At 37.9% G+C, this 109,081-nt stretch overlaps 1 protein-coding gene across 3 annotated transcripts; it reads right to left on the minus strand.

Annotated features, from left to right (window-relative positions):
* Positions 1-5,009: 5,009 nt before the first annotated feature.
* On the minus strand, positions 5,010-103,822 carry EML5 (EMAP like 5). 3 transcript variants are annotated; one of them, XM_070931485.1, is made up of 44 exons: positions 103,611-103,807; positions 96,527-96,686; positions 90,395-90,493; positions 89,305-89,373; positions 79,039-79,224; positions 73,237-73,372; positions 68,880-69,081; positions 67,636-67,773; positions 66,248-66,504; positions 65,354-65,566; positions 63,776-63,943; positions 62,280-62,386; positions 60,985-61,103; positions 59,316-59,502; positions 58,060-58,165; positions 56,506-56,599; positions 55,660-55,760; positions 54,940-55,142; positions 53,954-54,065; positions 52,011-52,138; positions 50,199-50,340; positions 48,791-48,943; positions 45,403-45,534; positions 44,364-44,452; positions 41,911-42,087; positions 39,297-39,498; positions 37,900-38,026; positions 36,877-36,891; positions 33,223-33,231; positions 29,786-29,864; positions 29,259-29,388; positions 29,031-29,129; positions 25,876-25,896; positions 24,486-24,659; positions 20,880-21,088; positions 17,146-17,303; positions 16,005-16,119; positions 12,470-12,658; positions 12,064-12,236; positions 11,509-11,671; positions 10,369-10,472; positions 6,422-6,575; positions 5,728-5,828; positions 5,010-5,046 (listed from the first exon to the last, which is right to left on the minus strand). In XM_070931485.1, the coding sequence occupies exons 1-44, from the start codon at positions 103,805-103,807 to the stop codon at positions 5,010-5,012; spliced, it is 5,934 nt and encodes a 1,977-aa protein (XP_070787586.1). The 3 variants fall into 3 exon arrangements, with proteins under 3 accessions (XP_070787586.1, XP_070787584.1, XP_070787585.1); XM_070931483.1 differs by lacking the exon at positions 33,223-33,231 and having other exon boundaries at positions 103,611-103,822; XM_070931484.1 differs by lacking the exons at positions 33,223-33,231; positions 36,877-36,891.
* Between the last annotated feature and the right edge of the window lie 5,259 nt (positions 103,823-109,081).

The following is a 109,081-nucleotide window of genomic DNA, read 5'->3' on the forward strand; positions in this document are numbered from 1 at the left end:
GCACATGGGTTGTCGCCAGCCAGCTAGTCTTGAGAACTCTGCCACGCATGTGTGGGAGTGGGGCACATGTGTGGAGGGCCACACGCAAATGTGTGGGGGGACGGGGCACATGCAGAGGAATGCTTGCATGTGTAGGGGGCTGCACACATACGTGGGGCGGGGCATATGCGCTGGGCCACTTGCACATTGCATTTTGGGGGTCTGGCCGTGCATGCGAGCGCTTTGGGTACTCAGTCCAGAAAAGGTTAGCCATCCCTGCTTTAGACACATCTCTTCCTACAAGGATTTTTACACCTGTTAAGAAAAACATGACAATGCATCTTGAATAGATAAGTATTGGTCACTGGACAGTCTAGTTACCACTACAAATAGGAGACTCAAACTTTTATTTTTTGTATGTTCGCCTGATAGAAAATAGAATGGTTGAATGAAATGAATATTATACTTGTCTGGCAGTAAAATATTTATGATCTAGTCTTTCATTTTATCAATAAAGGAGAATATTAGTAGCTCAGAGTTGAAATGTGGGGTCCTTGGTGCTCTCTGAGCTTGGTTGTTATTTTATATCAGTATGACATTTTCACCCATAATTATACTTTGTAATTTGCTTGTCTTATAGGATGTTGACCACAGCCATAGCAATTGTCTCCACATTACCCAGTCTTTGTTAGCAAAAATTAATAGTCAACATTTACTATATTCAGGGTTTACAGATATGTAATGTAATATGTGTAGTGACTTGGATGGAAATTTTCAAGCTACCTTTTATATGCCATTAAGAGCTTTTCTCACTAGCAACAAACTTTCAACAATAAAGGGGAATACCTCCCTTACTGTTAAAAAGAAAGGATTTAAATAAACTGATAAAATCTTTCCATCTCATGTCATATTAAACTCAACCACAAACGAACATAAGTTTATTTAAAGCTGTTTATAGGGTACCCAGGGTAAGAAATGCAGTTTCACAGTCAAGAAATATATCTTAAAATAATCCATTGGCATAGTTCAACATATTAAATGGGAGTATAATTTTTTACCCCAGGAATACTGTAACAGTCCTCTATGGTTCATATGAAGCTGGTTTTAAAACCAATTCATTTTCTAAACCAGGTTGTAATATGGCATACGCCTGATGCCCCACGCTCCATCTCACCCTAAAACTTACACAATTCATCATTGTAATAGATTCCTTAGTGTTCTCTATGCAATAATATATGCAGAAATTTGAAAAATACATAATAAACATTACATTGCATTCTTCCTAAATGCAACAGTCTCTTTTTACTACAGAGTAGTAATAATTTCCTCTTACAGAAGAAGGAAATATCCAACTTATAGCACCTATTAAACATTTCAGGAAAACACTGGGAAGGTTATATATGCATTAGCCAAGAAAACATGCAAATTAGTCCTAACTGAACCATTAAAGCATGCTTCTTGGTTTATCCTCTAGTATCTTTTAGTATTAAAAATATACATTTCAAAACCAAGGTTTACATCTAGGACTCAAAAAAATAAGAACACTTGGATTTGGTTTGCTCATTTCACAGTGACTGGATAAACCAAGATAGGAGGAAGCAAAGCCTAGAATAAAAAACATTTATACAAAGAATCCTCTATCATTTTCAGGGTTATACATATAGGCTGAAGTTCATAGGTTCAGGTATTCATGACACATTGCAGAACATTTTCAGGTCAAAATTCGCAAACAAACGAATCACTAGAAATTGAATTTCTTGCAATGATCCCACTGTTAAGATTGGAAATTGTCATATTTAGGCTTTGTATGGCTTCGGTGTACCTTATGTCATTAAAATTGCATGATTATGTTTGGGAAAGGTAAACCTTGTACATGATTATACAGGAATCAAAATAAAAACCTTCAAATATATGTGGAATGTTAGTGTAGAAGGGAAAGGGGAGTAAATTAGTTTACTCTTTCTTAATAGCTAACTCCTTAAGAGGGAGGATTTGTGGTCTCTTTAAATTGTAACACACACAAAAAATGCATGTTTAGTTTCATCAAACTCCGTTTAGTGAAAGGACTGGTATTTTGAAGGCTGTGGTTGGGTAAAATAATACAACGCTCTTCTCCCAAAAGGCAAGAGCAGTCACAAAATCCTAAACCACAAGTACAGCTTCTACAGCTAGAATCGTGTTGTTTTTCCTCTTGTGTTTGGAATATCCATGGATTCCCCTCCCCTGAAAGCATATTTGAAGAGATGCACTAGTAAACTGAGTTTCTATCCAGCATGTTCCCGAACTCAGTTGAACTACCACAATGCACTCTACAAGGGTGTGCCTTTGAAAATCACTCAGAAGCTACAGCTTCCAGAATGTAGTGTGGCACAAGAGGTGATAGATATTTCATAGTATGCACATTATGTCCCCACTACTTTTTGAACAACACTAGTTACCCATTGGCCTTGGGGTGCAATTTATTGTGCTGTTTATCACCAAATAAAACTCATAGGGTCTGTGATTCAAGGAAATGCCTTTTTCTCTCAGTTGGGAGAAGTTAGATTGTAGTCATGACAGCCGCCCTTAAAACTCCTCAAACCTTGGAGATTCCCACTTTGACTGGTTCTTTACACAATTAAAAGAAAATGACTATGTTGTTTTTCATCAGATGGAGAAGGATTGCTGAAAAACTCATAAAAGGAAAAGGCTTGCAGTGAGTTTACTATTTACTATTATCAAAAAACCCATGCAAATAAGCAATAATAACATACACTTGTGGTGGGTGAGTTGTGTGTGTGCATTTGAGTCAGTTTTGACTCTGGACAACTGCCAGAACTAGTCCCTGCAGTTTCTTCACAAGGTTTTTCAGAAGTCGTTTGCCATGGCCTATTTCTGAGGGCTGAGAGAAAATGTCTAGTCCAAGGTCTCTCACCTGGCTTTGTGCCTCAAGTGGAACTAGAACTCACAGTTTCCTGGTTTCTAGCCTGTTGCCTTAACCACTACACCAAACTGGCTTCCATTTAGGGCACACACACAAAAAAAAGTGGATGAGGAACCCTTGGCATGCTATGGAAAGCAGGTACAATGCTTGGGTTGACTGACATTATGGAACCCCAAATTAAAACTTATTATCTGTAATTTGAAGGTATAAATTGAGAATATATTGTTGTAGGTACCTATGGCCTCCACTCTTCTCAGTATTATTATATATGCTTTCAAGTATTCAAACAGGGAAAGAGAATTCTTATTTAAGTAATCAAGTTCATTTAGATGCCATGTTATCTGGGATGCTCTGTACTGAACATTAAACATAAAGGAAACTCTTCTGGAATCCCAGATTAGCTAAATGTGTAAATATCCTGACATGTGTTAGGCATCTGATTCTTTTTATGATGGCAATTCTGGATCATTAACTCACCTAATATTTGTTTTTTTCAATTGCCTGAAGGTATATTTTGGTTCGGAATTCTTGGTAATATAGTTTTCATTACTTTGTAAATGACTTTGGGATTTTTGAAATGAGAAATGGTATGCAGTTTTTTTTTATTTTAAAAAAATAAGAATTGTGAAGGGGAGGTGTAGAAACTTTCTTTGCTGTTTTTTTATATAAAACACTTTTAACTGACCAGTTGACAGGGCAGGTGTGCTTCTAGTTTTACTTCTTAAAATGAATATTATTGTTTCAAAGTCAGACAATAAAAATCTATTTTACAATGGAATCCATTTTCACAGAGAAGACTTAATTCTCCCCTGGTAGGAAGGATTTATAGTTACAGAAATGTTTTGGTTCTCATTTGCCAATGTTTTCAGCCTACATGATTATGCTGAAGTTATATTTTGATTCCAAAACAGAAGTTTTTTAAAATCCCTTAATTAACTACTTTGTAATTTTTCTATTGATAGGTACATTTTCATTCAGAAACAATCACGAATGTGTTCTGAGGGTAAAAATGATGGGAACATGCATGTATGAACTGGTTCTGAATCGAAGAATAAGAAATTTAACTATTCTTATTTCTTCTGTTTAAAAAACACTATAAAATACAATTGAATTACTGATTTCACTTTGCATTTACAAAGTTTTCATCCAGAAATGCAAGGAATATGGAAGAAATAATTCCTATTGCTATTGATTTTTTTTTCTTTGCAACTGTTGACAGTCAATACCTTCCATATACCTGAACACTAAAATGAACTCAATCCTGTTTTGTTCAGCATTGCTTTGCAAACAAGCACTTGCTCATTCACTGATAACACATTTATTCACAAGGCAAAAAACGGAGTTAGATCTTCTAGGTTTTGGGCAAGGCACTCAAAATGTGAGCAAATGTGATTCTGCTCACAGAATTTATGTAATGCTCAAATGATACAAAAACAGTAAATCTGCATTGAAGAATGGGCTCCTACAGGTCTACCCGCAGTCACCCAATAGAATTACAATTCAGGCTTCAAAATCAATACAATTATGTAGGTCCTGGAAGCTAAAAATTCTTAAGGGGTGGGTGGGTTGATTGGTTGAAAGTTGGGAAACTAAGCGAATCTTTTTGAGGTCCACTCTTTTTTTTTTAATTTTATTTTCACTTTAAAAAAAAGTTTTAAGACCAGCACAATAGTTTGCTTTTCAGTAATAAAATAAGAATTCATCTGATGATTATTAGTACCCAGTATTTAAACATCCATGATGAAAGTAAATGCATCAATATACTGTACAGATTTAGATCAGAAATAATATATCTTGAGTATAAGCCACAATTTTATTGGGGCATTGTAGACTGAGCCCAAACTCCTTCTTTATCGAAGTATTTCAATATCTGGCAGTGAGTGGGAAAGAGATATAGGCTATCCGATATGCTAGAAATATGATTAATTTCAAAATATTTGTAGTAGTTCATGCTTCTGATAGACTAGTCAGACAGACAGATCACTACCTGTCTTTATCAGCACCATTTCTTGAAGCATGAGGGGCACTGGAGAACTCTCTTTGCAGCCGTTGTGCGCTAGTAACTTCATGTCCCAATCCCATCCACTGGAGAAGGTCTCCATGTCTATTAATGAGGCATATGGACACATTTCCAGACAAATATACTAGGTTTTTAAACAGAAGGGAAGGAAAAAAGAATAAGACATGTTAAGGATTAATGAGTTTCAAAAGGGAAAATGTTAGTTCAAAATACCCTATTTTTCACAGTATAAGACACACTTTTTTCCCTCCTGAAAGAGGCTGAAAATTTGGGTAAGTCTTATACTCCGAATGTAGCTTTTTGAAGCTTTTTTCAGCCCTAATGAGTGAAGCAATCTCCGCTTCCCTGCTTTGCCTGCTCCCTCCAAGTCTCAGTTGTGAAGCTTTTTTTCAGCCCTAAGGAGGCGCTAGCGAGTGAAGCGATCTCCGTGGTTTGCCTGCTTTTCTCATTGCTTCTCTCTCCAAAGATCACTTGTGCTTTAGAAGCTGTTTTTTATCCCCAAGCAGGGAATAAAAACCAGCAAACTAATGTGCTGAAGCTGACCAGACTAAGGACACTAGCCAGATGAATACCTGGTAGACAGATTTTTTCCCCTATTTTCCTCCCCAAAAACTAAGCTGTGTTTTATACTCCAGTGCGTCTTATACTCCAAAAAATACGGTACATATCAAGAATGCTGCAGACCAGCAATTATTACATACGTTTCTGCTAATTCAATAGTTACTTGAGTGCAGTTTCAGAAAAAGCATAAAATGTGTTGATACAATTTTGTCTCTTTTTCATATTCAAATGAAGATTAACATACCTGCTATCATCTCCACCAGCACTGACAACATATCTGTCACCACTTGTAAAGCGAATATTGGTCACATGAGCCGAGTGACCTAAAAATCTTTTATGTTTTGCCTTCAATAAACAGAAAACTTCCTGTTAGTTTAAAACTTTTTTAAAAACACCTTGACTTTATTGAAATCATTATTAATCAGAGCTCATTACTGAATTCCTTCTCTTTTTATTGCTCCCCCGCTATAAAACTATTCCTGCTACCGCATTAAATATAGCATCTCTTTCTGGAGGATAATTTTATGTCTATTCAATACAGTTCCATAGCAGGTGTATATGCTTTTTTTCTTTTGTCCCCTTTCACTGCTTTATACAAGTTTTCTTGGGTTGTTTTGGCAGAACGGGAAGGCAAAATTGGGTTGTTGCTCAACTCTTTATGAAGGGACAATAACAACTAAATTTGTATTTATACCCTTTGGGATCTCAACATGGTATAATATGGTATAACTATAATGTTAGAGTTAAAAAAATGTTGGTGGCCATGACAGAACAATCAATTCTCTCTCTGCAACAGACATTTAAAAACAGGCAGAGTTCAAACAGTGTCACTGGGCCCATCATCTTAATATTTCTGAGAACATCGTGTAGATGCTCTGGTGGCTTTCAAATTCAGTTATCAAAAGACCTGGTGATTGAAGGAAAGAAAAAGCTCTTACAAACTTCTCTGGACAAGGGAAGTCGAACAACTTGACCATTCCAAAATCATCGCCTGTTACAAGGCTAATTCCCGAGTGAGAAACACAGGCACAATTTACATCCGCTTTCTCAGCATGCCGGGACCAAATTCCAACAACTTCATCTCCTAGAATGCTGAAATAGAGGGAAGAGAAAAGAACCAAGAGGATATTCTGATGTAGTGGAGGAAATAAAGAATAAGGTGTACTATATTGCCAGAGCTGAATCATTCTAACATTAACTATTATCATTATTTCATGACCTTATGCCAGTAGTCTTCATTTATATATTTACTGTGTTTTGTCCATAAATGTCCTCTTATAAGGAGGGAGATTGTGCCAAAGAGTAGGGTCACCTAAATAGAAGGCACCTCTCTGAAGTCCCATTAGAATAGATGATGATATTTGAGGGAAGGGACCTGGAAGATCACCCTCCCTATCTTACCTAGTTAGTACTCTCAGGGAGAAGCAATCCAGCAAATAACTTGGCTATGTGCCATGTAGAGCTTTAAAAATGATAACTAGCAAGTTCAATTGCACCCAGAAAGAACTGGCAGCTATTGTAACTTGCTGAGTTAGAATAGGGGTGTAACTGAGATGAACCACTAGTCATTTGGAACTGCACCCACTGCAGCATGCTCAAATTGTTGCAGCTTCCAGATGTCAACCTTTTGCTGAGGTTTGTTTTTACTGTTCTTCCTTTAGTTGGGGAAATTCAATAAGCCATAAAGCTGAACTACAGAATTCCAAAATCTTTCTAAACTGCCCCAGCCAGAATGACTAATAGTGTGGTTCTTCAACATCTAAACTCCTGTTGTAATCTAGAGATATTTATTTTATTTATTTATTTTATTAAATTTTTATACCGCCCTTCTCCTGCTGGACTCAGGGCGGTGCACAGCCTAGAACAAAAAACATCCCAATACAAAATTTAAATTTTTAAAAGAATTAAACAAATTTTGGCCCAAAATTTAAAACCTCCCGACTAAAAACCATTTACAATTAAAAATATCTAAAGGGGGAGGGGGTTTACACCAGCCCAGCTTGATGAAATAGAAAAGTTTTGAGGGCACGGCGAAAAGCACGGAGATCTGGTATCATATGTATCTCCAGGGGCAGGTCGTTCCAGAGGGCAGGTGCTGCCACAGAGAAGGCCCTCCCCCTGGGGGTCGCCAGCTGACATTGCCTGGCTGACGGCACCCTGAGGAGTCCTTCTCTGTGGGAGCGAACTGACCGGTGGGAGGCTATCGGCGGCAGAAGGCGGTCCCATAAGTACCTAGGCCCTATGCCATGGAGCGCTTTAAAGGTGGTAACCAACACCTTGAAGCGCAACCGGAAGACCACCGGAAGCCAATGCAGCTCGTGCAGGAGGGGTGTCACATGGGAGCGCCCCATCGCTCCCATAATCCCCCGTGCGGCCGCACTGTGCACCAGTTGGAGCCTCCGAGTGCTCCTCAAGGGGAGCCCCATGTAGAGAGCATTGCAGTAGTCCAGGCGGGAAGTGACGAGTGCCTGAGTGACTGTGCATAAGGAGTCCCGATCCAGAAAGGGACACAACTGGTGAATCAGGCGAACCTGATGAAAAGCCCCCCTGGCTACGGTTGTCATATGCTCTTCTAAAGACAGCAGTGCATCCAGGAAGACGCCCAAGTTGCGAGCCCTCTCCATGGGGGCCAGTAACTCGCCCCCAATAGCCAGCGATGGTACCAGCTGGCTATATCGGGACGCTGGAAGACATAGCCACTCGGTCTTGGAAGGGTTGAGTCGAAGCCTGTTTCTCCCCATCCAGACCCGCACGACCTCTAGACACTGGGACATCACTTCAAGGACATCATTGGGATGGCCTGGGGTGGAGATGTACAGCTGAGTGTCGTCAGCGTACTGATGGAACTCCACCCCAAAACCACGGATGATCTCGCCCAGCGGCTTCACATAAATGTTGAACAGAAGGGGTGAGAGGACCGACTCCTGCGGCACCCCACAAACAAGGCTCCTCGGGGTCGACCTCTGCCCCCCTGCCAACACCGACTGCGACCGGTCAGAGAGATAGGAGGAGAACCGCCGTAGGACGGTGCCCCCCATCTCCAACCCCTCCAACCAGTGCAGCATGATACCATGGTCGATGATATCAAAAGCCACTGAGAGATCTAACAGGACTAGGATAGAGGAACAACCCCTATCCCGAGCCCTCCAGAGATCATCCACCAACGCGACCAATGCCGTTTCCGTGCTGTACCCAGGCCTGAAGCCGGACTGGAGCAGATCTAGATAGACAGCTTCATCCAGCTACCGAGAAAGCTGTCGTGCAACCACACTCTCAACAACCTTCGCCACAAAGCGAAGGTTGGAGACTGGACGATAGTTAGCCAAAACAGCTGGATCCAGAGAGAGCTTCTTGAGGAGGGGCCTCACCACCGCCTCTTTCAAGGTGGATGGCAAGACACCCTCACTCAAAGAAGATACAGCTGCAGATTAATGCAGTTAATGAATTCCAAAATAGTCACATTACAGCAATGGAATTCACAGCATTTAAAAGGATATTTCTATGGAAAATAAAATAATTGGTTCCAGCTTGACAAGTAGGCAATTAAAATTTCAAATTTTTTAAAAATATATTTTATGTTTCTTAATAAAATGCTTTATGATAGTAAAAGAGGACAAACCCATATGCAAAGAGTACCTGCTCTCTCCTGTTATTTGAAAATGAGCCTCTACTTTTTCAGCTTTCCTTGAATGGAACCTTCCTTTTCTCCTTTTTGCACATGCAAAATGTCTAAACTCCCAATGACAAATGTGCATGCGCTAGGTTTACCTCCATGTGCGCTAAAATATCTTCATAAACGACTTAGATGAGTGAATAGAAGGGGAACTCACCAAATTTGCAGATGATACTAAGCTGGCAGGAATAGCTAACACCCTAGAAGATACACCCAAGATCCAGATGCATCTTGAAAGATTTGAACACTGGGCCCTATCTAACAAAATGAAATTCAACGTAGAGAAAAGTAAAGTCTTACACTTAGGTAAGAAAAACCAAAAGCACACATATAAACTGGGGGAAATCAGGCTTAATAGCAGTGACTGTGAGAGGGATCTTGGAGTCTTAGTGGACAATCAGCTAAATATGAGCCAGCAGTGTGCAGCGGCACTAAAAAAGCCAATGCAATCCTAAATTGCATTAACAGAGGGATACAATCAAGATCAAGTGAGGTACTAATACCACTCTATAAAGCCCTAGTAAGACCACACCTAGAGTACTACATCCAGTTTTGGTCACCACACTATAAAAAAGATGTTGAGACTCTAGAAAAAGTGCAGAGGAGAGCAACCAGGATGATTAGGGGACTGGAATCTAAAACATATGAAGAACGGTTACATGAACTGGGCATGGCTAGTCTAGTGAAGAGAAGGACCAAGGGAGACATGATAGCCGTCTTCCAATACTTGAGGGGCTGCCAGAGAGAGGAGGGGGTCAAGCTGTTTTCCAAACCACCTGAAGGCCAGACAAAGAATAATGGATGGAAACTGACCAAGGAGAGATTCAACCTAGAAATGAGGAGGAACTTTCTGACAGTGAGAACAATCTATCAATGGAACAGCTTGCCTTCGGAAGTTGTGGGAGCCACATCACTTGAGATTTTCAAGAAAAGATTCGACTGCCATTTGTCAGAAATGGTGTAGGGTCTCCTGCTTGAGTGGGGGGATTGGACTAGATGACCTATAAGGACCCTTCCAACTCTGTTAATCTGTTAAATCTGTTAACCTTGCATTAATTGAATTAAAATGCTCCCGTTAAATGCAACCTGGTATCACTTTATAGTTTGTACTATAAAGTACTATGCAGCCTACCTATATGCAGAAAGTATATAGGTTTATGTTTTCAGTGGGAAATGATATGTCATATTTTAAACAGTGAAATATTGATCTACCTGGTCCAAGTGGCCCATGTTATTCTATCAATCACAGTTTGATCCAGAAGTTGTTTTCCTGAAGGCACTTCATAAACTTGCCTTTTGTAAGACCCAGTAGACACCTTTAAGAACACATAGAGGGAAATATAAACTTTCTAAGTATTCTAATAAATCTGTGTAGTCTATAAGAAAGACTTTGCATTCTTAAATTGGATTACCAACATGTTACAAAAACTGAAGGTCCGCTGTGATCTTAGCCAGGATTTTAAACATTTTAACTAACAAACTTATAACCCGAGATTTTAACTTTTTACATATAGATAGATAGATAGATAGATGCAAAAAATTAAAATCTCGGGTGTTTTCCCGCGTCATGTTAAATAAGTTAGTTAAAATGTTTAAAATTCTGGTTAAAATCCTAGCTTAAAATCTTCCAAAAATCCTTACAGAGCACTCTGCATGGTCCTTTAAAACCTTAGCTAAAATCCTACCAGTACCTTAAAAGTTTTTCTTTCTAGCAACGTTTCGACAGGCTCACAACCCTGTCATATTCAGGCTCTTGTTTAGTTTAGAAGCTATGGGTGTGTTGCGAGGTCGGAGCTGTCGCTTTTCTTTGTTTGCTGCTGCTGACGTATGCTGGTTAGCCTGTAACTCTGTGCCCTGATTGGAGGACAGCAGTTTTTCTTCCTGCTTCCTCATCCTGGCTGTTTGGCTATGTGTTACAGGCCTAGCTTTCTCAGGTTCTCTATTATTATCTGTCTGCTGTAGAGAGGAAAGGATTCTGGTAGGCATCCCAGCACCCTTCATTGTTGAGATCTCAGCCTGTCTTCTGGCTCAATCCTCTCTCTCTCCCTATTGCTAGCCACCCTCTGCAAAGAGGGAAGAATTCTGGCAGGCCTTTCAACACCACTGGTTGCTTGTTGGAATCTCTGCCTCTCTTCTGATGTTAACACTCGAGTTTCTCTCAGTGCAGGTCCCCAAATGCCTCTAGGTTATCAAGCAACAACAACAGGAAACAACAGGAAACAGCCTGTCTCAAGACCAAACTCTTACAAATTCATACTGGGGTCAAAACATCCAAGATATAACCTTTAAAAAAATGTTCATGATATAAATGAAAAAAAACTGCACGACAAAAAATCCACATTATTTCCTTACCTGAAGATAACAGCTATCTGCAGAAAAGTCCATTTGAATAACAAAGCTTGGAATGTCTTTGCAGTAGCTGGCTCTGTTAAGAGGAGGCCCCAGGGTCAGGTCATAAAAGTCAACTGCGTTTTCACTTGAACCCACTGCTAAGTAATGGGCATCTGGGCTGAACCTATGTAGGGAAAAACAAGTTTTAAATTCATTCTAATTTACGAAATAACTCATCTAAAAAGCTCAAGATGTTAAACTGCTGTTTGAATCTTTTCTGCTGCAAATGACCTATGCAAGTCATTTTCATGCTTCAGGGTCTTTTATTTTCTTCTGCTTGCACGTACACTTTTATTACTGCTGCTGAACGCAAAGCAAAGGGAATTCGGTTCAGTTTCTCCTCCTTGGAAATGGTGAATGGTGGTGCTAGAATTCTCCATCTGCTAAGCCATTAATAGATGAATGAAATGCAATAGCACCATATCTGGATAAGCATCATATCCAGTAATAAAACCCAAGTGCAGATGTTACATTTCTTCCTGGGGCAAATGAGAGATACTGTATATGATTTCTCACCTGATGTCTTGGATAGCAGATCGTCTGTCTCTTTTCTTCCCCCATATCTTCAGAGAGTTCACTAATAGGATAATAAACTCTCCATTTTTCATGCCAATTGCTACCATGTCACCTTCCGGGCTGTATGATACGGTGCGTGCTGCATAGCCCAAATTGACTTTGTTCACCATTTTCTGCAATAGTTTCAAAAAATGAAATTAAAACTAGAATAGCATGTTAAATGACACGATGCTTTCTTTTTCTATAAATATTAGCTTAACTCCTTGGTAATGCTTTACAAAGTCAAGTTGCAAAATGTATCATTTATTTAAATACCAAGCCACCTAGAATCGCTTCGGCAAGAGGAATGACACAGAAGTTAATAAATAATTTACTGTAACTTCTTAAATGCCATTTTTACACCTACTTTGTCAGCAATATCCCAAAGTCTCACTGTTCCATCTTCTGCGGCAGAAAGAAAAAGATCACGAGACGGGTGGGTTGCCAATCCCCAGATAGGCCCATCCATGTGCCCATTAATCAGAATGTTACAGGCAGCATTTTTCTCTCCAACTTCTATGATTTCAGCATTTCGTGTCCCAACAAGAATTTTTCCCTAGAACAACAATGTAATGGTCATTACATAATTTAATAATTTATAATTTTAATAATTATACATATAATAAACAGAGAGCCAACGTAATGCAAAAGGAATAGCATTTAGATTTGTATACCGCTTCATAGTGCTTTTACAGCCCTCTCTAAGTGGTTTATAGAGTCAGCATATTGCCCCCAACAATCTGGGTCCTCATTTTATCGACCTCAGAAGGATGGAAGGCTGAGTCAACCTTGAACTGGTGAGATTTGAACTGCTGAATTGCAGCTAGCAGTCAGCCGAAGTAGCCTGCAGTGCTGCACTCTAACCACTGCGCATCAGGTTAGAAATGGAGAAATTGTAAGTTTGAAATCCATCTTCAGTTAGAAATAGAGACAAGGAAGAAACCTCCAATGAGATCCGTAATGGATGCCATCATAGCACAGGGAAACAAAAAAAAAAAGTAAGTATAACAATATCCTTAGCTACTGGTTTATTTCTGGTAACTACATATATAGTCAAACTGTGGTGGACTGTAGTCTGGATTCTCAGGAGGGAGGGACTGCTTTCCAGTAGGCAAAAAGGCAGCGGAGCTTGGAAAATGTAACCCTCAGAAAGAAAATTAAAACAGGTCTCCTTAGCTATTCCCAAATCATATTTGTAGTTATGCAAATAGTTGCTTTAATTCGGCAAGATTCTGTCTATAGATAAACCACTCTTAAGCAACTCCACATGTCGTTCTTGGTACTTGAGACCTGACACAAACTAAAGATTTATGCAATTATTTAAAAATAAAATCTATTATACAGTATTACCTCATCTTTTAATATCATTCTTAGTAATTTTTTTTGCTCTTTTTGTGGTCAGCAGCAACATATCAAAGCAGGAGATACACATAATCATGGTAAAAAAAATTAAAATGGTGGCCACAGCAGCCCGATTGAAATTCTGCCTGTTTTTCATGTGCAATGCATTTGGCAGCTTTGATTGCACTGTTGTGGTAACCATTTTGACTTTACCATCTGTCAAAATTTAGGATTATAATGAATAATTTATTTATAGTATGCATTTATTTGATTTCTATAGCTGCCCACATCAACAAAGAACTTTTATTACTATTGCCAGGCTCTTGCTATGATTTAACCCTTACTCAAAAGTTTCTTCAGTAGAAGAAATAAGATATTTTCTGATACTATAAGACAAAGAGAAACTCATTTAATCATTGAGAACATGTGACAGGGTTTATCCTAGGACTACTCTATCTGGGTTGCAAACATCTGGATGCCTACTAGATAGCAAATACTGAAAACTCTAATTCTGTACTGTCATCTTGTGGTTGCCATGAAGGCTGCAGCCAGAGTCTTAGGAGTATCCAAAAGTGGCGAGGACAAAAATGAAATATATTTGTGTTCTTTTAACTTACATTTAAACTTAATTTAAATAGGGATGTCAGAATAAGTGCATTCAGGCTACATAACCATTTTCAGCTTTTGACATATTGAAAATGAAAGCCGAATGGCATTTTCTGGACGATTGTGTTACACTTGGCAACAAATAGTCAAATCCATCAGATGTAATTTTCCTCCAATGTTAAAAAAAATAATCAGAGAAAAAGCTTTTGTAAAGTTGTAAATAAATTTCAAAGATTTGCAAAGATCTACCTGAAATTCACATTCACAGTAACACACACACAATGCATAAAAATCCCCAATTGCCCCCTTATGCGACCACATGGACACTGGCCCACCAAACTACTTTGGAAAAATGATGACTTAGTGTTGTCTGTTCCTGGATTTAGAGTCTAATTTTCCAGTATGGCATACATAAGCACCACATGCCCTCCAAATCTCCCATACCCTCTGCCAAATTCCTTTCCCATATGATTATTTTTATTTTTTTAAATTAGAAAACAAATAAATGGGCAGCTGGCGGATATCAGGTAAACCACTTACCTTAACCCTATTTTGTATTTCTAATAATGTACCCAACTCCTTCAAATACTCAATCAGCTTTCTCAATAAATAAAATAATAGGTGACCAAAGCCGATACCTTATTTGAGAATGTACTTGCTTCCTGTGAATGGAAAGGTAAACTGAATTACCTTGGAAGCTAGGGAGATGGGAAGCTTTTGGATAATTGTAATATGCTGTACATGAGGCTGCCTTTCAAGGCACCTTGGAAGCTGCAGCTGGTCCAGAACAGAGTGGTATAGGCAGTGTTGGGCATGCCTCATTATACCACTCCAGTGGTGAAATACGAATTTTTATACTACCGGTTCTGTGGGGGTGGCTTGATAGGCGTGGTGTGGCTTGGTGGGTGGCTTGGTAAGCGTGGCAGGAGAAGGATATTGCAAAATCCCCATTCCCTCCCCATTCCTGGGGAAAGGGTATTGCAAAATCTCCATTCCCACCCCACTCTGGGGCCAGCCAGAGGTAGCATTTGCCAGTTCTTTGAACTACTCAAAATTTCTGCTACTGGTTCTCCAGAACCTATCAGAACCTGCTGGATTTCACCCCTGTACCACTCTGCAAACTGCATTAGTTGCCAGTGGGCTTCCAGGTGGAATTCAAGGTGCTGTTTATTATCTGTAATACCCTTCATGGCGTGGGGCTATATTATTTGAGGAATCTCCTGTATCCCATGATTTTTACTAATCCAGTTAAGATGGGAAAGAACTGGTGTGCTTTGGATCCTCTTGATGAAATAATACCCTCTGTCAGGATCCAGAAAGTGACCCTTCTCTATCTCAGTGGAACAATGCTCCCCCAGATATGTGTGCCTGCCATCCTGATGACCTTCCAGAAGTTCTTTAAAAACTTGGCTGTTCTCCCAAGTCTTGGGATACAGTGGTTGTGGAGGCCTGCTGGTTGTGTTTCATGATATATAGATTGTGGTTTGTCTAGATGCATATGATCATTCTTTTGTTTTCTGTCTTTGCTTTCTATTTTTTTAAGTATAAGATGCCCCAAGTAATTCTAGAAGCAAATGGCCTCTAAATTTAATAAACAATCAAATAAGGTTGTTTTTTGTTAGTCACACCCATTCTGACCACCTATTGCCATGACCACCTATTAAAACATAAAATTAATGTTTTGCGACTGGAAACACAGTGGCAGCCATTTGAGGGCAGTGCCTATAACATGGTTTCAAAATTCTGTGCCTACCATTATGAAGCAACAGGAATTAATATATTGTAATTTGTTAATATTTTAAATGTATTAATATTTTAATATGTAGCATTAAATATATTAAATATGGTGTTAATATTTTACTATAACTTTTAATGAAAAATCATGGAAACAAGGCATAATACCAGTTATTTGTATATCTACCTTTGGCCTGAGCCATTCTGCATTACTGACTTACTTTGCCTCTGCACACAGAACGGACACAGTCAATTACTTGTCCCGTCTCTAATCTAAAGGCTCGACATCTTCTAAGTTCCTGATCCCATAGCTTAATTGCACCTCCTTCTTTTGATCTAGCCAAAATAAGAAAGAGTCTTTTCAGAGAAAGTAGATGAAAGTCCCTAAGACCAAGTACTGTTCATTAACTTAAACAATTCAACAGAAATTCAGTATTTAAAAAATGATAACACCTCAGTTTGTGCTTTTCAAAAGTTATCGTGGTATTTAAACCAATTTTATAATACCAAAATGATTTTTGCATGGTTGATAAGTGATATCTGATTATGTAGGAGTTTGCATTTAATGATCTCAGGATATAAGAATTAAGATTACTGTATTAGTAGCTGAGAATAAGATTATTTCCTTCACTTGGTATAAAGACTCCCTAAACTTTTAATGTAATCTAGAACAGTGTTTGTCAGCCTTGGCAGCTTGAAGATATGTAGACTCCAACTCTCAGAATTTTGGAAGTTGAAGTCCACACATCTTCAAGCTACCAATTGTGTGTCTTTAAGCACACAATTAATTATTTCCCTTGCAGCATAAATTTTTTACTATAGTCTATAATTTGTAAAGTACTTAACTCCATTAGACATACAGGAAAATAGGAAAAGAGATGTAACATTATTTCTGAAAATCACATAGCAATTACTACTCTTTATACAAGTAGATGTTTGTTTTACTCGGCTAGAAGATTAAACTAGTCATGCAGAACTACTGAGGGAGTGTAATCAGCAACTCCAAATACATCCTTTCTTTGGGTGGAAAAGAAAAACTGAAATCTATCTCTTTGATTTACTCATAATATGCATCATTTTTCCTGTCCACTGCTTGCTCCACTACTGATTACCCATATCTGTCGATGTAGACCATATAGATGCATTATCCATTGTAAACATTTCACAATTACTACTACAATAGAATTTATTATAATACAATTGTGTATCCATTAATAATTCTGTAAAATTAATAAATTTGTAAAAATTACTACAATTTGTGAAATTACTACCACAGTTGCCCGATGGTAAATTCGATGGGCAACAAATTTAATAAAACAAACAAACAAACAAAATATAATCATATAAGAAAACAAGACTCACGGCCTCTCTTTGCCTCCAGTTACAATTAAGCCATCACGTAATGTTGTATACATTGCAAATATAGGACCATTATGAGCTTTGCCCACAATTCGATTCAATATGTGGTCCTTCCAAACACACACATCTCCACTGATGGTACCTGTAAATGTCAAATTATTCTGAAAAGGGGGAAAAATATGTCCATCATCTGATTTCAAAAAGGAATGAATGCAAGCATTTACTATGAAAGGACAATTTATATAGAACATAGTGCCCAATCTACAATCCCAACCTGACTTTAGTTCTGGGTTTGGGAGAAAAAAAGCTTATAGTCATTTTGCAACTGATGTCAAGTGCAAAAATCTAGTGGTTCTTCATTTCTTATTGGCTTTTAATAGCACTGATCACAATTATCCTTTAGTAACTGATCTGAGACTTTACCTACATTTTTGCTTACAGGGGTTCCTAAGCACTATTATCACTTCTTAAGTACTTTCTAGTACTTTCTTTTTTATTCCATAGCCATGGAATTGGTTAAAAATTGGGCCAGGAAGGGGGAGCCCCCCTTGTTGATATGTGCCCACCAGGTTTCCGTGCTTTCCATCAGCCAAGGTCTCAGGGGAGGGGCGGAGGGGTGGCGGTTGTTATTAACGAGGGTCTTGGACCAAGGGAGGCCACTGTTCCTCAGACGGCTGGATGTGAGTCCCTTCTTGTGAAGTGGGGTCATAGGGTGCAGTTGGGTTTGCTAGTCACGTACCTGGCTCCCTGCCATGTGGCAGCAGCCCTGCCTGAGCTGCTTGATGTTATAGCCGCGGTGGCTGTTGACACCCCCAGGCTTATGGTCATGGGGGATTTTAACCTGTCATCAGTTGGCGAGAAATCTGAGGTGGCTCGGGAGTTCATGGCTTCCATGACGGCTATGGACCTGACCCAGTTAATTTATGGCTCTACTCACATGGGGGGACACACACTGGACCTTGTTTTTGTCTCTGGACAGTGGTTGAGTGATCTCGAGATAGGGGATATAGTGATTGAACCCTTGTCATGGTCAGATCACTCCCTCCTTCGCCTGGACCTTCGAACCGCCACACCCCGCCGCAGGGAGGCGGAACCGACCAGGTGGTTCCGCCCCAGGCGCCTGATGGATCCTGAGAGATTCCAGATGGAGCTTGGGCCATTTCCTGAGGTTCTAGCACACGACTCGGCTGAAGACTTAGTGGCCGCCTGGGATAGGGCGGCGGCTGATGCTTTAGACCGAGTCGTGCCTTTGCGGCCTCTGACCCGGCGCCGGTCTCACCTGGCTCCTTGGTATACTGAGGAGCTGAGGGAGATGAAGCGCCGGAAAAGACGCCTAGAGAGCAGTTGGAGGGCTAGTCGTTCTGAATCCGACCGAACACTGGTAAGATCTCATATTAAGAATTACCTAGTGGCGATAAGAGTAGAGAAGAATAACTACTTTTCTACTCTTATTGCGTCATCAGATAATCGCCCAGCCGCCCTGTTTAGGGTGACCCGCTCTCTGCTCCATCAAGAGACGCGGAAAGACCCCTTGGAGGGTAGAGCTGAGGATTTTGTACAATATCTGTATGACAAAATTGCTCAGATTCGTGAACAGCTAGACTCTGACTGGATTGATCCAGAGGAGATGACAGGGGCAGGTCCTGAGAATATTATTTGGGAAGAGTTTGATCCTGTGACTCCCGAAAGCGTGGACAGGATACTGAACAGACTAAAGGCGACCACATGTTTATTGGACCCGTGTCCATCCTGGTTGGTACTGGCCTCCCGGGAGGTGACACGAGGCTGGCTCCAGGAGATTATAAATGCTTCTTTGAGTGAGGGTGTCTTTCCCACCGTCTTGAAAGAGGCGGTGGTGAGGCCCCTCCTCAAGAAGCCCTCCCTGGATCCAGCTGTATTAGCAAATTATCGTCCTGTCTCCAACCTTCGCTTTGTTGCAAAGGTTGTTGAGAGTGTGGTTGCACGACAACTGCCTCAGTACCTGGATGAATCGAATTATCTAGATCCGTTCCAGTCGGGATTCAGGCCCGGGTACAGCACAGAGAAAGCATTGGTCGCATTGGTTGATGATCTCTGGAGGGCTCGAGACAGGGGTTGCTCCTCAGTCCTTGTCCTATTAGACCTCTCAGCGGCTTTTGATACCATCGATCATGATATCATGCTGCACCGGTTGGAAGGGTTGGGGGTGGGGGGCACTGTTCTACAGTGGTTCTCCTCCTTTCTCTCTGACCGGTCGCAGTCTGTGTTGACAGGGGGGCAGAGGTCGACCCCGAGGCCCCTTATATGTGGGGTGCCACAAGGATTGGTCCTCTCGCCCCTTCTATTCAACATTTATGTGAAGCCGCTGGGTGAGATCATCCGTGGTTTTGGGGTGAAGTACCATCAGTACGCTGATGACACCCAGCTGTACATCTCCACCCCAGACCACCCCAATGATGCCCTCGAGGTGATGTCCCGGTGCCTGGAGGCCGTACGGATCTGGATGGGGAGGAACAAACTCAGACTCAACCCATCCAAGACCGAGTGGCTGTGGTTTCCGTCGTCCCGATATAGTCAGTTGGCGCCATCTCTGACTATTGGGGGTGAGTCGTTGGCCCCCACAGATGGGGTTCGCAACTTGGGCATCCTCCTGGACTCACGGCTGTCTTTTGAAGAGCATATGACGGCCGTAGCCAGGAGGACTTTTTATCAGGTTCGCCTGATTCGCCAGTTGCATCCCTTTCTGGATCGGGACTCGTTACGCACGGTCACTCACGCCCTTGTCACCTCACGCCTGGATTATTGTAATGCTCTCTACATGGGGCTCCCCTTGAGAAGCACCCGAAGGCTCCAACTGGTCCAGAATGCGGCCGCGCGGGTGGTAATGGGAGCAATGTGGCGCTCTCATGTAACCCCCCTCCTGCGCGAGCTGCACTGGCTCCCAGTGGTCTTCCGGGTGCGCTTCAAGGTTTTGGTTACTATCTTTAGAGCGCTCCATGGCTCAGGACCAGGGTACTTACGAGACCGCCTCCTGCCACCAATAGCCTCTCACCGACCAGTTCGCTCCCATAGAGAGGGACTCCTCAGGGTGCCGTCGGCCAAACAATGTCGACTGACGGCCCCCAGGGGGAGAGCCTTTTCTGTGGGGGCACCTACCATCTGGAACGGGCTTCCCCCGAAGTTACGAAACATCCAAGACTTACGCATTTTCCGCCGAGCCCTGAAAACATTTCTATTCCAACAAGCTGGTCTGGCCTAACTCTCCCTTTTTAATTGGCTTTTAAACTGTCTTTTAAATTGGGTTTTAAACCTCTTTAGATAAATTTGGATGTTTTTAATCTTTGAGCCTAAATTACTTAATCTGTTTCTTAATAGTTTTTAACTTCTATATGTATTTGTATTTATTATGGCTGTTCACCACCCTGAGTCCTTCGGGAGTAGGGCGGTATACAAATATGAAAAATAAATAAATAAATAAAATAAATAAATAAAAGAAGCTTTGGGACCTATGTGAGAAACCTAGCAATACTCTGCTTTTTGAACAGGCACCTGTATCCTACGCAATAGCTAAAACTATAAGTTTTTCTCCACAAATGACACATACTATGTTCATAGAATCATTCAGTCATTGCTCAAGTAATATACAGCTGCCCTTAGTCTTTTTTGGATTGGATGAGTGGGAAAATATACTAAGCAACAATTACAAAAAGTGGTTTTAAAGTTTATTAATATTTAAAATATTCTTTTAAATTACGTACAGCTCCAAATGCCACAGAGAGCATGGTTTGCATTCGTGCATCTTCTATTGAACTTGTCTGTCCTTTTTTACTAAGAAGGGCTCTTCCAGCAAGGGTCCAAAATCTCACATGTTTTACTCCTACTGAAACAAACTGAGTGTCGGAATCAGGCCTGAATTCTGCTACAAAAATACGTTGGTTATGACCGGCTCTACTGGCAATTTTGGCACCTAGTGGGAAGAGTTAATTATACTTTACATTCAGATATACATAATTGTATCAAGAAATGGTGAAAACAAATAGTGTTTTAAACAATATTCTTTTAGGTATAGTTGTAGCATCATTGTGTTCTATCATTAAATTACATATTTGGTCATTTTTTTTAATGGATACTGATAATAACATTATTGCTAATAGTAACATTTTTATTTTTATCTTTGTTAATGAAAATTGTTATTCACTTATGAAATTTTAGTATTTAAAATTTTAAAAACAATCAGGACATTATACATATACAATTCTAAATTTCTTACATCTCATCTTGCTATGAACAATATAGCAAATCTGCTATTAACCCCTGTATTATTTCCCATTCTATAAGGAGTATCATATTCTTTTAGTAACTGTATCAGTTTGAAGAGGTATCTGTGATGATGTATTATCCCCACATTATGTTGCTCATAGTCTAATTAAGTAGTCTAATTAGGTATTCCTATCTAAGTGCAGGTCAATATGAGAGATATTCGCACCAACTAGTGATTAACTGCTGCTAATAAGTGTAATCCAGGACCTAAAGCTTCTTTCTGGAAAAGTAAGCTCTAAAAAATATTGTTGAAACCATGCATGATGCACATTTAATACTCACTGTACAGGCAGAAGACATTAGATGATATTTAAATTGCAAAGGCTTTTTAGGATAGTAAATTATTTCATATGCTTTAGCCTTCTGCTTCTAGAACAGAGCACTAGGCCTGTGACACCTAAGAGGTAGTTATTTAATAGCTACTGTAGTTTTTCAAGTTGCTGTCTAATCAAACTATCAGTAAAGAAGATCATAAAAGCAGAAAGATAAAGTTGAGAAATTGGAAATGCTAAGGACAAGACCAGGCAACACTGGTATTCTTGATTTTAAGACAAATTAAAGCTGGGTGTAACTGATGTAAAAAAGACAAATGCAAAGTTCTTCTTTTAAGAAATAAAAGTCAAGTCCTCAAGTTAAAGATACTTGTGAAAATGATCTTGCAATAGTAGTTGACTGCAGACTGAGTATGAACCAGCAATGTATTATTGTGGCAAAAAAGATAAATGTAATAATTTTAGGCTGCATCAAGAGAACTTCCAAACCAGGAAAACATTTGTAATACTGTGTTGACAAAATATTGCAAGTTCTCAATATTTTGCTGTGATTATACCATAGGTTTGGATCACCATAATATTCATTTATTTGACTTGAACTAAGTTGAGATAATTCCATCATTTTTCATGAATACTTTGGCACCATTAGTAACAGTGACCAATCCATTTCTTCTATTTTCTTCCTTTCTTTCTCTCTCAGTAAATTTGATGCTCCTTTGATGTAAAAGTGACCCATTCCAATGCATTTCAGTTCACTGATTTCCAGAATGTCAATGTTCAGTCTTAACTTTCTGCTCTGACAACATAAAGTTGGCCTTAGTTCATGGTTCTGATGTTCCACATATCAACAGTATACGTGTATATTCAGTACTGAACTTTTGTCTCTGGGCATATCAACTCCACATGTCCAGCTTTAATTCAGCCACATCAAAAACACTAGTGCTTCTTGTACTTGCCTCTGCTCTTCCCAAGTACTTCACTGGTTGTCTTGACATGAGTTGGAGGTGGGGAGGAGGAAAGATGTCATTTTCCAAAATCACACTGATGCCCTGGTTGATATTGCCATTGGATTTTCTTGTCAGAATACTGAAGTGATTTATCACTTCTTTCTCCAATAGATTCTGTTTAATCTATCTACAATCTATCTGCCTGTCATGGATGACCTTTCTACATATTCAGAAAGATATAAAATCATGGAGATGTCCAAGCTCCTTCATTGTTACCAGGTAATGATCCATGAAAGAAAAACCTTTATCACTTGATGTCAAATACAGAGTTGGTTTACTTAAAATAATTTATCAATAAGAACCTAAAAGATTTTGTCCAGGGTGCCATGTCTCACATCTTTTTAAAAAAGATGGGTGTCTGAACGCAATCTCTGATTACCAGTTCCTGATCAATGAACCATTAGAGATCACCAGCCTTTCCCACTCATTGACCTCTCAAAAAAAGTCAAAAAGCATGTATTTTTATCAAGTTGGGTTTTAGGGAAACTTATCATTTGATTTGCAAGAAAAGCATACAGGCACTTTACAAATAACTGCCTGTAATTTTTGATATGGGAATTTAAAAAGTGTGATAATTCGGTTCAGACTGACACGCAATCTCTCTTGGCTTTCATTTTTCTCATGAATTTCTGTATGACTTTTTAAGAAGTTGGACAATCTGTCATTTATTCTAAGGAAAATGTTCTCTTCACAGTGAATAAAGTGCAGGTGGTTTTTCAATGCCTTTGTAAATATAACCTCTGCCTAAGCCAGACAATGTATATGATCTTCCTCAAAAGGATAATGCCTCTTTTGGCATTATCAAGTACATTTAGCCTTTTGGGCAGTTTGCCAATTTTTATTTTAGGTTATTCCTAATTTTGCTACACCAAGAACACCACTGGTTTATCTTATTAAGAAAATGATTCCTTTCAACTAGGATTTTAACAGAAATTTTTTTTCTGCTTAAACAGAAAATGTTTAATACTTCTCTGGGTATCCCTTCATCCTACAAACCCATATCCTGCTTTACTGTACCTTACAGTAATGGCTGATACTCGCAATTTTATTTTGCATGCAGATTGTGCTTTTACACCCTATTCCAGAATTTAAAGATGCCCTTCATTGGCCCTCTGTCCATCATGCATAATCAGGTGAAAAAACAGAGAGGAAAAAACTTCATTCAGCCAAGAGGGCTGTGAAAGTATCTACAGGCCCCTCACATCCTGGACATAAACTGTTTCAACTTCTACCCTCAAAATTACGCTATAGGGCACTGCACGTCAGAACAACTAGACACAAGGACAGTTTTTTCCCCCCATGCCATCACTCTGCTAAACAACTAATTTCCACAACACTGTCAAACTATCTAGAAAGGCAGAATTACCATCATTATTCTCTTCTTCCTTATTACCTACCTCCTTATCTTCTTATGACTGTAACTTTGTTGCTTGTATCTTACGATTTATAATGTTTACTTAGTATCCTAGTATGATTTAGATTGATTACTTATTTAGTGTCCATGACTATCACTAAGTGTTGTATCTAATGTTTTATGATGAATGTATTTTTACAATGACAATGATAATGATCTATCACTATAGTTGTATGTACACTGAGAGCTTATGCACCAGAGACAAATTCATTGTGTGTCTAATCAATCTGGCCAATAAAGAATTCTAATTCTAATAGATTAATTGCTGTGTAAATTATGAGTGAGGATTTCAGCAAGATTTCTTTAATCATAGGAATTTCCTAGTTTCAGATAGAGTGAATATTTGCCTACCTTCTTGCCATTTCCAAATGGTAATGGTATGTTCAGGATCCAAACCAACAGACAGAAGAAGCTTGCCAGTGGCACTAAATCCAACTGAACAAACTCCCTTTGAATGGTAACATCGCAGTATAGACAATGTCTGTTTGTTCATTGCATCCCACACATGAATACAAGGAGCTGTTGCTGAACAAATATAAGAACAGCAATAATTAATTTTGTTAAAAGAAAGCTTACAGGATATTTTAATATTAAAAGCATTCCAATTTGTTTTAAAGCATCTTTTAATTTATTAACATTTACACTTATTCTTTTAAAAAGTTACATTTAGTAAATATAAACTCATTCCTATTAAGATTTCTCTTGCAATCCTAAACTCGTTTTAGATCTGAAAGAAAGAATGCCTTAAAGCACATATAGGAGCAAGTGTTTTAATCAAAAGTACTTTATGCCCAATCATGAGTTTAAATTTAGTTTTCTAGAAATGTTTCCACTGGATTTTAGTTGTGGGCTATAATGCCCTTAAATGGAGACTACATGGCCCTGGATAGGAAGGTAAAGAAACTGTAAAAAAACAAACTGTCTTTTCAACAACTTGCCAGCTGACTGTCACTGCACAGGAGAGAACAGGATCCTGGAAACAAATAACTGCCTGTACAGATGGTGCTGCCAAGAAGGGTTTGTATTTCTCAGTCATGGACTGCTCTACCCACATAAAGGAATCTTGGCAAGAGATGGATTGCATCTCCCACACACACTGGGAAGGATGTCCTTGGCAGGTGCCTTATGAATCTCCTATTAATCATGTAGTTCATGATTGGTAATTCCAAGACGACCATCACCTACACTTTCCCCCTCCTTTACAAAAGAGGCAAACATCTTTGAACGAAAAGCATATCCTTCTGCTCTGATTTGCCTAGATACAGCTTTTTCACTTGAAAGTAGAGTGCTGCCAGAAATGTTATATTATTTTAATGTCTCTTAATAAATCTTATTAATCAGACCTCAAAGACTTGTTCTGGTCTAACCCAGCTTGCTCCCAGAATCCTGACAAGAAAGACAAATATGTTGTCATAGGTGCCACTACAATCTAATAGGATGACATATGCATTTGGAATATAGACTTGAAAAGCTACAATTCATTGAAAAGGAATAGGCTCAACAGAAATGTAGTTCAGAAATGGTTTATTGCTAGCAATAACATTATCATTACAAAGAATGAATATTTTATTTCAATTAAGGGAAATTTTGAACATTTAAAAATTGTCAAATTTTGTTTTGAATTAAAAAACCACTAATATGTTTTAATACCATGTAAATATAATCAGTTATTTACAACACACTAAATAACAGAAAATGCTTAGTTATAATTGAAGATATTAAAATTTAGCTTTTTTCTTACTTGACATGTCTGCTGAGTCTCCTGTAATGGAAAACCAGTAGAAAAATCATTACAAACAAAAAAGATGATAATTTATATATGTGTGGAATAAAGTGTATAATTTCAATTTATTTCAAAAATAAATCTAAACTTAAGCTATCTCTATGTAATTAGTTGCTGTTTCCAAGCACAAGATAAACTGTTCAGAGCAAAAACAGAGACATTTTTAACATCAATCTTGTAGATTATTCACATCTAAATTACCATATATGGAATTTTCCATTTGCAGAGAAATGTTATTTGGTTAAAGACAGATCACGTTCTTGTTCTTTCTGAAGCAATCCACAGAAGTGCAGAAAATTTATTATCTTATTACTTTCAGAGAGTTCACAAGTTATGCCGAACAATGAAACACAGTATGTGAATGAAAAACTGCCCTTGTACTAAAATTTCTCTTTTTCTAATTCCATGCAATACTATAGGTGTTCCCAAACTGTAGTTTCCTTAAAATAGGACTGTGCATAGTGTGTTTATCCAATCTGACTGAAGATAGGTTATAATTATGGGAGACAGGATTATTTACAGTAATCGCTTTTCAATTAGTTCATCTTTTTAAAGTTTTATTTGGGACAATTCTTTCTCTTCCTCATGTAGCCTAGGATGAGACAACGCTCAGCAAGTTTCTTTAATTATCTTCAGGGAATCACATTAGAATGAAACAATAAAGATCAGTAAAATGAAATTTTATTTAACAAATTAATTAGGAAAGGGTGACTGTTATTCTCTAAAGTTCAGTAAACTGAAGAAAATTCCACTGTAGCAACACAAGTTATGCCCTTTGAGTCATTTAGGTTATGATGTCACATAATACATTATGTCAATTACTATAAATGATAGAATGTGTAATTTGCATAGTTATCAGATATATAACCCAAATTATATATTTTGTATTATTATGATTGTGATGTATCACAACCATTACTACTTTGTGTCATCTGTATCCTGACATCATTCACAAATGACATAAATCATAATGGAATTTTGTGCATTTTGTGTAAAATCCATGTACTGAAATTTCTAAAGATCTACTTTTTCAACCTTCACAAGACAGAGCATATGGTTATACAGTCAGGTCCATAAATATTGGGACATCGACACAATTCTAACATCTTTGGCTCTATACACCACCACAATGGAGTTGGAATGAAACAAACACAATGTGCATTAACTGCAGACTGTCAGCTTTAATTTGAGGGTTTGTACATCCAACTCAGGTGAACGGTGTAGGACTTACAGCAGTTTGTATATGTGCCTCCCACTTGTTAAGGGACCAAAAGTAATGGGACAATTGGCTTCTCAGCTGTTCCATGGCCAGGTGTGTGATATTCCCTCATTACCCCAATTACAATGTGCAGATAAAAGGCCCAGAGTTCATTTCAAGTGTGCTATTTGCATTTGGAATCTGTTGCTGTCAACTCTCAAGATGAGATCCAAAGAGCTGTCACTATCAGTGAAGCAAGCCACCATTAGGCTGAAGAAACAAAACAAACCCATCAGAGAGATAGCAAGAACATTAGGCATGGCCAAAACAACTGTTTGAAACATTCTCAAAAAGAAGGAATGCACCGGTGAGCTCAGCAACACCAAAAGACCTGGGAGACCATGGAAAACAAGTGTGGTGGATGACCGAAGAATTCTTTCCCTGGTGAAGAAAACACCCTTCACAACAGTTGGCCAGATCAAGAACACTCTCCAGGAGGTAGGTGTACGTGTGTCAAAGTCAACAGTCAAGAGAAGACTTCACCAGAGTGAATACAGAGGGTTCACCACAAGATGTAAACCATTGGTGAGCCTCAAAAACAGGAAGGCCAGATTAGAGTTTGCCAAACAACATCTAACAAAGCCTTCACAGTTCTGGAACAAGATCCTATGGACAGTTGAGACCAAGATCAACTTGTACCAGAGTGATGGGAAGAGAAGAGTATGGAGAAGGAAAGGAACTGCTCATGATTCTAAGCATACCATCTCATCAGTGAAGCATGGTGGTGGTAGTGTCACGGCGTGGGCATGTATGGCTGCCAATGGAACTGGTTCTCTTGTATTTATTGATGATGTGACTGCTGATAAAAGCAGCAGGATGAATTCTGAAGTGTTTCGGGCAATATTATCTGCTCACATTCAGCCAAATGCTGCAGAACTCATTGGACGGCGCTTCACAGTGAAGATGGACAATGACCCAAAGCATACTGCAAAAGCAACCAAAGAGTTTTTGAAGGGACAGAAGTGGAATGTTATGCAATGGCCAAGTCAATCACCTGGTCTGAATCCCATTGAGCATGCATTTCACTTGCTGAAGACAAAACTGAAGGGAAAATGCCCCAAGAACAAGCAGGAACTGAAGACAGTTGCAGTAGAGGCCTGGCAGAGCATCACCAGGGATGAAACCCAGCGTCTGGTGATGTCTATGTGTTCCAGACTTCAGGCTGTGATTGACTGCAAAGGATTTGCAACCAAGTATTAAGAAGGGAAAGTTTGATTTATGATTATTATTCTGTCCCATTACTTTTGGTCCCTTAACAAGTGGGAGGCACATATGCAAACTGTTGTAAGTCGTACACCGTTCACCTGAGTTGGATGTACATACCCTCAAATTAAAGCTGACAGTCTGCAGTTAACGCACATTGTGTTTGTTTCATTCCAACTCCATTGTGGTGGTGTATAGAGCCAAAGATGTTAGAATTGTGTTGATGTCCCAATATTTATGGACCTGACTGTATGTAATTTGTTTATCTTCAAGCTATAGAAATCTTCTCTTCATCCAATATGCTTTGAAATCTTTTCTTCACTTCACAGCTATGGTTATTCTATTATGTAAAATACCGTAGTTTGCATATAGCAGGCTTCATTGTATTATGCAGAATAAAAAACGCTTAAGTGTGGCTCATCAAATTTAATAATCATTTTGATGAATGCTGGGATGAAAATATAATTGGCATTGTAAAAACAGGAATAGATTTGTGAATAATTTTTAATGATACAAGAATAAATTTAATTGACTCCAGTAACTGACCAATCAGAAGCAATGTAACTAAATGCTTTCTTTTTTTTATGAATTCATCTGGCTACCTGCTCAGTTACAGTATATATTGTTTTTTTCTTAAAAAATTGAAACATACCTACTTGGCCAGTTGCCACAAGGTTGACAAATTTGGGATGCTGATTTATAGTGAGGCACAAAATGTCATCATTATGTTCCTGATAAAAAGACTGAGAACCTAAAGAGAAAAATGTATATGTATTATTTCAAGCACAGTATTACATCTGGAGGGAAAAAATATTATCATTACAGAAGGGAACATGAATGTCTCATACTATTTTCTTTTATAGATATGTAGTTTTCCTACCTGTTGCCACATTATATAGAATTCCAACTGATGCTGTATGATAAATTATGTCAGCACCATCATTCAAATAGTGCACATTGTTTCTGCCATCTCTACCGCGGTATCCAAATACCAGTTCGAGCACTAAATCCTAAGAAAACATATTTAGAATCACTGGATTCTTATATAAAAAAGGTTTTAAATATATGTACTAAACAACTTTTAATAAGTTCCCCCAACACTGAGAAAAACATACATTACCACAATACACTACCACATACATAATTGACAACAAAGAGGAGATATGTCTTCTAAACCTCCTACTTCACTCTGTTCTTCAATTTTAACATTGAAGTACTAGTCAATTTAATTATTTAAGTTTTAAATAGATACAGAATAAAATATCACATTATGTGTTACAATTTATTCCCTCTACTTGGTCAAATAGAGCTTCTACATTTGTTTAATATTTTTAATGAGATAGCTCCCTATAGTTCTTGAAATTATAGCTTAAATAATATGTTTTTAAAACCAGCAGTTTTTCTTACCTCTATAGGTCTCTTCTTCTTCCCAACATTATTTGTTTGGAGTTTTTCAGGCTGAGGCAGTGCCCTACTAACTGGTGGTCTGAAACAAAGAACTGAGAATAAGAAAAATTGTCTGTCACCTATTCAGTATAAAATAATATCTTTTGAACTGTCACCTGGACAATGAAAAATGTTAGCCTACCTGGCTAATATATTAGAAATCAGTTTTATATAAAAGTTTCTTATTCAATTGTGCATACATTATTATTTTTGTTAATTGCCTTCCACATGTTTAAAAACTGTATAAATGAATGAAATAAAAAAAGTATATTTAATCATCACATGGACAGTATTAATTCATTCTTGAGATAAAGAAACTAAGTTAATATAGATCTCTTTTCTTTACTTATTAATGTGTTTATTAGCCATAAAAAATTAAACTTTCTTGGCAGAATTTGCCTTCTCACTTTCCAGATCTTCTATTTATCCATTTCCTAAACTTGTCTTTATTCTGCTCATCTTTAGATAATGTATTAAACTCTTATTTGAATTAATAGAGATGAATATTATTCCAGGGGTAGCAAAAATTATGGTAATATTTTGTAGCATACCACACTCAACAACAAGAACCATCTAATTTTAAAATATCTCAAGACATTCCTATTAGTATCCAAAACAATATACATTGGCAAATACAATAGGTAGTACGAATGAGATAAAGAGCAAAATTCCTCAGTCTTTACTATTCTGAGAATAATGGCAAGAATGAAATAGGATTGGCTGCTCAGTATCAGATGGTAAAGGTACAGACAATGAGTGAAAAAAAATGAGATCCCAAATGCTATCACCAGATGTATAGTGATGGAACAAATATCTCACAGACTTCTCTGATCTCTGTATATTATTTCACAATGACATGACACAAGTAGGAAAAGGATACAGTGGAGAGGAAGAAAGCATGATAGCAATAGCAATAGCACTTAGACTTACAGTATATACTGCTTCACGGTACTTTACAGTCCTCTCTAAGCGTTTTTTACAGTCAGCATATTGCCCCCAAAAACATGGCTACTCATTTTACCAACCTTGGAAGGATGGAAGGCTGAGTCAACCTTGAGCCTGGTGAGATTCGAACTGCCAAATTGCAGGCAACCAGCAGTCAGGAGAAATAGCCTGCAGTACTGCATTCTAACCACTGCACCACCATGGCTCAGAAACCAAGTAAGAATATAGCAATTCAAAATCTGAATTTGTTTAAGATGCTTAGTTAAAATATACAGCAAATTAGTCAACTGGATGAATTTTTAACACCTAGCAGCAGACTAGTAAGCAGGTTTACAACTGGTCATTCTATCATGGCCTTATATTTTATGCCCTTATACTTCAACTTTTGGCTGAAATTTACACAACTAGAACACTATAACATGTTGCATTTATTGATTTTAGATCTGCATTCTATCTAGTTCCCAAAGCAGAATGATGGACTAAGATTATAAACCGCTTTATAGGTAGACAGCTACTGGACAATATCTTTAAGAAACCCAAAATCAAAGTCTTTACAAAGGCACCATATGAATGAGATTCCAACCTGCTATTTAATCTGTACATAAATCCATTTGTGACCAAAATCAATCAATCAGAATCTTATTCCTCAAAAGCTACCCTAATTGAAACCTTGTGGTAAATTTACAGAAGGAACTTTAACTGCATTATATGAGTTTTGAGTGCCCTAGCCAATGTCTGCTTTGAGGAAGCATTTGAAATCACTTACATCAAAACTAAGGTTTTGATTTTTGCAAAGAGACCTAAATTTCATGCCTAAATGTTAGATGGCCAGAATATTGAACAAGTAAAAGCCTTTAAATATCTGGAGTGAGCATAATTTTCCATAGTTTGACCAAAATGCAAAATGCTCAAAAAGCAGCGATTGCAATTCAATTCTTTCATTTTTACCAGAGAAGTGCAGAATATCCCAGCACTGAAGCTACATTCAGATAAGTGAAATTATTCTTCAGTGCCCAGCTGGGATCTTATACATCCTTTCATCTCTTGAAAGGGTCTAATCTAAATTCCTAAAGGTAATTTCCAGTTAGCTCTTTATGTTCCAGTTAAGGGAACAGGTAGAGATGACTAAAGTGAAACAGGTGCATAGACTTGCATCATACCACACTGGCTTGCAAATATTATTTTTCCCCCACCCCCAGGTTTGCATTCTTTTCTTATTGAGAACAGCTATGAATCAGTATGGACCAGGACAATTTCACAAAAATTGTGAAATCTTAGCATTTCCAGAATAGTATTCTTAATGATAGGTTGAGAATGTGAACTATGCATTTAAGCAATGTGTTATCTATATCTTTTAGCTTCATAGTTTTTATCTTTTATTATTGTAAGCCACCAGAGTTATTCTGGGTAAGATGGGTGGCCAATACATTTTACAAATTAAATAAATAAATAAATATCTAGAAGCCCAAAAGCACTAGCCTGCTCAACACAAAATGTTTTTCTGAGCAGTTAAGCCACCTGCCATTTCAAATCGGCAAGAAATATACATCATTTATAACTGTTTCCAAATTTCGAAGAGCACTAATGCAACATTCTCCCTAAAGGAGTATTGAAGGGCCAGTATAAAAAAGTTCCTTATGAGCTAAGACTGTGCCCTGTAGATAGGAACTATTGAAATTATATCTTGCTCTACTGTACCCTCTATGTACCTCTATCCTAGTATTTCCCTTATAATGCCTTATCTGGTTAAAACACACAGGAAATCATGATTATTTTTATATACAACTGTTGTTATCAGATCAGTATTATTTAGTTTTCTTGAATGCAGCTAAAGTCTATTAATACTGCCTGTAAAATTAGGGATACTTTGACTGCCTATTGGTGGATAAATCTACCACTAACTAAAAATTCTTATCCCATTTTGTTTTTATTTTATTTTAATGTGTTTTATTTGCAATTTGTTCCAGCTCTATGACAATAATCCATCTATCTCTGTCTTCTGTCTTCTATCTATGAAAAGAATAATTGCAAAATGTTCTGTATCAGAAACAGAAATACCATTAAATAATTTTAACAAGTCTACAGAGAAGCTGTTTCTTACATTTAGCTATTACCATTTTTATCCCCTGCCAGAAGTTTCACTCACCTCTTAAAAATAAAAGTAAAATAGGGACCTAAATTAACTAGTACCACATCTAACATTTCCAATAAAACCTGTGTCAACTTGTCTTTGACAATAGACTGAATTTCACACATTAGTTTTATTTTATGTTTGTTCACATAATAGCAGTTACTTTACAAAGATTTACTTATGTATGCAAATAACATAGGATGATAAATGTTGACAAGTGCAGATATAAATAAATAATGACGCTACAGTGGCAGATAGCTTTGGAGGGCAATGGAGGATGATGCAGAAATATGGAGTAAGTGGATGAAAGAGAAAGTATTACCTGGAACCTCTTTTCAGCAGCAGATAGGAAAAAGAAGATGATTACTTATTCTAATCTATCTTGAAACTGATACATTAAAATAGGTGCTTTTAGAAAAATGTCAGTATTTTTTTCTTCATAATAGGTAAGGTTTATATAGAATTATTTTATCCCCCTAAACTCCACTAAAGATATTACCTAGCCTGGTGATGAAACATTTGGAAACCAATCCACAAGGAGAATAGAACCTTCACCCTCATCCTACACCCAAGCTAAAGATATTTGCCATTATTGCAGAATTCTTTTAATTTTCTCTTCAGCACAATGCCTGAGTCTAAAAAATTTGTTGAGGATGTATTACTACCAAGAGGCAAAAAGTTGAAGGAAAAGTTTTGAATGCTTTTCAAAGATCTATTTTTACATTCCTAGGGATGCTGGAAGTAGGGCTACATATAAATTTAATATATTTTTATTCATATGATTTATTGGGATCCCCAATGATGAACAGTCAAGATCAAGCAACTCTGAGTAACACTTGTTCATTTATTGCCACTAGACACAGCAAGAAAGTCATCAGGAAAGGGGAAGGCAATATGTGGAGTTCCACGCTTCTTACCATTACTTAAAAATATTTAGAACCTCTGAACTGAACTGCAATGAGAGCAAAACAGCCTGTATGTAGTCACCCTGCCTCATATACAGAATTTCATGAAGGATAGCCAGTTTCCACTGGTAAATTCTCCATGTTTTCCTCATCACTTCTTTACTTTTTTTCTTTCACAATATAATTGCTATGAAAGAAAGTATGAGCAGCTACATAATCTCATTTGAGAAACAGTACTAGCAGCAATCATTTTGGAAGCAACTCTACAGGTGAAGATTTTGATGCGTTTATTTACAATATGCCATCTTTTCCCACAATACTATCTAATACTTACATCATCCAAATTATAATACACAAACTATATTGTATAAACTTCGAATCAATTTCATCTATTACTCAACCTCCTCATAGGAATACTCCTGCTCAATATCATTTTCATTTTATTTGTCAAGCACTTTACTAAAATTCTCCTGCCAACATAGAGACTAGGTTCATCCAACAATAAATTGCATCAGAGGAAGGTAATTTGAAGGCAGTACTATACTCTCTGGATTCTAAAACTTGCATAATTTAGAAAGATTGCTTGATATAGATCTTTAGTTATAGTAACAAAGATACAGTAACTTTGTGATCTGATATAGCTTTGTTTCCTTGAAACAGTCATTTGAAAATGAAAGATCTGCATCAGTAAGAGCACTAGAGCGAAGAATGAATCTGACCAAACCCAAATAAGCCTATGGGTGGCAAAATATTATTTCCCTACTCTTATTATTATATCCAACAATATCCTCCCAATGGTCCTGTTTAGTGTGACTTGTTCCTTCCTGGTGGAGTTCAGGGTTCAGAATTGCTTTGCAAAATATTTTAGCTACTTGGTGGATAAAATTATTCAGATGTACTCAAAGTTTCAAGTTGCAAGTCCAACTAAGGTGTTTGATGTCTTTTACCTGGGCTGTTTTTAAGCCTGTCGCTCATGATATAGACAGAATCCTTAAAAAGTGAGTTCAGCTACCTATTCAGGTTGTTTTAGGTTGTTAAAGCAGCCTGGATGGTGACATGTAGTTGGGTTCGTGCAACTACGGGTTGCTTTATGAAAAGGCTGGTTCCTCCATCTTTAAAGTGGCAATGGGCCGCTCCCATGTGACACCCCTCCTGCGCGAGCTGCATTGGCTCCCGATGGTCTTCCGGGTGCGCTTCAAGGTTTTGGTTACCACCTTTAAAGCGCTCCATGGTACAGGGCCTGGGTACTTACGGAACCGCCTTCTGCCACCGATAGCTTCCCACCGGCCAGTTTGCTCCCACAGAGAGGGACTCCTCAGGGTGCCGTCAGCCAGGCAAAGTCGGCTGGCGACCCCCAGGGGGAGGGCCTTCTCTGTGGCAGCACCTGCCCTCTTGAATGACCTGCCCCCAGAGATATGTAGGATACCAGATCTCTGTGCTTTTCGCCGTGCCCTCAAAACTTTTCAATTTCACCAAGCTGGGCTGGTGTAAACCCCGCCCCTTATATATTTTAATTGTAACAGATTTTAGTTGGGATGTTTTAAATCTGGGCCAAAATTTGTTTAATTCTTTTAATAATTTTAAATTTTGTATCGGATGTTTTTTTATTCTTGGCTGCTCACCACCCTGAGTCCAGCAGGAGAAGGGCGGTATAAAAATTTAATAAAATAAATAAATAAAATAATAAATCAACCAGTGATATAATTTCTCCTCAAGAAGTCAGCCCTTGACCCAACAATTCTTGATAATTTTCATCCAGTCTCCAAGACATCTGCCCTCTGGAACATTATCAGCCCAGGTGTTATATGGCTCCCACCCTGATGATGTTCAAAACATCAGTGAAAATTTGGCTATTTCCCAAGCTTTTGGATTAGGGTGGTGCTGAGCCCCTATCAAATTTTATCTGATAAAGTTTTTTTTCCAGATGCTTACATTCGTATTGTTTTTCTGCTTTTAATCCTATATACTGCCTAGTGTTGGGAAGCCTCAGAATTGCATGCATGCATGCTTGTGTGTGTGTGTGTGTGTGTATGTATATATAAATAAATAAAATGTTTTCCATAAAAAATGTAATTTTTATTTGCTATATTTGCTTTATTTATTTATTTATTATTTATATGGAAACTATTAGGAGAAGCTGCTTGATCACAGCAGCTTTCTTACCATTTCTAATAATATGTAATAATGTGATCAATATTCATTGATCACCAAAGAAGAATATAATTAAAACCCTGCCTTTTTGTACTCCCCTTGCAGACAATTGTACTCAGGTGTGTGTTTTAAGAAGTTTAAGAAGTAAAGATATGAAAGGCAGTAATTTATTCAACATAACATCTGATTCTTTCCCAAAATAATTTCTTTCCCAACTCTCCCTGGTAATATTCCACAGTCTATTTAATAGGCAACCTGAGAAGTATGAGGAATAACTCTTGATTTATAGAGCAGCTGACCAACACGCAGATTGTGCAAACCATTTTCTCAGTCCCTTCCTAAAAATAAAAAGAATCTCAGTGCTGCTCAAAGCGCTGGGGCTTGGTCTACTTTCTCACACTATACAGATGGATAGAATACAGTAAAGATTTAAGAAAAGCAAAATTGCCCAATCCTTATAACATATAGGCAGATAGACATGTGTAGCTAGGATCTAACAGATCAAGTAATCATCCAGCCTCAGTACAACTACTTTTGGATTTTCCAAGACAGTGATTTCCTGATTGCAGAAACAACTATTCTGGAAGGTTGGCAAAAATATCTTGTATAAAATTTCTCCTAAGAATATCATACTCCCACTCTCAGAGGGAAGAAACTCATATATCCAATAGCTTCTGACATACACAACAGATGTTGCCCCAGCAATCGTAGGAATACTCTGCTGGAGATGGAAACATGGTAATGTCACATTCAAATCATTCTGTAAACACAATCAAAGGAAACCATATTGTTCCAACACAATGTTCCTTAGAATCCCACTTGACAAATAATATCATTTCGCTAAATTCAAACATATTTTTTTTCTAATGAGATTTGACTTGATAACATGATTTATAGTGATTTTATAAAGAGTAACTCACCTTACAACTCCTTGCCTTCATAGCAAGCATTAAAAATAAACAGGAAAATTAAATTACAAAAAAACGCACAGTATAAATGTACTGAAAAGAGAACTGAAATAAATTAAGAGGATTATTATTTTTTGATTCCCTAATATTTAAAATGAACAATAATTTGTAGAGGATATAGTTTATGATATATTAACATAACTTTCATACTGCATTATTAGTAAGCCTGTGTCTGGACTGATTCCCAAGGTAAATTTTGAATAAAGATATTGATACTAAGTACAAAATGTACATGTAAAGAATAATGGACAACAGGATGTACCATGTATGTGAGCTTCTGTAAATTACTTAGAAATAAATATTTTTTACCAGCGCCAGTGTTTAAATGTATTAGATTTTTTTTCATCCATGCAGAGACTGGTCTCTGAGTAAATGTACCTCTGCAGTAATCTTTCCTTTACTAGAGTTATTTGTCTTCTCTTTCACCCTTCTTATAAGAATGTCCTACAAATCTCTAATGTTTTGCTTCCAGCTGTGCTAGAAATGACACTTTCAAATGTCTGCCTGAATAATGCATGAAGAAAGAATATATTATTAGGCTTGGTAGGAAAACTATTATCACAACATTCCTATCTTAAGGTTAGAGTTACTGTGGAGTTTTTCTTGGGCACTGGTTATCCTATCTAGTGATGCCATGCAGGACTTTAAAGCTAAGGTTCATGACTAAAATACAAAGTTGCATTCAGATGAATTCACAGACGAACTGCAAATATGAAATACAGCAGGATTCAATTACCAGATTTTGAAGTATGTAATACAAATTATTTCTGAAGAAATGGAGAGCCATTAGGCCATTAACAAAACCACTGATCCTAAGTTCAAGCAACTCATTACTAATTATTGTTACATGTGTCAAATCTGTAATAAAATTAACTTTTTAGTCCATAGGCATGTTAGTTGCCCAGAGTTGCTATGGCACATTAGTGGCCATATAGTACATAAATATTTTTTTTTGTTTTGCAAAGTTAGCAGTACCTTTCATCAGCTGAAGGCTCTTTTTGCTGTAGATGAGGCTTGATTCCAAACATAGGTCTTATGTTGGTTGATAAGGCTTTAATGGTGTAATTAATTTCATTTTCTCTTGTGACATCACTATCATATCCTAATAAAATAATCACAATTTTAATAGTTAATAGAGCTAAGAAATAGACTAGATATTATATTATTTTATTTATATAAGGATTCTTTTTCCCGACTATCAAAGACAAATCAGTAGTTTGATTCTAATATAGACTTTCAAACAACAGGAAAAACCTTTCTTTTCCTAAAAGACCCGCTTCACTATGCAATAATATTACAAGTTATACTTTATACTATTAAAGCAAGTATTCACAATGCTAAACAAGTAAATATTCTAGGTCCAAACAACAAACAAACAAACAAACAAACAAACAAAACCCTCCCTCTTTTGAGTGTTCAACCTTTTGGCTTGCTTTTGATTGAAGAAGAATTACATTGGGTCACATATAAAATATATAGTATAGTTAACGTACGTAAATACATAATAATGTTAAACGTTTATGAATTTGTGCATTACTAGTTATTCACAGGCAGCCTCTGGGCAGCAGATTGGACACACCTCATTTAGCACATACTCTCTTCCCCAGATATAAAAAAGGTAAAGGTTTCCAGTATCAGTTGTGTCCAATTTTAGGGCACGGTGCACATCTCCGTTTCTTGGCTAAGGGAGCCAGCATTGACCGAAGACAATTTCCATGGTCAACATGACTATACCCCAAAGGTGCATGGAACATTGTTACCTTCCCACTGAAGTAGTATCTATTAATCTACTTGTATTTCCACGCTTTCAAACTGCTAGGTATATGATTGTCAGCTTTGGAAGCCATATTAACACCGGAAGCATCCACACTGCCACCTTCTTGTGCTTGGGAAATTAGGAGGGGGGATTTAGTAGAGGGAATGTAGTTAGACAAAATAGCATTCTTCTTTTCGGTCAAGGTCATGGTAGTACTGCATCTGGAGAAGGAGTGGTTGAAGTGGTGTCTCGAGATGGGATGGATGGTGATTGGACCATGTGATGGACTGATGGGTGCAGGGGCTGGATTTGGGGTTTTGATTTACCGAGGGAAAACCTGGAACTCTCAGATTCAGGTTTTCCCAGATGTGCCAGTATACCTACTCTAATAAATGGGAACTTTGAGAAAATGTCTGTCTCGGAGTTTTTAATTGAGTTGGGTTCTTCTGGAATGCTGACAATGATCTTATGATATTATGGCTGGACTATACCTCCCCATATAAAGTCAAACCATAATAAAAATCAACCAATGATTCCTAAATAGATGTTGCTATTTCATACTGCAGAATTTATTTTAAAAATTATTCTATTCTTTAAAATTGGCATGGTTACTTACCCCCATCTTCCTCAGAATCCAGGTCAGATTCTTCGCTATCACACTGCCTACTTTCTCGATGACCCTCCATCTCATGGGTCCACAGCATTAGCGACATATCTCCTCCTCCAATACTGACTAATAAACTGTCATCGTGAGTCCAGCGGACATTTGTCACATGTGTACTATGAGCCACATACCGCTTAAATTTGCTGTACTTTCCCTAAATGCGAAATATATAAATGCTTAATTCACAATTAAATAAAAATAATTATCTAAAAACACATTAAAACGTCAGTGATTTTTTCTTTTGTTTTTTGCTTTTGCTTTAACTGAAGACTCATCCATTTATGCAGTTAAAGCCAATGTTAGGATTCTTACTAGAACAGATATAAAAGAAAGGAGATACTAGATTAAAACCCAAATTTGCAGATCTGTAGCAAAATAATTTTGAAATATGAATAAATGAATGTTTATGTTCAGAGTTAACATAAGAACTCTTCCTAATCATTAACACAGTTATGAAGCTTGATTAGTAAGTTTATGAATATTCCAGAATTTACATGGATTCCTTGTTTAAAATTATTATAGGAAAGAAAGAAAGAAGCATTACACACAGAAAACATAATACATAAAACAGGCATGATTCAGCCTATTTTTTAAATAAATCATTAAACTGCTACCCATAGAAAATTATTTTCCACCATGTTGACAGAAAGCCAGTTCATAAATGCAAAAGGAACATATATTTAAAATCCACAATTGTGAGAATTTTATCTTTCCAACGTTGAAAGCACTGCTTCTTCTCCCACACACAATAAATCCATACTTCCTATAATGATGTATTCGTTTTTGCTATAAACCAGGAGCCTTGTAGTAGGCTCCTGGTTTAAAAACTAACAAATTTTATTTAAAGTTTTTTTGAACTAAAGCTTACTACATTAGATGCATGGAATAGTTCAACAGATATATGATTTAAATTGGGGGAGGTGTAGGGATGACAGCATGGTGATGCAAGCTTTATTTATTTATTTGATTTCTATAGCTGCCCATCTCAAGAAGTGACTCTGGGAAGTATAGATCATAAAACATTAAAAAATTAAAACAATATCAAATAAATATATATGAATACCAAGTAGAAAAATTACCACGGATGTTAATAAAGTCAAGAAACAAACCGTTCGCATACTTGGGGGCCCAGGTTACATATGAGAAAGATGACTATAAGAACTATAGTCATGCTGAAAATTGTAGTATGTTATTTGAGACCAGGATTTTTAACTCATTAAAATAGTTAATTGATAAGAGTATTTATAATCTCTCTCATAAAAACAGGAAATAAATTCTCAAATAGTTTGTATATTCTACTTTCTAATTTGGCTAATGCATGCAGTTTCTAATATTCAGATAAAATGAACATTTGTATTCTGAAACAGTCACTGGTTTGACAAAAGAAGTAAAATGAAAGTTATAACCAGGGGTTTAGCCATACATTTATATTAATATCATATATACTGTAGAGATAGATAAATAGCTAGATAGCTAGATAATCAATCTATATCTAGATCACATAAATATTTATTTATTTATTTATTTATTTATTTATTTATTTATTTATTTATTTATTTTATTAATGAGATTTATATGCCGCCCCATCTCCAGCCGGACTCAGGGCGGCTCACAACAGTAAAAAACATCTAATGAAAAAGTTAAAAAGAAATTAAATCCAAATCTCATAATTTAACAGTTAAAAGTGCAATTAAGACTAACAAGTTAAAAATTAGGCCCCATCAGTCCAGGCCAGCCAAACGAAACAGCCACGTTTTCAGGTCGCAACGGAAAGAGAGGAGGTGGGGGCCACCTGTAGCTCCAGGGGCAGTTGATTACAAAGGTAGGTGCGCCCACAGAGAAAGCTCTCCCCCTGGGGGTTGCCATCTGACACTGTCTGGCCGACAGCACCCTGAAGAGGCCCTCTCTGTGCGAATGCACTGGGCGATGGGCAGCTATTGCTAGCTGCAGATGGCCCCTCAAATATCCCGGGCCTAAGCCATATAGGGCCTTATAGGTAATCACCAGCACCTTGAATCTCACCTGGAAGGCAACCGGCAACCAATGCAAGTCGCGTAGAAGAGGTGTAACATGGGAGTATCGAGATACTCCCATCACAACCCGCGCGGCCGCATTCTGCACCAGCTGAAGCCTCCGAGTGGTCTTCAAGGGCAGTCCCATGTAGAGGGCATTGCAGTAGTTAATACGGGGGGTGACAAGCACATGAGTAACCATGCGTAGGGCATCTAGGTCCAAATAGGGGCGCAACTGGCGCACCAGGCGAACCTGGGCGAATGCCCCCCTGGTTATGGCCGTTACATGATCTTCCAAGTTTAGCCGCGAGTCCAGGAGGACACCCAAGTTGTGCGCCCTGTCTACAGGGGGCAACACCTCATCCCCTATGACCAAAGATGGAATCTCTTGATCGGACCGAGACGCCGGTACCCACAGCCACTCAGTCTTAGCAGGGTTGAGCCGAAGCCTGTATAGTGAACAAATATAGTGGATTCCTCTTAATAAGTGTGTTGCTAAATTTAAAAACTATAGGATTGCCTTGTTTTATTATGCAGACATTAATTTTACTTACTTTGGCAGGGAAATGGAAAAGTTTTACAAATCCAAAATCATCTCCTGTTGCCAAGACTGTACTGTCACTGCTGAGGCACGAAGCACTTACATCTGTGACTTCTCCAATTATTGGCCATATTCCTTCACAGCACGTACCTAAAACACTCGTCCAAGATGTCCAGGAAATTTTTTCTGCCTACAAAGATAGTAACCTGATCACAAAAATTACTCTGGTTTAGAAGCATTCTTGTCAGTCACTAATACTAAATATTCCTCCGTCTTTCCCCCATTATCATATATGACAAACACTTGTCTCTTTTACGGGCTGCAGCTTCTGTAGTCCTTTTCTTTCTGGTGCCTATGTTTCCAGAGAAATAAGAAAAAAGGACTGGCGTTTCTTTGAGGCTCAAAACCAGAAACTTGGTTTAGATTTTTTGACTCCACCTTGAGGAACATCTATTCTGAATTAATCCACCTTTTCCAGGGATCGAGATTTGGTCAAATCTGATGCATATACCTAATTATTACTCAATATATTAGTTTAAACTGAATTTTAGTTTAAAAAAATCAAACTATTACAAATGAGATCTTACCTTTACATGCCTGGCAATTATTTTGATTATTAATACTATTTTAATTTTAATAAAAAAAATATTTGAATGGATCTTTCAGCTGTAATACTTAACAGAGGACCAATGCTTTATTTTAACTATTAGTTTTAACTATTATTCTGACTGACTAAAGACTTATAGCTGTAAACATAATGGGTTCAATTACACAATTATAATTATTATAATATGTGCATAAAAGGTTCATTGCCACTGTGTCCAGTGAGAACTTGCTGCTTATATGACTGTCTTGAATGACAGAAGGTAAACTGCAGAAGAAAGAAATCTGCAGTAGTTACAGCAAAATCCAGGGAATGTTTTCTTGGAAATAAGCCCTTCTCGGTTAACCAGAGCTTACTTTTATATAATGCACATAGGATTGTAGCTCAATGATTTTTATGTTCCTGTTATTCATTTGTAGGAAAATTTTGGGAAGGTTTTTTATATATATGGAAATCATAAAGATTCCCTGGACATACCTTGACTTCCTGTGTCTTGCTGATGATTAAGTGTAAATCATACTTGTAGCATTTGAACTGAATTCAGAGAGATGAGTTTCTTAGTCTCCCTGAAAGGGCAACACAGCAATACTCACTATGCTATTCTATGCTGTTCTATTAAATTTTTTTAATTGCTTATTTGTAGCTTCTAATGACTTGTTTCCATTGATTATTGTGCTATTTCAGTGATGCAAACCATAATATTAATCAGGGATGCTAGCTTTGTGGGAGGAAATAATACTAATGCTTTTTACAATCAAAGTTTGTTAATTAAGCATGGAAAGAAAAGTTATTTAATGACAGAAAACAATTTCAGGATTTATAGACATAAAATAGTAACACAGAAGATATGAATCAGTACCCTAGAAAATAGACAGTCCTTTTTTTGGGAAGTTATGAGACTATAGTTTGGATGTGCTCAAGAAATGGCTGCCAAGAAGAGAAAATACATTATTAATTATGGCTGCCGCTAAGGGTAAGGCCATTCAAAACCACCCATTTATTATATATAACTACATCCCACCTCCTTTTGTAGAGCCTCAGTAGCCTATAAGCTCAGATAACTTTTTCTTTTGCAAGGGACTGAAGGTTATATTTCCAAACAAAAGACTGGGTTATATTCATCCACCATTTTTATTTCTTAAGAACAAAAAGGGAGTCACGTAAAATCAGAGACATTCTTACAAATATAGTAGAAATTTATATTTAGCTTTTCATTAACAAAAAATAAGCATTTTTTAAAAAAAAACAAAAACATGAAAGATAGGGAATCTGGAGGACATAAAAGGAATTTTTCCCAGAGCATCACTGCTCCTAATAATCACTATTTTGCCACAGTCTCAGTGGCATTTAAGACAGCTTCAGTGTAGCACATTATCCAAAAGAAATTCAAGATCCAGTGACACTTAATTAATTTGATACATAAGCAATTTAAATTTTCTACAACTATATATTTTTAAAATCTAAGGCTCCTGAAAAAATATGTTACTCAAAAATCCCCAATTTTGTTGTATATAATCTTTGCAATGAGTTCTTTATCATTTAGCATTATTTATATGAAGACATTATCTAATGAATTTTATTTTTATAAAATATACAACCTGATTCTGTTTAAGGTATGGCCTCTACACAAATTAAGAAAAGAAAGAAAGCATTGTGTTCTACTTTATTTTAATACTGAGAAGTACCATTCAAATCACAAAAGTTTGTGTTAAGTATGATTAAAATCCCATTTTCTGCTAGATTATATAAAAAAGTCATTTTCCATTCTTCTTATCTGAAATTTAATTGTAGAAAAAATACCCAATGATCATGTAAATGACAAAATAAAACATAACAAAACAAAACAATGAGTATATTTTTACCTGTGCAGTAGAAATTATTTGCCTTTTTCCCCGTGGAGCTTCAAAAAATAACTGTTCTTTAGCACCGGTGTTGACTTGTAGAAGCTTGCCTGGGGAGAAAAAAAAGCACAGCTCACTGATTATCTTACTGAACATTTGATTGATCTTAATTATGACATTTATTCAGGGCATTTGGGAGATATTTATCACTACTATTTGGAAATTATTTAGGAAACCTTCAGAATTATCAGAAACTTACCCTGTATAGCTTTACACTTTCTAAACTGTAGAACAATCGGGGACAATTGCCTGGAATCAGGGTGAGTGGCAGACAGAGACTTCCTTCAACAGCTGTGACACCTGCAATTTCCCAGGCCATAGCAGTATTCAGCAGCATCGAGCAGACTGTATGAACACTACTGCTGTTTTGTATCTGTCACACATTCACCAAGAACATTGGCAGCAGTGAAATCAGACGTCCATTTCACACACTTGACTCCAAAAGCCAATTAGGAGGAAAGCAGCTCCTTGACAAATCACAAAGGATGCCCACAGAGTAATCAGCAGTTCAGCATCTGGGCAAACCACCCAGGTCACCAGGATTCTATGTACTTTGTGGACTAAGGAGCACAGAAGAGAATGGTTTCAACTTCCCAGGGAATGTTCATTTTGCTCCAAACACAAATAGCTTCAAACATCTTTCCAGTTTATTTATTTGGCTAAATTTTCCAACTAAAATTGGCTCCCCAAGAGATATAAAACCTCAGTGATAAAACTCCCCATCCTGAGGATTTCCCATCACACTGGAAAAATAGTGGGGGATGAAAGAGGAAGAAAGGCTTCATTGGCAAGCGTTATTACAGAATGTGTTTCAAAAAGTTAGAGTCAGTTTAATTTACTGTCCTTAAATATTTTTAGCATTTTTCAAAAGAAGATGGTAGACAATTGTATTTAAATGGCTCCATCAATTACATCACTTGGTTTTGCCAGCCATTAGTAGCCATTTATCCCACCAGCAGCTACCAAGAATAATCATTTTACAGTATTTGTATTTCCTTACCTCTTATGTCCCAATCCATATGGGTTATGTAACTGGAGGCTCCCTTGCAGATTCCAACCCTTTTACTGCTCATTACATTATAGATATCTACAAAACTATCATATGATCCTACAGCTAGGTATTTTCCAGCACCTGCAATGCAATTATAAGGAGGTAAGTATTTTCATATCATTTTCAGTATTCTACCGGTAAGTGCCCTTAGCAGATGCCAACATTTGGATCACTTTATCTAGACTCAGATGTCTATGGACATTCTCAGTCATCCAGATCATGGTGTCAGGCCCAAAGCCGAACTGGAAGCACCCATTTCTTTTCTCAGAGCTTCTGGCTGACACAACTAAGGGGGGTAGTGATAGAAGGGGTGGTAGACAAAACAGAATAACTCTTTGGTGAGTCAGAGACATTCCAGCAGCTGGCTGGCCAGAGGGGGAGGAGAGTTGTAACCAAGCAACCAGCTAGAGTCCAGATTGGACAATATGATTTAGGGTTTTGAAAAGACTAAAAATGTTTTCTTTTAAGGCTGTGGTAAGCCCGGGAAGATTTAGAACTGGCTTTCCATCAGTTTGTGCCAAGATGCTAATTCCAATAAAGACTGTTCTTTGAGGACTTAACCTGCCTTGGGGTTCTGCTTTGAAATGGAGGCATTTCTTGGAACGCTGACACATGGTTGTCCCAAAGGTGTTTTTTCAAGAGGCAACTGGACTTTCTTTTCTTCTCAAAGCTGAAAAAGCTTCTTGGATGAGAAGCGAAACGTCTTCAAAGAAAAACAGAAAAGTCCAGTTACCTCTTGAAAAAAGTACCGTTGGGACAACCATGATCTGGATGACTGAGACTCTCCATAGACATTTAGCTATGCCCTTTGGGATGAATCCCTTTGAATGGTGCGGGAGTATGAATGGATTTCCAAAAACTGCAGACTACAGGAACCACTTGCACTTCAGTTTCAGATGCAGATAACACAGAACCATCCCCAACAGCGTGTACAGCTCCACAACACAGTCCTTTCAGCAGTTCCAAGAAGGCTCTATACTCATTTGCACTACTCAAGTGACCCCGAGGACACAGATAAACCTCCAAGTGGCCTCTCTAAAAGAATGCACATGACCACCTGTCTGCAAGGAATATAAATCTTTCCATTCCCATCATCACCTTACAATTAATGGTAACTGTATCAGTGCATGGATTGAGAACTGCAATGTTATTGAAACTCTCATAATTCTAAGAGGTGTACACTGAAAGTATGAAACAATTAGCACTAACAGAAGAGCTAGCAAAATAGTCTATGTTTATTTGCAACCATAGATTTTAACAAAATTCAAATAAAAGTACAACAGTCCATATCAGTTCAATACATCCGCTCTAATATTAACAACACTATATGCATTTGTATCTTACTTGTGGCCATTGCATACAATGCAACTTGTTTTGTTACATGTTAATTTACACAAGTGAACAGAAAATAGACATGGATTGTTTTAATTTTATATCAATTTTATTAAAAGTTATGGCTGCAAATAAATGTATATAATACTAACAAAGTAAGATTAAAATATGATAAGGACTGCAATTATAGTTAATTAATTTTCAGTGGTTCTCTAAATTAGAAATAATTTGCCATACAACCCACCGAAACAAAAGTCTTTCCCCTTTGAGTTTTAAAATATTTAACAATATTTTTATTTTATCAAATTTATATATCCACTAATCTCACAAAACTGACTCTTATTTAATAAGTATTTCATGAAAAAAAGATCTCCTTTGTGTGGACTTCAGCTCTTGATGACTTCATGGACCTGTCCCCGCAAGATTTTCTTTTCCCTTTCTTTTTTTTTATTAGCAACTAAAATATTTAGTTCTAAAATACAAATGTGACTCATTTAATGAAATTAACATAATTAGCAATAGCACTTATATACCACTTTACAGTGCTCTACAACCCTCTTTAAGTGATTTCCAGAGTCAGCATATTGCTCCCAACAATTTGGGTCCTCATTTTACCCACCTTGGAAGAATGGAAGGCTGAGTCAACCTTGAGCCTGGTGAGATCTGAACTGCCAAATTGTAGGCAGCCGGCAGTCAGCAGAAGTAGCCTGCAGTACTGCGCCACCATGATTTTTTTTTTTTTATTTGATTTATATGCCGCCCTTCTCCGGAGACTCAGGGCGGCTTACAATGTGCTCAGCAATAGCCTTCATACTTTTGTATATTTATACAAAGTCAGCTTATTGCCCCCACAAACTGGGTCCTCATTTAACCTACCTTAGAAAGGATGGAAGGCTGAGTCAACCTTGAGCCTTGGAGAGATTCGAACCAGCAGTAAATTGCAGGCAGCTGTGTTAATAACAGGGTGCTTTAAACCACTGTAGTACCAAGGCTCTTGCAGATTCATGGTAGCTCATTAATGAGATGTTATGATATAAATGTCATAACATCTCATTAATTGCAGAACATTTCTGTTTTGACAATAACAGCATAACATAGTTGTAAGGGACCTTGGAGGTCTTCTAGTCCAACCCCCTGCTCAAGCAGGAGGCCCTATACCATTTCATACAATTGGCTGTCTAATTTCTTCTTAAAAACCTCTGGTGATAGAGCACCCACTATTTCTAGAGGCAAGTTGTTCCACTGATTGTTTTCACTGTCAGGAAATTTCTCCTCTGTTCTATGTTGGATCTCTCTTTGAAAAGTTTCCAACCATTACTTCTTGTTCAGCCCTCCAGTTCTTTAGAGAACAGGTCAACTCTCTCCTCTCTGCGTCAGCCCCTTAAATTGGAAGATTGTTATCAAGTCACATCAAAACAGAAAATGTCTGTTTTCCTTAATTTATTTCTAGTACTTCCAGAATATCACAACTACTTCTAGTAGGAAAGATCTCTGTATAGATGATTTCCATTTCATAATCATTTCAAAGGCCAACAATTGTGAGAATGTTACATTCTATCTTGGGTATAGTGAATTAATTGATCAAAGAAAAATAATTAAAATGAAAATATTTCAATCATCTTATGGATAGAAAATTAATATGTCTATTGTTTCAATACAACTCTTCCCATACCATACAAAAGTCAATGTAATTTTAGGCTGAGAAAAAAGAATTGCTCATAACTGGCATAGAGAGAAAATTCAGTTAAATCGACTTGTGATCTGTTTTAGCATGGTCCAGTGGCTAACACTATGGGATCAACTCAGAGGTTTCCTCCTAAAGGTGTGAATATTAATATTTCTAAGATTTTTGACTAGGTTTTACTATATGCATAGATCCTCATGCACAGAGAATGCAGTCTCCCACTGTAGTGAAATTCACTCTTATAAATGTTCATTTTAATTCTTCTGAACATTATTATTACTATTATTACCAGGTGTCTCTGATCTGAAACCTATTACTTACCAGAAGAAAATCGTATTTCTGAAATAGCATCTTTCCTGTGATGAAAAGAAACAAGATCCTCCAAAGTATCTGAATTTACCATTAAGAAACTGCCGTCATTCAGGCCTACTGCCAATGCTTTTCCATCAGGTGAAAAAGAGCAACATCTTCCCCCTGCCAAATATAAAAAGATATGCTGCTGATCCTAATCTTCAGCTCCACACAATCCTGAGTGGTGATACTGCTTTGACTTCTTTCTACCTCTGCTGTCATTCAATCCTCGTCCTTTTTCCAGCATCACCTCACTCCAGAGTGTGGAGTGTAATTCTTTTCGACTCTTGTGTAATAATTACACTCACCTAATCCTTTCCATCATCTGCCACAGAACTCTCTTCCATGCATCTCCAATAGCCACTCATCCCATTCTATTTTTTCCATTCACCATCAAAACTTTTGCACTGTTCCATCTCCTTTTGCTGCAAGGCCTCCAAGCCACTTTCTAACCTCTATTTCTCAAGAGCTCTGCAAACTCAGATCTCCTCTACCTTTGCCAGGGTACTATAGTTACACAGATCTCCCTTGCAAAACACATCAAACCTCTCCTTGCTCCCTAGACCTAAGGATCAACATGTCATTCAGATGTCTTCTTGTCTAATTGTGACTCTGATACATGTCACTGCCAAATGTGCTGTCTTACATTGTGCTGTATGTAAGAGAAATTTTATCAATAAAAAGATCACAGCAGTTGTTTCTCGAATTTGACTACTTAATTTATTTTACTGTGATGCAAAAACATAGAAATATTCATTCCATAAATCTAAACATTGCAATGGGAAAAATACTTAGAATTGACCTCTTCACAAATGGGTTTTCATGCAACATTGAATGAAGCCCTCATTTAATGACTCCTTCATTTAGCAACCATTCAGTTATGATGATGCAAAAGTAAACTTTGTGACAAGTCCTTGCATTCATTACTTTTTCGTAATGTAAGTATGAGCTAAACTAAGATCTAAACTAAGATCATAAGCTCATTCATATTTTCACTTAATGATCGTTTCACTTAATGACCAAGTTACTGGTCCCAAATGTGGTTGCCAGATGAGGACAACCTGTATCCCCCAAATCCCATCTTTATTCCTAGACCCAATATTTCCAACCCGCACAGATTCTAGGAGGACATCGTATATAGTAAAAGGAGTTAACATATTCCACAAGCAATTAGTGAGAAAATTAGTTTTGTAATTATCCTATTAAAGGTAGCTCTATTAAAGGTTGTTCACTTGTTCTAGCAATTGGATTCCATTTTTTAATTCAAATTAATTTTGTTTTTTAATACTTAACAAATTGACATATACCATTTAATTGGAATCTTGATAAAGTTCAAAGATGTAGGTAAAACTGGAAAAGGAAACAAAAATAATCTTACCCTTCTTCAGTTTTCGAACAGCTAGCATGCAATGGCTTGGTGAAAGATCCCATATTCTTAAGGTTTTATCTTCACTTACAGTGGCACAAATAGGTAAATGAGGATGAGAAGCTAAACCCCAAACATCTCCATCCATATGACCCTGTAAAAACAAATTTTACTCTGCAAGTTAACAGCTGATAATGATGCAGTTATAATATGGAGCTCTGGAAAAGAGCATTGAACATCTTTGGAATATTTAATCATGTTTTAGACATTCTGACAAAATGGCTATCATAGTTAGTTTGGCCAATCACAAAACATTCACTTAGTAAAAGGAAAACTAATAGAATTCCTCCTTTTTATTCCTTCTATTTCCCAAATGTTTTTAATCTTTTTTGTTTTTGGTAGAATGGCATATGTCAAACAATTTTGGCATATGGCATATGTCAAATAATTTTATTTTCTAAGTATACCTCTGGGATATTTCTTGGAGTCAGAAATAGTTGCAGTTGCAGCTTAGCTTTATAACACACCCAGGGGTGAAAACTACTCACCTTCCCTACTAGTTTGGAAGTGCCCACTCTGTGCGCATCACATGCGATTTTGGACCCTCTACGCATGCGCAAAGCCTTCTGTGCATGTGCAGAGGGTCAAAAACAGGTTACTTCCTGGTTAAAACAGGAAATAATGATGTCTGGGTGGGTGGGCAGAACTTTGCGCTGCCGCCGCTACCAATTCAATCAACCACACTCCGCCGCTGAACACACCCATTTATTTTGAAATTAAGTTAACATTTAAAAAAATCAAATGAAGCATGTAATTTGACATTTGTGATCAGGAATACTGTGCCCAAATACCATGTTTGGGGTACAAGATCTTAAGACATCACAAACCCACTTCCTTCCCATCTTCAATATACAGATATTTTTTTTTTTTTTTTTTTTTGGCTAGGATAATGCATGAAAGGAAAAGCAAGACATGGTTGATCCTGTCAATGCAATTTTTCAATTTGACTTTTTAGTATAGCTGTTATATGGATCCGGGCATCATTAGATTCTTATTGTATTATTTGTCTATTTGGGGGTTCTTTGGGTGGGGTTTTGTTTGGTCTTATGTGTGCTGCCCAGAGCCACAAATGGCAAAATGGTGCATATATAAATTGATTAAAAACAGAATTTAACTGGTGATATAATAAGGATAACGTTTATTTAAAATACATGTTTTTACAATGTCTTGTATGTACCAAGTTTTAATAGAAAGTAATGGATTATATAAATATAATTGTGCAACAAAAGCTAAAATTTTCAAAGATAATACTCTCTTACAGTACATGGAATTAGACAACTGGACAATGTAAATGAATTTTCCATGCCCTTAATATTGCCAAAAGACTGATATTGTAGAATTAAAAAGATAAATTTATGTCAATTTTCACTCAATGGATTGATTGCCATCTATGAGCGGATTGTCTATAAATGTAGATTTTATATGGATAGGTAAAATGAAATATGGGACTCATTTATACAGAACACAGTAGATTTAAAAAAAAAGATAGCTGTGTAAATGTATCAGAAATATATTCAACTTGAATAATATTTGCGTTAAACAACTACAGTATATATGGAATTATAATTGTTTATTGTTATAATGACATATGGAAGTTTTGTTGTATTATTTTATTTTTTGTTACAGCACTTTTTATGTGTTCTTTTTTGTCTTTGACAATGTATGTATCACTATCACTATTATTTTTTAAACAGTTATTTCTAATTCATGCAAATTTAACATTCCAAAATGTACACTAAAATAAGAAATATTTTTAATATTTACCTGAACTAGTAAAGTTATTGGCCCACTTTTATCAACTTCCAATATTTCACCATTCTTTGTTCCTACTAAAATATGACCATGTCCTAATGATATGGCACGGATAGAAGGATTATCTTCTAAAAGGAGACCTAAATGGGTAAAAGAAAATAAAGAATTCTATTTGAACAATCACAATATAAATAAAAGCAATTATTATTGGAACATGGTATTATGTTTCCTAAAGTTTAACACAATCCTTGCTTGAAAAAAATACAATTCTTTCTTATTTATCTTTGATAATCCAATGCTTATTTCCTGTGAATTGGTCTAACTGAACTCATTGAGACATATTTATGCAGACATGCATAGCACAATTGCCTAATCGTTTCTGCCTACCCCTTCAGATTTAATAGGAAGGGCATGCTCTTGAGTGTCTTCCATCATCAAACAATGCTATCTTATTGGACCTTCCAGTCATGGCTTCTCTGTGGCAGTGCCTAGCCTCAGCAATAGAATTCCACCAGAGAGCGGAATTATTAAAGATGAATGCTGACCTTATTATCCTTTTGTAAAGTTCTGAACTTATCTTCTTCGTTTTAAACCACAACTCAAAACTTGTACTGATTGTGTTGTAAGACCCAGGCATTTGGGTCAGGAAGTTAGGGAGTTCTGCTGGTGATGTGGCTTTTTGTTTGGAGTGGAGTGTTACTGTTTTAACCAGGATATCTGCTATGGTGGTTTTAATTTTGGTACTCTGTCCAAATCACTGCTGTGAGATGGATGGGCCAATAAATAAATAGATACATAAATACATAAGAGAAATCATGTTTAGTATCTACTGGATAAAATCTCCAGTTAACTGTTGTTTATGAAAATATCCATCCTGAAATTGATAGTACTAATAATATACATATTTCAGAGCTCAATAAATTCAACAGTATGTTAAACAAACAACACTTTATGTAAATTTTTGTGAATGACTAAAATACATATTTAATTTCAAAACCTTTTCTCAAAGTTGTGATTTGCAATTGGCGATCCATGGCCATGGGCCAGATGTGACCTGCCTCCCAAAAACATCTGATCCATAGTCCCAAAAATAAACATATCTACCTAGCCCACAAAAGAGAGGGAGAAAGCAACCTTCTGTTTGGCTGCTTTTATGAGCGCTCCCCATCTCCTCAGGTAGCCCTTTGGCCAATGAGTTTACCAACCACCTTGGCATGGGTGAAGCAAGAATTCCCCCATCTGGTAGAGCTGAGCGCAAGCTGAGGTGAAGAAGGAGGAAGAAATGGCAATGACAGCATGGCTTCTGCCCCCTATGTGGGAGAAGGTTGCTGTAGATCAGAGGTCTTCAGATTTAGCAGCTTTAAGACTTGTGGACTTCAACTCCCAGAATTCTCCAGCCAGCATAGCTATGGGAGTTGAAGTCCACAAGTCTTAAAGCTGCCAAGTTTGAAGACCTCTGTTGTAGATGAATTCAGAGATAATTTTGAAGAAAGAATGCAAGAACTGTTATAAAAAAATAAATAAATGACAATTTGGTCCTGAGAATGAAGTGGGCATGAGAAAGAGAATCAAAACAAACTCATATTGCTTCTCTTTAGTATAAGAAAGGACTGAGGGATATTCTGGCAGGCTTTCAAGATTTTCTATATAACAATAGACTTCTGCTAATCTCTGAATTGTTTTATTCACCTCAAGTTACGTAGTAAAATTCAGTTCTAATAGAAACCCTTTTATTGCATGAAAGCAGATAAAGCACATTATGGGAATTACATGAAAAGCTCTCAACTGCTCAAAAGTCCCACCTGTTGTTCTTCCCTGCTTTCAAACTCTTCAAAAATTTTCAGCTGAATCAGATCACAAAAGGGATTGGGATGAATCAACTCACAAAAAGATAATTATTTTAAAACAGTAGAAAATAAGTCGTATTATAGTGATCTAAGAAAATTTCAAATTACCTTTGGAGCCTGGGGCTAATGCAGCTCGTTTGATGGCATATGTTTTCAGACACCGCTCGAAGCTGTCATCCCAAAGAGCAACAATTCCATCTTTTGCCCCGGTTACAAATCCCTAAAGAGAAAAGATAATATAAAACATATTCCATATCTCTTGATTTTAAACCACATTGAGAAGTTATTTACATGTTATACTCATTTATATTTTATTCCATTGCCGCAACCCTGAGTAATATTTCTACAGCTATTTTAATTTACTTTACACTCAATTTTCTATATTCTATATTTCCATATTCACAAATTTGTGTTCCTGAAGAACAGATCACAAAATTGTATATTAAAATGTGGTTGTTTCATGCTACATTCACCCTGAATGATGGTGACACAGTTTCACAGCAAGCATTATCCAAGCAAGACGGCTTGTGACCTTTGTTGTGTTTGTGTGTGCAAGGTTACTTGTGCTTAAAATATTATTGTGCTTATAGTGAAAGCCCTTGAGTTCAAAGGAAAGTGCATCTAGTGATGGAGAAAAGACTAAATGGGCCAAGAAAATGATCGCTTTGAATGAGAAAGGTCAGATTCTAAAAAGATTGCTTGTGTCCCCCCCCCTTACAGAGCAGAGAGATTGTTTAAATGAGGAGGGGGAGGAAAAAAAAGTGGGGGAAGAAATCTCTTTATGCAATTTCTCCTGTGATACATTCATTTTCCACTCTTTCCCCTCCCCACCACAGGGTGGAGAGATTAGAGAAGAATAGATTACAAGATACTAAGAGTAGCAAAAACACAATGAGGAATACTGTGGCTGCTTATGTAGTGTAATGTGTGCACTGTTGGTTAGATGCATAACCATATTCTTGATATATACTTTTTGAGTTAAGGAGGAAAAAGATGAAAAATAGTGAGCTTGCCAAACCCTTTAGGCATGTCTAATCTAACTTCTGGGCTTGAATGCAATAAAATCAATTTATATTCAATGGTAAATTACTCACTTTTTCTAATGCATGCATACTGAACAATGGGCCATCATGTGCTTTCACTGTTTTGACCAAGAAAATATCTCTCCATATACACACATCTCCAGTTGCAGTTCCAGAAAATGCCATTTCTTCTGTCCAGCCATAAACTGCACACATCATTGTATCAATTTTTCCCACTGGACCCACATAACCTTTTTTTCCAATTAGTCCACCTCCTTAAATTCAAATAAAACCAAATTATTATATTTGACCTTGAACATGTGTTTCTAAATGAAGACAGAAAGTTTTTAAAACTGGTTTGGAACTGTGAATGCACAAACACGAGTGCGAGCAAAACAAGATGCAGTGCTTCTGCGCATGTGCAGAGCTTCTGATGACGTCCAGGCAGGTGGGCAGAGCCTCCTGCCACTGCCACTACTGGTTAGAAACCCACCACTGATATGCACATACATAGACATACACACACATACACAGAGACACACACACACACACACACACACACACACACACACACACACACACACATATATATATATAAATATCATCATAGGGTCATCTATTATCCTCTCAGTTTCTCAAAAGCAAATTATGTTAAAAAGCTATAGCAACAACTTACTACTGGGTTTAGCTTCATTTACTCTCACACTCCAGTGTCATATAAAAGGGGAAAATAAACTATGATTGAGGTATACTTGATAATTACTCAAAGTAATTTTTAAAATAATGCCTTACCTGCTCTTCGCCAGAATTTTATGTGTTTAATTCCAGCTGTAATTAGTTTATCAGGCATAAAGGGGTTAATTTTAACAACAAAGATCTTGTCCTTACTCCCCCTAAAAGAAATTTAAAAATATTTTCACTTTCATGTGGGAAAATATTTTCTCCATACAATAAAGCTTTGACAAAACAACAACTTCAACAATTACTTATATTCAAATAGCAATATAAAAATTCCAAATTTTGTTTTAAGATTAGTAGATGAATTGTCTATTTATCTTTCAAAGTTAGAATCTGACATTCTCCATTTTACTTTCTGCAATGACAAAATAAAAAATATAGATTTTTGCATAATTATCTCCAATGTAAAATTCTTTTTGCTGTGGTATATCTTCAATATACCTTTTTCATGTTTCTTTATTATGTTGGTCCCTCATCATTCTAATACAATAACATATTTTTAAAAGGCTGAAAACATCTTCCACCTGTTTTTAAAAAATCCCAGTTGCAGTAAACTGTGACTTATGTACCTTAATCAGCAAATAAAAATTACTGATCTTCAAAATCTCTGATCAACATACTAATGATTAATCATAATAGGCTACACCATCTTTCTTTTATCTTACTGAATTTTTACAAGTGGACCTAATGTACAGTATATGTAAGGCCTAGTAATATAAACACAATAAAGCAGATTGGATATAATTTGTACAATTCATCCACAACCATAATAAGAAATTTGACAGTCCATTGCACATTAGGTATCAATAGAAACAAGGCCACAAATGTCCTGCTTTTTACTATTATTTCAATATAATCATAACACATGATTATAGTAAAACAACTGGGTGACCTTTTTACCTTACTGCTGAAAGCTTATCTCCTTTTCTCCAATCCCAAAGAATAACCGTGTGATTGTCATCTATTCCAACTGAAGCTAAACGTTTGCCATCAGCTATAAAACAAAGTATAAAGCACTGTTTTATAAACAGCAATACTTACAAATTATGGCAATAAATACGGGGATCATTTTGAATATCTAAACTCTCATTGTCACATATTTGTATATCACCAGTAACTGTCTTCATTGCTATTTGACTCCAAATATGCACTTTTATTTTTTTCAATCATTCTCCATCATTTCAAGGCCTAAAAGGTCAGTGTCATTTGCATATGGACTGCTTCATTTTCCAGATTTATCTCTGTATACTTTTGGTAACTTAATAATAATCATAGTATGCTATTAAAATGATATGCTGTATTTCTCAGGCAAATCTAGCTTATTTACCAAATTTCCTGAACCACTTAGACATTCCAATAGTACTATGTCTAATATAATTGCAATGTACAAAAATGCAACTTAAACTCAATAAAAATAGATAAATATTGAATAGCAAAAACAAAAATCACATTTCAAAACATGTTAGAATGCCATGGGTTTTGTGCTGCACCTAACAAACAAATATTTAAGGACACCTATACTGTATCTCTTCATATATGTAAACATTTTGAAGAATGCCTCACATAATAACTGATGAAATTTAAAGGCAGGCACTTCTGATGCCAAAATTTGAAAGCGAGATTTGTGACGATTACTTTAAACAGTTTAGAAATTTAACAATTCCTCTAATTCAATCATATGCTTATTTGATTGTTTATTTGTACCCTATGACTATCATTTAAGTATTGTACCTTATGATTCTTGATGAACGTATCTTTTCTTTTTTGTACACTGAGAGCATATGCACCAAGACAAATTCCTTGTGTGTCCAATCACACTTGGCCAATAAAAAATTCAATTCTATTCTATTCTATTCTATTCTATTCTATTCTATTCTATTCTATTCTATTCTATTCTATTCTATTCTATTCTATTCTTCTATTCTATTCTATTCTATTCTTGTTTTTAAAAGATATATTTTTTCAAACTAATTAATTTTTTTTAAAAAAATTCAATAGTGGTGAAGTATATGACAGAAATGATGCTTTTGTTATATTTCAATGTTTTTTCATTGGCATTGATCATTGATCATTCTCAACTATTATGGTCATTAACTTATTCTCAATATTTAACCAATTTAAGACCAATGCTATTATCTACATCTGCCCCAATTAGTTTCTATGCAGGCAGTTGTCTCCAGTTGATGATCGGAGATTCTGCTCCTTTAGCCATCAAAGACCCACATTTTAGGAAGAGATGGGCCTCATAAGGTTAGGCAGTGAGAAACTGAGATAATTTCATTATATGGTTGCTGAAGAGAATCCAATGCCAATGATTACAGAGATACAAAAGAGAACATTCTAATAATATCTCTCCTTCACACACCATCAAATACACATCTGCCCTTAGTATTAACAAAATTAATCACATTTATGTAGCCTACACTTTCACAAAAATATGATAGCCATACATACCTGAAAAATCAACAGCACAAACGCCAAACTGGTGATAGCCTTTTAATACCGACAGAGGTTTGATTGTCTCTGTATCCCAAACATGGGTTGAGCAATCCCGGCCAACCTTATATAAGAGATTGAACACATACACTTACTTTATTAAACTTACTAGTTTTTTTATTATACCCAATTCCTAACCATGCCAGTCATTCATATTACAGTATTTTACTTCTATTTCCATGTCCTTCAGAAAACTTGCAAAACTTGGCTGCTCAAGAAGGCCTTTTAAGTCTGATTAATATGGAGCCATAACTCTGGCATTAATTATTGCATTCTATATTCTTATGATTATTATTTTTACTTTATAATGTGTTTAATTTGTCAATACCTCTACATTCTCTAGAGCACAGATATCAAACTTGCGGTGTCATGTTGCTGTCACGTGACATTTTGCAACATTTTCCCCCTTCGCAGAGCTGGGCTGGGTGTGGCCTGCATGTGATGCATCTGGCCCGCAGGCCGCCAGTTTGACACCCCTGTTCTAAAGTCTATTTGGAATAAGGCAATAGATAAATTGTGCAAATAAGTAAGTAAATGTTAGCTTAGCAAACACAGCACTGTTTTTTCTTGGGATGATTCTGTCTGTCATTATAAATTATTGTTGTACAATTTTGAAAATAAACTTTGTAAGGTATATTATGTTACTTAAAACAACCACTAGATTAACAATTTCTAACAATTGTTTAGAACACAGAAATTACTCTATTTGACCATAGGCATCCAAGACAAGATAATATTAAAATTGTGACACTTTCAGCACATAATAATGCAAATGGTATTATTATATAAAAACATTATGACATATGATACCACTATATAAACTTTATCATTTACATCAGCATCAACATGTCCTGTAGATGTCATCTTTTACCTTCTTTGATCCAACCACTGTCATCTATGCAATGGATTCAACCCACTGGTTCTAATCAAGCATGGGTCCACCCATGTAATTTATGAAGTTCTGTGTATCCAGCTGCTTTAGTATTTTTCAGTAGAAAAGCTCCCACACATACACAGAACATTTCCCTTTGCAGGAAAAATATGCTTCTGATTTCCAGAAACTCCTGTTTTTATATAGCCCAAGAATCATAGCATAAGAAGCCCAAACACATTTTCTACAACTGAAGAATATTGATAGGAATATTAAAAATCCATTATAGACCGACTGCACTGAAATAATAACTCTAGATCTCTAGTTCTTCTATACATCCTACCTGGCCTGTGGCCACATAATCCTTTAAAGGGTGAATAGCAAGGCATAGGATATCATCATCATGACCCAAATAAAAGCGCTGTGTGTTTTGCTGCCGATTGTATACTATGCCCACTGCTGCAACATGGTACACAATTTCTCCAGTCTGAGTGTAAAATAAATTACTCCGACAGTCATAGCCTCTGTAACTAATAAAACAACATGAAATTAAAGTAACATGTATCTTAATGCAATACATATATACATGGATCATGCTATTCCTCTTCAGCATAAGCCACATTGTATTTAAATGCAGAAAAAAATAATCAGAAGCAGGAGAGAAGAAAGAAAAAAAGGAAACCTAAGTAAACTCAGTTTGTGCCAATATTATTCACCATAACTTTCTATCCCTATTTTTGCTTTCACTAGGTTCATACCTTGTCTTTTGTTCTCTAAGTATCTCTCTCTCTTTTTGAAGATCTCATCAACTTCATCCAAACACAGCTTTCCCAGTTTTCCTCTTCCCCTCAAACTGTTCTTTCTTTCTTCATAACACTGCATTTTTTTGTATGTGGTCTAATGATTTTTCTTTCATTTATCTACCATTCATTCTTGACCATATTTCTTTCTGTTTTATCACACATTTTTCCTGGCTTATCCATTCTCCAAGTGGGTGAACGCTCCTATATACAAAAAGCTAAAGGTTTCCCTATCAATCCGGTGCTCATCTCTGTTTCTTTGGAGCGTTGTTCAAAGACAATTTCCATGGTCATGTAGCCTACCAAAGGAGCATGGAATGCTGTTACCTTCCCACCGAAGTGGTACCTATTAATCTATTCATATTTGCATGCTTTCAAACTGCTAGATGTGCAGGAGCTAGGGCAAGTAGAGGGAGCTCACTCCGTGGTGCAGAGATCAGGTCTCGAACTAGGGCTGTCAGCTCAGTGGTGGGTTTCTACCAGTTTGCCCTGTAGTGGCGGTGGCCACTACACCTGGACATCATCATGTACGCTCTGCGCATGCGCAGAAGCACCATGTGCGTGCACTCACAGTTCTGAACCGGTAGCGAAGGTAAGTGGAAACCACTACTGTGTCAGCTCTTCAGCTGACAAGCTCAGCATCCTTAACTGCTGAATCATTGCACCCCTATTCCTACATGCCAAATTGGGTATGTCTCATAGAATAACAAATCAAACTAAGTTATATCAGTAATTTCCCTTTGAACTATTTGCCCTGTTTAAAAAGATTATCTAAGTTACTGCTTTCAACTTAAATCTACTTCCCATTAACTATTAGGACAACATTCACTATCTTGACCTATTTTTAACAATAACTCATGAATTTAAAACAGAAAAACTATTGTTTTGTAGAAGAAACATGCAAACACAGTACATTTGCCTATACAAGCTTCCTTCTTCATATTGTTATATTGGGTATGTATTGCAAGAAATGTACAGATGAAATTATACTCTGGAAAAACAATACTTTCTCCCAGTAGTATAATTCCATTCGAAATAAACCCACGAGGTTGCTTTTAATTAAAAACAAAATAGAACAGCCAGTTGTAGAATTCATCCTTGAGAGTCCAAATCTGAATAAATACATAATATGTATCATTTCCTTTTAGGAAAGAAAAGAAAGAAAAGAATAGAAAAGGGAAAAGGAAAGGAAAAAAGAAAAGATTTACAGACCCGTGAACAAAATGCAATCTTATACTATTGATGGGAGCCCTCTCTCTTCTTTTTGAGGCTGCAGTTTTTCGTTTTTCTTTGCATTGCTCTTTAAGCTGAGGTAGATCTTCTTTGTAAACCTTAGCAGAGAAATACAAAGATTTTCTGTCACTGTGCATATTTGAAAAACCAATCACTCTAAGGAATAGAAGTTTTCTATATGAACATCATATATTGAACATAGTTGCAACATTGTTAACTATTCTGATTAAATAAATTATTAGAATAAAAATTATAAGTAATTACTGTGAAAGCTGAATATGCAAATGGTTTGCAAGCCCTAGTAATGAAAGTCAATAGCATAAAAAAAAAACCCTGAGGTTAAGATTAAACATAATAGGAGGGTCAAACCACAACTATCTGCTCAAGAATTGAAAATGAAGATCTTGAACTAGTGGAATGATCCTAGTTCCATTTTAGGCATGAAAACCAACTGGGTGACAATTGGGGCAATCACTCTTTCAGTCCAACCCATCTCATAGGGTTGTTATGGGGAAAATAGGAGGAAGGAACATTATACATGTCTATGGCCTGAGTTATTATTTATAAAAATAATAAAGGTGGGATAAAAAATAAAGAAATAAAGAAGTGTTAATATTAAATATTTAGGATAAGAGCTGAAATTACTTTTAAAAGTCAATAAATGGGATATGTTTAAAGAATGACCTAGCTGTATGTAGCAAGTGCATTTCTCTATTTTTAAAAATCCGTTTGTGATTATAGCAAAAAGTTTATCCAGTGATACACTGCTTCATGGGACATAATTTCAGGGGGCTACCTTTAATTGTCTTGAATTTGGAAGACGCTCCATAGGCACTCAATATGATATGGCTAGATAAGAACTTTTATTGCATACTATAACAAAACCATTTAAAGCAGTTGATTAACCTCTGCCAATATGACAATGCTATTCCTTTTTATACCTTCTATAGTTTAAATTGGGCACTTCTTCCTTTTTCATGACTTAGCAGAATCTTGCTTTGTATGTCTCATGCTGGGTGGCATTTGGTTATTAACATAAGGTAGGTAGTAAGAAAGTCTAGTGCCCAACATCTCCAAAATCAACTTCTTTTCCATATTCCATCCCCTCCCTCTTCAGACTATACAGAATCAACAGGCAGACAGTTGCTTCCATGGCAGAAAAGTAACTCAAGCATAATTGTGGTATTAATATTTTAGATGCAGCCAGGATTATTAGGACAAGCCGAATCAGTCTAGGGGGTTTCTACCCCATTCCTTAATGTATAAGATAATACCTGTCGTCGATAAGTGATCTGAGTCTCTTGCTCAATTTCAGAGTCCAGCTCTGGAACATCAGATTGATCAGAATCTGATTCTTCACTATTGGAGTCAATCATGCTTTCTATAATACAAATAAAATATAGAGAAAATACTGAAATAGTAAAATCAAAGTCAAGTCAAGAAGTATACATATTCCCACAGAAGCAAATTCTATGGAAGGCCTTCAAAGTATGAACATAACTTTTCCACATGAGAAAAAAGGGTAAGATAACAGAAACATGAAAGGTTGGGAAACAAGCAAGCTACAGTAAATGGCTGTTAACTCAAAAAAGATAGAAGATGATGGCCAGTATTCTGGGATACTGTACTGTTCTCCAGGGTTAAGAATTTCTTCAAAGAATAACATACACACCCCCTCTTATTTTTCTGTAGTAAATTTATGTCTGCTTGTAAACATGCAGGAGGGAGAAAGTTTAAATGTTATAAATAATACATAACCTCAGATCTAAATTTCCCCTTTACTACTACTCTCATTACAAAAGGAGAGCTCACCCTTGATGGTTATCAATATCTATACATGTTTGGCAATACTGTTGACCATGGTTAAGTCACCAAAATTTTCTGTCAGCATCAGAACTAAGTTGCAACCCAGCTGGACCAATTATAAAAATCCTCAAAATACAACAGAAACTGGGGCCAGAATTTCCATCACTAAATGATGAGATTGCAAAACTCAACATCACATGGTTGAATTGCTTAATGATGGCAGTCCTGGTACTTCTTCTTATTGTAGTTAGCCAAATTCCTCTGATCAATAGATTCCCATTAGATTATTACTTTTTCTCATTTTAGACTATTAATATGATGAGAATATTGCAATTTCTTGTACTGAATAGATGAAAATGAACTGCTCCTGTGTTTTATAAGAAAGGCCAATTAAAGTGTCTTTACAAGGATATTGTTTAAAACTTATTTCATTGTAATAGTGCCGCTATATAGCCAATCTTTTCTGGATAAGCTGTATTTCCTAAAGGTAGAAAACAAGAACCAAGACAGGAATAAGAATCATGTAATCTGGTGGGAAATAAAAAAAAAAGAGCAAATTACAGTCCAGAACACTTGCAGAAATCCAATTCACTGGATTTTAAAAATTAGAAGTCTATATCTAGTATTTATGAGATAAATTTTCAATCATTGTTCCATACTGTTCTGGAATATTTTAGTATGACACTCATTTTTGTAATCTATTCCTGGCATTTAATATGACTTTTAAAATATTTTGTTATTAGCCAGCTATAGAAGGAGGAGAAAAGAAATGTCTAGATAAATAAATACCAATGTTACACAAATATGGAAAAAAGCAAAAAACAAAACTTAGGGGGGAAAAAACCTCAAAAGATATGAATAATAGCTGAAATATTGCCCATCTCAAAAGAAATTCATGTTGAAATCATTACTAGCAAAATTATGTCATTGTTGAAATCATATTAATTTGTATATATTCCCTCACCTTGCGGTGCTATGTGAAGAGCATCTTTCAACTTTCTTTCAGGAATAAATTTCCACTGGAAAACAGAGTGGTCTGCTCCACCAATAGAAATAACCCATTGATAATCATGTGACCACCTGACATTTGTCACGTGTGCTGAATGACCAAAGTATTTCTTAAACTTTGCCCCTATTAAAAAAATATAGGTTCATTACATTTTGAAGTAGAGATCACACAATTTATCTAATGCAGTGTTTCTCAAATGGGGTTCTTAATAGACTTGGGACCCCAGGCCTGGACACATCACCAGGTCTTCATGGCCTTACAAAAGGCCAGCAGGATCAAGTTCATCTTGATCTCTGAAGAGAGATTGTAATATATGTTTTTTAATTGTGAGCCATCCAGAGTCATTTGCTGAGATGGGCAGCTATAGCAATCAATCAATCAACCAACCAATCAACCAACCAACCAACCAACCAACCAACCAAACAAACAAACAAACAAAGAATGTTCCAGAAGTCAGGTCTATGGCTGAGAGGACATATCTCCTAGTCCTCACCAGCCAACATTCCTGGGTTGATGGGACTGTAACAAGCCTATCTACTGGACTGAATGAGATGGGTAGAAACAACTGGGAAAAGATAAGATTGTCTCAGGTAACCTCATACCAAGCTATGAAGAGCTTTAAAGGCAATATCCAGCACCATGAATTGCACCTGGAAATTCACTAGACAATAGACAACCAATGCAACTCACACAGTAGGGGTATTACAAGTGTCGAATATCCAACATGTTGAAGCTTGTGAATACTTTTCAAGGACATCTCCATGTACAGTGCATTGCAATAATCCAGATATTTAAGACCACAAAACACAGTAAGGGTAGTTTTCACTTAACAATCACAATTGAGACTAGCAAATGAAACTCTGGCCACTCTGAAAGCTCATCACTGTGTGACAAGAATTACTAGTCTCTATATCAGAAACATATTTTCCCTCTTTATTAAGGTTACATGACTTACAATGGAATTATTACTTTTGGGTTGCCTTTAGTTTCTTTAAATTTGAATAAATCTTAACAGTCTCTTTTTCTTTCTTTCATTTTAAGCATGTATAGTCTTAATATAGTCCACTGAAGTTGGGGGGGGGGCAATTAACTTAAATGAATAAATACTATAGAATCCCAAGAAATACTGAAGTCTAAAAATGATACAACCTATTATCAGAGAGATTTGCATATTTCCAATCAATCTGTGGCTAGTTTAACAATTAAATTCCTTAGTAAATGAGCCACAAAGGTTACATTAGGTTGATTGAGTCTGTGCTGCATCCAAACCTCTCTGAGCCTTGTAAGGGGATTTATTTTAAGCTCCAACTGGATCCAATGTTTAGGAGTATCACCCTGATCTAACATGTTGTGAAACCTGTATCTTTTATGGATGTGTGGGTTTCAGCTGACACAAGTGACAATGCCTTATCTATCTCCTTCCCACCAGCCCATATTTCTTTTAGTCAGAACTGATCTCTTGAAAAGACATAACTTTGGTTTACTACCTTATAAAACTTATTTCCATTAGAAGTACTTTACAAAAAATGTTACCTTTTCTTATACATGGATACCGAAAGAGTTTTACTGTTCCATAATCATCAGCTGTAACAAGAACCTGACCAACAAAATTTGCATCAACAGAATTTATATCATTGATCTCTGAATATTTAGGCCATATTCCGTTAACTTCAAGGCCTGATACTGAAGTCCATGAAGCCCACTGGATGCCTTTTAACTCTTCTTTATTCATCACTTCTTTTCCACCTAAACAGAAAAAGATACCTACTTAATGATGCTTGTCAATTATAAAAAAATAATTACTTTTAAGTAAATTCTGAATTTCAGAATTAGTTTATTTCACATGAAGAGTCTTAATGAAGTTTTAACCAGGCTGAGAAAAGGATCTTCTTTCTCTTTATAAAGAGAACACTGAAAGGAAAAAACAGTAAATAGCACATTTGTTAAAGATAGTTAACAATATTAAAAACACTGTTAAACAGGAAGAAAGAACAACTAAAACTGTGTAATCTTAATATTAATTGAATTGGAAGTAGATGCTAATATACTTATTCCCAAGAAATACTTATGCAATCTTGTAGTCTAACGTATTCCAAAATGTATGCTACCTCCAGCTTATTTGAGTTTCAGTTCAAGTGCAGGAATTTTGTTTTGTTAACACATGTTTAAAGTTTAGCATACTTTTTGAACCAGCTATTGTGTTCAAAAAGTATTCTGTTATGAATCATAAAGTTAGCCAGTAAACTGAGTGATTTATGCTTTTATATTTGTTATTCTCAAATAGGGTTAAGCTTGATGAGAGTTGTTAGAGCAATAATCACTACAGTTCCTATGAATATTTCACTAGAAATATGGCATATTAGGCAGCTCAACACACAATTCACTTCTTTTTCTCTTGGATTATATAACAGTAGTAAAATATCTCACCAGGCATTCTATAAAAAAGACGTTTTCCACTACCATCATTGGTTTGCAAATATTTACTGTCTAAAGACCAGTCCATATGGGTTATAAAACTTGAGGATCCAACACATTCTCCAACCTTTTTATATCGTTGAATAACACCATAAATGTCAACAGAGCTGTCATTGGAGCCAACTGCAAGGAAATTTCCATCTGGTGAATATTTTAATTCATGAATAGCTTCCTTCCTATCCTTAATGTGAACAACTTCTGTCATATCTCTGTAACACAGAAAATAGATATTGATTAAAGCTACATTTAAAAAGATTAATCTCTGTTGAATCTCTGTTACCTCATGGATATATCTATGTACTGCAATAATGTGGAAATAGATGGCCATTGACTTCCGGGATATTTTTTATAGTTTTTTGTTATTTCCTAAATCATAGGCAGGAAGCCTTAAGTATTAGCTTTCATGAACTGACAATGAAAGCAGTTATATCACCTTTCAATCCACTTTTGTGAGCTTCCTTGCACTTCTAGTTGGCCTTTGTGTAACATAGAAAGTTGGATTAAAAGGTTGTGCATGATCCAGTACAGCAGTTCTTATGTTCCTTATTCCCCATATACAGTAAACACTCATTAAGCCTTTCACCTAATAGAAAAATATAAAAGCCTGCCATGAATTCTAAACAACTATACTTACTGATCTGAGTATTTTTGAAATGCCCTCCCCACAAAAGGTTTGACTGATGTTTAATAGTATTTTAATCATATATTAACGGTGTATTAATTCATATTGTCCTAAGATATTAATTATTTGTCTTGCTGCTGCCTAGTTTGTATAGTGTTTTTATCTTGCATTTTACTTGGTTTTACTGTATATCTCTTGTTGAACTGGATTACTTCTTCACATGTGTGTGCATGCATGTGCACATGTACAGTATGCCCACATGCTTACTATAACCCTAAAATCTTTGACTACTGGATAGTTTAAAAATAAAGTAAATGAAACAATCAGATTAAAGCATAAAAGTGATGATCTTGAAGAAAAATAAAATAAAATTCTTACTAATCAAGACTACAGAAAACAACTTTCTGCAATATATATATATATATATATATATATATATATATATATATATATATCTTTTTTTTTCTTTTTTCATAGGCTTTATATATATATACATATATACATTTTCATAGGCTTTATATATATATACATTCTACATTCCACAGTGGCACATACAGTATGGGCATTTTAAGCAATTGCATTAAAAATGAGTACAAATGGGGAAAAAAAGAATGTACTACTTATGTCATGCAGCTAGCCAGCAGGGATTAAGGAAATTACTATTCATTGGGGAAAGCAAAGTTTATTTTATGTTAAAAGCTCCAAAAGCATAACCTACCTAACACGAAGTACTGTAAAAGAACCATCTTTCATTCCAAGAGCAAGATGAATTCCATCAGTGCTAACAGCTGCACAACGAATGGGTTCTTCCATGTTACACCGTGCAATTAGGGCATGATCTATAAGGCTCCATATTCTATAAGAAATGTATTTCATGCAAACAATATATTATTGCCTTTGCAGCAGAAAACAGAACTGATTTTCCCTTTACAAGCAGATAATTTTTCTTCTTTGTCTTCTAAATCAGACTGATATTGAAAGTTTATTCCCATCATCTCAAAATATATTTGAGTACTGAAGTGCAGTGATCTCCAAACAGCTTAGGTGGTGGTAGTGGTGAAGTGGGGTGGCGGGAGAGGGGATTGTTTCACAAGTGCGTTGCTTTCACAAATGTAGCTTCACACATGTGTGCGTGTGCACTCGCCCACTTCTGCGGCCTGGTTCTGAATGGGCTGTGGCCGAGACTGCGGGGTTGGGGATCCCTGCTGTAGTGCATAGCTCTCTGGCTGTATGGTTTTTATCTAATTGCTATGTCTGACTGCACATCAATTTTTACTCAGTTCAAATTAGGTATACTATTATTACCACTCTAAAAACATTAGTCCTTCCAACTGTTTGTTGTCATACTATAATTTTCTGTTGTGGTGGGGTTTTTTTGCTAATTCTTAAGCACTTGTTATATACTTTTTGATAGTGTATGTGTCTATATTTTGTTTCTTTTCCTTGTTTCCTTTTCTGTTCTCATTTAAAAGCAATAAAAATTATATTAAAAGGTATGCTATTATTACCACATATTGAAAATCTATCTGCCATGTCAAGTAGCAATTATCTAATTATTCCACTTACTAGTGAGCCAGCAGTATAATACATTTACAAGTTATGCACAACCAGGTACAATTCATGCAAAGAATTAACCTGATAAGGAATGAACGTGGGTGAGCCACTGGAAAGAAAAGGAAGATATATGGCACACGCCCATATCTGATTCAGTCTGTTAAACATGTACAATATAGGAACACTGACATAAATTTCACCTTATTTTATGAGCATTCAGTTCCAAAAGGTTTAATAGTCACGTTGTGGCATCAAAAGCTGATTTTACAATAAAGCAATAATTTTACTGGGCAGTAATTTGTATAATAACTGTATAATGTATAATGATTTATATAATTAGTTTGTATTTTAGAATTCAAATAACACTTTATAGAATCTTGTATCTTTTTAGAAATCCATGAAGCTAACCTAACTGATCGATCATCACTCCCAGTTACGGCTAATGGTTTTGTAGGATGAACTGCCAGGGCCCAAAGCTCTCCTTCACAGTGTCCTTGCATAATAAGAAAAGGCTTATTGCGTTCATGCACCACAATTTCAAAAATTTCACTGTCCTGTGTTCCAACTAGAATGTGATCTCCTCGCCAACAAACACTCCTTACTGACAGACCTAGGAAGAAGTAAAACAATTGTTCAAGCACAGGTTTCATACTCAGTGTAATTACTATTAGATCCTCAAAATTGCTATTCAAGATAGCAGAACACTAATTAAATTACACGTAATGATTAACCCCAAAGAGAGATTTTATCTATAACAAATATAGCATGCACAAATGTATTACAGCTGTGCACGTGTCTCAAAACTTGCTTTTCATCCAAGCAGTTTGCTTTTTATCAGTCTGCCATACACTTAAAGAAAAGATGGTGCTACTTTAAAGAATGTACTCAGTAAAGTTAATGCAACTTTTAAAATCATGTGACTTCCTCCCCCCCCGCCCCCCAAATTCTTGTGCTTGTGCAGGGTCCTACTACTTCTTCCAATTTATTTTTTAAATGGCTCCAGCCTTAACACCAATATCGACCTTTCTCTGTAAGATGTTATGTTATGTCGGGCAAACCGGTAGTGGCGGTGGCGGGAGGCTCTGCCCACCTGCCCAGATGTCATCACGGATGCTCTGTGCATAAGCAGAAGGTTCTAAACATGCGCAGAAGCGCCACATTCCAACAAAGCAAGCACGCACACATGCACGCTCCCATTTCTGAACCAGTAGCAAAGGTAACTGGAACCCACTACTGATGTTATGTATATACTGTATGAACAAGTTAGAGGTCACTCAACTTCTACAAAGTTCAACAGAAATAATTCCTAAGTATAGTACATATGTGTGTAACCTATGAAGCCTGGTTTTAGCTAAACTCCTACATGTTTGGAGAATAAATTTGCTCATTTAACAATATGTCCAAAGTGATCAGTCCAGATATTCCCATTCATAGGCTATAATTTAGACTCTAAAATCTGTCTGCAAAATGTTTCAATAGTCAACAGAAGAAAACTGAGAGAGGAAATTAAAGATACAACAAAATAGAGCAGCATCAATAGGTACAAAGAAGGAAGTCTAAGTTGAGCTAAAGAATGTAGACTGGCAGCCAGCTTGGATTACTAAATGGCTTTTCCTACAGAAGAAAAAAAGAAAGAAAGAAAAAAAAGAAAGAAAATATTTTTTTTTTCAAATTTGTGAGATATGCTCAAAAACAGGAGTGAAATGCTCGCAGTTCAGATCGGATCGCCCGATCCGGTAGTGATGGCGGTGGGTGGTTCAGAGAACCGGTAGCAAAAATCCCTGCACCACCACCACCCCGCCCATGCCCAGCTGATCCGCGCGATCATCAGAGGCTGTTTTTTTACTTTTAAAAGCATTTTTTCTACAACCTCTTTGACCAAACAAATGCTTTGAAAAGTAAAGAAAAAGTCTCTGATGATCGCCCGACTCAGCTGGGATCATCAGAGGCTTTTAAAAGCATTTTTTTTTCTACAACCTCTTTGTAGGGGAAAAAAATGCTTTTAAAAGCCTCTAACGATCCTAGCTGAGTTGCCTGATCGTCAGATGCTTTTAAAAGCATTTTTTACAACCTCTTCGGCCAAAAAAATGCTTTTAAAAGTTAAAAAGTTGGCCACGCCCACCCAGTCACATTACACACACACACACACACACACACCAAGCCACGCCCACAGAACCGGTAGTAACAAATTTTACATTTCACCACTGCTCAAAATGATTGAGCAAAGTTACATTAATTTGTTTTTACCCCAAGTAGCTTGTTAAATTATAAAAGGATGCGTATTTGATATCTGTTTAAACCCAAATTTCATTACAATCATGTACATTATCGCAGCCTTCTGTCAAAACACTAAACCTGGTAGAAATATTTTGGCAGACTTCTAATGAGAATCCTATTGAGGATTTGCCTTATGTAATTAGCTTAACTGTACCAAAGTCATAATCCATCAAACAGAATGTTCCCTTCATGATTTTCTTCATATTCCAATTATCATACCTCCACAGTTTCTCAGTGATTAAAAGCATTAGTAAGCATGTTTTGTTATGACTCAGTAACAGCAGTATTGCAGTATAATAGTTTTAAAGAACATCAGAGGGGGAGGATAAGTAGAGGCAGACTGAAAATATGAGCAAAACTATAACTACATTGATTTAAACACAAGTGGCAAAACCATTTCATGCATGAAATATATCACAGTCTTATTATTATCCCAAATGCTTTCCCAGCTTGGCAAAGCAAAGCTTAAATCTAAATTATATATGGATTTTCATTATTAACTAACTAACTAACTAACTAACTAACTAACTAAATAAATAAATAAATTTCTATACCGCCCTTCTCCTGAAGGACTCAGGGCGGTGTACAGCCTATTAAAAACACAAGACAAACATCAGTTAAAAATAATTAAAATTATTACATAATTTCAGCTCAGATTTAAAACCCCAAAAATTTAAAACACCCAATTTAAAAAAAATCATTTCATTGATAGCCCGGCTTGGCAGAACAGCAGGGTCTTGAGGGCACAGTGAAATACACGGAGGTCGGAGATCTTACACATTTCCAGGGGAAGTTCATTCCACAGGGCAGGGGCTCCCACAGAGAAGGCCCTCCCGCTGGGTGTCGTCAACCAACATAACTTGGCTGATGGCATCCTGAGGAGACCCTCTCTATGGGAGCGAACTGGCCAGTGGGAGGCTGTTGGTGGCAGAAGTCGGTCTCAAAGGTACCCAGGTCCTATGCCATGGAGCGCTTTAAAGGTGGTGACCAACACCTTGAATCCCACCCGGAAGACCACTGGGAGCCAGTGCAGCTCGTGCAGGAGGGGTGTCACGTGGGCACAACAGGTTGCGCCCATAACCACCCACATAGCTGCATTCTGGACCAGGTGGAGCCTCCGAGTGCTCTTCAAGGGGAGCCCCATGTAGAGAGCATTACAATAGTCCAGCTGGGAGGTGACAAGGGCGTGAGTGACCGTACGCAAGGCGTCCCGGTCCAGAAAGGGCTGCAACTGGCGAATCAGGCGAACCTGATAAAAAGCCCCCCAGCCACGGCCGTCATATGCTCTTCTAAAGAAAGCCGTGCATCCAGGAGGACGCCCAGATTGCGAGCCCTCTCTGTGGGGGGCAGAGATTCACTCCCAATAGTCAGCGATGGCACCAGCTGACTATATTGGGACACCGGAAGCCACAGCCACTCGGTCTTGGAAGGGTTGAATCTGAGCCTATTTCTCCCCATCCAGACTCACACGGCCTCCAGGCAGTGAGACATCACATCAAGGGCATCGTTGGGGTGGTCTGGGGTGGAGATGTACAGCTGAGTGTCATCAGCATACTGATGGACTTTCACCCCAAAACCACGGATGATCTCACCCAGCGGCTTCACATAAATGAACAGAAGGGGTGAGAGGACCGACCCTTGCGGCACTCCCCATGCGAGGTACCTCGAGGTCAACCTCTGCCCCCCTGCCAACACAAACTGCGAACGGTCGGAGAAGAAGGAGAACCACTGCAGAACGGTGCCCCCTATTCCTAACCCCCTCAACCGCTGCAGCATGATACCATGGTCGATGGTATCAAAAGCCGCTGAGAGATCTAATAGGACCAGGACAGAGGAGCAACCCCTGTCCCGAGCCCTCCAGAGATCATCCACCAATGTGACCAATGCCGTTTCTGTGCTGTACCCCTGCCTGAAGGCCGACTGGTACGGGTCCAGATAGATAGCTTCATCCAGGTGCCGGGGAAGCTGTCGTGCCACCACACTGTCAACAACCTTCGCCACAAAACGAAGGTTGGAGACCGGACGGTAGTTAGCCAATTCAGCCGGGTCCAGGGAAGGCTTCTTGAGGAGGGGCCTCTTTCAAGGCGGCGGGAAAGACACCCTCACTCAAAGAAGCATTTATAATCCCCTGGAGCCAGCTTCGTGTAACCTCCCGGGAGGCCAGTACCAACCAGGAGGGACACAGGTCCAATAAACACGTGGCGGCACTAATCTCACATGCTCACACTCGATGCTGACTATAATCAGGGCTAGGAAACATTATTCTATCACCAACAGAGTGCAAAGAACAACCAGTAGAACTATCTATTGATGAAAAAGGGCCACTACTCCGCTGCCCAACTCCAGCTCTGAAAGTTATTTATTTGGAACACGATCTGATTTACTAGGTAGGAACATGTTTTTGGTTTTTTTCTACTTCACACTTAAGAAAAATTATCTCTTAAATAAACTGATTAAAATAATCCTTCTTTTTTTTTCTTTTTTTTACCTTTATACCCCTGGTCGGTTTCCCTGAGATCAATCGCAGTAATGGGTTTAAAATTTAAATCCCAAAGGCGAATGCAGCCATCCCTGCCACCAGTGGCAAAGCCTTCTTCACATGCATTCATGCTGAAAATTCCTGCCTAGGCAGAGAAAAAAGCCCACATATTTAATTAGAGGTTGCATCTAAAAAGTAGAGTCACTTTCACATCAAGGAACATGATTATTCAAATAAGATAAATGTTTTTTTGTTTATTATGTTTCAGAATAACTAAACTAATAAGAGATATTGTATCTTAAAATAGAAATTAACAATTATATGCATGTTGGTATTTCTGGAAAATCCTTCCTTGAATGCAATTGCATTACATAATTGCATTGACAGCTTTCCATAATTCTTTAATAATCAACTAACCAAAATAAAAATATGCAAGTATGTCTTTTTAGTAGCACTTTCTATTATCATATCTGTTTCATTTAAGTTAATATTAAACCAATTGTTTTAGTGTCATATACAGTAGCTCAATTTTTTTAAAAAAATTTCTAGTTACAATAACTAGACAGAGAAATTAATCACAGATCAACTAATTACAACTTGCATGAGCTCTTTATATGTAGATAATAGATTTTATGTACTAGCAACGCAGGTATTCCTAAGCGAAAACTATTATAATCAAATTATCTTTCACATAGTATGTAGAATTATTGATAGAGGACAGTCCTTTTTTGTAATATATCTAACACTACAAGTTCAACAATGCACTTCTTGAGAAGAGCTGTTCCTCTGGGCCAACTGCAAAATCATTTAGAAGCAACCAAAAATGTCCTTATTGAGAACAGCATATCAGGACTAATTTGATAATTAAGGAACTGTCCCAAAATGTTCTGTCCCATGCAAAAACATATAAAATTGCATGACAGCTCAGAAACAGCAATGTTGAGGGAAAAACAAACTGCAGATAATGCAACTGTATCACAACCACAAGAAAATATGAATGATTTCAAATCTAAACAATCTACATTTTAAGTTATGACAACCCATACATCCACAAAGGACCATAAGAAGCATAATATTTATTATTATTATTATTTATTAAATTTCTATACCGCCCTTCTCCAAATAGGACTCAGGGCGGTGCACAGCCAAGATAAAAACAAAGCATACAAAATTTAAGAACAATATTAAAATAATTAAATGTTTTGGCCGAAATTAAGATAACCCAATTTAAAATCAATTTAAAATTTAACTCAGGCCAGCCCAGCTTGTTGAAATAAATAGGTTTTCAGGGCCCGACGAAAAATCCGGAGGTCTGTTATTATACGTAACTCTGGGGGAAGGTTGTTCCAGAGGGTGGGCTCCGCCACAGAGAAGGCTCTCCCCCTGGGGGTCGCCAGCCGACATTGTCTGGCGGACGGCACCCTGAGGAGGCCCACTCTGTGCGAGCGTACTGGCCGGTGGGAGGCTATTGGTGGCAGAAGGCGGTCTCGTAAGTACCCTGGCCCTAAGCCATGGAGCGCTTTAAAGGTGGTCACCAACACCTTGAAGCGCACCCGGAAGACCACTGGGAGCCAGTGCAGCTCGCGCAGGAGAGGTGTTATATGTGAGTGCCCCGTTGCTCCCATAATCCCCCGCACGGCTGCGTTCTGGACCAACTGCAGCCTCCGGGTGCACCCCAAGGGGAGCCCCATGTAGAGAGCATTGCAGTAGTCCAGGCGGGAAGTGACGAGTGCTTGAGTGACCGTGCGTAGGGAGTCCCGATCCAGAAAGGGGCGCAACTGGCGTATCAGGCGAACCTGATAAAAAGCCCCCCTGGCCACAGCCGTCATATGCTCTTCTAAAGACAGCTGTGCGTCCAGGAGGACGCCTAAATTGCGAGCCCTCTCCGTGGGGGCCAGTGATTCGCCCCCAATAGCCAGCGATGGCACCAGCTGGCTATATCGGGATGCCGGAAGCCACAGCCACTCGGTCTTGGAAGGGTTGAGTCGGAGCCTGTTTCTCCCCATCCAGGCCCGCACGGCCTCCAGGCACTGGGACATCACTTCAAGGGCATCGTTGGGGTGGCCTGGGGTGGAGATGTACAGCTGGGTGTCATCAGTGTACTGATGGAACTCCACCCCAAAGCCACGGATGATCTCACCCAGCGGCTTTACATAAATGTTGAACAGAAGGGGCGAGAGGACCGACCCTTGTGGCACCCCACAAGCAAGGTGCCTCGGGGTCGACCGCTGCCCCCCCGTCAACACAGATTGCGACCGGTCAGAGAGGTAGGAGGAGAACCACCGCAGAACGGTGCCCCCCACCCCCAACCCCGCCAACCGGTGCAACATGATACCATGGTCGATGGTATCAAAAGCCGCTGAGAGGTCTAACAGGACCAGGATAGAGGAGCAACCCCTATCCCGAGCCCTCCAGAGATCATCCACCAACGCGACCAATGCCGTTTCCGTGCTGTGCCCAGGCCGGAAGCCGGACTGGAGCGGGTCTAGATAGACAGCTTCATCCAGGTACCGGGGAAGCTGTTGCGCCACCACACTCTCAACAACCTTCGCAACAAAGCGAAGGTTGGAGACTGGACGATAGTTAGCCAAAACAGCCGGATCCAGAGAGGGCTTCTTGAGGAGGGGCCTCACAACCGCTTCTTTCAAAGCGGCCGGCAGGACCCCCTCACTCAAAGAAGCGTTAACGATCTTCTGGAGCCAGCCTCGTGTCACCTCCCGGGAAGCCAGAACCAACCAGGAGGGACACGGGTCCAATAAACATGTGGTCGCGTTCAGCCATCCCAGGACCCTGTCCATGTCCTCGGGAGCCACAGGATCGAACTCCCCCCAGATAACACTCTCAAGACCTGCCTCAGTCATCCCATCCGGACATACCCAGTCAGAGGCCAGTCCTTCCCGAATCTGAGCGATTTTGTCATACAGATACTGCACAAAATCCTCGGCTCGGCCCTGCAGCAAACTCTCTCAGAACATGTACTAGAGCACATATTAAATTATTAATTTAACCATTAATTTAAACAATTAGTTAAAAAGATGCACTTGAGTGTTTGAAAGTTTATGTCTTATTGAAAAGCTTTTGTTCTTATATCACATTTAACATTCCAGCTTCCAAAATTATAATACCTTAAATATATTTGCATATACTCTCAGTTTCCTTTGACAAAAGTTAATAGGGCAGTGATGGCTAACCTTTTTGCCATCGCGTGCCAAAAGAGGGGGGAGCGGGGGGGAGCGGGCGCACGCATGCCCACACCCATAATTCTATGCATCCCGCCCCCACATATCTGTGCGTGACCCCCCCACGCTTCCCCCGCTTTTGGCATGTGATGGCACGGTAGGCCCGTTTTTCACCCTCCCCAGGCTCCAGACCCTTTCTAGGAGCCTGGGGAGGGCAAAAACTGCCTTCCGCACCCCCTCCCAGAGGCTCTCAGGAGGCCGGAAACAGCCTGTTTGCCGACTTCCAGTGGGCCAGAAGGCCCAAAAATCAGCTGACCGGTGTGCACATGTGCACCAGAGCTGAGCTCGGATGCCCACCGATATGGCTCTGCGTGCCACCTGTGGCACGCATGCCATAGGTTCGCCATCACAGGAATAGGGTTATATTTTGAGCTGACAAATCAGATCAAATAAAAGTAGAATTTTTATAATGGTCAGAGCCCAGTATAAGTAACTTGAGTACAGTAATTAGAAAAGTATAAAGAATCAAAATTAAAAATCTAAAATAAAATATGAAAAGCAATGAGAGATAAAAGATATGAATTAAAAACTAACCATATATATATAAAGAGCAAGAATCTACAGCAGGGTTGTCAAACTCAAGGCCCACAGGCCAGATTCAGCCCACAGGATGCTTAGATCTGGCCCGCGGAGCCAGGCTGGAAATATCAAAGGACCAGCCTGCAGTGCCTCTGCCAGCCAAAATGGGCCGGGGGGGCAGATAAGGCTGTGGAGGCCAAAAATAGGCTGCATGGGGCACCCGGGGCTTCCGCGTGGCCCATTTTCAGCTGGTAGAGTGTTGCAGGAGGCCGTGGAGCCCAAAAACGAGCTGCAGGGGCACCACCAAGGGCCTCCACACGGCCAATTTTTGGCCAGGAGAGTGCTGAAGCAGGCCTGCCTTGGACTGGATTACACTTATGTGGCCTCAAGTAAGTGCCTGACCTGGATAGAAAACAAGCAACATCCTATGTTAATACTACAGTTTAATGCCAGATTTTACATACTGTAGGTCCATTTAATCTACAATCAACAATCTATTCTGTATTCTATATTCTATATTCTGTATTCTATTTTGTATCTATAATTGACAGACATTTCTATTTACTATTCTGGAAATTTACCTCTGCTGTTAGATCTTGTATTATCATGTTATTTATATTATTGTATTTTTATTATTAGTTGAATAATAAATATACAATAGTATAAATAGTTTTTCTGCCTGGAAAAGCAATTTACTATTAAACAATGGGGTATAAATTTAGAAATAAAAAGTTTAGTAGAATATGAAGAATAAGTAATAAATGTTTGCCAGTAATATCTGTTAGAAGAGATAGGAAAATGGTTATAGTAAAGAACTGTGGAATAAAAGAGGAGAAGAGAAAAAATGCATCTTGAGCCTGTGTCAAATGCCCACCATGGCCACACTCACCCGGCCACGCCCACCATGACCACAGCCAACTCTGGCCACCATCACCCCGGCCCCTCCGAATACATCCCTGATGCGGCCCTCAATGAAATCGAGTTTTACACCCCTGATCTAAAGGAAGGAGTAGGAACATTATATGGGTACAGAGAAGTTGAAAAAATTAGTTTGTGGAAGATTATATCTTTCAAGTTACAAAGCACTCTAAAGTGGCGAACTGGATGATCATTAGGTCTCGTTTATAACTTAGGTCATCATCCAATGAATTTGGAGCACTGCTGCACAGAATCTGTGCAAAGTGAGGGCATCTGTGGACATGACAGTGGGATAACATCAAGTTGCTGCTCTCCCTTCTCTGCCATCTGCTTGGCTATCAAGCCCCTCTTCTCTTCAGGAAGACTCGGAGTTCTGGCAAGACTCAGTGAAGAATCAATGCAACATGGGGAGCAAAGCAGAGATACCATTTCTTTAGCAAGGAAACATCCTTTGGCTTGTCCAGTGAAAGAAACCAGCAGCTGTTTCTCCTGTATGTCACATAATGAACTTGGTCTATAATCATATTTCTCCTTTCTATAGATAGTATTTGGGTTTCTTTTGTATTGTATGCTAAATTTGGAGATGAATATTCATCAAGCTTTATTATAATTATGTGTGCAAGAGAGTTTACATAAGGCGTTAACAGAAGCAAAAAATGCTGTTATTTAATTCTAAATGATTAAAAAAAATCAAAATCATAAACTGCTTCAAGTCTGTTTAGATATTTACATAATTTATAAATAAATTGCCAAGCAACTCTGGCTGTTAACAAATTAAAAGCCATTTTGGTCTAGTGGTTAAGGTACCAGGCTAGGCCAGGAAACTGGGAATTCTAGTCCTGCCTTAAGAGTATAGAAGCCAGCTGGCAGATTTTGGGCCAGTCACTCTTTCTCAGCTGAACCTATCTCACAGGGTTTTGTCATGGGGAAGATGAAGGAGTATTAGATATGTTCACTGCCTTGAGTTAGTTATGGAAATAATAAAGGCAGGATAAAACATATTTTTAAAGTATTAAAAATACATATTTTACTGCAATCCATTTACAAACCAGTGTTTTCCCTGCCTGTTTTTTTAAACTAAATATTTTTTAAACTAAAGGAAAAATAAAGATTGCCATATCAAAATTCTACTTACGGCATGTGCTCCTTGTATGGTTCGTATAAGGTTGATTCCTTTCCATACATAAATATCTCCATTAAGTGCACCAGAATATGTTATTTCATCTCTTGCACAGGCGAGGCACAAAATAGTTTGGAGATCACCAGTCTTACCAAATACACCACGCTTTGGTGTCAATGAATTTCCACACAGACTCCAGAACTGTAACATAAAAGTTATTTGCTTTAGTAACATTATTCATAGAGTATTTTAAGCCACTAAAACACAAACTTTTGAGATGGATGGCTGCCAAGGCACAAAGCTCCAAATTTTGACTTTTTTCTTCCACTGTCATATATTTAAGTAAATAAAAGCTTACAATATGATGCCAATGTACTTCAGTGTCATTTTTGTTCTATAGAGAGATAGGAAATATGGAAGTATGCTGATATAATCACATATATTACATGAGAGAGATGAAATCAAGAAACAGAGTTGTATTATTATAACTGCACATTTCTAGTAAAACAGCATTCACATTTTGTTTTCCATTTCCTCAAACCACATAAAAGAATATGCAGAACTTAATGTTATGCCTATTTCTCTGAGAGAGAATACTGCTGAATTCACTATTATTTATTCTTAAGTCTATATAGTAAATCCAGATTTACATATACTGCAGGATGAGCCACTTAAATCAATGGGATTAGACGTTCCACTGGTATCAGTGAATCTACTGAAATCTAAAGTGATCTTGCAAGAAACATATATCTGTGAACAATACAGAACACATCGTACAAACAATGCAAAATTAATATTAAAAAGTGGTGTCTGACTCTAGGGGCAGTACCCATCTCCATTTCATAGCCGAGGGACCTTTGCTGAAGACCTTTCTGTGGTCAGCATGACTATACACTGAGGCATACAGAATGCTGTTACCTTCTACCCAAAATGGTACCTATTTATCGACTTGGATTTATATGCTTTCAAACTGCCCGATTGGCAGGAGCTGGAACAAGAATGGGAGCGCATCTCATCACATAGTATTTGGGTCTCAAACTGTCAACTTTCTGGTTAACAAGCCCAGTGTCTTAACCATTAGTCCACTGTGTCCCCTTATATATTAATAAATTAATATAAATAACATTAGTAGATCTTTTACATTTTACATATTCTCTGAGTCCTTAAGAGGCAAGGTTGAATAATTCTACATACTGTAGGCATGTCTCATCTCAGAAACAAATAGGGGCTTGGCAAACATAAGCCTATGTTTGGTTCATATTTGGGAATTTGAAGGAACTTTCCTAGACTATGACAACTAAAAGACTGATGTTCTTCGTGTAAGGTTTTTTTTTAAAAAAAAATGTTAAGAACTAGCAACTGGATCACAAGTGAGCTCCAAGCCAATCTGAATTAATAAACCCTCAAATCTAAGTGGCCCATACAGAAAATAATATCTCATGAACTTCTGCTTGGGCTACATTTTTTTACCTAACCTAGTTTACTAATATCCTAGTCCTTGACTTGGTCTCTTTTTAACTCTGAAGCTGCTTGATATGTCATTTGCTTGAACTACATATATGAATATTGGCTTGATGTTTTATTCTAATGTGAGTTACTAGCTTTTTCATTGAAATTATTTGATTTGTTTACAGTATTTGTATGCTGCTGCTATTTTGATTGACAGCTTGTTTGCTCAACAGCTTGCCATGCAATATGTGAAAAGTTGACACCACCTAAAAAATATCTGATTCAGACAAAAATAGCCAAAGGATAGAACAGAAATAATTATAAGCATATACAAAAACCACAATTAATCAAAAAGCCCAATGGCCCACAGAAAAAGATACATATAGGCTAGAACCCCTGAAAAAATGTTTTCCAATGGAAATGTTAAGCATCTCCAAACCACATCAGAAGCAAGGCTGAAATACTTCATTTTTTTAAAAGGACATCATTATAATGGAAATTTGATGAAATGGAGAAAATAAATTAGATCTGGTCCTTTGTGGACATACATTTTATCCAGGAAGGACAGAGAAGGATATAGTTATGCTCTGTATACCAGAGAGCACAGATACTTTTTCAAAGGTACTAAATAAAAGCATCAGGGGTTTCAAACTGGAAGCTGCCAATATTCATCCTGGTCTAATTTTTCTTGTCATCAAAATTCAATGATAAACTACAGGCTGTGTGAAAGTCAATAATCTAATAATTCAGAGTAATGTGGATGTCAAACCTGAAGCTGACTTGACCAAGGCCATTTTCAGGCTTCAGTATTGCCACACTGGAGCTGAGGGATAGGGAGGTGAGCATAGAAATAGCTGGGGTTTTGTAGCCAAAACAAAATACTTTCTCCTGGGAACCAAGGGCATTCCCACAGATGGCCAGATAGAGGAGGAGTGAAATTACCAGGCAACCAGACAGCATCTTGATTGGACCATATGACTGATTGTTTGGGGAAGAGGAAAAACTTTTACTTTTGATTAGGTGAAAACCACGGGAATATTCAGAGTCGGTTTTCACCAGCCTGTGTCAATATGATATGTCCAATAAAACTATTCTTTGAGAAACCTGCCTGCCTTGGAGTTTTGTTTGCTATGGGCGTATTACTTGGAACCCTGACAGTAGATTGGCATCTCATGGATTTAGAATTTGGGTATCTATACGGATGGAATTGAATCTTTGAAGGAGCAGATGTGTAGTCTTGATATATTTTTTGGTTTAGCTCAGGGACGAGCCTCAGGTATATTGAGGAGTTTCCATGCAACCTTTTCTTTCTTTTCTCCCTTCCTTGTCTCATGAACCTCAGTTGGAAAGGGAAACGTATAATACAGGTAGTCCTCGACTTACAACCATTTAGTGATCGTTCAAAGTTACAACAGCACGGATAAAAGTTACACACTTACGACTACTGCAGCATCGTCATGGTCACGCGATCAAAATTTGGATGCTTGGCAACCGGTTGATATTTATCACAGTTGCAGTGACCCAGGGTGATCACCATTAGTGACTTTCTGACCAGCAAAGTCAATGGGTAAGCCTAATTCACTTAACTGCTGTGTTATTAACATAGAAACTGTAATGATTCACTTAACAACTGTGGTAAGAAAGATCGTAAAATGGAGCAAAACTCATTTAACTATCTCACTTAGGAACAGAATTTTTGGGCTCAATTGTTGTTGTAAGTCAAGGGCTATCTGCAACAGCTGGTGGCTGGCTGTTAGCATTTCTGCATGTCCTCCTTCCATTCAGGTTTCAGCAGCCAATGCACCTGAATTATATGCCCCCACTTTTCCCATATCACAAGTCACCTGCACGAAACCAACTTTGTCCTGATGCTTAGTATGAGAGCAATTTGACAACATAAATACTGTATTGCCAAGAAAAGCAGACATGTGGACAAGCAAAGACTAGACAACTCTGTCTCACAGGAATGTTTTAACTCCTGCACTGTGATAGTGGCCTTAACATCCAATTTCTAATTCATGATTCTTTGACTGTCGTCTGTAATATACAGATACACTTTTTTATAACTAACTTGAGATACTATTTGTATCTTGGGAAGGTGGGCATCAATTTATAGCAACAGAAGATCAGCCATTCCAAAAAACAGGAAGGAGTCTAGAGAATAGTATTCAGAAATAACACTCCATTCCATTGTAACCTGGGGTTTGCATTCAAAGACAAATTGACAAATAATACAAGAGAAGGAAGGATCAACTCAGAAATAAATTCTGTGAAATTATGCAGGCCATGCTGAAAGGTTAATGGAAGATGGAATCCTGAGACCCAATGGAAGATTTTTTACTTCAGGTTGTCTATGTGCAATAATATGCATTCCCAATAAACCTTAACCAGCGCCTGATCAACTTTGTTGAGGTATGATACGTAAGAGTAAATGAATAACTGAGTGGGAATTAAAGCAGAAAGCAAAGATGCTCAGTTAAGATTTGAGAAATTTTTAACAGAATATTCTTTACAAAATATAAATAAATCAGACCTAAAGGTATTACTTAAAATTAATACATTTTATAAAATGAATAGGCTTTGATAGAACTCTAACAGAGAAACAGTATATTATATAAATGAGAGAGCAATAGCAACTAAACTAATTGTATACAATTAAACTAAATTATATACTTACTATCCACATATTTAAATAATAAAATCAGACAGAAAACATATATTTAGCCTTCTCACTGTAGTGAGACACACCAAATTGTCCTGTTTTTTGTTCTACTTTCAGAAGCTCATTACAAGCTAAAAAGGTTAAGAAAATTAATTTAAAAATTGCTCATGCCTACAATAAAGTTTATCATAGACAATGTGTTCTGTAAAAGTTTGTTAGCAATTTTTTTTTTATTGGATGATTGACTCCACAATCTTATGCAAGAACAAGTACTTGTCTTAATAAAGAAAGTTGAATCTGGCCTTTAAAATAATATATAGATGCATTATGGAATGCACTTTGGACTAAGCAAAGATTGAGTGCTCCATTCACTTCTTTGATCTGAAGGGATTAAAATGATTTTTTTTAAAAAAAACTGATATTAAGTTAGAGTTAATTTTTTTTAAAATCAGACCTATTTAAAAATTGAGATACAAATACCTATTTAAATGCTTTTAATAAATTCTGTAATATGTTCTAAAATAAGTTAAAATCATAAAATACTACTTCTATATATATAGTGTCAATAATAATTAGATTAATAAGGACAGCAGTCTAGAGCAGCGGTTCTCAACCTGGGGGTCGCGACCCCTTTGGGGGTCGAATGGCCATTTCCCAGGGGTCGCCAAAGCCCTCTCTCGCCCCCCCCCCGCCTTCACTCACCCTCTGCCTCTGCTGGATCGCCCGGTCGCCGTTCGCTTACCCCGCCCACTCCCAATCTATTGCTGCTCCGGAGTCCCAGCTGATGGCTAGAGGGAAAAAAACTTTAAATTCTTGCCGCGGGGCTTCAAAGAGCTAGCTGCAAAGAGGTAAATTCCTGGAGCAAGTTTTTTTCCCCCTAGCTATACTGAAAAGAGAAAGCGAAAGCAGGGTCTTAGCTGCAACCTGACAAAATGAGGCAGAGAGGTTTCTTTTTCTTTTTCCTCACCAAAAAAGGTAGGTACAAAACTGCAAACAATGGGAAATTTAGGGCAAGAGGAGGTTCAAGATTTTAAAACACAAAAGAAAAAAAGCTCTATTTAACTAGGGAATTGTAATAATTGAGATACTATTAATTGTATATTGTGTTGAAAGCAGAAATGGTTAAGTTGTGGTTTGGAGGAATATATGGGGGAAATTATTTGGTTTATTATTATTGGTAAATATAATTAATTGATTTGTAAGAAATTGGATTGCATGGAAATAATTGGAATATTCATGTTCATATTGATTAATATACAAAAAAGATAGTTATATAACTAATTGATTTATATTAAAATGTTGAATTTGTATTAAACAACTGTATTACATAATTAACCAATGTGAGGATGGATATAAAAATAGATGACAATGCAAAGGGGTATAATATAGAATAGAAGGGAAAAATTGAATTTGATTAAGATTAGAGATGAGGATGAAGGGTAATATTGGTTTTTTTAAAAAATAGTTGAGGAATAAATATGGTAAAAAGGAAATATAGAAATTGTAAATTTAATTGAAATGACTAAATACTGTGTTGGAAGAAATATCCTTCTGGGTTCTGCTCCAAGTGGGGAAAAAGACACTGGAAACATGGAGACTGTTTGGAAAGATGTTTTAATAGTGGACAGGATCACATGGCTTGATGGGGCCCATTGTGTTAGTTTCTGTTGCTATTGTGTTGCAAATGTCCTTTGACAAAGGATTGACTTTCTGCCTCTGGCCCATTAACAAAGGGTGGGGGGCAGGAAGGTGGGAGCTGCTTTGTCTGTAAAATATGCTTCTCCATTTCTCATCCAGGGAAATATAATATTCTGCCTTTTTAATATTTCCCAAAATATTTCATTCTTCTAGGAAACGGGTGGCTGCTAACCTCCTACAACTGTTTAAATTTGTGGACCGGCCAAATACCCTGTTCAAAGAAAATATGTTGTATGTTTGTATGTGTGTTTCTAATTATTGCTATTTATTCCTATTTGTTCTCTTTTATTCTTTAAAGTTTAACAATTCATTCTTTATCTTAATATCTTTATATTTGTTTGGGGTTGGCTTTCTTCCCTTTCATCTTTTTTATTGTACAGCAATCTTTCTCCTCAAACCTACCACCTTTGTCTTTTCTTTCTTACTTACTTTCTCTTCCCCCCCTCTTCTTCTTCTCCCTACTTCCTCTTTCTCCTTCTCCTCCTCTCTTCCTCCCTCTCTTACCTTCACTCCTATTCTAATTTCCCTTCCCTTCCTTCATCCCTCTCTATTGCTGTATCCTTTTATGCATATGGACTACTCAGAGGGCTGAAAAAGTTATTTTTGACTGGTCCTCGCACTTTTGACCAGTCCTCGAACTTACAACTGTCCTCACATTTTATGTTTTTGCCCTATCTTGTCACCATGGTGAAGAGAAGCAGTTGTGAAATGAGTGACATGGTTGTTAAGAATGCTACAATGGGCATAAATGATGACCAGTCATAACTGCGAAGACCGGTCAAAAGTGCGAGGACCTGTCAGAAATCACATTTTTCAGCCCTCTGGGTAGTCCTTTTGTGCACAGGGACTACTCAGAGGGCTGAAAAAGTTATTTTTGACTGGTCCTCGCACTTTTGACCAGTCCTCGAATTTACGACTGTCCTCACATTTTACGTTTTTTGCCCTATCTTATACCATGTTGAAGAGAAGCAGTTGTGAAATGAGTGACATGGTTGTTAAGAATGCTGCACAGGCATAAATGTGAGGATGGTCATAAGTGTGAGGACCAGTCAAAAGTGCGAGGACCTGTCAGAAATGACTTTTTTTCAGCCCTCTGAGTAGTCCCTATACACATAGCCATGGCCACCCGGTCACATGACCAGCTAGCCACGCCCACTCGGTCACATGACCTCCAAGCCACGCCCACAAAATAAGCCACGCCCACAGAACCGGTAGTAAAAGAAATTTAGAACCCACCCCTGGTTGGGGGTCACCACAACATGAGGAACTGTATTAAAGGGTTGCGGCATTAGGAAGGTTGAGAACCACTGGTCTAGAGCTTCCAGTGAAGAATGCTGAAAAGCTACTGGTTACAGTTTTGCCATATTTCCTCTGTAAGCTGCTTAAAATCTGACATGACAAAATCTTCCATTTCTTCCCATATACAATAAGACTTTCCAAATAATGCAGCGGTCTGTTTCTGAAAGGGAAAGGACTACAGCTTGTTTTTGGTATACAAAAATAGCTAAGGCTGCATTCTTATTAACTCTAGCCTGCAACATTAACTATGCATTTCTACTTGGTATCTTGATTCCCACATTAGCAAGAACCAATGAGAGTTAATTGTTAGAAATAACTAGCTAAGTGAAAATATTTATTTATTTATTATTTATTTATTTATTTATTAAACTTTTATACCGCCCTTCTCCTGAAGGATTCAGGGCGGTGTGCAGCCTTATTAAAACAAACATATACCCAAAATTTTAAAAACAATTTAAAATATATAAAAATTTGGCCCTTATATTAAAAACTACAGACACCCAATTAAAATTTATTTTCTAAGCCAGCTCGGCCTGTTGGAACAAAAGAGTCTTAAGGGCACGGCGAAATGTAGTCGGCGATCATGCGGATCTCCGGGGGCAGTTCATTCCAGAGGGCGGCACCCTGAGGAGTCCCTCTCTGTGGGAGTGTATTGGCCAGTGGGAGGCTATCGGTGGCAGAAGGCGATCTCGTACATACCCAGGTCCTAAGCCATGGAGCGCTTTAAAGGTGGTAACCAACACCTTGAATCGCACCCGGAAGACCACCGGGAGCCAGTGCAGCTCATGCAGGAGACGTGTTTGTGGCTGACTACAATCCAGACCTAGTCAATGATCTTTTCTAACTTCAATTATAGTTTTAATGCTCAGTTTTCAAGACAAGCTATGCAATTGAACTGTTGCTTCCTTGTTTCTCTATAAGTTGCTCACCGAACATGCCATGTCGGGAGAAGGGCGGTATAGAAATAAAATTATTCTTATTCTTATTCTTATTCTTTTTGATGAAATTTCTGGCTTTGCAGCATTTTATTAACTTTCATAGTACAAAGACAGATGACTCACAAAAGAAACCTGGAAAATATTTATGCAATACACATAGTCCTCCACTTACAATTGTAATGGAGCCCAGAAATTCCATTGTTAAGTCATGATGGTTGTAAATTGAGGCATCCACATAATGACCCAATTTTTTTAAACCAACAGACTACGTAGCAACAGTTTAAACTAAAGCTCAAGCTAATAAATTACTATTATTTAATATCTTATATGTTGTGATATTCTTAAATCAAACATTACCTTACTCTGAATAGATTATAATATATTTAAAGTTTGGAAATAGTTCTAGATACAGATTTGATAATAATAACATATTTTATTAACTCTTTCTGTCTGGTAACTGAATACTTTCCTAAAGAATTCAAACCTTGTCTGAAAGTTCAAGAACTTAATTTTCTTGTTATATATTCTTTTTTTTCCTTACAAGATCTATTCCTTGGTGCATGTGTGTTCCCCACCCCCACACCCCAGATGGCATGCTGAGTGGTGGATGATCTCTTTTCTCTTCTTGTACAGTTGATTATGCAGGATATTTCTATTTTTTTTTCCAGTTGTAGTTATCCAAAACTTGAAATGGCTTCCTGGAGTACTAATATTAGCAATAGCAATAGCATATAGACTAATATACTGCACCATAGAGCTTTACAGCACTCTCTGGGAGGTTTATAGAGTCAGCATAATATGCCCAATAATCTGGGTCTTTGTTTTACCGACCTCGGAAGGATGGAAGACTGAATTGAGTCCTGTCAGGATCGAACTCTAGGCTGTGGGCAGAGTTTGCTTTCAGTACTGCATTCTAACCACTGCGCTACCAGGGCTCCTTAGAAACAATCATTGCCTGATTTTGGATGGACAGCAAACATGACTTCATTCAGAAAATCTTTGATTCTGTTGTGATTTCTGCTCTATCAAGCATTGTGTTGATGAATATTGGATAGCATTTTCTATATAATCTTATAAATAGTCATGTATTTATTCATTCAACCAATAATCACTGTAATCTGGTAGCACTCCAGCTTGTTAACCAAAAATGTTCATAACAAAAACACCAGAATAAATATTAATAGTGTACCAATAAATTAATAATGATCACTCAATGAAAACCAAAGACCAACAACAATACAAAAAAACCCTGATGATAGCTGCTCAGTTCACAAAAGCTCTTTGGAAGAGCTCCATCTTCAGCATTTCCTGAAATGAATAGACAGAGAGAACCCTTCTGATCTTGGCTGGAAGGCTGTTCCAAACCGCAGGAATTGCCACATAAAAGCATTACCTCTGTGCTTCAGCCCCTCTCACTTCTAGAAATGAGAAACTACCAACAGCTTCTTCTAGGACAACCAAGTTAGTTGGATTGATTCCAGCTTGTGTCAGTTGTGTAACACAGTTAAAGAACAGTTGGAAATAACTTAGCTTTTATCAATTAATTTTATTTTGTTTTGACAAGAATGAAACTGCTTATGCTGACCAATAAGATTTCAGTTTAAATAATTTTGTGCCAAATACTGTAGCCAAGAAGATGGAGTGTCCAGGAAAGGACATTTCCACAACTGGGCCATGGAGTTAAATTTATTTCTGCATCACTGCATGATTATAAACCATCTATAAATTTTATAAATGAATGAATGAATAAATTGGTAGTCTATAAATTGTATAAAGAAAAAATAGCAATAGCACTTAGACTTATATACTGCTTCAAAGTGCTTTACAGCCCTCTCTAAACGGTTTACAGAGTCAGCCTATTGCCCCCAATAATCTGGGTCCTCATTTTATCAACTTCAGAAGGATGGAAGACTGAGACAACCTTGAGCCAGTGAGAATCAAACTGCTAACAGTCGGCAGAATTAGCCTGCAATACTGCATTCTAACCACTGGGCCACTACGACTCTAAATAAAACTATCTTCAATTCATCCCTGAGGTATCCTATCTTATACATATAAAAAAAGGTTTATTGTATTTATTTTTAGCATTACGTTTGGAGACCACTCAACTCCTAGAAGACTGAGGGCTTCTAGAACACCTCAAAAGACCAAACAATTAAAAATAAAGAATACACAAGGGTAGAAAAGATATGTTGTGATGAAATGGAAGCAGAACTGAAATATATGTTTTCTTACCTTAATATGTTTTACACCACAGCTAACAAGTTTGTTTGGTTGGTACAAATCCCAAGAAATGTCAAATATCTGAACAGGGGACAGAGGAAAATAACATTGATTATAGAGAAAAGCAAACATATTTACAGAAATATATCCACATCTCCTTATCTAAAAATTAGATAAAGTTTTGCTGGAATTATTTTGTCCAATAGGTTTTCTTAAACTTCTTATATATTTGTAGATTTATAATACAAACAGATAAGCTTGCTAATTTAAATGATCATGAAAGCCAATCAAGGCTCTTTGCAAGAAATATGATACATAAATATAATACTAACCATATTTAATTCACTGTAATTTCCTCCTAAGCAAATATGTGTAAAAAGCCTTATATAGAATCAGAAGTATAAACTACTATGCATTGTTGCTTATTTGTGGTGCCACTAAAAATGGTTGCATTCAGGGGTGGGTTCTAAAAATTTTTACTACCGGTTCTGGGGGCATGGCTTATTTTGTGAGCATGGCTTCATGGTCATGTGACAATTCTTAGGATTTAGCAGAGGTACTGGTCTACCAGGTTTTTAACTGCTTGCAGAGCTGTACCAGTCTACTCATTCGTTTTTGGAGGCACCGGTTGACCCATTTGTTTTTGGAGGCTCCAGTCTACCCATTTGTTTTTGGAGGCACCAGTCTACCCATTTGTTTTGGAGGCACCGGTCTACTCGTTCGTTTTTGGAGGCACCGGTCTACCACCACACTGCCTTTTAACACAGATCAGCTGTAGGGCGGCCCTTTGAAGCCCCGCGGCAAGAGTTTAAACAGTTTTTTTTCCTTCTAGCTGATCAGCTGGGACTCGGGAGGCAGCAATAGATTGGGGTTGGGGCCAAATAAAAGGTAAGAATAACACAGGGGGGCGGCGGGGGGAGGGGTGGCAGGAGGGCCCAGCTCCCGAACAAAGAGAACCGGTTTAGTGATGTCATATCGTCACCGCTACCGGCTCGGCCCAACCGGGCCAAACCAGGAGGAAACCACCACTGGTTGTATCAAACTTGCCAGACATAGAAAAAGGTTCTTAAAATATACACTGAGTAAATAAAATTATACCTACTCTGTCAGTGTGACCAGGAGCCATGGACAACATTTTTCCTTTTCTCCAATCCCAGACACAGATTGTATTCTTTGAATCCAAACCAACTGAAAGCAAACGCTAACAATTCCCAAAATATTAAAGGAGAATAAAAGAAAACATTAATACATTCTAAATGATTCAGTTTGGGGGAGGGGAGAGAATAACAAGAATACAGCATTTTAAAAGTAAATAATGTATTACAGAGTTCTGAAGAGATAGGGTAAAATCCAAAGAACTACATGGAGAAGCTTCAGTAATGTTATATTGCTTCTGCCCCTTTCAGAATCATTTGCCATGTTTTTTAATGGGGAGATTGATGAATAACCTTCAGCACCTTACTATGGGGAAAAAAGAAAGTTGTATTATAAGGTTCGATGCAGTTATAAGGCAAACTAATACTAATAGTATTAACTGTTAATACTAATAACTGTTAGTGATAAATTAGGTTCCCTCTTCTGCAGCTTTTGAAAACATCGTTTTACAAAGTTTTTAACTAGAGGCAGGCTTTGGATTTCACTAAATATTGAACCAAATCTAGTTGATTTAAATAGATTCAGAAGGTACCCAAATCAGAAGTTTCAGCAGGTACCCAAATCATTCTTCTGAAATCCAATCTGATTTGAACCTTATAAAATTGTCAGAGAAAGAGAGAGAGAGAATTTTCTAGGAAGACAAGTAATCTGCAAAATTTACATATTTTTCCTTAAAACTCTATCACATATAAGAGATACTCCAGGCTGAGAAAGATGCAGTTTTGTAATTGAGCCTTCCAGTTTGAATGGCGTAAACCCCAAATATGCTACCACAAAGTTCAAGGAAAGGAATACTGATGTAGGATTTTTCTAGAATTCAGTGCCCTTTATTTCTTCTTTAGAAATAAAAATATTAAAAGAGTTTTGTTAGATTCTTTTGGGGAAATAAAGGGTTGCAATATAGTATGCTAACTTGGAAAATGCTGAATCTTCAACTTTTACTTCTCTGCTGTACATTCATCTTCCCTAAATATCCTATTAAATATTCTATGACTTTGCTATCAATTTAGCATGTCCTGGGAGACTCTTACATATTTTTTATTAATTATATCTCCCAATAAACTTAATTATGAAATGAAATGATTTGGAGATATAATTAACCATAATTACATGTCTATGATGGATGCCACTTTGATGCAAATTACCATCTCCAAAATAAACAAATAACTATGAGAGGAGGAAGAAGTGAATCATCCAGGGGTGGGTTCTACTTACCTTTACGACCGGTTCACAACGGGAGTGCGCACGTGCTTCTGCACATGCGCAGATCACCCATGATAACGTTGTGGTGGGTGGGTGGAGCCTCCCACCAATTTTACTACCGGTTCTATAGAACCAGACTGAACCAGGAGCAACTCACCACTGGAATCATCTACATTCTACTCACAAAGTTGAAGACTTTATATTTCTACTGGAATAATACTACTACTATCTTTCTGAACTTTTAGATATGCATTTTCATATGTCATTTTCATAAATGCTGCTGACAAAATAAGCAAAACAGAAACAAATGCCCTTCACTAGAAACAAAGTCATGGGGGGGAATTAAAAAGGCATGACATAAATTTTAACAAGGGTGGGAATTTAATAAAGTGGACACAGCCACCACCTTGCCTTTTGGACTCCCAAGCTGTAATCAACTCACAGAAGTTAAGTAAGTTTTAGATTCTTGCACATTTCTCCTTTCAGCCTATTAATAATTAACATTGCCAAACTGCATCCTACAAGCAGCGATAATCTTTATAAACATTTGTATAATTTCACCAAGAAATAAAAATGTTAACTTTCTATACCGGTATTAAGTAGCAAAATGTAAAGATACCTAGAACATAAGCCACTGCTTCTATGGGTTTAAAATTTGACAGACTTCCTTCTCCAATTTTATTCATGTTGGTATCATTCAATTTGTGTTGGACTGAAAAAAGGTGGAAGACCTTGAATGGTTGCTACTAGAGATTAATGATAGATATACTTTCAAAATCAGCTTCTCTTCTGGGTTTACAATCATATCAGAGGAGCTCTGACTGAGTCTAAAACCAGTTAGGGTGTATTCAAATCAGACCAGTGGCTAATGCATGATTCAATTTAAAATATTTACTTTAAACACGGTTCACAGTAAACTGGAGTGGTCAACAAAATGGTGGGTGCAGTTGAGTGTTCAAAGCCTCGCCCCTTTTTAATTGGTTATTAAGAATATTTCTAGGCCACCACATGATGCCTCTTAAAACAAGTCAGATCCTTGTTTGCTATCATATCCATCATTTTGACATTATTGACCCTGATTAAAAGGCAATGTAACAAAGTTTACACAGGACAAGAGAAAAAGGACAATAAAGGCAAAATGCATTATAAAAAGACGTTCTATTGGAAAATCTAAAGAAAGTAAAAAGTGTGAAGAAGAAAATTATAAGTGGGTAATCAGTCTGGAAGACAGATAAAAATAGATAAATAAATAAATTCAGAATTTAAGGACAATGGAAAAGTTTGGAGAGAGTTTTGGTGCTTTTTAGTATGTCTACATCTTACATTTAAACAGTATCATCCTGACTAAAGACAGAAGTAATGGAGTTATAGATTTTGGATTTAGCATTTTAAGTGTCATAACCTTATTCTTCAATTTTTCATTTAGAGAAATTAGATAAAATTCATAGAATTCCAGAGTAAAACCAATAGACGTTTTCTGCATATTTTCTAATCTATATAAATAAAAATGTAAATGTCTGTTTGTGCATAACTGCACATCTCCGAAAGTTCTTCACCGATTGCTTTCAAATTTTGACACAAAGTTGCATTTGACTACGGGTGTGTTTTTATATACCTATATTATATACATGTCACACCTGTGACAGGTAAAAACAGGAAAAACATTGGAAAACATTGAAAGACATTGAAAAACATTGAAAAACAGCGCCATCTGCTGGACGTAAAACCAACATGGCAGCCTCCCAGCCCTGATTGTGCTCAACAGATTTCTGCTCCTTATATTTAGACTCTCCATATTGCTTCCAAGAAACTGCACATTTGGAAGGCAGAGACGCCCAAGGGCCATATCCTGCCACCAGGCTCGGCAGGTAGGCAGCCGGCTCCCCGCCAGGAAGCCCCCAGCCCCCCTGCGAACTAGCTTTGCCCACCGCTGCTGCCTATCCACCTCGCCAGCCACTCTCGGGGCTCCCTCCAAAGAACACCTGGCAACGAGGCTGACTGGGTCTGCTGAGGGGGAACCCTCCATCCCTCGCTTGGCCCGAACCGCGCCTGACCCAGTGCTACCATGGGCCTCGAGGTCAGAAAGACCAGCCGCTAACCAGTGCTATGTGAATCCAGTCGGTGAGCGGGAGATGGAGGCAACTGGAGCCTCAGGGTCGCCTTTGACCAGCGCTGTCTTTGATTCCCAGGTGGGCGCTCTGGCAGTTCACAGAGCCTACATGAAAATTTCACCCTCTGGCAGAGAAAGGGCTCCGGGGAGGCTTCAAGAGGCGGAAATGGGCACAAGGGAGGATGGCCGGCCCTCCTTCGTTTCACCTCGAAGAGCGGGGGATTTAATCATTCCCCTGCTCTTGGCAGGCGGGGGAGGAGAACTGCGCAGCAGGGGTCCAGTGGAGTGTGCATGGCTCCTGGCTTTGCCACTTTCTTCCTTCGGGCGGGAAGCTCCAAACCAGCCTCGAACCCCTGCCACATCCCCTCCCTCCCTCCCTTCCCTTCCCTACTATGCGTCTCCCCGTCGAGCCCCCAGAGAACATCTGTGTAGGGAGGACGGAAGGGACCTCTGAGTTTCTGCTGTAGTGCGGAGAGCTGTGAAGGCCTGGCCTGAAAAGGTAAGGGCGATGGCGGGAGATGCAGAAGAGGCCGGGCCAGAGACAGAGATAAACAGAGAGAGAGGGAGAAAGAGACATAGAGAAATACAGAGAGACAGGGGGGATAGAGACACACACATACAGAGATACAGAGAGAGAGGGTGGGAGAGAGAGAGAGAGAGAGAGAGAGAGATACAGAGAGGGTGGGAGAGAGAGAGAGAGAGACAGAGAGAGATACAGAGAGAGGGGGGAGAGAGAGACATAGAGATACAGAGAGAGGGGGAGAGAGAGACACAGAGAGATACATAGGGGGAGAGAGACATAGAGAGATACATAGGGGGGAGAGAGACATAGTGAGATACAGAGCGGGGAGAGAGAGACAGAGAGAGATACAGAGAGGGGAGAGAGAGACAGAGATACAGAGACGGGGAGAGAGACACACATAGAGAGATACAGAGGGGGGGAGAGAGAGACATAGAGAGATACAGATGGGGGAGAGAGAGAAACAGAGAGAGATACAAAGAGAGAGGGGGAGACAGAGAGGGAGGATTTTGTGGTTCCCATTGTTTTTTAGCAACCGGTTCTCTGCCCTAATCACCAACTGGGTAGGCGTGGCTCGGGGGCTGTCATGTGATTGATGAAAGTAAGTGATGTCGAGTTTGCCATGCCCACCAAATGTTCGTAGAGAGTTTGGAACTTCAGCCTCGCTCTTTTAGCCCAGAGGAAGCACCAGACTGGGCCACAGCAACGCGTGGCCGGGTACAGCTAGTATTAAATATATCTAATATTAACCAGTAACTGGTATTTGTCCTCATATCTAGTGCCATATGGGAGTAACAGAAATGGTAGATGAATGAAAATTTTCCATAGTGTTTCCATATGGATAACACTATGTATGTTTCAGCAATTTATTTAAAATAAACATTGCCTTTTAAAAGTAACACTTTGAAATTACAGTGTAAATTATATCAGTGGAGAATCATAATGCTTGCCTAAATTAAATCCAGATGGCAAAACAGGAAAATATATCTAAAATCAAATGTTATTTTCTTAAATCTGGTATGGACCATAAATAACCATGTGTGGTATACAAACAAATAAAAATATTTGCATGTGGCTTTTGGGAGAGGGAAATGAGAGTTTGATTTCTGTGAAACAAGGTATTACATACATATGAATGAATGCAGATTTTGCAGTCTTAGAAATATATGTTTTTATGTTTATTATTTCCGTTAAGGTAAGAGAGCATTGACTAGAGACTATAGGTAGCCCTTGATTTACAACCTTTTTTTTGCAGTGATTATTAAGTCACCATAGTCATTAAGTGAACATCACAGTTGTTAAATGAACCCATTATTCATTATGGAGCATTTCTGCCAAAAAATGGAACTAAACAAAGGTTTTCAGCAAAAACATTGTAAATTACTGTCATGTGATCACAGGACATTGCAAACAGCTATAAGTGTGGCTCAGTTGCTGGGTGCCCAAAATGCGGTCATATGACTGCAAGGGGGAGGCCATTGGAACTTTGAAAGGGGGTTGTAAGCATCTTTTGGGAGTCTGTCAAAATTTCAAATAATCAGTAAGCAACTGATCATAAGCTGAAGACTACCTTTAACTGTCATGATCTGTCTTTCTTCTGAAGCCTCAGGACAACTTTAGGAGCTTAGTTTTTCTATAGAATTATGAAGTTGATTGTGAAATTCAGAATTTCACAAAACTAAGCTGGGTGGCACAGTGGCTCAACAATTAAGACACTGGACTTATCAGCTGGAAAACCAGCAACCAAAGTTCGAGACCTGAGCACCATGTGACAGCATGAGCACCAATCCTCACCCCAGCTCCTGCCAACCTATCAGTTTGAAAGTATGCAAATGCAAGTAGATAAATAGATAGCACCACGGAGGGAAGTTAATAGTGCTTCATGATATCATACTGGCCACATGACCGTAGAAATGTTTTCGGACAGCGTTGGCTCAATGGCCTTGAAATGGAGATGAGCTTATAATTGGCAACAATTAGTGGAGTAAAATCCACAGGGACTCCTTTTAGCTTTACAAAAGCTGAATTTACACAGTAATGTGCTATATAATGCAATTTAATTATTAGAATGATAGACCATTTTAAACTATGTAAATAACCCTTAATGTTCTCATCATGTTTATGAATGCTTCTATATTTATTTTAAAAATTAAATATCTCAATGTATCATCCAAAGCTAGTCTATACAGTAGAATTTGCACCAAATTATGCAGACATTAAACAGAATAATTAATACATATACATACCTGACCATCTACATCAAATGCCAAGCAAGCTATGCCATGTGTATGAACATCTTTCATTACTGATACAGTCTGTACAGTGTAGGTGTCCCAAACACAGATATATGGTTCTTTCCCAACTTGACCTGTTGCTACCAATACTCGATCAGGATGTAAAGCAAGGCTTGGAAAAAAAGAAGCATAAACAAAAGTTAATAACTTTTGAAACAGGTCATCTATAGTCTGAATTTCACTGCGTGTCTTAAACATATCTGAAATTATTATTCTGAACTTCAGTATAACAAGCTCTATGAACCTTTCGACAAGCAACTTTCTAGTTGAACAGAAAAGGAAATTCCTTTTAAGAATACTTTTCAGATGGTAAATTGAAACATTACTTGTAAACTACATCCTGCCAATATCTTTAATAATCCATATAATCTAAGGATAATAGATAACTCATTTAAGAATGCAGGGATTTATTCACATTTGAGTTACTAGATATGTTACTTGAGGTGTTACCACTTATTATTCGTCATCATCCGGACACACAGTATATAGAAACAAATGTGGATTTACAACTTTATTATTTACTTTCAGAGCTAAAAGTTTCACCCATTCACCATGGGACTAAGCACATTTGATTGCTTGTGTATGAATTTTTTTCACTCTAAAGTACTACATAACATTTGTGTATGAGAACCAATTATATATGTTCAGTTCATAATAACTTAGCAACCATAACAATATGGTTACAAATTGCCAGATATCTGGAAGTCCCATCCAAATTATCACAACAAATGCTAAAAGGCTGCCATGTCACTGCTGACTGCTGGCAAAAGAAGAATGTTCTCAAGAACTTTCTATTTCCTACAATATAGTTTCTAGGAAATAGACTATATAGTTTCAAAGTTTACAGAACAGTCTTAAATGCAACTGATCAAATAATGAAAGATATACTGAAAATGTGGCATGGTCTTCGGAGTCAAGATTCCCATTCCACAACAACATGAGACTGCCCTTGAAGACTGCCCTTATGCCTTGAAGACCATCCCGAAGAAAGCTGGAAACAGTCCACCTTCCTGATACAGAGAGGAACAGTCTTCTTTTTTAAAATTATTCAACATTTCTTTAGAGAAAGGAAGTTACTCAAAAGTTTCTCCATTATATCCAAAACAGGCAAGCCATAACCTGCTCTCTTGGAAGCAGCCCCATTGAAACAGATAAATCAAACAAGCTTCTGTTCTTCTGCTTTCTCCCTCTTCCCCCACTGCTCCATGTCCCCAAACTGCTGTGATTTTATTTTATGTTACTATTCGATATGAATGTTTCTCTGAAAACCACTAGGTTTTGGAGATATTTTAGGGAAATGATTTTTCAATGCTTTACAAAAGCAAGAAAGTGGTTTGACAGCTCTGACTAACCTGAGTTTCTTGAGCGAGGGATTTGTTTATGTGACTAGGGAGGACTTCATGACCAATTACCGTGTTTTTCCAAAAATAAAGCCCTGTCTTACATTTTTTTTGAACTCCAAAATAAGCGCTTGGGTTATTTTCGGGGAGAGTTATTATTTTGGGGCGTGTGGAGCAAGATTTATTATTTATTTATTTATTATTAAATTTATAGACCGCCCTTCTCCCGAAGGACTCAGGGCGGTGTACATCCAAAGTAAAAAACATGAATACAAACATTAAAAACAGTTTAAAAAGAAATATATAAATTTGGCCCCAAAGTTAAAAAACAATAACAAAACATATTAAAAACATTTAAAAAGCATTAAGCCAGCCCGGCTTGCTGAAAAAGGAAGGTCTTCAGGGCACGGCAGAAGGCACCGAGGTCTTGAATTCTTCGTATCTCTGGGGGCAGTTGATTCCAGAGAGCAGGTGCCCCCACAGAGAAGGCCCTCCCCCTGGGGGCCACCAGTCTACATTGCTTGGGCGATGGCACCCTGAGGAGCCCTCTTTGTGGGAGTGCACTGGTCGGTGGGAGGTCGTTGGCGGCAGCAGACGGTCTCGAAGGTATCCAGGTCCTATGCCATGGAGCGCTTTAAAGGTGATGTCCAACACCTTGAAGCGCACCCGAAAGACCACTGGGAGCCAGTGCAGCTCACGCAGGAGGGGTGTTATGTGGGAGCGCCATGTAGCTCCTGTCACTACCCGCGCGGCCGCGTTCTGGACCAGCTGAAGTCTCCGGGTGCTCTTCAGGGGGAGCCCCATGTAAAGAGCATTGCCATAGTCCAGGCGAGAGGTGACGAGGGCATGACTGACTATGCACAAGGAATCCAGATCTAGGAAGGACCGCAACTGGCGGATCAGGCAAACCTGATAAAAAGTCCCTGATAAAAAGATGGGGCTCCTCTTGCTATCTTACCTGATTTCCAGCTCTATCTCCCTAACCCTAACCAGAGGAAATGGCAGGGATCGGCTGTGCATGCATTTAAATATTTTCAGGGAGGGTTTATTTTAGTGCATGCACTCAAAAGCCCAATTGGGTTTATTATCCGGGGAGGTCTTATTTTCAGGAAAACACAGTATATGGGTGGGATGCATGATAGTTTCTCATATTTTAAAATGTGTTCCAGAACAAAAAGGTAGAGAACCCATGGTGAAATCAGCTTTAGAAACCAATGGTCTGATCAAATGAAGTCAGCTTTCTTTTTTCCTTTGTTATGTCCCCTCTAGAAAACTGCTATTGCTGCTAATTTAGGAAGATGCAATAAGTCATCTTGCAGTCATTTAAGAAATATCAATCCGTAAAATACATTGTTATCGACTTCAGTGTATTTATTTTAAATGCTACAGTGTCTATAGCCCATTAACTGTTTAGCAGCAAAAATATGTTTGATTTTCAAAATAAGCTGCAAAATTTGTTGTAGCTTAATTACTACATTAATTTACCTACGTGTAAAGAATAAACTTTAAATTATTATCTTATGCCTTCAGCTCCTCAGCCTGTTGATTTGACATAGTAACTCTAAACATACTACACATTTTAATGTTTTTTTTTCCATTTTAATTTATTGTAAATATTTTAAAATAAAAATTTGATATAGAATAAAAACCACATCATTTTCAACAGGATGCCTTGTTTTTAGCAATAATTTCATAGTAGAATAGATACAAAGAAATCTGGTTCAATCTCCAAATAGGGCTGGGAGGGAAGTTGGAGTGAAATCTTTAACAGCTAATGCCAGACAGCACTGACTATGGTGACCTAATAAATCAGTGGCCTTATTTTGTATATGTGTAGAAGAAGAGCAGGCAGAGCTGAAGGGTGGAGTTAAACACATCATCAATTTAGAGTCTTTGCGTTGCCACAAGAGATCCAAGTCCAACCCACATTGAATTCTGTTGACCTTTATCTAGTGCCAATTTAGTGCTGACTGTTAGTCGACCAGATTCTTGGATATAGTTATGAGCAATAAATCTGAGCTACAACTCAATCTTCAATTACCGTGCCTGACAATAAGGCAGCTTCCTACTATCTCATGCAAACAGAGAAGTAGCTATACCCATATCCTTTACTGCAGTTGAACAAATCAAATGAGAAAATTTTACACAGAAAAATTCAGGAAAACATATACAGACAAAAACAGATGCTACATAATTATATTTTAAGCTAGTTATCTCAAAACCTCATGTATTCTTTAATTCACTTTCACATGCTATTAACAAAGATTTCCAGGGAGCTAGATATTATAGGACATGTTTCTACTAGAAACTAGCATCTTTCAACCACATTCCAGATTTAAATGACCATGAATCCATACATCATTACTCTTATGTTCAAATATAGTAGCTAAATGTATTAGTCTTTGATTTTTTCCAAATCTAATATCTGAGAAGTTACATTTTCTAAGTACACAAAAATAATGTACAACAATGTAATATAGTAATATTAGGGTAATGTGGAGATAAGCTGATACTGTAATAATACAAAATGATCTAGTGGCCTACTGCTGTCTGTGTTTAGAATTTTTCCAGTATAAGATATGTCTTAGATTTTCATTCTAAACATCCTTTCTATTGAATATAAACTGCCTTCTTTTAGCTTCTCTACATATTTAAGAGTTTCGGATAACTATAAATGCTCTGCTGCTATTTGCTAAACAAATCTGAAGAATCCTTTGCTATGGAATTCTCTGAATCCAGCAAAACGCTAAACCGTTGTAATTCTTCTCACGTATCTTTTCGCCCAATATCTAAAAACAAAGCTGGACAGCTCCTGTTTTGACAAGAACCTTGGCTTGTTTTCCCTTGTTTACATTGAATGGTATCGCTTTGTGCTGGACAGCTCCCCTGCTGTTCGTGGAATTTGCTTCTGTTCCTGCAGTAAGATTGGTGACTGCCTTGGCTATACAGCTGCTATAAGACTGAAATCTCAACTGCTGAACAGAATGCTTTCTTCAGTTTTCTTATGAGTAATGTATCCTATGAAAAATGCTCAAATCCCACCACTGAACATCCTACTGAGTCCTTCACTGACTTATGAGGTTTCCCTAGATATGTTGATTTATCAAATTTATCTTTACAGCTTTATGAGAAATAAAGGTGTGTTTGTTTTAAAATAAATTTTACATTCCCTAGTTGTTGGCTTATTTTCTTACTCTAGAGAAAATCTTACAGACCCACAATCTCAGTTACTAATTTCTGCACATGATAGTAGTATCACATTTAAAAACAGAGTGGAAATTCAAATTAATGCATATTAAGGTTGGAATACAAAAGCAACTAATTCCACATAACATGTACTTACTATAAAAAATAATAGGAGTTTTGCTAATAGCAATAATTGTATAGTATACAATATACTATAAAAAATAAATGTTTTATTGGAAATACAGCTATAATATTTATTTGACACTGATGCTTCAATTAATGTATACTCTAGTAAAAATATACTTTTATTTATATGTAATTATGAACTAAACTATGAGTGATACAATCAAAATAAAATATTTATTTGAAATCGTATCTCAAAATTAACACCCTTAAAATATTCTCTATGTTTACTGATAGTTCTAAGAAAGTTAATGAAAGATTTTAAAGCATTTATTTTGAGCTTGGAAGATTAATGTTTAAGGGAAAATGTAAGACAATCAGAAATTCAGAATTCAGTAAGAAATATTGTTTGATTTCTACTTGGAAAGTTCTATCTGTGTGTGTATACAATACATACATACATACATACATACATACATACATACATATATATATATATATATATATATATATATATATATATATTCAAATGCAATATACAATTATTAAATCCTAAGTGAAAACCAATTCCAAAACAAAGTTTTAATATTATTTTCTAAGATTTTGCCAATATTATGCTATGATTGCCAACATTAGTTATATAAAAGTATGATTCTATTTATTCATATAATACTGCACTACTAGCACAAGACAATATTCAAAAGCTTGAAGAAATGGGTCACAGTTATATAATACATTAACAATAAACTTCTGCAAGTTTACTGATTTGAATTAATGGCAGGAATCACAGAAATCCATTGCCCAGGACAAAAAAAAATAGTTTTCTCTCATGTAAATGTATCACATCTGTTTATTAATCAATGAAAGAGAATAAAACTAATATTATTTTAACTAAAAAAGCATACTTGGTAGGAATGGAAAAATATATCTGTTCAAGACAAACTAAATACTATCATCCAATCAGCCACTCATAAAGATTACAATGCTTCAAAATTTACGCTGCTCAACTGTAGACAATTTCATAAGGCAGTGAAAGGAAAAGAAGCAGCACTATAAGAATATCTTTCCAGGTGTCTTTGATATTGAAGAAGCAAAAAAACAGCACATGGGTGTATAAGAAGTGCACTCTCATCTTAACAAGCGTACATAAAGATCACTGGTGATAGAGAAGGTTTTTTAAATGATAGAAATTGAAGATTTTTTCTTACACCTAGCCACAGCACCAACACACCCTGATGTCTGGAAGTTAAGTCATGGCAATTAAATTCCTTGTCTTTTTTGGTTTGAAATTTTTCATTGCTTATCCATGTAGCTTCTTCAGTCATCCAAACTACTTGGATAAGCAGTGAAACATTTCAAAGCAACAAGAAAAGAAATCCAGTTGCCATGACTCAACCTCAAGACCTCAGGGTGTGTTTGTGCTGTGGCTAGGTGATTTTTGTACAACTCTACCTGCATGATTGAGAATTTACACGTCGTTAACTTTTTTTGCACCATGTCCACGTGATATAACTCTCATTTTGTCCCAAGCCAAGTTAGATGGGCTTAAGTCCATACCAGTATCAAAGTAGTTCTTTTCCTAATACGATCTGAGGCCAGATTCATGGTGTGTAAAATCTATTAGGATTATTATGAACATGTACCTTAGAGGAAAGTCAGTTATTATTACTGACAGGGGACAGAGACAATAGAGGCAGGTTAGCAATTGGCAAAGGAGACTGTAGTTCATGTAAGGATACTGTATTTGTCTCTTAATCAAAGATAAATGGACAGCAATTCAACTAGACTATGGAAAAAGCTAAAAAGAGGTGGGGGATGAATCAAAATCAGAGATACAGTATTCATTATGGGAATTCCGATTCCACACACTAGCCAAAAGTAAATGGATTCAAAACCTCTACTTCATTCTCAAGAAAAGGAAGTTTACATTTGCTAAAAGTTTAGTTATAAACTGAAGATTTTTTTTCAGGAGATTATTTCAGTGGATCTTAGAAAAAGAAAGGAACTGCAATGATCAGAAACCAAACGTTACTGTTTGGAATAAAACAGATAAAGAGAAGCCTCATAAAAGAAGAAGAAGAAGGAGAAGGAGAAGGAGAAGGAGAAGGAGAAGGAGAAGGAGAAGGAGAGGGAGAGGGAGAGGGAGAGGGAGAGGGAGAGGGAGAAGGAGAAGGAGAAGGAGAAGGAGAAGAAGAAGGAGAAGAAGAAGAAGAAGGAGAATTCCCAGTTACCGCAACGCTTCTAGGAAAGGGAATCAAGCGGGGGACTCGGTGCCCTACGGAGGGCGCCCGCCGGTTGTCCTGCGATAATTCCCGCAAGGACGGTTCCAAGGAAGGCTTGGAGCAGAACAAGGTAGGAGGGCTGGGGAGGAAGAAGCGGCATCCTACCTGATGATGTCGTCCTGGTGCCCCAGGTAAAATTTCTGCCGGTGCTCCCGGGGACTGTAGACCACTCCAACCCCCGCCACAAAATAAACGATCTCTTTGGCGGCCGTGTAGTAAAGATTGTTGCGGCATTGGTGACCTCTGTAGCCATAAACCCACTCCAGCCTCAAGTGGCACTTCGGAGCGCTTCGGTCAGCCATGCCTCTCCGTTCCCCGCTGGAGAACGGAGCCTTCCCACCGGAGCGCCGAGGAATGGAGGGAGAGAGGAAGAAGTCAGCCGGCTCTCTGCGCCACGACCGGGGTCTTCCTTCGCTTAATCCTGAACCGCCAACATGGAATCGTCTCATGCAGCCGCCGCCGCCGCCGCCGCCGCCGCCAATCCGCCCGCCTCAAAGAAAACGTCGCGCACAGCGCTGAGCTGCGCTCCTCCGGGCAGCGCCTCTGCTGCTATCGCCGCTAGACATGGCTGCGCGGCGGCAGTGCGGCGCCCATGGTTCGACGACCGTGTTTATCCACCTGCTGGGCCCGACAGCCGCCCCGGCGCGACGGAGGCAGAAACTGCAAGGAAGGCTAGGCGAAGACAACCCCACATGCACACATGCACACCCGCGCGCCCGTCGTCGTCGCCGCCGCCGCCGCGGAGGTTGCGCGCGGCTGCTTGGCTGCGTCGTCGTCGTCCTCCCGAAACCCGTGGGCTCTTCTCCCGCAATGTCAATCCTCCCCCGCCCCCCGTCTCTCCACTGCGGCTGCGCGGCCCCTTCATCTTGGCGGCGGCCGGCGCTCCCCTTCTGTTTTTCCCGAAGGCTGCCTGGACGATGGAGTGATGAGTTTCGTCCGCTTCCTTCAGTGAACGGCTGCCCGGTCTTCATTTTTTGTTGTTGTAAAATTTTGAGCTGGCGGCCCTTTCACGGCCAGGTTTTCTCAGGGCAGTCCTAGCCAGCCCTCGCGTCTTCTTCGAGCCACATGAAGAGAGGTGGGGGGTAGCGAAAGAGAGGCGAAGCTGCCTGCGAGAGTAAGCTGCTTTGCAAATGAGGAGGAGGAGGAGGAACGCGGTTCTAGAGCAAAGAAGATCCTAAGCATGTCCATTGAAAACAACAAGACAAACAACCTTCCAAGCAAGGAACCAGACTGCTATTCCAAACCTGGCAGAATCTCTCTTTCCAGTAGTAAAGTGTCCATAAACGCAGATTTCATTGTTCTGAGATGGAATTTGATTTCGAAAAGCCTCTGCAAAGTTTCATCCTAAGTGTGGATAAAACATTTAAGCTGCCAAACAGAATGGCTGTAGCTGTGTGTAACTTCAAGTTGTCTAGCTAAGTGCATGTTAAAATGTAGCACTTACGTGCAGCCCACGCCTTGGGTTCCTGAACCACCTAAAGGCAAACATGTCACAGAAATTTGCTGTGAAAGGTATTTTCCTCCTTTCTTTTCCTCCTTGTTATTTTCCCTCCTTTCAGCCATCTAGAAACACTTTCCATTAATCATTCACTCTCAAAGTGCAGCATGGTGCAATATTCTGTGTTCGCCTTGATGTTTCTCAATTCATTTACAAATGGTTTTTAACATGATAAGGAGTCAATTATGTTAAAATGCCAGAAAGATACTGTTTGTGATTCAGTGAATAAATAGCTAACTCCAGATGCTAGATTTCAATATGCACACAAATGCACATCACTATTTATATCAAGGCTTTAAGGATACACACCCTAGCCTTTTTTTAAAAACAAAACAAAACAGGATGAGTAATATTTTTTAAAAAGAAAGCTAAATTCTGGATTTTTCGTACAGGGGATTTAATAATGATGCTGAAAATGTAAACCTGACTAGGTTAACATTCCGGATGGTCTTTGCCTGAGTCTGTACTCGGTTATCAAGATCTTAATGCTGTTTGCTCACTTACTTTATTTTATTCCATTTGCAGATTGTACAGTAGAAAAGAATGATACACAGCATGTGAGAAATGCTTCTTTTTGACATGACCACAACTATATTTGGGATGTTAGAAAGCAAAAATAAAGAATAAGTACACTACAAGAACAAAATCTGACCCAGGCATTGACAAATAACAAGTAGAGAAAATTTCCATTGTTGAATGTCTTGGTACCTATATTTTCTTTCAAGCCTTGCGTATAGGGATGCATTATTTTGGATCTAATACTTACCATGGAAGCATGGATGAAAGAATCAGGGAGATATACTGAAAGAAAAGTAGATTATGGTTAACTCAAAAAGAAGCTACATACAATCCAATGGCTTGAAATCCTGAAAGACAGTGTCCAGTAAAAAAGAAAAATCCTGGAAAATGCAATTGTAAAAAATGCTTACTAGTAGAAAAAAAAATGGGAGGCCTGAGACCTGTGTCTCCCCACAGAACTTTCCCCTAAAAAAATATAGAAAGTGGGGACAATGGAGAAAGGTGCATACAACCAAAGAATTGCAAGAAACTAAACATTGTGTCAGAAAGGCTAAATGTCAGAGCAAACTGAGGCTTGCAAGAAATAGCCCAAATAAGAAAACAGCATTTTCAGAAAGAAATGATATATTAAAAAAAAAAAAAAGCCAAAGCATAGAAATGTATTGGAAGAAAAAAGAAGGAATAATGGTGAGAAAGCAGAATTTTCAAATAGTATTTTCTGCTTATCTTCACTCAGGCAACAAAGCTCTAGCTGGCTATGAAATAAAGGAGCTGCAGTTTAGAAGAGAACACAAGAACACTTAACTAATTTAAACCAGCCAGATGAATTACAAGTAGCTCTTTATTTAATATCTGTCACCTAGTGACTTGTTGAAGTTATGATGGACCTCCATCGGAACACATACAATCTGGATTCTAAGTTCCGATGGTTGACCACCACCCTTACAGTTATGTGATCACATTTCGGGCTCTCAGCAACCAGCTCACATTTATGGCAGTGTTGTGACTCCGACCCCCGAGCCCGTCTTATTGGAGGGAGAAGGCTCCAAAAGTGAAGGAGAGGAGTTGGCCAGGCCTCCCTCTCCAGGACCCTCCTCTCTGGCAATGCCTCAGGTGTCTCCTGAAGGAGAAGAGATTGGCCAGGAGCCAGGTATCGCTGAGCAGTCGCAGTCGGACAGTGACGGAGATAAGTCTTGGCTGGATCCACGCCAGCGTCAGAGAGACAAACGCACACAGCAGAAAAGGAGGCGTGCCAGAGATTAAGCTGAGTCACTGGACCACACCCCACAGGGGATAAAAGGGGGTGTGGTGGCCATTCAGGCTCTGTGACGGACAAAACTAAACAACTAGCGAGTAGCATTGTATCTCTGAAACTACGTTATCTGCCTGCCTTGGATTTAATACGGACTGGACTTGACAATTCTGTGGCTTTGTGTATTTGTTTTGGTTTATCTGACGGAGGAGGAACACCTCCCTCTGTGAGTAAAGTTCTTGGCAAGCAGCTACTAGGTTGCTGCCAATCCTGTTATCGAAGGAATTTATTGTCTGCAAGTTTTATTTAACACTGTTTGTGTGCGTGTGTGAGACGGGGACAGAACAGACAGTTTGTAGCATCCTGCAGTCAGATGACCATGATTTATTATGTTTTTCCCCAGAAACTGACAATTTTTTGCCTGTTTCTGGCAAAAAAAACCATCCTCTGTGGACAATGAATTCATTTAACAACAGCGATATTCACTTAATAACACTACAAGAAAGATTGTAAAATCAGATCAGTCAGTGGTGACCTGCTTAATGACTGGCATGACTCCCAACTATAATTCCAGTCTGAATTGCAGTCATTAAGAACTAGCAAAGGTGAACACAAAATAATCGAATAATGTCTAAGTGTTCTTGAGAATTGTCAGGTCCAAGAAAACCCAAGAGGAAATGTCCCTTTCTTCAAAAAAAGGGAACAAGGATAATCTGGAAGTTACAGACCTGAGGAAAATCCTGAAGCAGATTATTAAACAGAATGTTTATGAGCACTTCCTGTGCAACAATGTACAAGAGCCAATTAATTTGACCTGATTTTTCAACAGAGTTACTAGCCTAACAAATCAAAGGAATGCTGTGGACATATTGTATTTGACTTCAGCAAAGAATTCAACAAAGTCTCAGGACATCCACATTAATAAAATGATAAAATACAGACTAGATGCCACTGCTATTACATGGATTCAGTACTGACCGAGTGATGACATCCAGAAAGTACTCCTAAATAGCTCCATTTGAACTTAAGAGAATAGCATGAAGTGGAGTTTAAGTTCCTGTCTTGAAAAAGTATCAGTTGTTTGATATTCTTCTTGCTAATGAATAAAGGGGTTGAGGTTTGATTATATTTGCAGATGACCCAAAATAAGAGGAGTGACTATATTATTAATATTATTTATTATTTTAGAAAAGAAGAAAAAAATTGAAAAGATAAGAACAAGTTTGAACAACAGGCTGGAATGAATGGGATATATAGTTTTTTATCCAGATGAGGCTCAGAGTCACCTCGAACCATGCAATGGGTAGCATATAAATTAAATAAATAAATGGAGAAAATATAAAAGGCACAAGTATAAGATAAAAGAGACCTGGCTTGGCAATACTATATGGGGAATGATTCTAGATGACATAGCGCAGTGGTCCCCAACCCCCGGTCCGCGGACCGGTGCTGGGCCGTGGAGTACCTGGCACCGGGCCGCGCAGCGGCCGGGGGACATGAACGCTGCAGCGCAAAGGCTCCTGGGCCGTGCGCAAAAGCTCCTGGGCCGTGCGCAAAAGCTCCTGGGCCGTGCGCAAAGGCTCCAGGGAAGAGAGCCCCGCGCAGGTACGCACGTGTGGCCCAAAGCCCCCACCCCTGCGCGCGCTCAGCGGGCCACGGTAAAATTATCAAAGGCTGATTGGTCCGCGGCGATAAAAAGGTTGGGGACCACTGACATAGCGTATCATAAATTGAATATGTTGCAGCTGCTAAAAAGGCAAATGTCATTTTAAAATGTAGACCCCCAGATCATGATAAGCGATTAGCACCTCTATTTTCCCTTGTCCAGGGCCTAGTTAGAATTCTGTATCAAATTCCACGGGCTGCAGTTTAACATCAACAAATCAGAGTTCCAGAGAGAGCTATCCATATAATGAGGGGCCAGGAAATCAAGTCCTGCAAGGAGTGATGAAAGGAACTGGATACACGTTGTTTGATGGGGCATTGCCATTTAGAAGTGAATCAATCAGAGTAGACACCAACTTAACTATCTCAACTGTATAAATGGTTGTGCTGAACTGCAGAATAGCAAACTAAACTGGGCCACCAGAATAACAGTTTCCACAATGTTTCTGGCAACACTTTTTCCCAGTTTACAGAAAAACTGAACTAAAGAGAATGGCTAGACTACTGATAAACTTAGTTTGCATTAAGATTAGCTGATTGAGATACATTGTACACCATGGAACTGCTCTAGGTGGTTAATGGTGCAGCAAACCCAAACTATCAGCACATAAAATCTATCTTGCATTTTGCCTGACAGAATTA

The sequence above is a fragment of the Pituophis catenifer genome, unplaced genomic scaffold (genome assembly GCF_029215685.1).
Source record: "Pituophis catenifer annectens isolate HBS135680 unplaced genomic scaffold, rPitCat1.0.hap2 SCAF_1, whole genome shotgun sequence".
Lineage (NCBI taxonomy): Eukaryota > Metazoa > Chordata > Lepidosauria > Squamata > Colubridae > Pituophis > Pituophis catenifer.

Bases quoted from the DNA above. Each gene is read 5' to 3' on its own strand.
- EML5 (XM_070931485.1), bottom strand. From the start codon at position 103,807: ATGGCTGACCGAAGCGCTCCGAAGTGCCACTTGAGGCTGGAGTGGGTT. The intron at 73,373-79,038 runs GTAAGTAGAATT...TTCTCTGCCTAG, and splicing joins CCATACAAGGAGCACATGCC to GCAGGAATTTTCAGCATGAA. The intron at 55,761-56,505 runs GTAAAAAGGTCA...AATTTCTTTTAG, and splicing joins GATAAGCTTTCAGCAGTAAG to GGGGAGTAAGGACAAGATCT.